At 42.4% G+C, this 121,896-nt stretch overlaps 2 protein-coding genes, 2 long non-coding RNA genes and 1 other non-coding gene across 12 annotated transcripts in view; 3 read left to right on the top strand and 2 right to left on the bottom strand.

Annotated features, from left to right (window-relative positions):
* Positions 1–544: 544 nt before the first annotated feature.
* DDX50 (DExD-box helicase 50) lies at positions 545–29,769 on the bottom strand. Of its 5 annotated transcripts, none has more exons than XM_077894783.1 (16): positions 29,559–29,715; positions 26,281–26,387; positions 25,614–25,913; positions 22,741–22,816; positions 22,196–22,374; positions 20,578–20,695; positions 20,275–20,460; positions 19,819–19,964; positions 17,471–17,620; positions 9,818–9,979; positions 9,212–9,331; positions 8,373–8,446; positions 7,989–8,148; positions 4,912–5,046; positions 3,745–3,789; positions 545–1,047 (listed from the first exon to the last, which is right to left on the bottom strand). In XM_077894783.1, exons 3-16 carry the CDS (start codon positions 25,803–25,805, stop codon positions 769–771), a joined length of 2,022 nt encoding a protein of 673 aa, XP_077750909.1. In that variant the 5' UTR covers positions 25,806–25,913; positions 26,281–26,387; positions 29,559–29,715; the 3' UTR covers positions 545–768. The 5 variants fall into 5 exon arrangements, 4 of the variants coding, with proteins under 4 accessions (XP_077750909.1, XP_077750910.1, XP_077750907.1 ...); XM_077894784.1 differs by having other exon boundaries at positions 26,281–26,329; positions 29,559–29,709; XR_013377774.1 differs by lacking the exon at positions 26,281–26,387 and adding an exon at positions 4,719–4,776 and having other exon boundaries at positions 968–1,047; positions 29,559–29,769.
* A 7,405-nt stretch (positions 29,770–37,174) lies between these two features.
* STOX1 (storkhead box 1) lies at positions 37,175–88,560 on the bottom strand. Of its 3 annotated transcripts, none has more exons than XM_077894776.1 (4): positions 88,251–88,560; positions 46,626–46,778; positions 41,859–44,190; positions 37,175–37,573 (listed from the first exon to the last, which is right to left on the bottom strand). In XM_077894776.1, the coding sequence occupies exons 1-4, from the start codon at positions 88,558–88,560 to the stop codon at positions 37,426–37,428; spliced, it is 2,943 nt and encodes a 980-aa protein (XP_077750902.1). In that variant the 3' UTR covers positions 37,175–37,425. The 3 variants fall into 3 exon arrangements, with proteins under 3 accessions (XP_077750902.1, XP_077750903.1, XP_077750904.1); XM_077894777.1 differs by having other exon boundaries at positions 43,994–44,190; XM_077894778.1 differs by lacking the exon at positions 41,859–44,190.
* On the top strand, positions 51,447–68,214 carry LOC144312281 (uncharacterized). The gene is made up of 2 exons (XR_013377773.1): positions 51,447–62,746; positions 63,810–68,214. It is a non-coding gene; the product is annotated as an uncharacterized LOC144312281 (long non-coding RNA).
* An 11,840-nt stretch (positions 88,561–100,400) lies between the features above and the next one.
* Positions 100,401–100,502, top strand: LOC144313172 (U6 spliceosomal RNA). Its single transcript, XR_013378897.1, has one exon. It is a non-coding gene; the product is annotated as a U6 spliceosomal RNA (small nuclear RNA).
* Positions 100,503–112,291: 11,789 nt separating this feature from the next.
* LOC144312280 (uncharacterized) overlaps positions 112,292–121,896 on the top strand; it is a 106,360-nt gene continuing 96,755 nt past the window's right edge. For both annotated transcript variants that reach the window (XR_013377772.1, XR_013377771.1), the window contains exon 1: positions 112,292–112,384. This is a non-coding gene — a long non-coding RNA (uncharacterized LOC144312280). The remainder of the gene's footprint in view (positions 112,385–121,896) is intronic.

Raw genomic sequence — 121,896 nt, 5'->3', positions numbered from 1 at the left:
AATTAACATAGTGATAGGCACATAGTAGACTTCAATCATTACCTGGTGAATAAATTGAGTGTACACTGCTTGCACACCCTTTTAATGAACTCTGTCTAGAATTTAAATGCTACACCTAACCAACCAAGTCACCAGTTCTACAGCCCTTGAATGTAGAAGGGATTTCTTATTTTCTACTATATATCCTATGAAAGGAATGATGTGGATAAAAATACATCACATGGGACGCCTGGGTGGCCCAGGGGTTGGGCGCCTGCCTTCGGCTCAGGTCGTGATCCCAGGATCCAGGATCGAGTCCCACATCAGGGTTCCTGCAGGGAGCCTGCTTCTCTCTCTGCCTGTGTCTCTGACTCTCTCTCAGTCCACCTCTCTCGTGAATAAATAAATAAATCTTTAAAATAAATAAATAAATAAATAAATAAATAAATAAATAAATAAATATCACATTTTGCAAAATCCAAGTAATCTCAAGTAAGACTAATTTAAGTGTCACATTTTAGAAAAACCTGTAGAAGACTACATTGACAAAATTCTTAACACATAGTGAAAAGAGACAATAAAAGGCGTTTTTTTTTTATTCAAAGGTATAACTGGATAAGTAGATTTGTTTACAACCATTCTTGTGAAATACTTTTTAAAAAAATATGACCAACTTCTTTGCAAAGAGCAGACACATACCTCAACTATGATGACCTAATTTTTGGTGGATAATGTACATGATTAGGCAGAAATAGGCAAGCTCACACTGGTAGATTAACTATCAAATACTCAGTCAAAACTCCGTTTGTGGCCCCCGCTTCTTGATCGATTTCTATTCCCACTTCGTCTTCTACCATCTTGTCGACTTCCTGACCGACTTCCCTGTCGACTCTGTCTACCGGACCGGCCACCAGATCGACCACCTGACCGGCCTGATCGGCCCGCCCGGCCACTTGACCAGCCACTCCTCTGCCTGGAGTTAGAAGATGTGTTTCCATCATAATATTCTTCAATTTCAGGTAATTTGGCTGGCAATGAAAGTATCCAGTCTGAATCATGCCACTCTGCCTATTGGGGGAATTTACAGGATTAATATAAATGCAAGATGGAAACCATAAGCAAGCATATGAGTACAGGAGATTCTTTTTTAATATCTATCATCTATTAGCTGAAGTCCATCTATCCATTAAATTTAAAGTACCTGAAACAAATCTTAAAACCAGAAAAAAGCATATTAAAAACTCATTCATTAAACTTCCTAAATTTTAGTCTTAGGAGAAACTCTCAGGCTCATTTTGAGGGTCATCATTTCATACTCAGTTTATACATTCTAAAAGTCAAACATCTGGGGTGTCTGGGTGGTTCAGTTGGTTGAGCATTTGGCTCTTGGTTTCGGCTCAGGTCCTCTTCTCAGGGTTGTGAGATGGAGCCCTGAATCAGGCTTGGTACTCAGTGGGGAGCCTGCTTGAAATTCTCCTTCTCCCTCCCTCTCTCTCTCTCTCTCCCCCTCATCCCCACTCTCACTCTCTCTCAAATAAATATATTTTTAAAGATTTTATTTGATAGAGAGAGAGAGCGCGCGCACAAGAGAAAGGGAGTGCACAAATGGGGTAGTGGCAGGCAGAGGGAGAGGGAGAAGCAGGTTTCCCAAGGAGCAAGGGGCCGGATGCAGGACTTGATCCCAGGACCCCAAAACCATGACCTAAGCCAAAGGCATATGCTTAACCAAATGAGCTACCCAGGTGCCCTCAAGTAATTTTTTTTTAAATTAAAATTAAAAAAAAAGAGCACTGATTTCTCAGTATGAAACAAGCAGGCCATCATTATTAATAAGTAGTGCATTGCTTTCAGTGGTTATATTGACAGAAGCAAGAATTGAGAGCTAATGATGGAGACTAAAAACCTGTCAACATAGCTGAAGATGAAAATATGTAGCCACTGGGAATAATTTGGTGTTGGGAGTAAACAATCCAAGATGTGCGAATTAGCAGCTCAAGAGCATCACTACATTAGATCTTATTAACTATTCTTCACTGTGAACATGAGTTGCCAAAGAAACTGAATATTAAAATACCCTGTTGAAGGGCATCTGGGTGGCTCAGTTGGTTGAACATCTACCTTCGGCTCAGGTTATGATCATAGGGTTCCTAGATTGGCCCTGCTTTGGGCTCCCTTTTCAGTGGGGAGTCTGCTTCTCCCTCTTCCTCTGCCCTTGGTTCGTGCTTTCTCACCTCTCTCTCTCTCACAAAACACACACACACACACACACACGTATGTGTATATAATACCTGTTGGTAAGAATGAGCAGAGACAAACACACATACCACTGGTGGCAATATATAACCAAAGCCTTGAAAATGCACAAACTTTCTGGCCAAGTAGTCATCTTAACAAATTTATCTTAGGGGTGCCTGGGTGGCTCAGTCAGTTAAACTACTAACTGTTGATTTTGGTTCAGTAATGGTCTCAGGGTCATAAGATCAAGCCCCAAGTTGGGCTTCATACGTGACAGAGTCTGCTTGAGGATTCTCTCTCTTCATCTGCCCCTCTCCTTGCTTATGCACACACGCTTTCTAACAGACAAATAAATCTGTTTAAAAAGTGTCCCTAATTAGGTATGTGGAACTATTTATGGTTGAAATGATAGAATACCTACAATTTGTTTCAAAAAAAATACATACAACTCTTAAACTCCTTCATCTATTTCACCCAACCTGCCACCCACCTCCCCTCTGGCAACTATGAGTTTGTCTCTGTATTTAAGAGTCTGTTTTTTTGTCTTTTTTCTTTGTTCATTTGTTTTATTTCTTAAATTCCATATATGAGTGAAGTCATATGGTATTTGTTTTTCTTTGCCTTAATCTTACTTTGTGTAAAATAAAAAATTATAAAAATTTATTTAAGCATACTGGGTGTCATATGGAAGTACTGAATCACTGTGTTGTATACCTGAAACTAATGTAACACTGTATGTTAACTATACTGGAATTTTAAAGTTTATTTAAGCTAAATAAAATATTGTCACTTTCACCCATAATATGAATGAGAAAGAGACAAAGCTGAGTTTGGAAAAAAAAAAAATACAGGAGAGTGGGAAAATGGATGGAAGTGAAATGAAACCATGAAACAAACTGGGCATGAGCTGATCACTGTTGCAGCTGGGTGATTGGTACATGAATATTCATTATGCAATTCTTTTTTTTTTTTCTTTTTTAAAGATTTTATCTATTCATTCATGAGAGACACACAGAGAGAGAGGGCAGAGACACAGGCAGAGGGAGAAGCAGGCTCCATGCAAGAAGAGCCCAACGTGGGACTCAATCCCAGGACTCCAGGATCATGCCCCGGGCTAAAGGCAGGCACTAAACTGCTGAGCCACCCAGGGATCCCTTGCAATTCTATTTTTTATATTTAAAATTATTTATAATAAAAAATGTTTTAAATTATGATATAGACTAGATATATTACATTAAGGAATGTTAATTGATTTAGGCATCATAATGATATTGTCATTTTTCATTTTTAAAGATTTTATTTATTTATTCATGAGAGACACAGAGAGAGAGAGGCAGAAACATACGCAGAGGGAGAAGCAGGCTCCATGTAGGGAGCCCGATGCAGGACTCAATCCCCAGGCTCCAGGATCACGCCCTGAGCCAAAGGCAGATGCCCAACTGCTGAGCCACTCAGGCATCCCTCGTTTTTTTTAATTCCTATTTTTTAGAGAGACACTCAATTATTTAACAGATGAAAATTTTCAAATACCTGTAACCTTTCTGACTCAGTTGTGGGAACATCAAAACAAACACCCTAAAAGCAAAATGAAAACATTTTTATTCAAATGCAAACCAGTTAATTTTTTACCAGTACACTAATAGTTGCTAATTATATAGTAGGTACAAAAAAAAAAAAAAGATAAGGTGTGCCCTATGAATGTTTATAAGATTAAAACAGCTAACATATAATAATGCATGACACAGAGTAGCTGCTTATTGTATTTTCTAAATCTGAAAAGTAAACTAATAGGAATCTACTACTACTATTACTAAGAATCTAGAGTATTCTCTAGAAAAGTTCTTGTAGACACTGTAATGCTTAATAATATATAAATCCCTTGAAAAATTTAGTGCCAAAAAGTTTCTATTTTAAAGAGGTGTAGTGTTTATCAGACAGTAAGAATGATGTAACCCAGGATGTTTCTTCTTTGGTCCTGGTTGCTAATAAATTAAAAGTTAATTTAATTCTCAAGTACGACAACTAGTTTGGCCTAAGGATCTTGTTATATTTTCTCTCCTTTCCATAATTTTTCTGAATGAGTGTATTTGTCTCATACTTGCCACAAAACTTGATGGTAATAGTAAACTTTGAGATGAAAATAAACAATCAAATTAATAAATTCTAGGCTAGAATAAACCCATATAGTAAAGTTAGATGAATAAATATAACATCTTCTCTAAAACCATTAAAGAAACAAAATCATTAAGATTAGAGATGTTTTTAACTTTGCTACTTCAAAAATGATACTTAATTTATTTCATTATCCTCATTAACAACCAACAGGCCCCTCTAAAGTCAATATTGCCTATTCTCTAATATTAATAGAGCTGTTTAGCTATTGAAATTGTAAGCTAGTTAGTCATGAAGTAAAACACCACATGCAACCACACACAATCTGTATACAGGAGCAGAAACTTAGGTAACTTAGATAACTATTACACAAACTAAGCAAAATGACTTACAGCTTTCTAGAGGAACGGGTTATTTACATAACTCCCCAAATTCACAACTGGAAACACACTATCACACAGAGAAAACTGTATTATTCATCCCATTAGACTTCAAAAAAAGAAAGAAGGAACAAAATCTGATCTTTAAAAACATTTACAGTAGTTGATTATAAAAGCTTTTTATTTTAATTCTAGAAAAACCTACCATATTTCCTTTTAGGAGGCACATTCTGGTAATTTGGGACACAGCATTACTACTCAGCTTTCTGTTAAGTTCTTTCCATGCACAGCTGACATCCTGTATTTCTTCTGGGCTTTCCAGAGTCATGGTGACAAATCCCTTAAGAAATAAAAGTCACATCATCTTTGAAAAAAAAAAAAAGCAGCAGCAGCAGGACAATGAAGTTCTAACTCTGCAGCCCTTAATGACTTCACTGTACATTTCTCATGAACCATTAGTATAACATGGCTGCTAAAAAAAAACTTCTTTAAAACCATATTAATAGAAGACTAACGTTTACAGATCATTGAAAAAAACATTCTTTGTATTTCTGTAAAGACTACGTATTTAATTCTAACTATCATGCTTTGAGAAATAAACTACAGCATCAGAGAAAAAGATAAAGTAATAAAGAACAAAGGAAATGCTGAAAGAGTCAAAGTTAGCTTGGGGTAAAAAAACAAGAGGACATTAATCTCTCTAAACTTTTGAAGAACTATCGTATAACCAAAAATTACTTGTTCTATAAAACTTCACTGGACTGCAAAAGGATCAACATGAAGACAATATAAGGAGGGATTCATCTAATAATTTTGTTTTTGGGGGCACCTGGGTAGCTCAGTGGTTGAGCGTCTGCCTTCGGCTCAGGTTGTGATCCTGGGGTCTTCTATGTCTCTGCCTCTCTGTGGGCCTCATAAATAAATAAATAAATAAATAAATAAATAAATAAATAAATAAATAAAATATTTTAAAAATATAATATATTTTTTAAGTTAGCTCTATGCCTAACACGGGGCTTGAACTCACAAACCTGGGATCAAGAGCTGTATGCTCTACTGACTGAGCCAGTCAGGTGCCCCTCATCTAACAAATATCTAATGAGTGTCCCCTACGTATGTGCCAGAGACTGTAGAGATTCAGCAGTAAGTAGTCCTTTCTCTCATGTGGGTTACATTCTAGTGTTGGGGGTGGGCATGGTGGGGACAAGGTGGGGTAGACTGTAAACAAATAAGCAAATACATAAAATGCCAAACAGTAATAAGCATCATGAAGAAAAATAAAGCAGGGCAAGGGAATAGAGTTTAAAGGGAAAGGTAAGCTATTTTAGACAGGGTGATTAGGAAAGACCTCTCTAATATGCTGATATTTGGATACCTAAATAAGGTGAAGGAGGAAGCCATGTGGTAAAAAGAACGAATATCTGAAACAGTGCAAGTGCAAAGGTCCTGTGCAGGAGGTTTATGTTTGAGTAACAAGTAGGTTAGGGTAGCTAAAACAACCAAGGATAGAGTGGTAAGAAATGGGTCAAAGAAGTACCAAGGGGAAGACCTTGTAGGACACTGATGATAAAGACTTTGGATTTTGGTTTAACTATAAAAGAAATTTCAAACCCATTAATAAACAGCTTCTGAAGTATTTAATGAGAAGTTAGATGACCCATCTGCCAAAGAGGGATTCTTTTATTAGGTAAGGGCTGGGAATAAATGATCTCTTAGGTACTCCTTAGCTCTAAAGGCTATCTTATTATTTTCCTAAAAGATATGGTTTAAGTATTTTCTTAAGAAGTATTTGGTGGTCGGGGGGGTGGTGGTGGGCACCTGAGTGGCTCAGTTGGTTAAGTATCTGCCTTCGGCTCAGGTCATGATTTCAGGGTCTTGGGATTAAACCCCACATTGGGCTCCCTGCTCAGTGGGGAGTCTGCTTCTCCCTCTCCCCCCACTCATGTTCTCCCTCTCAAATAAATAAATAAAACCTTAAAAAAAAAAACAAACAGAAAATAAAGATACACAGTGCGGTGGGCGGGGGGCGGCGCGGCTGGATGGCTCAGTCAGTTAAGATATCCAACTCTTGGGATCCCTGGGTGGCTCAGCGGTTTAGCGCCTGCCTTTGGCCCAGGGCGTGATCCTGGAGTCCGGGGATCAAGTACCACATCGGACTCCCAGCATGGAGCCTGCTTCTCCCTCCTCCTGTGTCTCTGTCTCTCTCTCTCTCTATCATAAATAAGTAAATAAATCTTAAAAAAAAAAAAAAAAAAAAAAAAGATATCCAACTCTTGGTTCTGGCTCAGGCCCTGGTCTTGGGATCATGAGACAGAGCCCTAGATCAGGCTCTGCACTGAGTGTGTAGGCTGCTCAGGATCCTCCCTCTCTCCCACTGCTCACACTCTCTCTTTTATTCTACCTCCTTATTCTACCATAACTTCATGTGTTGGGGGGGGGTGGACACATGAAGGAAGTTACTCCCAGCAAAATGACATTTCACTAAACTGTTAACACTTGCCAGATTGAAAACATCACACACCCCAGATGTACTCATTTATATTACACCAAATAGTCGCATGCAAGTTTACCAACCCTGATCTTTTTGTTCTCCTCTCCTACCAGCTCTCTTTCTCCCAATTTCTCTGTCCCCACCCAGACATCAGGGAAATTTCTTGCTGAGATGTCCTGTCATCCAGGGACTCTCTTCACTTATACCATGATGAGTAATAAATCTTTGAACTACTTGCAACCAATGGGTCTGGTGTGGTTTGTTTTGACATCTGATACTGACCCAGCAGGGGTCTGAGTCAGATGGTGTCAACACGACACACACACCCCATCCCCATGCACATACCCCCTCCACATATACAGGCAATCCTTACTTTGCATGGTAATGTGTTAAGTGCACAGAATCTAAGCTCTGATTTGCATGGTTCCATGGCAACTTGCAAAATAAAGAATAGGATCTGGTGTGTTAAAGTTGATACAGTACTGTGCAGGGATGCCTGGGTGGTTCAGCAGTTGAGTGTCTGCCTTTGGCCCAGGGCGTGATCCTGGAATCCCGGGATCAAGTCCCACATCGGGCTTCCTGCATGGAGCCTGCTTCTCCCTCTGCCTATGTCTCTGCCTCTCTCTCTTTCTCTGTGTCTCTCATGAATAAATAAATAAAATTTTAAAAAACAACAACACAGTACTGAACAAAGTGAAAGTTTTCTGCTTTTCTTTCTAGATAGATGGATTATTTATGGTTCAATGTTAATCTTTTCTCAACCATATTAGGATTTTCTCACAGATTTCTACCTTATCAGAGGTGATCAAAGATCGTGGTTCAAAACTTGATGCACCAGAGATGTGGGCTAATGCTGCAGCCAATGCATCCACTGCCCCTTTCTCTTCTATCAGTCTCTGAGCTGATGGTCGGAAAAAATCAACAGCAGCATAAGAAACGGAAGCCAGAGACCTATGGTTTAAAAATAGTAAATTTTCTTGGTCAAGATAAATGTAAAAAATTAAAGATAAGAGAATGAATGGGAAAAGAAAGAGCAACGTTTTCGTATTTTAATATAACTAAAAGTCTGCTGGTAAAACTGGTGATTAAGTTTTCTGATATTTGAACTAGGAGAGCTTAAAGATGAATAGCCTAATACAAAAGAAAAACTTATTCAGCAAGGTCAGAAAGCATACCTGATGGCATCCATGCTTTTAGATTTAACTAAATCCATTGTAGAAGGAACACCTACACGTTTAAAAGTAATTCCCTGAAAATGAAAGAATTACATTAAAGAAAAATGGAAGTCTTTACAATTAATTCCTAAATTCATATAGTTTGTTGAATTTCCATTTCTTGGACTTAAAGATTTCCAAGCCCCAGTAGATCAAAAGACCTGCTTTTTCTAACAAATCAATTACAAATTCTAGGAAGAGAAAAAAAAAATTTAATTGCTCTTAGTTACAATCATGAAATTTCACTTGCAAAATAAAGCTGATTCCAAAAAAGGAAATAAGATGCTGATTACCTCTATCAACTTTTTTTATTACCCTATCTCATTTCACAAACTAGGTGAAATAGTGTTTAAAACACGAATCATGAAAACAGGGAAAAATGTAAAATACCACACACAAAAAAATACAGGCCACAAAAATTGTATATAATTTCTTATAGAAACTGGCCATTGTATCATTATTCAATAAAACTTAACAAATACACCAAGACTATGGCACAGTCACCCTTTTACAAAGCTGGACTATGAGATACTGAAATCACAATACACTTCTGATTTTAGAATCAAGGGAGAAATTCAAGGGAAAAATGAGAAAGTCAGCTCTTCTGTCTTCACAATAAAAGCTGTATCAAAACAAAGTCTTGCAGCTCATATAAATTTAGCTCTCCACATGCTTCACATCCAAATGCAGCTTAAACTGAGAAAAGTTATAAGGATCTATTTGTGAGAACAAATATAAAAAGTGCTCTTTTCTATGGCACCGTTTAGATAATAAGTCTGAAATAATTTAACTGTACTTACTGCTTTTTGCTCCACATATCTTAGTTGACCTCTTTCTCTTGGTTGATAAAAACATATGCAAATCCCTGTCCGGCCAGCTCTACCTGTGCGTCCAGAACGATGAATATAGGACTCAACATCCTGAAAATAAAAGAGGCAATACTTTTTTAAAAATCTAGCAAAAAAAAAAAAAGAAATCTGACAAGTTACACAGTCATTGCAACATCCAAATAATAAAGCTAACAATAGCAAAACTACTAGTATCAATAATAAATTTTTATTTCAATCTATTGCTCTTTCAACAACCCAAAGAACTTTTACACTAAAATTTTTTAATAAAAGGAATAGCAGTTAAAATCTTTTTATCCACCTCATCCCAGGGCTCTTTATGTGACAATTTTTTATAATCCCCTTGTATGATTCCATGCTTCAATTCCAAATAAAGAAGTGAATCATTTGCTAAGGCATCAGATTCTGGCCACTTTAACACTGCATTAATAAATTTAAAAAAAAGGCTAACAGCAAGAACAGATAACATATTTTTCATATCCCAAGCAATATCTTATAAATAAAATGGCAATTTACACAGCTATTCTTGTATTCCCTAAATAAAATCTTATTTCTTACCTGGGGAGGAGAACTTTGAATCACTAGGTCAACCTCAGGAATGTCCAAACCACGAGCAGCCACATTGGTTGCCACCAAAACTTTAAAACTACCTTCTCTGAAGCCTTTCAGTGTAATTTCTCTTTGTGACTGTGCAATGTCTCCATGTAAACACTGGGCATTCTATTTGAAAAAAGGAAAAGGTACAACTCACACTTGGAATTGATAGCACCCTAACATAACACCATGCAGTCTGTGTTATTTTTAAATTTTTTTTTTTTTTTTAAGTAATCTCTATACCCAACATGGGACTCAAATGTTTGGAGTCCAAAATCTAGAATCGGATGTTCCACTGACTGAGCCAAACCAGGTGCCCCAATGTTCTTATTTTCTGATCATTATAGCAATGCATGTTTATTATTCAAAAAGATCAAACATTACAGAAAATATCTAACACAAAATGTAAAAGCTTTCCTTAAAATTAGCCTCCTAACAATTCACTAACAGTTTGGTGACTATTACTCCAGGTATTTTTTTTTTAAGATTTTTTTTTTTTTTTCATGAGAGAGACAGAGAGAAGCAGAGACACAGGCAGAGGGAGAAGCAGATTCCTCGCAGGGAGCCCAATGCGGGACTTGATTCCCAGACCCAGGATCATGCCCTGAGCCAATAGCAGACACTCAACTGCTGGCCACCCAGGTGTCCCCTACTCCAGATATTAAAAAACAAAAACCAGATAAAAAAAACCCACCCACACACAATCCACACGAAACAGCATACACTGTAATTTTATGTATTTACTTATAAAATGGGATCATACCATATAATAGCACTGTTTTGAAGCCTGCTCTACAAATTTTCTTAGCCATTTTTCCACATCTATAGATATAACTCTACTTCATTTTTTTAAACTATATGATTTCATCATATGGATGTAGTACCATTTATTTCAGCAATATCCTACTGATGACCATTTGAGTCATATCTAAGTTTTCACCTTTAGGAACAATACCAAAAGAAACAACATTGTACTTATGTCTCTGGACCCCTCAGTATATGTGTATTTCAGTAGGACACATATCTAGAACGTGAATTTCTGGGTCAAAAATTATGAATATTTAACATTTTAACAGTGACTGCAAAACTGTGTTGTAAGAAGAGGTTTTGGGGAAAGGGGCACAGTGGCTGGCTCAGCGGCAAGAGCATGCAACTCTCAATCTCAGGGTCATGAGTTCGAGCACCATGTTGAGTACAGAGATTATGTAAATAAATACATTAATAAAAAAGGTTGCGCCCATTTACTCTTCAACATTTATGAGTCTTTGTTTCATCTTACCCTACATACTCCATATATTATGAATCATTATAACCTTTGCGAAGCTAAAGAGGCAAAAATGATTTCCTAATGTTGTTTTAATTTACATTTCTGTAATATTTAGCAAAGCTGAACCTATTTTTATACAATTTATATATTATCTTCTATTCTGAAAATAATTTTCCTGTTATAAACAAATTTTCTGGTATTCTAGCCACTATTAAAATTCAAAAGTTTGGGGGGATCCCTGGGTGGCTCGGGGATTTGGCGCCTGCCTTTGGCCCAGGGTGTGATCCTGGGGTCCCGGGATCGAGTCCCACGTCAGGCTCCCTGCATGGAGCCTGCTTCTCCCTCCTCCTGTGTCTCTGCTTCTCTCTATATATATATATATCTATCATAAATAAATACATACATAAATCTTAAAAAAAAATTCAAATGTTCAGGCAGCCCAGGTGGCTCAGTGGTTTAGCGCTGCCTTCAGCCCAGGGCCTGATCCTGGAGACCCGGGACTGAGTCCCATGTCAGGCTCCCTGCATGGAGCCTGCTTCTTTCTCTGCTGCTCTCGCTTTCTTTCTCTGTTCAGGGGAGCCTGCGTGGCACAGCTGGCTGAGTGGCTGACTCTTGGTTTCCACTCAGGTCATGATCTCAGGGTCCTGTGGTTAAGCCCCACATCAGGCTCTGTGCTCAGCGCAGTCTGCTTGAGACTCTTTCTCCCTCTTATTCTGCCCTTCCTCCCTGCTTGCTCTCTCTAAAATAAATAAAATCTCTAAAAAATTTTTTTTAATTTTTTAAAAGTTCATAACAATGATTTAACCCTTACCGTACCCAAACCTTAGTAACTAAGCCTAATGCATTCATAAGTGAATTCACCAAGTACTTGTTATGTACCAGATTCTGGAACAATCATAAAGAAACAACCCTGGAAGAGTCAAGTTGACAGGCATTCTCACTACAGTATGGTATGTACTATAACCAGGTGCAGAGTGCTACTGGAATACTTAAGAGGGAAACTTTGTTTAAGGGGAAGGCAGCACTGAAGGTGAGACCTGACAGATAATAAGGAACTAGTAGGTAAAAAGGAGCCCAGGAGAGGCTCGATCCCACCACCCTGAGATCATGACCTGAGCTGAAATCAAGAGCTGGATGCTTAACCAACTGACCAACCAATTGCCCCATTAATATCACTTTTTAAAAGGGAAACATGGGCAAAGAAACATGAAGTGACTTGCTCAAGGTTACACAGCAAGTAATACAACTGGGATTTAAACCCTAATATGTTCTACTCCAAAGTCTGTGATATTAATCACTATGCTCACGAAGAATACACTGAGTGAGAAGAAACAAATACAGAGGTTAGATCTGTGAGGAATGCCAGGATTTAAAATTTGAACAAGAAAGTCAGCAAGGCAAGTTCTCCCTATGAGATAAAACAATAACTTCTGCAACACTGCTGCTGCTGAGTATTCTAAAGCAGTGACAGGAGGGGTGCCTGGGTTGCTCAGTTAAGCATCTGCCTTTGGCTCAGGTCATGATCCCAGAGTCCCAGGATGGAGCTCCAAGTCAGGCACCCTGCTTCTTCTCCCCCTGCCCCTCTCCCTGCTCATGCTCTTCTCTCAAATAAATAAGTAAAATCTTTTCTAAAATTAAAAAATAAAGAAGTAACAAGAAAGGTAGAAAGGTAAATCAACTACCCTCTATCACTGTCACTATTTAGCATCCATGTATACTGTATACAAAACTAAAACTATATAGTTAGTTAAAATGATGGGAAAGATGTTGACAGCACAGTCTTTGAACTTCCACTTCTCACATAAAAACAGAGCAATTAGGATAGTAAACTTAAAAATCCACAGACATCTACAACAAAAAAGACAAGTATTTTCACGATTTTCAAAACATGAGCAGGTAGGGACAAGACCTGTATATATGGCGGGGGGCGGGGGGTGTTTCCTGCTCCTAAGAACACATACTCCTCGAAAAGCACAATGGGCCAATTTGAGGATAGCAGTTGAAACTAGGAGCGTTTTTGTACATGGAAGGGTGACTGTGAGGATCGAGAGGTAAGGTCTGAAGGAAGCTGGAGAAGTCTGGACCCTTATGAACTTTCAAAACTAACAAGTCAGTGCTTCCTTGCCAGAACAAAAAGGCTCACAGTGAGGAGAAAGAGCTGGAGCTAGGATCCAAACTGAGGATGCCAGGGATCACAGAAGCAAAGGAACAGAAGATTCAGAGAAAAGTGAGGGAAAAGACAGCCAGAGCTCACAAAGCAGGAGATTTTTTTTAAAAACAGCTTTATTGAGATATAATTTACACACCAAACACTAACAGAAGAAGTAGCTCTAGACCTGTGAGGCTTGAAAACTATTCTGACCCAAGCCTCCCCATTTAAAGTTCATAAAGATTAACCTCACCCAAGGGGTGTCTGGCTGGCTTAGTCAGTAGAGCATGTGATTCCTGATCTTAGGGTTGTGAGTTTGAGCCCCAAGTTGAGTGTAGAGATTATTTAAAAATCAAATCTTAAAAGATTAATTTCACCTAAAAATGAGGAACACAAAAGATCAGTTTCCAACACACACACACAGAAATCCAATTAAAAAATGGGCAGAAGACATGAACATATATACAGATGTTCAACAGATACATGAAAAGATGCTTAATGTCACTCACCACCAGGGAGATGCAAGTCAACATTACAATGAGATATCACCTGTCAGAATGGCTAAAATCAAAAACAAAGAAACGGCAAGTATGGGGAGGATGTACAGAAAATGGAACCCTTGTGTTACACTATTAGTGGGAACACAAACTGGCACAGCCATTGTGGAAAACAGTATAGAGGTTCCCCAAAAAGTTAAAAATAGAACTACCCTATGATCCAGTAATTGCACTACTGGATATTCACCTCAAAAATACAAAACACTAATTCAAAGGGATACATGCATCCTTATGTTTACTGCAGCACTATTTACAACAGCCAAACCATGGAAGCAGCCCAAGTGTCCACTGACAGATGAATAAATAAAGAAGATATGGTATGCATATACAATAAAGTATTACTTAGCCATAAAGAAAAGAACGAAATCTTGTTGCCATTTGCAACATGGTGGAGTAGAGAGCATAATGCTAAATGAAATAAGTCAGAGAAGGACAAAAATGATTTTACTCATACATGGAATTTAAGAAACAAAACAAACGAACAAAGGAAAAAACAAAAAAGGGAGAAAGATAAACCAATAAACACACTCTTACCTATAGTTAAGAGAGAACAAACAGATGGTCACCAGAGGGGAAGACAGAGGGGTGAAACAGGTGATGTGGATTAAAAAGTACACTCATCATGATGAGCACACGAAGTAATGTATAGAATTGGTGAATCACTTTACTGTATACCTAGAACTAATATAACACTGCATGTTAACTATACTGGAATTGGGATGCCTGGGTGGCTCAACGGTTGAGTGCCTCCCTTCCGCTCAGGGCGTGATCCTGGCAGGGAGCCTGCTTCTCCCTCCACCTTTGTCTCTACCTGTCTCTCTCTGTGTCTCTCATGAATAAATAAATAAATTAAAAAAAAAAAAACTATACTGGAATTAAGCTGAAAAACTTAAAAAAAATCGCAGTTGAATCCCACAAAAAGTAATCAGAGACAGAAAAAAATAGGCAGAATAATAAACCCATAAATCATGAAAGAACTCTAGAAAGGCATGCCCACAAAGCAAATGAAAAGTATAGCATTATATTTCTGAATAAGCCAAGAGGAATTTTTTAAGATTTTATTTCTTTGGGAGACAGAGAGAGAGACTGCACAAGCAGGGAGATGCAGAGGAAGAGGGAGAAGCAGGCTCTTCGCTGAGCAGGGAGCCTGATGCAGGGCTTGATCCCAGAACCCTGGGATCATGACCCAAGCTGAAGGCAGACGCTTAACAGACTGAGTCACCCAGGCACCCTAAGCTAAGAGAAATTTTTAAATGATAAATGAAAAAAACAAGAAAAGTCAAAATGAGAAAAACAAAAAAAATGAGGTGAAATGACTCAACAAAGAAGTAGAAATAAAGACTTTTCACAAATGATGACTTTATCGGAGTGAATACAAGATTGAACAAACATTAAGAACTAATGCTTTAGGGGATCCCTGGGTGGCTCAGCGGTTTAGCGCCACCTTCGGCCCAGGGCGTGATCCTGGAGACCCGGGATCGAGTCCCACGTCACGCTCCCTGCATGGAGCCTGCTTCTCCCTCTGCCTGTGTCTCTGCCTCTCTCTCTCTCATGAATGAATAAATAAAATCTTAAAAAAAAAAAAAAAGAACTAATGCCTTAAAAATAGGAAATCTTGAGAAAGTGAAATAAAGAGATGAAAGGGATTTGAGATAAGGTAACAAAGAGAGGAAGAAAAAGAAATCAACATGCACAAAGAGTTCCTAAAGAAAAAAAGAAAAAAAGCAATCAAACCAAATACCAAGATATTATAATTCAAGATAATTTTGCTGAAATATTAAAGAATATATTTGAAGCTACAGTGCACCTGCAAAAAATGACCATGAACATGCCAAATAACATTCTAATAAAATAGTGCGGAGCCTAATGTGGGGCTCTTTCTCACAACCACATAAGATAGAACCTGAGCAGAAACCAAGAGTCAGATGCTTAACCAACTGAGCCACCCAGGCGCCCCTGATTTTTAAAGAAAAATTTAAATAATCTTTTGCCTAAAGGCAAAATCTCTTTTAAAAAAAATTTATTTATTTATTCATAAGAGATACAGAGAGAGAGAGAGAGAGAGAGAGAGAGGCAGAGACACAGGCAGAGGGAGAAGCAGACTCCATGAAGGGAGCCTGACACAGAACTCCATCCCGGGTCTCCAGGATCAGGCCCTGGGCCGCCTTCAGCTAAACCGCTGAGCCACCCGGGCTGCCCAAGGCAAAATCTTACAAGGAAACAAAATCAGACTGGAATTAAACTTTTTATAAAATGCTTTACTCAAAAAACAATGGCAAATATATTTAAGATATTGAAGGTAAGAAAATATGAACCAAGAATTTTAATATCCAGCCCAATGATTTTTGGGTATATATTTACAAACATGCCATTATCAACAGGCAGTATGATTTCCATAGCCCTTCTTCAGGAATCTACTGAGTAACAAGTCACCAACAACACAAATGATTGGACAGACATTGACATAGATTGATAGCATTACTATCAATGGATGTTAATTAGTATCAAAAAAAGAGCAAGAACTACACATTATATACATCTATGACCTAGTTTTGCCCTAAATAAACAAACGAACTTGAATTTTCAGGAAATACAGAAAACAGAGGAACATGTTAAATGATTCCACAAGGAAGTAATACTCTAGACTATGAAAACTTGGTTTCTTAAACAATTTTAAAAAGTTACGAGAAAAAAACAGATGAGGAAGGAATCCACATATTAAAGAGATTTAATGAAATCATACAATTTATGAATTTTATTTGGATCCAGATTCAAGACAAAAACCGTAAAAGAAAAAAGCAGTCATGAGGCAACTGACGATCTGAACACTGACATTTGAAGATATTACTTGCTGTTAATTTTTAAATGTGGTATTGAGTTTAAAAAAAACCTATTCTTTTCTTTTAGGGACATATACCCAAATATTTATGGATGTAATATGTTAACTAGGGTTTTTATCAGAATAATTCAGGAGCAGGAAGTGAGTGGGCATATGGACGAAGTAAGGTAATTGTTGCAACTGGAGTTTGAATACACAGGGGCTCATTACACTGTCAACTTTTGTATATATTTAAAATTTTCTATTATAAAAAGTTAAAAGAAAAAAGAGATATGGCCTTAGTATTCTGATCCATTCATTCAATAAATAATTGTAATTCATTTTATAACACAGCTTTAAAATATTACCTCCTCTTACCCATAGAAACTTATTTTGTTCCAACCTTTATATTTTCAAGATAACATTATGTAAAAAAGTCTTCTTTAAAAATGGGTAGACTTCTATCCTGACTTAAAAGATCATGATAGACTGGCTACAGCTTCCTTCTCAATTAGACTCAATTCTAAAAATGACTATCTTGAGGCACCTGGGTGGCTCAGTTGGTTAAGCAGAGTCTGACTCTTGATTTCAGCTCAGGTCATGATCTCAGGTCGTGAGATCAAGCCCCAAGTTGGGCTCCACACCAGGCATAGGGCCTGCTTGGGATTCTCTATCTCACTCCATGTTCTCTCCTCTCTCTCTTCTCTCTCAAAAACAAACAAAACAAAACAAAAAAACTATCAAACCTAGCTCGCAATGGACAGTATTTTTATTCATTGAGTCAACCCTATAATGTCAATTAGAGAAAGCGTGAGAGAAGACTTACCTGTTTTATGTGTGGATTCATGGCCATTTCAGTTACATTCTTTTTGGTCTCACAGAAAATAATAGCCCGCCCTTCAGACCCACTGTAGACTTGAAGAACGTCTCCAATAACTGCTGGCCTCTGAGACCAATGGCACTGGATGGCCAAATGCTTTGAGGAAAGAAAATACCAAGTATCTGTTTCATTAAAATTAGTGAAAAAGATTTCTCTTGTATATTTTTTTCTACCTGTTCAAGAATTGGTCTTTTTGGCACACAATAAGACAATTCTCCCCAACTCCATTTAAAAACAATATACAAATGGCCATCAATAGGTGAAAGGATAAACAAATTGTAGTATATTTATACAATGTAATACTATTCCATAATTAAAAGGACTACTTACACATGCAACCATATGGATTAATCTCAAAACATATGTTAGGTAAGTGAAGTCTTACAGAAAGAGAATACACACAGTAGGATTTCATTTATATCAAGTTCTAGAATAGGCAAAACTAACATATAGTAGGAAAAAAATCAGAACAATAGTGCCTGGGTGGCTCAATCAGTTAAGCGGCCAATTCTTGACCTTACCTCAGGTCTCAATCACAGGGTTATGAATTTAAGCCCCACATTTTTAAATAGGCTCTACGCCCACTTAAAAAAAATAAAAGGAAAGGGACGCCTGGGTGGCTCAGTGGTTGAGCGCCTCCCTTCCACCCAGGGCGTGATCTGATCCTGGAGTCCCGGGATTGAGTCCCACATCAGGCTCCCTCCATGGAGCCTGCTTCTCCCTCTGCCTATGTCTCTGCCTCTCTCTGTGTCTCTCATGAATAAACAGATAAAATCTTAAATAAATAAATGAAAAAAATCAGGATAGCGGCTATCCCTGGATGGGGGACTTGACTGAACGGGGCACGAGGCAAATTTTTGGGATGATGGTAATATTTGTTTTGTAGGGGCTTGGGTTATACACATGTATAAATTTGTCAAAACTAAACAAATGTACTTAAAATTCTGGGCTTTTTGTATGTAAATCTTACCTTTAAAAATTATATTTGATGACCCTCAAAACCCAACACAAAAAAGTCACATATTGTATGATTCCATTTCTTTGAAGTATCCAAGATACCAAGTTAAGTCCCTAGGGACAGAAACATTGGCAATGCAGGGGCTAGGAAATGAGAAAATGGGGAGGAACTAACTGCTTCATTGTTACAGAGTTTCCTTTAGGGGTGATGGAGTGATCCCGGGGTCCTGGAATCAAGCCCCCTTGTTGGGTTTTCTGCTCAGCAGGGAGTCTGCTTCTCTCTCTCTCTCTCTCCTTCTGCCCCTCCCCATTGTTTGTTCTCTCTCAGATCTTAAAAAAAAATTGTAAATATTGAACTCTAGTTAACAATACGTCTGCTAAAGTACTTATGAGGAACTGTGCTCATTACTGTAATATGAAAGGAATCAAAAAATAAAATGGATATAAAGATAGGTAGATATGTGATAAATATAGTAAAATATTAACAGTAGGATCTAACTGGTGGCTATATGAGTATTCCCTTTTGACTTTTCAGTGTTTGAAAATTTTCATGATAAAATGTTAGGGGAGGGGTGCTGGGCTGGTTCAATTGATGGAGCATGCAATTCTTGATTTTGAGGTTGTGAGTTTGAGCCCCATGTTGGGGATAGAGATTACTTAAAAAATAAAATCTCTAAGGGGCACCTGGATGGCTCAGTCAGTTAAGCATCTGCTTTCAGCTCAGGTCATGATCCCAGGGTCCTGAGATCAAGCCAGGTAGAGCCAGGCAGCCCTATCCCAGATAAGCTAGGAGTCTGTTTATCCCTCTCCTTTTGCCTCTCCCCCTGCTTGTGTGCCCTGTGTCAAGCTTGGTGCTCAATGCAGAGTCCGCTTGTGACTCTCTCTTCCGCTGCCTCTTTCCCTACCCTGTGCGCTCATGTGTTCTCTCAAATCTTAAAAAAAAAAAAAAAAAAAAAAATCCTTTTGAGAATTTTCTTGGTATAGGGAATAAGATGGAGATCTAACTTTTTCACCTAAGCTTTAACATATTACCCCCACACTGTTCTCTTCAAATTGATATAAACTGCCTCCTTTGTCCCTTTATACAATACTTTAAGTCTATCTCTACAGCTGCTTGTGTATCACCTGTTAGGACTTGTCTGTCAACATACTTTTCCTCTCCAACTTATTCTATTCTACTGCTCAGCCTCAGACCATAGAAGTACACAGGTATCTTACTGACTAAAGGCAGAAAGGAAAGATGTAGCCTGAACTAGTACCCAAAATTTAAATTTAGCTTCAACAAATTTCAAATACCAACTAAAAGCTACAATCTATCAAGCTGGAAAGCTACTTACTTCCACAGTAGTTGCAGCCTTTTGAGTCATTTTTCCAACAAGGTCAACCTGTTCGTATCTGGATTTCATGTATTTTTTTGCAACTTTGTATACCCACTGTGGGCAAGTTGCAGAAAAAAGTAAAGTCTGAGGATTGTCTTCAGAATCTCAAATAAACAAAAAGAAATCAAATGCTTTCTTAATATCCATGATGTAGTCAGATTTTAAAAATCCCCCCACAAACTTCAAAGAAATAATAAAAATTTCAAAATTTGGGGTAAATTTTGAACATACAAACTAATTATAATTATTAAAACCTTCAATTTTCAAAACTGGGGGAAAATATGAAGAAAACTGAACTCAGAAAAAAGGTGAGAATTTAAGGAGTGACAATGAGCAAAGAAATCAGTAAAATGAGTTAGTAAATCTAACCACTGACTATAATTGCTAACGTTTTTATTTTGAATTAGGATATACCAGTTTTGTAGGATTCATGGATAATATCTTCAACTTGTTCAGCAAAACCTAAATCTAACATTTGATCCACTTCATCAAGCACAACATGGCGCAGTTTAGAAAGATCTAATCGGCCGCTCTGCAGATGGTCTTTGATACGACCAGGAGTCCCCACCAAGATGTCAATACCATTTCGAATATGATTAACTGTGAGAGGAGAGAAATATCAGTAATACATAAAAATCAAATATACATTTTCACACCATTTCTTCAGATTTAAGTAACAAATACAGCTTTGCACTACTATGAGACATATTTACTCACTTTGGCTTTGATAGGATGTTCCACCATAAAAACATGCCACACTGAGTTTCCTAGTGATATCTTTGAAGTCTTTGGCTACTTGGTTTGCCAGTTCCCTTGTAGGAGCCAAAACAAGAACCTAAGCAAGAGGTTTAAAAAATAAAAAGATACTTTTCTAAAGACATTTAAATCCAAACTGAGAAGGCTTTTTTTTAAGTGCATTTAAAACTAGGAATCTCAACATTAAAGTCATAATATTTAAAGACAGAGTACACACACACAAATTAATTTAAAAAAAATAGAGACAGCACAAATGACAACTAGAACAATAGCTTATATTTATAATACCCTCCCCTCTTCCTTCAGGTGTCTTTTCAAAATTCACTTTCTCAATGAGGTTTTTAACCCTCCTTTCATATGCATCACACTATTCCTTTAATTACTTCTCTTTAGCATTTATGTCATATAAAATATTTCTATTTTACTTATCCATTTATTGTCTGTCTTACCCACTAAAATATTAGTTCCATGAAAGCAGGGATTTATATTAATTTAAGTTACTGTATTCCTTATACTTCAAACAGTGCCTGGCACAGAACTAGTGCTTTATGAGAATTATATAATTCAATCCTCACAAAAACTCTGTGAGGTGACATTATCCTAATTTTACAGATGAGGAACCTAATTATTAAAGAAGTTAAGAGTTTTGCCCAAGATCAAACAGCTAGAAGTAGTGGAGCTGGAATCTCCAATAATGTCCTTCTAGCATAAAAGCTTTTTAAGGCAGTATTAGAAATGTGTCCTATTTTCTATTACTTGCAGTCTTTCCTAATTTCACCTAAGAATCAAAACTCTCTAAAAAAAGGTTTTTCCTAAAAAAAATTAAAAATAAAAAAGGTTTATCCTGTTGGCCAACCTATTCCAAGACCATTATGTCTTAACTACACTCATATATGAATTTACTTGCATAGTGCAATACCATTTAGGAGTCTCAAAGAACAAATTACTTTTACTCACATATCTGTTCAAATACTGATACTGATATTTTTCTTCTTCACTTTATTGACCTTAAAGTGACTATAGGTTCTGAAAACACCAAATTTTAGGCTAGTATTTCACTAGGTCCTCTCTGTTCTCTACTACTTATAAATTAAGACAGATCTCCAGTACCTCAATAACATAGGGTCTAGCAAAATCATTTCTTTAATCTCTTCGTAAAAAGTCAACCAGTGAAACAAATGATATTATTAACTGAATGACTAAATAAATGAATACCTCTTTAGCAAATTCATTGTTTAAAAGCAAAGATCAAGACTGAAAAAAAAAAAGAAGAAAGGTCACTAAATATACTCACTATACATATACCTAAAATTAGGCATGCTGGCTTCATAACATACACTTATCGAAGACATCTATGGATCCATATACATTACATTCATATGCAATACCTACACTTCATTCAGCTTTACTTGAGATTTATGTTAAAAATCAACTAATTTTTGCTGTCGGACCTAAATTTTTACTTTGTGCCACAGAGCTACTTTTCTATCTTGGGGATACTTGAATTTTAGATCAGTATACTCTTCTTTCCCTTTTCATTAGAGTATTATTTAAACCTTTTATTCCCTATAATGGTTACCTTTGGTGAGCGGCTTTTTTTAATTGTCTCTTGATTTCTTTGGAGTCTTTCAATCAAGGGGATGGCAAAAGAAAATGTCTTCCCTGTTCCTGTCCGTGCTTGAGCAATTAAATCTTTTCCTTCATATACAGGACCAAAGGTCTTAACTTGAATAGGAAAGAGATATGATACCCCTCGACCTGTAAAATGAGATTTCATTGAAATATATTTAAGACTAAAATTAGGAAAAAATATTTTTATTTGAAAATGACAATCCAGATTCCTCAATGTCAGCCTAAAAATACACCACCTAGTGATATTTACAGTTATTCCTACCCCAAAGAGGAATTTAAAAAATTGGTCTGAAATCTTTGACAAATACATACAATTATTTAAAGTTAAAAACTGGTCAGAGTACCAAAAAGGATGATGTAGAAATAACTGCAATTAAAGAAGAGCTATTTCTCTTATACTTCCTATATTCTCCTTTTGGTCAGAAGAGGCAAAGATTTTTATAAAATCTAGTTGTAGATTTTCAGTTTTATTTCCATTAAAATTCATAGTACCTTTTAGAAGCTTTATTGTCTCTTCAGAAATAGGGAAATTGGAGAAGGCTCCTTCTTTCTGTTCACGTGTTAGGGTCTGTCAAAATGAAATCAAAGTTCTAACTAATATAGTTCATATTCAGCTAGATATTTAGAATCTTATTCATTTACCTTTTTTTGTTTGTTTTACTGAATGAGCTAGCAAATCAACTTTAGTTAGTAGGCAAAAAGCGTATAGATTAACTTACACAATAAATTAGTGGAAAATCCTTTTAATTTCAAAAGTATCCCTTTAAATAGCAAGTTTACTCAATACACTCTCCCACAGTACATTTATTTTTTTTTCTTTTTTCTTTTTTTTAGGAGTGGGGGGAGGAGGGGAACAGGGAGAGGGAAGGAGAAAGAATCTTAAGAAAGGCTCCATGCCCAGTGCAGAGCCAGACGCCAGGCTCAATCACACAACTCATGAGATCATGACATGAGCCAAAATCAAGAGTTGGACACTTAACCGACTGAGCCACCCAGGCGCCTCTCCCACAGTACATTTTAAAATGATTAACTCACACATAAAACTCCCTTTGGAAATATATCTACTACATAAAAATCAAAATATATTTTCCATTTGATTGAGACATTACAGAAGAGCTATTTGATCATCTAAGTCATATTCATAGATACAGACAATATTCATTACAAGGGCTAACAGAAGCCTATAAATCAGCCTCAAAAAATTACACAATGAGGAAAGTAAATCATTTCTAAAAATAAATGTTAAAAAGTCATTCTATGGCTCTAAAAAGCATGTTTTAGGTCACCAAAACAAAGAAAGGTTCCTATAAGCTGGAAAATTTCTTTAACACGTATATACAGGTTAGCATGACATAATTAACATCTATTGAAAACTTTATGTACTACTCACTGTGTATATAGAACAAAGACAATATAGCTACCTGTCAACTTTATTATTGGTATGTTTAAAGAAAGTAGTTCCAAAACCATACACAATAGCAGTTTTCAAACAGAGAACCAGATAAAAGACACAATATCAAACTGAAATTGTAAACCATTTAAGCAAGCTTCAAGACTATTATCTTTTTAAGATTAAAAGAAAAAATTTTATTACAAAAATAATACATTTTCATTGCAGAAAAGAAGCCACATATGAACAGAAATAAAACTATAATCCAGTCAGCTAAAGCCACATTCGAAACAAACACTCCTCTAAAGCTTACTCTATGTATGTATAAATTTATTTATTTAAAAGTAATCTCTACACCCAACATGGGGCTCAAACTCATGATCCTGAGATTAAATCACATGCTCTACCAACTGGGCCAGCCAGGCACTCCTAAATTTTTTTAAATAAAAATAAGGTAATACTGTATATACTGTTTTGTAATATACTTTTCCCATTTAATAAGATATACTGAATACCTTTTAATAAGTTTTTATTTTTTAATTTTTTTCAGTAGGCTCCATGCCCAACATAGGGCTTGAACTCATGACCCTGAGATCAAGAGCTACATGCCCTACTGACTGGGCCAGCCAGGTGCACCCTGAATACCTTTTTAACATTCTTCTACAACCTTTAGGATAGATGTCATCTATTGCATAGATACAGCATATTTTCTAAAACCAAATGCCTACGATCAGACATTTAGGATGCATAAATTTTTCACTATTATCAATAACACAGTGATAAGAGTCTCGTAAATCCCTGTACACTTCATGATTATCTCCTTAGGAGGACAAATACCTAAAAGTAGAATTCCTGAACCTGAATGTGATCTAAAACAAAATAATAATTAAGCCTATTATAATAGAGTATTGTACCAGGTAAAATCCCAACAGAGCATTATACCAGGTAAAATCCCAACAGAGCAAAAGCAACCCTGTACATTCTGCTACTAGCAATACAAATTTGTAGGGCCTTATTTAGATCAACTCTCTAACATATGTGCTTCCTGACAAATATCAAATTCACAAATTAAAAAAAAACACCATATTTTAAGGCAAAAATTCAACATGATTTCCCAAAGTTCTCCGAAGATTACACATTAAATTAGGCTCAGATGTATTTAAATTATCGGCAACCATCAGATTTTAAAATATAAAGAATTATTAACTACCAAGAATTATTAAGACTATCAAAGTTGTTTCTTTCAGAGGACCTGAGTCCTGACAATTTATGGTATCGAGGAAAATCTATGAATTCTGCTAGAGGAAAACTGCAAGAATAAATTGAATAAATTCTGCCCAAGAAAATATCTACTCTTACAGGTATAGGCAAAAGCAGTAACTCCAGTAATGCAAATTCTATACTAAGTATGTTTCCTACACCTCCCAAAAAGTTGATATCCAGGAGAACAGACTTCTTCAGATCATTTTTATGTTTCATTGTTTAAAAATATGTAAACAGCTTTAAGATTGAGTTACAACAAGATCTAAAGATAACTTAAAGTTGCTATTGTTACGGAAGCAGAAAAAGCAGAAGGCAAAATACACAAAGTCAAGAGGCTTTATGTACCTTGTTTCAGGAAGTCAGATGTCAATTCATGAGTACTGGTAGGGACTGAAATAACCATAAGAAATGCAGGAAGGTAACCATCAATAAGCAATTTGGAAAAACTATTTAGGGACCCAAATGTACAGGAAAGGTTTACATTTAACCACCCCTCCCCACCTCCACCCAAAGAAAAAGGCAATATAATGACAAAAGCAAGGGACAAAGAAAAAGGCTCCTCAGGTTTCAGCTGTACAGACTCCTCTGTCCAACTGAGGGTATTGGACACTAAGCAGAAAACATTATAGAATCAATTCTAAATAGTCTAAAAAAATCAAATTAGCCTGTATTTCAAGGATAATGGCAAATGCAAAACAAAAAGTATCCATACCTCCTCTAGTTTATTATCACTTGATTTATGAGTAGAACTATCTAAGGATGACACTCGCTTTGATTTTTTTTCATATTCATCAATATCTCCATTTGACAGATCTTTTCTTCTGGACTTATGAGATTTAGAAAATTCATCTGAAAGTCTATTATTACATCCTTCTTCAGTGTCTCCATTTAACTTCTCTTTCATTTTAGCTTTTTTGGGCTTAGGAGCATCCAAGTTATCTGCAACACCATTTTCTCTTGTTTCCGATTTCTCATCTGAGTCATAATGGTGCCTTGATTTCCTTCTATCACTCTGTGAAAAACAAAAAAACAGTGACAAGAGGGTCACAAGATCTCTTCTTAAGACTCTAGAGAACTTAGAGTGTAACTCCCCAACCAGCAAAGCTCAATCTATCATCACCTTGAAAAGTTACCGGGTAGAAATCCAGACTGGTTGCTAATGCAGAGCCTAAGTTTCACCTCTTGCTTTCTTTCTTATCCCCTTTCTTGCATTCTCAAGACTTAGCCTCTAACCCCTCTCTGATCCCATTACATGATTTAAGGGAAATCAAAATAGCTCCTTTCAGAAAAAGATGAGAACCCAAGATTTATAAATTAAAAAGCAAAGACCTCTAATATCTCCAAGAGAAAAAAAAAAGTTAATATTATTGAGTACCTACCCAGCATTGTGTAATGTGTTTTCGGCTTGTTTAAATCTTCATAACAACCCTATAAGGGAAGTACAGGTCCATAATCCCTTATCCGAAATTCCGATATCCATAAAGCTCTGAAAACCGAAAGTTTTTTGGTAACTTATTTGGAGACAAAACCTTACCTAACCTGAACTCACTTGGTGGAAAAATTTGACTCGAACTGATGTGAGGCTATTTATAACCTTTATTTATTCCACTTAGTATGCATATTCATATTTGATATTAATTTAAGGTGTTTGATTATTGGTTGGGGGCCCCAAACCCTACTGCGGTGTTAGCCTTCTAAAAATCCCCAAGGATTTTGGATAAGGGATAGCGAACCTGTATTACCTTTGCCATTTTACTGATGCGGAAACAGAAGTTCTTAGCAGTAAGTAACTTGCCAAAGACTCACATGCAGGATTTCCTTCAAGTGGAAGTGCTAGTAATCAAGCTCTGTCAGATTTGAAAGCCCATGCTCTTTTCATACCATGCTTCCTCTTTGAACTTTGATAATTAACAGGTTAAAGAATAAACAAACCAAACAAAACTGTATAATTCACAAAGTTCCAACTGTTATACTCCCGTGGAAAGGCAAGTATATTAGTAATGCTCAAAACATTAAAAAAAAATTTTTTTAGTTAATAGAACTTAAAAAAAAAGACTACTCTGCAACTTTATTTTTATTATTTTTTAAAAGATTTTTATTTATTTATTCATGAGAGACACAGAGAGAGAGGCAGAGACACAGGCAGAGAGAGAAGCAGGCTCTATGCAGGGAGCCTGATGTGGAACTCGATCCTGGGACTCTGGGATCACGCCCTGGGCTGAAGGCGGTGCTTAACCGCTGAGCCACCCAGGCGTCCCTACAACTTTAGTTTTAAAATGTCTAAATGGTGACCAGTGTTTTAATATTTGCAAGCAGCAAGAAATTATTTGGCAATTTAACAGTTCGGAATTACTTGGTCAAATGTTCAAAATAAATTAGAAAGTAGTTATTAGTGACAGCAGAAACCATGAAACTGGAACATAAATTTTACAGAGTATTTTCACATACAATTTTCTCATGCAGAAAATGGAGGAGATGCTGTGAAAACAACGTGAAAATGCTTTGTAAACAGTAGAGCTTTACATTAACATAAGTTATGCAGTTACATGTTGTAACATTTGATTTTTCATTAACTGAACTAGCGCATATCCAATAAGTTCTCCCCAAACCAATAAGTTCTATAGAAAAGCAAGGTTATTTACAGAGCCAGCTTTGGGGTTAGAATTGCTTTGGAGCTCTGCACTTCAGGAAGATGAAGCAAGGTAAAGTGAGACCTCAAATCCAAGCCCAGCAATATCCCAAGGTGATGAAATATATCATTCCACATCAGATCCATAGAGAGTGCTTGACACTCTCCACTTTCTCAGCTTCCATGACACTCTATATTCCTTCCTTATCCTCTTACATCTACCGCTCCAATGGTTCCTTCCTCTCCCCCTTCTTTCTGTGGATGCTCCTTAAGTCTCTATTTTCTTGTATACTTTCAAATCATTTTCATGGCTTCAACAAATACTTCCATGCTTCTTCCGTCACCTGCACTCCAGGTTTGAGAACCTAAGGCTCAGTTCCATAGCTCCACATATTCAAAGCCAGTTACCTTCAACTCAATGCCAAATCACTACCTGAATGTTGTTTCTATTAGCGGATACTCCAATCTGCTTCCCAATCTTTAGTTATCTTTCATAGTTAGAGGAAAATCAACAAGCATTTCTGGAGGATCTACAATGCGAAAGCCACCAATTTACAAGAATGTGTTAATATGGATAAACAAATATATGGCCATCTCCCTCGAGAATCTTTGGAAACGTGGGGAAAGACGCGCACTGGAAAAGTGAGCTGACTTTACAAAGAAGCACATAATAGATGCCAAACAAATGATAAAGACAGCACTGGAACAAGACTTCAAAGGAGAATGAGATTCCTGGACGTGAACACTGAAGTGTTTAGAATAGACACATAAACTAAACCTTGACAGATATAGGTAGGATTTGAATGCAAAAAGAGAGAGAAGTATTTGAGGAGCTAAAATTGCAATTGCTTGATGATTGCACTTACATAAGATTATCTAGAGAAGTCAAACACTACTTGCTATCTAGTGGCAGCAAGTAAAATGATTTCCAGGGATCAAGGAGAGAGAGCAATGGGAAGTTGGTGTTTAATGGGAACAGAGTTTCAGTCTAGAGGGTGAAAAAGTTCCAGAGATAAATGGTAGTGATAGCTACAGAACAATGTGAATGTACTTAATGCTACAAAACTTACACTTTAAGATAGTTAAAATAGTTAATTTTATGTCATGTAGATTTCACCATAATAAAAAAAAATAACTGGTTGACACCAATGGCAAAGTTTACGTTGGTGATAAAGTAGGAAAGGTAAGTTCTGCTTTCTAGAGCTATACAGAATTTTTTTTTTTTTTTCCAAATGTCAGCCTTTAAATACCGCCTTCTCACCCACCTAAGGTCTGTTTTCTTTTCTCTGGGCCTTTTTTTTTTTTTTTTTTTTTTTAATTTTTTAAAAATTTTTTGGAGGGTTGGGATGAGAATTCTCTGCAACTCCTTTACAGGGTCCTTGAGGACAGGGACTTATTTGAACTTCTTGGTGCCAGCAAAGAGTGTGGCACAAATTAAGCTCCTTAAATACTTGTGGACTGAATGAAAATACTAACAGTAAAGCCTACTGGTGAAACAACCCACACGATCTCCATCACAGCCAAATCCTAGGAATGCTGGCTGTGACACTTTTCCTTAAGCCTCTAAACAGGAGCTATCGAGATATGTAAACCTAAAACCGCTTTCCCCAAAAAATTCTTCCTCACATGCCAGGGTGACGGAGAAGTAACACATATTCAAGGCAACCATCTTTTCAAATAGTCTTCTAAGACGGCCAACAAGACACAAATAACAGGCCTCACTGCTTAAGGAAGAAGAGGAAAGAAAGAACAGATTCCGCAGCTATGGGAACTGGAGGCTGCCCATGTCCTACGGGAAAGGCTGAAGGAGCGCGGGAGGCCGGGCCAAAGCCTAGCGCAGCTCTTACCCAGGTTACGGGTGTGGAGGTGGGAATGGGCCCGCAGCAACCTCAAAGGGACGCGGGCTGCGCTGGGGGAGGCCCTGGGATGCTCCGGCCGGGCTGTGACAGGCCATCAGATCGGAAACAGCTCCCCTCCCCGCCCAAGCCGGCGCAGCCCAAAAGGAGGCGCGGCCCAACCTCAGCGCACCTTTTGCCTCTCCTTCCTTTGGTTTTCGGTGTCCTCCAAGGGTGCCTCCAGCTCCATAATGTCCCCCCAGAGGAGTTTCCCAGGCATCATTCGCCGCCGCCGCCTCTTTCTGGGCTGGGTGGCCACAACCACCTACGGGCGGCAGCAGCGTGAAAGGAAGCGGGGGCAGGGCGGCCGCCCGGCCAGGGCCTACGTCACTTCCGGGACACGCACCGCACGGCGGGGAAAAATAATCCCGGATACTCCCGGTTTAAACTCTTCCTTTGCGTTGCAACGACTCGGCCAATGAGAATGAGTGATCTCGACTGGCCCACCCTTGCTCTAAAGCGATTGGCTGTTAGGGCGAAACGCTGGCCAATCTCCATAAAGGACGCGCGAACTGATTACCACGAAATGAGTCGCGTTTTTTTTCCCGCCCCCCCCGCCTTCCCTCCCCCTCCCCTCCCCCTCCCCCTCCCCCTCCCCCACTGCGAACTTTTATCCTAGGTGGCGCGGAGACGCGCTGGGGCTTCCCAGCAGGCACTGCCGCAGCAGGGAAGGCCCCCAACCGCGGCGGAGAGGGGTCGCGCGCGGCGCGCCGGCGCGTGGACAGGCCCGAACGAGGCCGATGCTGAGCGCCCCGCGCCGCCCCGCCCCGCCCTGCCGTTCGCCGCCGGAAGCTGCAGGCCTCGGCCCGCCCAGTGCTGGGTGAGGCGTTAACGTCTAACGGCTCCGCGCGAGGTCGGCGGCCGGGCGCTGGTGGGAAGGGGCTTCGCGGACTCTGCCGCGGGGCTGAGGGGGCTTGGCGGGAAGGTCGGGACTGGACGGTCATCCCTCCAGCCTTCGCTTTTAGTCCCGAAGTCGGTCCTTGATTCATTTTGGGTCCTTTCCGCCCTTCCCGCCGGCGGGAGGGGAAAGTGAGGGATTTATTTACTCGCCTGGAGACAGGCATCTCGGTAGTGGCGCTGTTAGGCCTAAGAGCCCTTCGGAATCCGAGTGGAGGGCTCCCTCGGCCACACCAACGTGGAAGCTTTGTGTCGAAAAGCGTTTTGAGGAAGATGCTCCCACGACACAAAGGATAAGTGGGGGAAACCCTGGAGAAACGTAGAGCGAAAAAAAATAAGCCTCAATGTCTTGCAGTGAATTAAAGGATTTCATCTTACGGATGATGATCGACTGCCCCCTAAATTAAAACCTCCTACAAAAGTGCGGAGACCTTTATGACCTTCATGCAGAAGGCTGATTCCTTAGCACACACCTTGCTCACATCACTGGTGCTGGCTGGTTGGCGTTCTCTATCTCTTCGCGATGTGTTCAACCCAGCTACTCTCCCGGGAGTCATCTCATCCTGAGATGTCGGTGCCCTCGACAATGTCTAAGACACCAGCCTTGTAACCTGAGCAGCAGACTTGTGTCTTAGCAAAATCGCAAACCTGCTACATGTCGTGGGAGTTTGGGGCTTGGTCCTAATAGCTGGAACCACGAATGATTGCGACAAGCCTCCTGCGCCATTGTGGATTGGGCTGAAGTCAAAGGGCTAGAGATGTAAAAGTTACCTTTTGGATTCAGTATCCATACTGTGGACAAAAGGAGTGTCCACTAATGATAGCGGAGAACTGCATCTCTCCCTAGAGTAGGAGAACCGCTATGCATCTCTAGATCTGTGCTTTTCTAGACCCTTTCCTTCCATCTCCTCACACCCTCCCCAATTCTAGCATCGTAAACCAAGTCTTTGTAGACCTACAACAGAGTATGATGTGCACAGGGACAAGGAGTATACGTGGCAAAGAATGTCACATGTGTGAAAGTGGGATAGTAATAGGAACAGATGTTAGTGTGTTGTGTTCGAAGATCAAATACAGATGAAGTTTTTAGTTCTTTTTTTTTTTTTTTTTGGCATTCATTTGGAGGTCATAGAGCAGGCAGGTATGTGAATAGAAAGATTAGACTGTTCAGTTCTCCCTATGCAAGAGACTAACAAATATATATATATATATATATATATATATATATATATATATACATTTTAAGATTTTATTCATGAGAGACAGAGACACAGGCAGAGAGAGAAGCAGGCTCCATGCAGGGAGCCCGACGTGGGACTCGATCCTGAGTCTCCAGGATCAGGCCCTTGGCCGAAGGCAGGCGCTAAACCGCTGCGCCACCCGGGCTGCCCCAAAACTAACAAGTATATTAAGTTTCAGAATCACTTTTCACATTTTTCAGAATGACCTGTGATTCACGACACTCTACAATCCCTGCCTTTCTAAGCCCCAAACCTATTGAATCAAACTTCTGTCTGAAACCAAGTCATAAGTAACTTCAAGCTGTGGCTTAGCTGGAAAAAAAATCTGAGTACTACCAAATTTGGGTAACTCTATGTTCTCTCCATAGATATCAACTGGAAAACTTGGGAATGATAAGGAATGGAGAATTTTTTTCTCTTATTCTAACTCTCAAAGAGATTTGTATCTGATGATAAAATGTATTGGAGAGAACATGGAGGAGTATAATTTAAACGTACAAGTAATTCAAAATATAATCTTATTAGAATCTTTATTTTCCAAAATATCTTTTTCAAAGAGTTTGTTTATTCATGAAACATGAAGAGAGAGGCAGAGAAGCAGGCTCCTTGCAGGGAGCCCCATGTGGGACTTGATCCCGGGACTCCAGGATCACGCCCTGAGCCAAAAGGAGATGCTCAACCACTGAGCCACTTAGGCATACCATTTTCCAAAAAATCTTACAGAGTCACTGATATAATTTATATCTTAAAATATAAGAGTTGGGGTGCTTCATCTATTGCTGTTCCATGAATCTATAAAGATATCTCTTGCCTTTGGCTTCAGCTCCTTTAACTCCTTGACCTTAAGATATGAAAATAATAGGACTATACACTTACCCCTCTCTGGTCATTCTCAAATGTACAGGGCTAGATTTTTTTTTTTAACTCTATAGTTAAAAAGTAGAAGGTTTAAGAAGTCATTTTGCATCTGCAGGTCAATCTTACATGACAAAAGGAATCAAACTATCATTTAAAAATGTTTTAAGATGGAAATAGTTTAAGGAGCAATTATAGTTGATTAAAGAATACTGGAGGATTGAATGAGTGTTTTAGGGCAGCCCGGGTGCTTCAGCGGTTTAGTGCCGCCTTCAGCCCGGGGTGTGGTCCTGGGGACCCAGAATCAAGTCCCATGTCGGGCTCCCTGCGAGGAGTCTGCTTCTCCCTCTGCCTGGGTCTCTGCCCCTCTCTCTCTCTGTCTCTCAGGAATAAATAAAATCCTAAAAAAAAAAAAAAAAAAAAAAAAAAAAAAAAAAGAGTGTTTTAGAGTACTAAGAAGCAAGGAGAAAATGAAAGAAGGAACAGGAGGGATGTTTCTGCCATTGTTAGCTACATGACTCGGCCAACTCAACTCTAAAACCTGGTCTTTTTTGTTAGTAATATGGAGACAAACATGCCTTCCTCGCTGATAGTGCAGGGGAATTGGGAGGATCAGCTGAAATAGCAATACTGCAAAGATGATATACAGAGCTGCTTACGTTTCTACCTTTAGCTCGGGGTTTTGACAGGATTTGAAAGCCTTGAAGAAAACATATCTTTGAACACATTTAGCACATGTATATTTATGTATATGTGTAGCTCCTAATTCAAACTTGGAAAAGCTTTTTTTAAGATTTTTAAGTAATCTCTCCACCCAACGTGGGGCTTGTACTCACAACCTCAAGATTAAAGAGTCCCACACTCCACCAACTGAGCTCGCCTAGAGCCTCTGGAAAAAAGCTTTTTAACTTTAACCTTTGGAAAGAGATCGTACAGTTTCTCTAGCCAATTACTTTCTAAATGTTTTGAGTCAAGTGCTGGAAGAGTAGTGACATCAGCAACCCAGACGAGGGCACTATGACTCAAGAAATGGAAGCTGCTACAGAGGCCCATGTTTCTAAGGTTTCAAAAGAGGATTTGTAGAGGCCAGCAAAGTAGTCATGAGTTTGTTTTGGATACTCCCCATTCTTGTTTCATGATTCTTGTGATTCTTGAGTCTCTCTTCCTCACTCATTTTGGCAGTAGTCTCTTCCCCATTCCCCAAAAGCCTTCACAGTAGAAGGGGTTCTCAAAATGTAGTGGACCCCAATTTTCAAAACTACTGTTCTCTGCATTGTTTTTTTTTTTCGTCATAGATCTGACATTTTTTTTTAAGATTTTATTTATTCATGAGAGACACAGAGAGAGAGAGAGGCAGAAACACAGGCAGAGGGAGAAGCAGGCTCCATGCAAGGAGCCCGATGTGGGACTCGATCCCTGGTCTCCAGGATCACACCCTGGGCTGCAGGCTGCGGCTAAACCCGTTGCGCCACTGGGGCTGCCCTGACATTTTTTTAAAAGATTTTATTTATTCATAGAGAGAGAGAGAGAGGCAGAGACACAGGCAGAGGGAGAAGCAGGCTCCATACAGGAAGCCTGACGTGGGACTCCATCCCTGGTCTCCAGGATCACACCCCAGGCTGCAGGTGGCGCTAAAGCGCTGCGCCACCGGGGCTGCCCAGATCTGACTTTTTTTTTTTTTAAGATTTTATTTATTTGAAAGAGAGACAGAGCACAAGCAGGGGGAGCAGGAGAGGGAGAAGTATGCTCTCCACCAAGCAAGGAGCCCAATGTGGGGCTCGATCCCAGGACCCTGAGATCATGACCTGAGCCAAAGGCAGAGGCTTAAACAACTGAGCCACCCAGGTACCCCAGATCTGACATTTTGAAATCTTTGTCTGCTAAACTGCATTTAGTAATAGAATCATAATCATTCTCCTAATCTATACATAAGATAGAAATTTAGTTTAGCAATGTCACACCAGCCTGTGATTGTGTATATTATTGAGCTGGTATAATTTCAACCACTGCCAAAGAAACTTGTTGTAATTAGCAAGGAGTTAATAAGCAAAGGGAATAAACAGTTTCTATTAGGATTTTCGAAATCTAGAAAATACCTCGCAGAAGCCAGCTACTCTCTAAGGATTCCTATGGGTCTGAGATTCCAGATAAGAGAGGATGATCTCAGAATATATGAAATGTCTAAAATAAGCCCACACTTTACATATTTTATTCCTATTATAGCATCAGATGTTAACTGAAAACTTGTTAGCCAAGGCATAATACCTTCCCAGGCAAATCTGGGTTTGAATTGATGAAACTTCTTATAATCTTTTTTTTTTTAACTTCTTATAATCTTAACCTAAAGGACTGAATCTCTAAATAGAGGAATTCCAGACAACCTAGCAAAAACAGAGGACCTGCATAGTAGGTGATGTATTCACCTGACAAGTTTTGTGAATATATAAATAAAAATATACACACAAATTTATAATAATATCAGGTGCCTCCTACATTGGGCACTTTGAATAGATCAGCCTCAGATCTTACAACAATTATATATCATTACTATCTCCCTTTTACAGATGAGAAAACTGAATCAGAGAAGTTTGAAAACTTTATCACACAGCTCCCAAGGATTGTAATTGGGATTCAAACTTGTCTGACTCCTAAGCTCAGGTCATCATGCTGCCTCAAGAGAACAATTTTCTCCTTAGAGAATAGACCACAATGGGGAAGAGAAATCAAGAACTAATGTTATCATGCACAAATTAATATTGGGGGGGAAATGCAAGTCACCTTTTTAGAGAATAATCTCCCAAACAACTAACACATATACCCATCTTTAACATCTGTAGTCATATGTTGTATTTTGTAGAAGGAAAGTTTTATTGGTTTCATAATCTTCATTTTATTTTATTTTATTATTTTTTAAAAGATTTTATTTATTCATGAGAGTACAGAGAGAGAGAGAGGTGGAGACACAGGCAGAGGGAGAAGCAGGCTCCATGCAGGGAGCCTGATGTGGGACTCGATCCCGGGACTCCAGGATTGCGCCCTGGGCCGAAGGCAGGCGCCAAACTGCTGAGCCACCCAGGGATCCCCAATAATCTTCATTTTAATACATTCAGAAAGTGTCATAATGCATCTAGTGGCAAAATTAGATGGATTTCATTGGTCTCTACATATGACTAGAGCCACACAAGACTTTGGATCCCTCCAGTCTATTAAGAAATTTGTCCAACTTCAAAATCAAAGATAGGACAGAGTTGTTGTTGCTCTTTTTTCCCAAGGATTGACAGGGATAGCTGTAGAAAAATGGAGAACTAAAAGAACTCAGGAATCTCCCATGTGCTTAGTATTTTGCAGGATCCTTAGTCTTTTTCTTTTTTCCTTGAGACACATTTGACATATAACCCTCACCATATTTTATAAGCACAAAACCTTACAGTTGGAAGGAATCTTCAAAATCATCTAGTTCAGCAATCCTGATAAATACTGGAAATACCTCTGCAGCATACCAATCAAAGGATTACCAAGCCTCTGCTTGAATGCCCTAAAGAATGAGAAATTCATTCTTTTATAAAAAAGTGTTTGTTTCATCTATAGATGGTTTTGACTAATGGAAAGTTCTTTAAATAAGCTGAAATCTTTCTTCTAACTTTCATTCGCAGATAATGATTCCAAGCTATAAGACCCCCCAAAACAATGCCTCCCTCATAAGCCTTTTCTTGGTACTTTGCCCAAGTTTCAAATGTCCTTGGGACCACAGCTGATTTTCTTCGAAAGCCATGGTAGGTTGTTCAGAGCCACTAAAAGCCAACAGTTAGGAGCAAGTGGGCCAACCGCTGCAAAACACAGCAACGTATCTGATCTCCCCTCCACTGCACTACACCACCGCCACCACCACCTGTACCAGGAGGCAGTCTCCATGGTGCTGAGCTTCATCTTACCTTCACTGTTATCAGGACAGTGAGAATTAAAAGAGGCACTCTCCAATTATTTAATCATGCTTGAGATCTAAGACCTTAACGATCCTTAGAAACGTCTTAGAAGAAACATCCCCTCAACCATAAGTCAGCATTAGCAACTATCCAATATGCTGAAGCCAGTCTTGACTGCTCCATGTTCCCCAAACCCAAGAGAATAGACCATTTCCACTATTTGGTCTGAAAAGGCCAGCCAGAAAAAATTCCAACAAAGTTATTTAAGTCTTAGTGGAAACAAATGTAAATGAACTATCCATCTTCCATCTTTTCTCCGAGTCTTTAATTCAGAACCTCCTTTTACTCACAAACCATTCTACAACCATTCTACTTCCTTTCTATCTCCACCATCTGAGAACATCCTGACTTCTCACCGCCATGCTATAGAGAGTGCCTCAAATGTGAGAAGAACCAGAAAAATAGTAGACCCAGATGCTGCCACAGGTATTTTGGACATTGACAGTCAGTACAATTTGGGGCCATCTGTTTATATTCAAGGTAGTTGCAGAGAAGATCTTGGCAGCAATGACTGGATAGAAAAAACTCTTATTGCAAAGTACCCAGTACATCTATATAAATTCTTTCTGAGAATAATAAAAGACTTTAGTTGTAAACAAAGCATCTATACAACCCTAACACACTATTTCTGGATTTCTGTGCTGAACTCTAGCGAGATCCTTAAAAGAACTTAATGTGGGTAGAGAAATTCACTAACAGCACCCTATGTATTTGAGAAACTAATGAATGTCTGGCAATTTGATTTAATTACATTTAATTGGAAAAGGACCACGGACTTTATGGGTTTTTTTAATTGTGAAAAATCTATATATTCCCAATAAGCTTCATAGTACAATAATAAGCTTTAAAAAAAGCTTTAAAACATCAAAAAGGGAAAAAAGCCAGGAACTAGAACAAAATATGTAATGAGATTAACAGCACCTATGCTTGGCTTTAGAGAATTCTTCTATACTCAGCTGATTAAAATATTCTATATTAATGCTGTACATTCTTATCAAAAGGTTTCCAAAAGAAAAAATAAGAATTAGACATTTATGACTGGAGTTAGTTGTAGTAAGGAATTGGATGTGAGTGTTTGACCATTCTTCGTGCCTTCAAAGTTCTGCAGAAAACTCTGTCTTCTTTTTAGTCCATCCAAAATGACTGAATTATTAGATGCCAGACTCTGTGTCCTAAGATATTAAAAATAACAGAATTATTACCTTCCAAAAGGGCCTGCATTTCTAATCAAAGCATTATGCCTTCATTTATTACTTTGAAGCAGCATAACATTTACTAACACTAAGGTGCACTTATCCTATAAGTTAACCTTTAAAAATCTAAGGTGTGCTCCTTTCGTTTTAAAGCACCTCAGTTATTTGACAGCTACTTTCCAAGAAGTTCATATTTTCAGAACATCTTTTCTCAGATCCAATATCAGTTATATTCTAGTCAAAAACAATAAGCTCCCAGGGTGCCTAGCTGGCTCCATGGGAAGAGCCTGCAACTGTTGATCTCAGGACTGTGAGTTCAAGCCTCAGTTGGGTGTAGAGATTACTTAAACAAACTTTTAAAAAGAAGAAAAGAAAAATAATATTGTCCCTGAAAACCTCTTCTATACAACTCAAGTGTAATTTGTTTCTTTTTTGAGAAGTCATATGAAGGAGAAAAGCCAACTATAATATTTTTCACATTGACAATGTTCTTTTCCAAGGAGCTAGCTATAGGTTAGGTTAGTCCTTTATCTAAACACATCTGCTTTGCTTCAGCCAAATCAAATTACTTGTTTAGGCATTTTGCTTTTTTTTTTTTTTTTTTTTTATTTATGATAGTCACAGAGAGAGAGGCAGAGACACAGGCAGAGGGAGAAGCAGGCTCCATGCACCGGGAGCCCGATGTGGGATTCGATCCCGGGTCTCCAGGATCGCGCCCTGGGCCAAAGGCAGGTGCCAAACCGCTGCGCCACCCAGGGATCCCGGGGCATTTTGCTTTTGACATTCCCCATTTCCCACCTATTCTCTCTATTACATGCTCATTACATTGATATGCCTCAAAAATGTGTCCTCCAATTGAAGTGTTCCCTTAAACATCTCATCACTCTAATTCCACATCTCTTTGGCAGTTATGAAGAGTTTCTGCTTTGTCTTTTTTTTTCTTTAAGGAAACCCTACCCCCAATGTGGGGCTCCAACTCACAACCCCAAGATCAACAGTCATGTGCCCTATCAACTGAGCCAGCCAAATCCCCCTCTGCTTTGTACTTGAGTTCAATTTGTCTGTTTGTTGGTCTACTTAAGACCAACTTGTCTGTTTTATTGTTTGTTCTTGGTCTACTTAAGTAAAGTGTAAGCTTCCTGTAGGTAGCAGCAGCATCTTACTCATCTCTATTCCTGTAATTCTTGTAACAGTTAGGGCATATAGTTTACGTTCAAATGCTATCTTCCCTCCCTTTTCTTCTACATATCTTTAATGCTTATACTTACAAGTCTTTCAAGAGAACTATATTATAAACAATTTTTAAGAAATTAAAGTTCTCAAGATTTCACAAATTTAAATTCTCAGCTGCATGTCAAGGAGTAATTTCCCTTAACTGTTTTAGGTTTGATTTTTTGTTGTTGTTCTGCTTTTGCCAGAGAGAGAGAGGGAACTCATGGCTTGTTGGCTAACACTACCATTGCTTAATTTGTGGACATTATGTTTTGATACTTTATTTTTTTTCTAAACCCAGATTTTATTTGACGAGAAAGAGTGCACAAGCAGGGGGGAACGGCAGGCAGAGGGAGAGGAAGAAGCAGGCTCCCCATTGGGCAGGAAGCCCTATGTGGGGCTTGATCCCAGGACCCTGAGATCATGACCTGTGCTGAAGGCAGACGCTCAACGACTAAGCCATTTAGGCGCCCCATTTTTTGATACTTTAAAGACTTGATATGAATTAAACAATTGCTTCAAGCAGAAAAGATCTGTTGTCTAAAAAAGTGAAGATTATGTTTTAAAAATGCAGACCCCGGGCAGCCCTGGTGGCGCAGCCGTTTAGCGCCACCTGCAGCCCGGGGTGTGATCCTGGAGACCCAGGATGGAGTGCCCTGTTGGGCTCCCTGCATGGAGCCTGCTTCTCCCTCTGCCTGTGTCTCTGCCTCTCTGTCTCTCTCTGTGTGACTATCATGAATAAATAAATAAAATCTTTAGAAAAAATAAATAAATAATAAATAATTCTATTTATAAACACACAGATGTCTGAAAGAACATAAGCCAAACTATTAAAAACGTGTAGGTCACTTCAACAGAAAGGCAATGGCAAAAGTTGGGGAATGGAGACCTCAAATTTTACTATTTATTTATTTAACGATTTTATTTATTCATGAGAGACAGAGAGGCAGAGACAGAGGCAGAGGGAGAAGCAGGCTCCATGCAGGGAGCCCAAGCAGGACTCGATCCCTGGACTCCGGGATCATGACCTGAGCTGAAGGCAGATGCTCAACTGCTGAGCCACCCAGGCATCCCTATTTATTTATTTTTAAAGATTAATTAATTTATTTTTTTAGTTTTATTTTATTTTTAAAAGATTTTATTTATTCATGACAGACACACACACACACACACACACACACACACAGAGGCAGAGACACAGGCAGAGGGAGAAGCAGGTTCCATGCAGGGAGCCCGACGTGGGACTCGATCCTGCGACTCCAGGATCAGGCCCTTAGCTGAAGGCGGCACTAAACTGCTGAGCCACCCGGGCTGCCCTATTTATTTATTTTAGAGAGAGAAAGCACATGCGCTAGCTGAGGGAAGAGCAGAGGGAGAAGAAGAATCTCAAGCAGATTCCCCACTGAGCGTGGAGCCCAACACAGGGCTTGATCCCATGACCCTGAGATCATGACGTGAGCCAAAATCAAAGAGTTGGACACTCAACTGACTGAGCCATCCACGTGTCTCCATTTTTACTTTTTTATATTTCCTTTTTTAAAAAATATTTTATTTATTTGAGAGAGCACACAAGCGGGGTGTGGGGTGGCAAAGGGAGAGGGAGAAGCAGATTCCCTGCTGAGCTGGGAGCCTGACATGGGACTCAATTCAGGAACCCTGAGACCATGGCCTTGAGCTGAAGACAGATGTTTTACTGACTTCACGTAGGCACCCCTATCTTTTACATTTCTGTATTACTTTACTTCAAAATGAAGCACACAAGTTTATGTAATAAAAAGCTAGTAAAGATATATGCCAAATTTTAAGATGAGCTTTTTAAAAAAGATTTTATTTATTTATTCATGAAAGACACAGAGAGCCAGAGCCAGAGGCAGGGGGAGAAGCAGGCTCCCTAAAGAGAGCATGATACAGGACTCACTCCTAGGACCCCAAGGATCATGACCTGAGCAAAAGGCAGATGCTCAACCACCAACCCACCCAGGTGCCCCTAAGATGAACTTTTTGAAAACTAAGAATATGAGGAGAATGTTCACAATGTAATATCATTTGAAAAAAGCACCATGCAAAATAAGAACTACAGTATAGGTAAAACATTTAAACAAAATAAATAGATCAATATATTCAGACTCAAGTGTTATAAATATACCACATATAAAAGTGTTATAAAGATAAAAATATAAAAGGATTTTTAAAAAATATCTAAACAGTAGAGTAATTATAGGTGTTCAGTACTGGGGTGCTTGGGTGGCTCAGTTAGTTAAGCATCCAGCTCTTGACTCTGGCTCAGACATGATCTCAGACTCCTGGGATCAAGCGCCATGTCAGGCTCCAAACTCGGCCGGGAGTCTGCGTGAGGATTTCTCTTCCTCTCCCTCTGCCCCTGCCCCTGTCCACTGGCGTGCTCTCTCTCAAATCTTTTTTAAAAACCACTTTTCGGGACTTCTCAAACATTCTCTTATGATTATACTACTTTCATAATCTAAACAATGTTATTTAAACAAATTAGCATGGATAATATTGGTGGAAAGTAGCTGCATCTCTTTCTCGACCTGTGTAGAACTAAAAATATACATGAAAACTTCCAACCTTCAGTTCAGAAAGCGCTTCATTTACAGCAGCTCATTCCTGTTTTTTAGAAATAATTCAAGATTTAGGGCAGCCCGGGTGGCTCAGCGGTTTACCGCTGCCTTCAGCCCAGGGCGTGATCCTGGAGTCCCGGGATCGAGTCCCACATCGGGCTCCCTGCATGGAGCCTGCTTCTCCCTCTGCCTGTGTCTCTGCCTCTCTCTGTGTGTCTCATGAATAAATAAATAAAATCTTAAAAATAATAATTCAAGATTTAGAAGTAGTAAATTTTGGTTAACATAAATAATGAACTCTATCCTATTATATAAGATATTTCATTGTAATTGTATACAATTTATTCAGTAAAGGCTGGTATGTCACTATAAAAAGTTTATTCAGGAGTCTCCCACTAGATAATTCAATACATCCTTGATTTTAATAACTCCTGAGGAACACTGGTCCATCAAACACTTGTCCACATACTTACCGTGGAGAATCTATGCCACTGTCTCCTGCCATGCTATGATTTTCTGCTCCTTCCAAATGGCTGTGTTCACTTTGGATATCCTGAGCCAACACTGGCATATGGGAAGTGGTGAAAACTACCTTTTCTGTGAACTGCCTTCTCATTCCCTGACTCTGAGCGCTCGGACTCCAGCTAGTCGGTTTCTTTGCAGTGTCACCAATAGAGTCTTGTAGGGTTTCAGTCTCTGAATTGGCTTTCTTTGTGCTATAGTAATCAAATGTACTTCCCTCAGTTTGGCCAGAGGTCACGAAGCTAGGTTCTTCCTCATAGTTAAAACTGGACTGAGTCCCCGAACTGAGGCCACTGCTTCCAGCCAAGAGATTAGGTGTTTGGCTTTCACCTGGGTTAGTGAAAAACCCAGAGGGTCTGTAACACTCATTTCCTTTCAGCACCTGCAGCTCAGACCTGTGTATTTTGCTGTTGTACTCAGTCACAGATCTTTTGGTCACTTTTTGTTTTCCCAAATGATTCCACTTGCTTCTCCCCGTAAAGGAATACTGAATGTGGCCAGGCAGCATTTGACATAAGTCCTCATTCCCAGAAAAGTCTTCCTCATCTAGATACAATGAACTACAGGCACCATCATCATCTTCCAATTCATTCTGATACAAGGCCTGATTATCATCAGAAAGCCCTTCGTTTTCTAGACTTATAGTCTCTGCTTCCTGGACAAGTGCCTTTCTCACTGATATGTCTTCTAAGTCTCCGTCTTGTCTCTCAGGTTGTCTCAAATAGTTCGTACCAACTGGGTAATCCAAAAGACCAAGATTTTGGAACTGGTGTATTGTTTTTTCAACTAGTCTACAAGCAGAGGATGCATGGCCTACAGAGGGGGAGCCTTGTGGTAACAGGACATGCTGTGTTTCTTTTGCCTCCCCTAAGGCGTCAAAGTGAGAATAACTTTTCCTCAAGACCTCAGGGATTACCTCGTTTTTTCCACCACATACATCATATCTCAACATGCTTTTCCTAAAGGAACATTTACTGCCATCTTGCAAAACACTACACTGACAGTAATTTAAGAGGGGATCTCTTAAGTCATCACTGGTAGGTTTGACAGTAGAGTCACTCATATAAATGGATTCTGCCACCGGTTTATCTTTACATGGCTCAGCATGTGGTTGTTTGGCTTCACTCTCAAAGATTCTTAAGGAATCCGGAGACCCTGACCTTTGGAAAGGCTTTCCCTTTGGTCTAGTCTGACCGGCTTTTAGGTCACTGGTCTTCCGGATGTTGTGCCCTTTGGTTATTGGGGTCCCTCGGTGAGGCAAACCCTGGAAAGGATTACTAATTCGCTTCTTGTAAATCAAGTGGGAACCCAGCACTGATAGATTCTCAAGTGGTTTCTCAACTACTGCTTCATTTGGGCTCTTAATCCTGGGGGTGGGCTGTGTGGCAGGGAGCTTGGGATGCTTCTGCAGTCTGAGGCTTCCGGGCTGAGGCTCACTTCCCGGACTCCTGACTTTGTGTCTCTCCCTCTGAGAATGGCCTCGCCGCCTCCGAGACTTTGCAGACTGGCCCCGCCTTTTCCTAACTCCCTCTTTTGAAGTATATTTATGCTTAATCGTCAGCATATCAGTGGAAGTGCCCTGGCTATTACATTGTTTCTGTTCTTCGTATTTTTGCATTAAGACTGTATGTTTGATTAAGTTGTCAACGGTCAGAATGGGATTAATTCGTTTGATAATCTCATGTTCAATGTCTCGAGGGATATTGTCCAAGTTATCTTCATCTCGAACAGGCCATTCTTCTGGTGGGAACTGGGCAGAGAAAGTGCTGTGCTCTGTTCTGGACTTCTCCTTCCTGGATATACTACGCCACAAGAGGCTAAAGCCAAACTTCTTGCCTTTTTCTCTGTCTTTTGCGTATGGTAATGGTTTGGCGCTTTCACAGATGTGATGCTCAGACACTGAAACTGCTCGATTCTGAACCAAAGATTTGGATTCCTGAAGATCTTTCTGGCTTTTCCTAGCCACTTCTGCAGCAGCGGGTGTCTCTACATTCGGAGGGCACGGATCAGGGAAACACCGGCAAGACTGGCAATGGGAAATGTGGGCAGCGTTTTCAGCTAACTCCGTACAGCTCGCCATGCTCACCAGATATGTAATGCGAGTTGGCATTGGGTGACTTTCATCTGATTGGTCTCTCTTACTGTCTTGGGGGGTTGCATTTGTGATGAAGTAAGTCTGAGGAGTGACTATGAAGTATCCCTCTCCAGTGTGATAAATTTTCCTTTCTTTAATCAGAGTTCCCAGGGTGGTATACAGAACATCTTGAGATGGGATTGCAATGCCTAAAACAAACAAGCATTTTATTGTACCGATAGATTTTGTTTTTTTTAATTTTTTTTGTTTTTTTTTTTTTAGATTTTGAATTAAAAAAAAAAACACTTTGATGAGTGAAATCAGTAACTCAGAAATGACCACACATTTGCTTGATGAAACCAGAGCTAACTGTAACCCAATTAATATATGTAAGTAAAATGCCAAAGAAGCATCAATAATAGTCACAATTTAATTGAGTATTGGTCTACACAAATAGATAGTAGTAAATTGATAGTTAAGTAGAGAAAAAAATCTGAGTTCACTTGAATACAAACAAGTTCTACAACCCTATTATGAATTTAAATTTTGATTTCTTGGAAGCAAACATGGGAATTTTTGAAAACTGCAGCCTCATTGCTTAAATCTCAGTAAGAATCTAAAGAGAAAATGGAAACCAGTCTGTGCCAGGTTGAAGGCAAACTACCTAATATCTGTATTATGATAGTTTCTCAAAGTAGGAAGGTAACGATTTTAAAAGAAATTCCCTTTTCTAACTAGCAGGGTTCAAAATTGTATTTATACTGTGAAACATGTTTGTATAACACTGGAAGAAAATACATCAATATATTAACATTGATTTTCTTTGGGTGGTGGTACTGTAAGTGGTTACTTTTCTATATTTTCTTGATTTTTCTACAATAAGCATATTCATTTTATAATGGGAAAAATTAAAAATACTATTATACATCCATGCATTGGGATATCATGCAGGTGTGAAAAGAATGAAATAAATCGATATATAATAATATAGAAAGGGTCGCCTGGGTGGCTCAGTGGTTGAGCATCTGCCTTTGGCTTGGGTTGTGACCTCAGTCCTAGGATAGAGTTTTATATCGGGCTTCCCGCAGGGAAACCCTCTGCCTATGTCTCTGCCTCTCTGTATCTCTCATGAATAAATAAAATCTGGGCAGCCCGAGTGGCCAGGGGTTTAGCACCGGTTTCAGCCCAGGGTGTGGACCTGGAGACCCAGGATCGAGTCCCACGTGGGGCTCCCTGCATGGAGCCTGCTTCTCCCTCTGCCTATGTCTCTGCCTCTCTGTGTGTGTCTCTCATGAATAAATAAAATCTTTACTAACTAACTAACTAAATAAATAAAATCTTTAAAAAAAATACAGGAAGATCTCCAAAACTTTTTAAAAAAGATTTATTTGAGAGAGCGTGTAACCATGGGGGGTAGGGCAGGGCAGGAGAGAGAGAATCTCAAGCAGACTACTCACTGAATTTGGAGCGTGCTGTACGGCTCCACTCAGGGCTCAGTTTTACGACCCTGAGATCATGATCTGAGCCAAAATCAAGAGTAAGGAATTCAACTGACTGAGGCACCCAGGCACCCCTCCAAAATATTTTTTTAACTTAGGCAAGGCGCAGACCGACTGTAAAGAATGATCCGGGGCAGCCCCGGTGGCCCAGTGGTTTAGCGTCTGCCTTCGGCCCAGGGTGTGATCCTGGAGACCCGGGATCAGGTCCCAAGTCAGGCTCCCTGCATGGAGCCTGCTTCTCCCTCTGCCTGTGTGTCTGCCCCACCCCCCCCGTGTGTCTCTCATGAGTAAATAAAATCTTTTTAAAAAAGAATGATTCAATTTATATTATTAAAAGAATACATATACTCAAATGCAATTTATGAACATATACACAGTAAATGATAAACAATAGGAGCTGTCGGGGATCCCTGGGTGGCTCATCGGTTTAGCGCCACCTTCAGCCCAGGGTGTGATCCTGGAGACCCAGGATCGAGTCTCGCGTCGGGCTCCCCGCATGGAGCCTGCTTCTTCCTCTGCCTGTGTCTCTGCCTCTCTCTCTGTGTGTGTGTCTCTCATGAATAAATAAAATCTTAAAAAAAAAAAAAAAAAGGCGCTATCACTTCTGGGAAGTGGCAATGGAAGAAAGGGATGGAGGTGGGGGAGAAGATAAACTTTTCCTTTTTTTTTGCTTTGTACTCCTTTCTACAGTACAATTTGTTTATTGCCATAAGAACTGGTTTCTAAAAAGCTCATCTGGAAAGTAAAAGAAAAATGCCCTTCTTGGGCAGCCCGGGTGGCTCAGTGGTTTAGCAAAAACGCCTGCCTTCAGCCCAGGGCGTGATCCTGGAGTCCCAGGATCGAGTCCCATGTCAGGCTCCCTGCATGGAGCCTGCTTCTCCCTCTGCCTGGGTCTCTGCCTCTCTCTCTCTCTCTCTCTCTCTGTGTGTGTGTGTGTGTGTGTGTGTCATGAATGAATAAATAAAATCTTAAAAAAAAATGCCCTTCTCAAATTGTTGATGTAGGCCTTTTCCTAGCAGGGCTCTAATACAAGGTTCGACAACAGAAGAAAAAAGTGGTTATTGCCCAGTTTATTTACATATTTAAGATGATTTATAAAGTGAAAGCAAACACATGCAATGAACTAATAAAACTTGTCACGCTACCTGGGTAGTGTTTCATCAAGTGCTCCAATAACGATTCCTGTGTCACCACAATCTGAGCAGCATTCATATCAGATACAGCACAGCAAAGAACTTCAGCCAAAGGTATAAACTGAGACTGAGCTATTGGATTCATTTGCACTGGAAAGACATCACCTAATCGGAGGTTAAAAAAAAAGGAAAGATGATACATTTGTAGTAGAAACTCTTTGGAATTAGTGAATCAAGAATAAAAACTGAATAGCACATGGAATTGCTTTTTTTTTCATCAGTTTTTCCTCAGAATCTGATAACATGACATGAACAATGACAGAAAGCATAGAAGAAAAAGGTTTACATTCGGGTCCCTACTTTCTAAGATGTTTATAGAATTTGTCACTACTTTACATGCAAGAGATAGTAAGTTTCCAGATGAAAGGCACACAGCACTATTGGACTTCAGGTTGGACAATGCTTATATGGTAATTCACATTTTCTTTTTTTTTTTAATTTTTTATTTATTTATGATAGGCACACAGTGAGAGAGAGAGAGGCAGAGACACAGGCAGAGGGAGAAGCAGGCTCCATGCCCGGGAGCACGACGTGGGATTTGATCCCGGGTCTCCAGGATCGCGCCCTGGGCCAAAGGCAGGCGCTAAACCGCTGCGCCACCCAGGGATCCCCGGTAATTCACATTTTCAAGGCATTTTTTTTCATATGAGCTATCCAAAGCAGCCAGGGATGGAATTCTTCTTAAAATATAGAAAGCCAAAGAAAGCTCAAGTAATTTTCCCAAGGTCAGAAAGTAGGGAGACAGAAATAGGTCTTCTGACTCCTAACCCAGTATTTCCATCATTCCACATTTTCCTGATTGGAATGATTAGGAAGATTTGAAGAAAGGGCAGTAATGTTTTCCATAAGCATTAAGGCATGGAGCAAAACCATGGAAGGAGGAAATCACAAGGTATATAAAAGCATGATTAGAGTTACTGTTTGGATAGAGTTTATATGTTCTATCAGACCAAAATGGAAGACAGACTGGAAGTATAAGCTAACTGTATTGTCTTTGCTTCTTGCCATCATCTTAAATAAGTGTTCTTAACCTGCTACTACTCATGTTAGGAGTTTTAGATCCTGCTGAACAGCCAAGAGAACCATTCAATTACTTGGAAATGAAAGACTAGGGGGCAGCCCAGGTGGCTCAGTGGTTTGGCCCTGCCTTCACCCCAGGGCGTGATCCTGGAGACCCGGGATCAAGTCTCGCATTGGGCTCCCTGCATGGAGCCTGCTTCTCCCTCTGCCTGTATCTCTGCCCCTCTCTCTCTCTCTGGTCTCTCATGAATAAATAAATAAAATATTTAAAAAGAAAGAAAAAAAGACTAAGGCTCAGGAAAAGGATCTGGGAATCAACTAATACAGAGGAGATGCGAAGTTAAGGAGTGGCATAAATTCTTCAGTAGAAGAAATAGGAAGAGAGCCAAGAAACACTGGACTATGGGGCTATCTACAGTCAAGAGATAGTGGAAAATAAGGACCCACAAAAGAGAGAAGGTCCAATAATGGGGGGAGAGAAGTAAGAGTATGAGAAAAAAAGGCTCCAAAAATGTTTGAAAGGGATCAAAAAGGTTGAGGGAGGAGGGAAAAAGGCCATTGTATTTCTTGATGAGAAGGTGACCATTGGTGTCAAGAAAACTGTTTTCATAGAAAAGAACACAAACTAAATGTCAGGTTGAAAGAAGGGAGTTGGTGAGAAAAAAAAAGTAAAGTTAATGGATCCCCTTGTTCTAGAGCAGGGCTTCTTAACTTTGGCACTTTTGACATTTGGGACCAGATATAAGGTGACCAAGCATCTCAGTACGGCCAGGACTGAGTGGTTTCCTGAGGCATAGGATTTTCAGCGTGATGACCAAGAAAGCCAAAGGCAATCCAAGATGACCTGCCTAGTCAGATCATTCTTCATTGTGTGGGGCTGTCCTGTGCATTTTATCATGTTTATTAGTGTCCTCGGTCTCTACCCACTTCTAGACGCCAGTAGCATCTCCACCAGTCGCAACAACCAAACATGTTTCCAGACATCGCCAAATGTCCCCAGAAGGGTGGGGGGGTAGGGTCAAAACTGCCCAAATTATAAACCACTGTTCTATACAGTTTGTCAGAAAAATCTGATTCTGAAACAGGAGAAATAGAACACAAACCAGGAGTAGGATCAAGTGAATGTGAATGTGTGTGTGTGTTGTGATTTTCTTAAAAGATCTCTGCACATTTGGATGCAAAAAGGAAGGGCTTAGTGGAAACAATGCACATGATTCTGTGAAAGAGAAGACCAGTAAGGCACCAAGATCCCAGAAGAGGGGACTAGGAATGCCCAAAAGGTGCCAGTAGAAGTGCCTTAGAAATAAGGAAGATATTACTGCATCCGGACCTGAGAAAAGAATAGAGAGTGGTAGAAGGCCAAAAACATACTGAAGCATAGAAGGAAACAAATTCTAGCACAGCAAGGTCATCTGACCTCTGCAAAGTTAAGACAGGGAGAGAGGGGATAGGAATGGGAGGAGAAAAAAACAGGAATGAGGAGCTGAAGAGTGGAAAGGGGGTTTGAGGAGCTGTTCTTTGAGTATACTAGCAGATTATGAAGGAACCCTGAGCCTCAAGATGATTTAAGTATGGTTTCCGGCAGGTGAAGTGGCAATCTGGAATAGAAGAGAGTGAGAGCCAGGGAAGCCATTGATGCTTCTGACATTTTAATGTGCACATGAGAATCACCAGGGGCTTGTGCTAATGCACAGATTCTGATTCAGAAGGCCCGAAGCAGAGCCCATGATTCTGCATTTCTAACAACTTCCCAGGTGAGGTCTGCTTGGGAATGGTAGAGGGTTCGTGTGTTGATGATGGCAGTGCTAAAGTAGCTAACCATTCAACAAATAAACATGGTCCTGGGGCTGCCTGGAGAGTCAAGAGGAAGCCAAAGAATGGAGAAAACTTGGTTACACCCTGCAGTTGCCTCTCCCAATGATAGTGGAGAAGCCAATACTTTTACTGGTTGTTGAGGGAGAAGGCAGGTGGTGAGCATTGGCAAGGAGTGAAGGGCTGTAGCCAGAGCTGGTGAGTGGCCCATAGTATTTATTTTATCTGCATGAAGATAGAAGACTTCCATAAGGACACTGATAAGCAGTTTGCCATTATACATAACATTGGGCTGTTTCACTGTGTACTTAAGCTTCTCTATCAGGCAGGCTGGGGCATCTCTGAACACAGAAGGTCATAACACAGAGCAGAACTGCTGTCGCAACCTAGGTTAGGATCTCCTCTTGAGTGCTTGTGGCTATTCCCCTAGATGGATACCAGGATACCTATAGCATTCTGAAAAGCTAGGATGACTGGCTAGTCAATTAACATTTCATTTTTTTTTTTTTTTTTTTTTTTTTTTTTTTTTAATTTTTATTTATTTATTTATGATAGTCACACAGAGAGAGAGAGAGAGAGGCAGAGACATAGGCAGAGGAAGAAGCAGGCTCCATGCACCGGGAGCCTGATGTGGGATTCGATCCCGGGTCTCCAGGATCGCGCCCTGGGCCAAAGGCAGGCGCCAAACCGCTGCGCCACCCAGGGATCCCTCAATTAACATTTCAAAGGGCAGTGATAAGAGATGGTACTATGAAACTTACTGTCCAAGTGGGACATTAGATGACCCGAACCTCAAAATCCTTCTAGAAAGTCTTATCTCTAAGCTAAGGATAAGCCTCCGCCTCTCCTCATTCCCTCTTTGCCTTTTTTCCCTCGGCATCCGGGATTTACTTTCTTCTCTTTCATCTCTCTCCTCAACCAGAAAAGAATATAGGATTAAAGTACAATCCCAAATAGTTCCATGCTTCTTTCACGTAACTCCATGTGCTTAGTTTGAAATAAGTGACCTTAAACTTTCATAGATCTTTCTTCATCCTCCCCCAAAACGGGCTAAGTCGTTTTTTTTTTTTTTTCTTGTATATGATTTTAAATTGATTTCGCCATTATCACTACCTGCATGCAGATGAGAAGTCCTTAATTCAGAAAGGGGGGAGAAAGGCCTCTCCTAGAAAGATAAGGGCTAGAGGCCTGGCAAGGATAGGACAAAACAAAACCTAAGAAGTGTGGCTCAACCCCACAACCCACATTCAAGCCTCACCCCAGCCCAACCCTAAATCCAGTCATTTTGAATTTTGAAATGGGGGAAGGAGGAAGCATTAAAAGTAAAGAGACAGTGGCTGGTGTCCGCGTCCCATGCCCTTGCCGCGCCCCCTGCCGGTAGCCGTCCATTTTTCGGCGAATGAAACAAGGAAGCTGAACCAAACGTGGGGGTGCAGCACCCGGGTCTCCACTGTGCCTTTGGGCTAGACCTAAGCCGCCCATTTTTTAGCTCAACCCTTTAGCTTTCTTTTCTTTTCTTTGGAAAAAATAGTCAAAATGGGTTTTACATGGGGCTGGTGGGAAGAACTGCATGGGATGTTCCTATACATTTCTTTGCAATCTCCCATATATCGAAAATCAATTCAAAATAAAAGATTAAAAATAGATTTTTCAGAACCTACTTTCCTTCTCCTTTTCAACCAGAGACATGACCAACAGAACTTTTTTCTTACATTCTAAAAATCCTAAACGTCTCATAAAGAATCCTGACTGCCAAATCCAAAGACACACTCAGAAACTTTATTCACGGGATCCCTGGGTGGCGCAGCGGTTTAGCGCCTGCCTTTGGCCCAGGGCGTGATCCTGGAGACCCGGGATCGAGTCCCACATCAGGCTCCCGGTGCATGGAGCCTGCTTCTCCCTCTGCCTGTGTCTCTGCCTCTCTCTCTGTACACTCTCATGAATAAATAAATCTTTTTAAAAAATTTATTCGTAATTCCCACTGCGACATAGCAAAAGAGTGTTTTAAGAGTAAACAAAGGTATTATCAAGTAGGAAGTGAGGTGCCTAGGTGGCTCAGCGGTTGAGCGTCTGCCTCGATGCCTTTCCTGCATCGAACCTGCTTCTCCCTCTGCCTGTGTCTCTGCCTCTCTCTCTGTGTCTCTCATGAATAAATAAATAAAACCTTTAAAAGAAAAAGTAGGGGCAGCCCGGGTGGCTCCGCGGTTTAGTGCCACCTTCAGCCCAGGGTGTGATCCTGGAGACCTGGTATCGAGTCCCACATCAGGCTCCCTGCACAGAGCCTGCTTCTCCCTGCCTGTGTCTCTGCCTCTCTCTCTCTCTCATGAATAAATAAATAAAATCTAAAGTAATAATAATAAAAAATAAAAAAAGTAGGAAGCCAAATTGCCTTTTTTTTTTCCTCCTTCAAATTAATACAATGATATGTCCGTTGCATTTCAGAGAACGTGTTAAAATGTATTTAACCTCTGGTTTGGCGCTCCCTCCAAACAAAGCCTGGAGAAAGTTTTTCAGTACATTTCCTTAGCAGCAGCCGTTGCTTAGAGACGTTTTCAGGTGCATAAATCATCAAGGGTGTTTTTTTTGTGTGCAGGCGAGCGGAGCGAACCCTGCGCAGGGACATTTGTGATAGACTCAGGAATCACTTTCATGCTCTAGCCATCTTTTTTGTTTCAGTAACTTTCGCATTTGGATTTTTAGAATGCAATAACCCTTAATAGAGTTTTCCACCAAAAATCAACTTTCTATGTAGAATATCCCATTTATAGATGTAAGCAGATTTCACAGCAAGTGAAAGCCAGTCCTTTGGCTTTATCCTCCATTACTATGGAGTAATTGAAGAGCACCCTTCAGCACAGGCCTGCCATGGACCTTTGCCCCTTGACCTGTTTCAGGGACCAGAAGGCTAGGAGAGGCCGTGTGCCAGAGTAAACAGTCCTCTCTGTTTATACAGTCTTGTACTCTTGGGTGCTGCAGAAATGGGAAAAGCATTTGGCCTGAAAGACTGGTCTGACAAAAATGCTGACAAAGTACAACCATATATATTGGTGCCTACTACATTTAATGCCATCTTTTCTGCAAAGAATAATTTTGTTGCTACCTTGCTACACTCCCAAAGGATTTAGTTGGTATTTAAATTTTTTAAATTTTTTGATGAGTTTTAAAACAAGTATTATTTTAAAATGCACTTTTGAAGAAGAAAAAACAGCACAAGGCAAATTAAATGTGTGTAGTATGTAGCCGCCCAATCAGCAAGTGAAAGTATGGAGTTCTGAACTGTCAAAGATTGTTGATGGGATCCCTGGGTGGCTCAGCAGTTTAGCACCTGCCTTCAGCCCAGGGCATGATCCTGGAGTCCTGGGATCGAGTCCCACATCGGGCTCCCTGCATGGAGCCTGCTTCTCCCTCCGCCTGCGCCTCTGCCTCTCTCTCAGTCTGTGTCTCTCATGAATAAATAAATAAATAAAATCTTTTTTAAAAAAAAAAGTCCTCATCAAAGCTCTGAGGAAAAGGAGGTGACTGCTTTGTCAGGACCCAAAGGCCTCCTCCATATATATGCCTCTGGTGGAAGGCCTCTAGAAGAATACCCTATCTTGACAGTTTTCCATCTCTGAAGAAAAATGGCTAAAAGAGCCATTTCCTGACCAATTCATGAGGCACAAATATTCATACCCTAGTGTGAAACATCCAAATGTACGTTCATGACAAATATGGGCACAACCAGGCTGCCTTTCACCAGAAAGCTGCTGGACTAAACAAATTGTCCCCCAAAATTGTGGTACTGGAAAAATCTTCAACCAAGGACACTGGACTCCTAAATCTGCCAGTTACAGATCATCAATTAGAAGCTTCCACAAAATTAAACAAGCTGATCAATGCGAGACTGGTGTCAGCATAGTGGCCGGGCCAGCAAGATTATTTTCCCAGGAATAGTGGGTGTGGGGAGCACAAGCCAACAGAAATGTGTCATTCCCAGAGCCCTGAGTGAAGGTCTAGCGCAAGGGCATAGATACCTGGGCTCAAACAACAAACTCTTTCACATCTTGAAAGTGAAGGAGAGATTTAGCATCCTGACCATTTTGGAGGAAAGAGCCAGATGTGAAGAAGGCATGTGATCCCAGGCCTCCCAAGTGAGAAAGTCAGAACCAAAATCAAGTGACAGTCTTCCTGGCCCAATCCTGTGTTTGCTTTGTCCACCGAGAAAATTTCTGAGGAAAAACTTTTTTACTGAGGGACAAAATTAAAGTTTTATGTAAAAATTAGACCTTAAAAAAAAAAAAAACCCTGTACCTTTAGAGGGGAAAAAGTTAAATACTATCCAATATTAACATTTATCTTATGCTTTTAAGATGCCTAAACAAATTCTAAGAGGGCCTCCACGTGGGATCTAGATTCTGACATTTTTTTTTATTCAGGGTACTTGAATTCGATTTCAAGGTTCCCAAGAGCCTGTGCTACCAAATATGCAAAAAGAGGGAAGACTTCTTTGCAAATTTGGAAAGCACTCACATCAAGACTTTTTTTGTATCATACTAATATATAAATTTGCCATAAAATTATATGCTAGGCAAAAGTAATCCTAACACTACTTATTTCATATTTAAGACACAAAATTCTCTCTACAATAAAAATGTTGAGTCCCTATACAAGTTTATGGACTCAGTGCTAGGCAGTCTGCCAGAAATTCATGCATTATTGACTTTCAATGGTTTAACTGAGCCGCTCAAACTCAGCTAATTACCCCGGACACATGAAATCTGAGACCATCTTTTTAGGCGCCTGTACTGAATCACACTGTGGGAAAGGTATCTTCTATGTGCATTAGAGATGACAATAGAGCATGAATAAAACAGCCTGCCGATACACTCGAGTTTAATAAAAAAAAAAAAAGATGTTTTGTTCTAAGTAATCCAAGAAGTTTCCCTGATTTTTAAACTGCACTTTTATCCAAGACAGAATTTCCAGATTTCTTTAACATTAAAATTAATCCTGTACTTTTAAAAATGCAAGTATTATGTAACCATGTGTATCTCATCAGAGATCAGATGCTGTGCACAAATTTCCATGGCTTTAAATTAATTAGACCTATTGTGTTCAGAAAATCAAATGAAATTGGAACAAAAAGAAAGGTTTCAGGCCAGCAAAACCAAGCCCCTCTCCATGTCTCTCTTTTATTTTAGCAAAATAAAAGATTGCAAACACTTTCCTCCACATTTAGAAACAAAAAGAGGACGAAGACTCAGAAACTGGCTGTAGATCTAAGGGTGGTTGGGTTATCTCCCATGGAAGCTGGAATTCTTTCTCAAGGGCGGTGGTATTTATTTTAAACTCCTAGGCACATACCTCCCCTCCTGGGACATGCCCTCTGTTGAAGAGCTAAAGGGTTCCCTCAGAAGGCTGGGCCATTCCAACAGGGGTTCTTAGTGCTCCCTTCCCTAATACTTCGACCTGTCAGGATTAGTAAATTAACAGCCCCTTTCTTCTCAAGTGATCGATCCACAAATAGCCACTATCAATTAAATTGCAGAGGCTCTGGGCCATTTGACACCGGGACCCCACAATTCAGCTGTCAGACACAACATGGGATGTAGAAAAGACACAGAGGTAGCCCGACTTCGGGGAGCCCTTTGGCCTGTAGCACCCTTCCCCCCCTTGACCGCCACCCTCATTGTGGCTAAAGATACAGGGGCTCCTGGCTGGGAGGAAAGAATGTGCATGACTCAAACCAGCTGTTTTTCTTTTTTAAAGATGCTAAAACTCAGTACTTCAGCCTCTAAAGCCCTCCAGGCCCCATGGTGCCCTTTCCTAACCTCTCTTCCCTTCAGGCCTCCACTTTGGATATGTTAATGATTTTACCCCAGCGGTGTCAGTTTTCTAAGGCTGTCAAAATTAATTACCATAAATGCAGTGGCTTAAAACAACACAAATTTATTATCTCACAGTCTATACATTAGAAATCCGGGGGTGGGGGGGGGCTCCACTCAGTCCTCTGCTCCGGTCCCGTGGCTGGGGCTCTAATCAGAGGCTCTAGGGGAGCAGTCTGCTTCCAATCTCATTCAGATTTCTGGCAGAATTCAGTTTCTTGTGGGTCGTAGGACTCAGGGCCTGGTTCCCCTGGTGGCTATTAGAAGGGACCCCTTCCTCAGCCATTTAAAGCCACCTGTATTTGTCCTGTTGTCCCCTTCATCTTCAAAGACAGCGTGGAGTCTTTTTCACACTGCCATTCTCTCTGACTTGCCCTTCTGTTGCTTCACTTCCGTTCCAGTCAGATAAAGTTCTCTGCTTTTAAGGGCTCATGTGATTAGATTGGGCCCACCCAGATAATCCAGGATAATCTTCCTAAAGTCTGTAACATAATCACATCCGCAAAGTCCTTTTTGCCATGTAAGGTAACATATTCACAGGGTCCAGGATTTGGACGGGGACATCTTGGGGCACCATTCTGCCTACCACCCTAGATACAAGGGTCGGGGGCAAGGAACAGCTGAGGACAGAGGCACAGGTTGTAAACTGCAGCAGTCTTGTATCTCCCCAAAAATGGCTGTGCAGGAAAGTATCTTTTCTTTGCCCTCAAGGCCAACCTGGGACTGATTCAATTTAAGGTGAACTTTCTTCCCAAGATTCTGGGGGCCACACGTGTAATGACTGTGACTGGCAGCTCGGAGACATGGTGATGAAATAAAATACCATTGAATACCACTGTGCAAAAAAGGGGCGGGGGGGGGGTGTAGCCTCAAGGCTGTTGTTTGAATAACAAAATTTCCGTATGATGAAGAAGCTGTCCTTTATGTCCCTAGTCTTCACGTTACAAACGAGCATTATCCTGGGGGTCAAGGGACCTGATTGGGGTTTCAATCCAGGTTCTGCTATGTGGCTCCGAGAAACCACCTCTCTTCTCTGAGTTTCAGTTTTCCTTGTCTAAACATGTGGGGCTGAGCTAGATCAGTGTTTCCCAAGATGTGGTCTGTGGAGAACTCATTCCACGGAATGCTCTGCAAGAAGAGGGTCCCAAGGCCGAATGTTTGAGAAACACTGCCTGCATTGTTAATGGCTCTGAGAACTGTAATGGATAATTTAGTTTATCTAACCCGATGTTTCTCAGTCATACTTGGCCACAATCTTCTTTCTCCCAAACCTGGTATTACCTATCAGCTGTGACTCCTCTCCTTCCAAACTGGCCTCTCTCTCTGCATAGTCTGTTCTCTCATCTGGGAGACCTCATCCTTGTCTCCTCCATCTAAAGCACTCCTCCCCCTGCCGGTGTTTCCCATCATGAAGACTGGCTCAAATGCTGACTTGACTCTCCCCTGGACTATTCTCTGAGCCCATCAGCTGGAGTTCTCCTTCCCACAGGGACCACTTATGAAAACTTGAATGAGCAGCTACTGTGGCATAGCATTAGTACTCATAGTACAGCAATATTATAATAGCTTATTATAACAGTCCTTCTATTATTTCTTATCCCACAAATATTTATTGAGTACCTACTATATGCCAGTTCCTGGGGAAACAACTGTGAACAGAACACAGTCTTTGCCTTCAAGGGGCTCTGATTCTAATAGAAGAGCAGTGGTTGGAGGCAATCATAACCCAACGGAGCGCTGCAATGGGCAGGACTGGGACTCGGTCTTCCTGGTCCCCCTTCTGAATGCCACTCTCAGAAGTTTGTGGATAACCAGGCAGGATCACCATGAGTAAGAAGAGCCAGACGTGTTGCTCTGGGGCCTTGGGGTACCGAAGGCAGCATGGGATGAAAAAGGGAGCCCCTGCAACTGGTCAGCCTGACCTGGGGCTCACATCTTCCAAATCCACTTACTGACTGTGCCTTCTTCAAGCGTTCATTAGTGACATCGACTGTCCAACACAAATAACAATATCTGACTCAAAGGTTGTTGTTGGAAAACATGCCAAAGAACCTGGGATAATATCTGACACACACCTGCTCTCCTAGCGACATTAATAGTCTTTAACTTTTCTTCTCAAAGGAGGAATATGAAACTTGATCACCCCTGGTTCCATGTTGTTATTGGTACTTGGAGTTTTTCTTGTAGGGCACTGGTTCTGCACATGAATGGGTTTCTCAGCCATTCAGGACTTTTCTTTTCCCAACCCCCATAGCCTATGTGACCAGACACCAGTTATGCCCATGACGTTCTCCCCACTTGAGAGGAAACAATTCGTGTTGGTCAAGCCTATGGCTAGCCTTGCTTTGTTCTATTTGGGAATATTTTACTGTGACGCCTTGTGGCAGATATTGTAGGTTGACACATTCAACACACATTCCCGATCATCTTTTTCCTGGCCTTCCTCCAGTGCAGGGGTAGGAAAATTACTCGATTTCCCAACTGCTCTTGAAACCCATGGAACCGGGACATCACTGCGGTCCGAGATAAGGCAGGCAGCTGCCACTGCTAGAAGCGACTTCACCAGGAAAAGACCCTGCCTTCATCTTGTTTCCTTTCATTTTTAACTCTTTTTTCCAGCCTGGATCTTGAAGAGGATGCAGCCACCTTGTGACCATTAGGTGACAAACATGATGGCAAAAGACCACTCTTTAAGGAAGGCAGAGCAGAAGAGAGAAAAAGCCCAGATGTATGGTAGCCTTGCTGAGTCCCTATCCCAGGCCCAGCCTGCCAACCTCCAAACCTCTTGTCATGAGACAAATCTACCCCTCATTTGTTCATGCCATTGTTCGAGTGTTTTCTGTAATCCACAACAAAACACATCTCCAGCCAAACTACTTAGTCAAGGTCTCTGATATGTGTTTCCTCCTCATATTCTCTGCAGTGGGGAGTGTTTGCCCTGCCGAGGGCCGGAATAAAGCTTCTGGATTCTCCAGCAGCTGGACTTTATTTTAGCAGCTTAAATGCTGTGAAGCTAGAAGGCCACAGCGGTGGGTATTCAGAAAAGGTGTCGGGGCTTCTGCCCCTTTACTCTAATCGCGCCAAGTCTGGGATGTGCCATGAGAAGAATGAGAAGCAGAAACTTTAGCTGACATGGCTAATTTTTAACTGCCTGGGGACATCTGTTCTAAGAAGGCTACAATAGGCACTCTCCTCGGGATGGGAAGGATTTCCTTCTTGCACATAGAAATAACAGAGGGGAAGATAAGAACTATCACAGCGGTACAGCTGGTGCTCCGAATGGGTATCTACGGTTACAGCCCTGAGAACGGGATGCCTTTCAATCTCTCCTGAAAGGAAGTCTTGTGAAATGGAGCCAATAAGTCAGTATCACCGTTCCCATCGATGTAAGATTAACTACACATTTAAAGAGGCAAATAATGAATAACACCATTTCTGCTTCAGGAGGAGGTAAACCCTACCATTTGTTGAAGAAAGTTGCCTTTGGTCCTGAAAGAGCCTGGATCCACCCTCCCCACCCCCCCAACCCCCCCTAACCCCCCATCTCTACAGCTGGGTCTGTACCGAGGTGGATTAAGCCCAGCAGAGGCCTCCTGCTCCGATGAGGACTAGGACGTGTGGTGACAGGAGCTGCGAGAGGGCTCTACTTTACATCATGAGACACACAATTAGTGTTGCCTTTTATCCCAGACTATACACACATGCATGCGCTCACACACGTGTACTTTACCAAAAGAATCACAAAAATTGTAACCTTCCCTGCACCTTTCCTGTTGATGGAGGATGGGGGTCAGGTGACCCAGAGAAATGAACAGGACCTGCCCCAGAATCCAGGGAGGATTATCCATGGCCACAGGTGCTTGCCCAGTCCCCCGCAGCAGGGTGGCTCAGCCCGCTCAGCCACCCTCACTTCCACCTGGAAACTGCTCCTGCCCCAATCTGGAAAGCATCACTGAGTTTCTGCCTCAATGGTCTCTTTCACTTCTCCCAGACTGCTGTGCTCCAGCTGCTTTCAACTTGATTACAGATTTTTTTTGGCCTCCTGAAATATTAACTTATAAAAGATAAAAGCCACTCCAGGAATACAATTCATATAAATGTAGTTTTACTGAGAAGCACTTCTAGGCTGCTAGAGAACTTTAAAGATACAAACTTTTCGGTTTTAAGATTGTGGATTCCTTTGATTTGGCCCAGAAGTCTTCACATTACATCTGGGCAGATGTGACTGCACCTTTAGTATATTTTCACAAGGTCACTGCCTTAGAAATGAAATGAAGGTGCACCACCCTGAGAAATCTTGAAAGAAGCTGTAGGTCTTGCTTCATATCAGTGATTCTAATCTTCCTATGTGGGGTCATATAACCATTGCTTCAAGGAGCCAACCCCCTACTTCACACTAAGCCATCTATTACTGCAGCTCTGACCCAAGGCAGCCAGATGTTTTTTCAGGTTACATGCTGGGAGAAAGAGAGTGGGTTCATGCACATCATGTTGTGTGTCCAGGCAGAAACTGCTAGGGCCCATCTGCAACGGTTAGCTGACTCCCCCCCGCCCCTTGCCTTCCACACAGATATGGTTTCCCTACCCCACTCAAAGCAAATGCACTCTTCTCTTCACTCTCTTGGGTTTCAGCCTAGAAAAGGGGCTCCAACATATCTTTTATTATTTTAATAAAGCTCAACATGGGGCTTGAACTCACAGCCCTGATGTCAAGACCTAAGATAGAGTTGGATGCTTAACCAACTGAGCCACCCAAGTGCCCCCAACATATCTTTTATTTTATTTTTTTTTATTTATTTATGATAGTCACAGAGAGAGAGAGAGAGAGAGAGAGAGAGAGAGAGAGGCAGAGACACAGGCAGAGGGAGAAGCAGGCTCCATGCACCGGGAGCCCGACGTGCGATTCGATCCCGGGTCTCCAGGATCGTGCCCTGGGCCAAAGGCAGGCGCCAAACCGCTGCGCCACCCAGGGATCCCCCAACATAATCTTTTAAATACACTACTTCCTAGCCCCTTCTTTTTCCTGTCTCGAAGACTTAAGACTGACATTCTCTTTTTACTTATGAAAGATCCCCTTCTCCAAGGGCTGTGCGGACAGTATTCCTGCTACCAACACACTGCTCACTTCACCAACTCTCTTACTCAGGCCACCCCTCCCTTTCCAGGGTCATGTTTTTGCCTGGCAGCCCAATGTATGGTGCCGAAACTCAGGTGTAGGACACCAAGGACAATTCTTGTGGAAGTTCCTGGAACAGCACAGACCTCTGGGTCATGAGAATCCTGCATCCATCCTGCTTCTAACGTGGAACAATGGAGCTAACTGTTAGCAAGAGAAGCAGAATCTTGAAGAGCTGGAGCTTTCTAGATAAGTGTTGCTGAAATCTTGGGATCCTCAGCTAAGTTAATTTATAACTATATAGCGAGAGAACCCTAGAGAGATTTAACTAACTCTGAAGGTGTGTTTACATTTTAAGGGCAAATGAGGCCCATGACCTTGGAAACAGTTCTAGGTCATAAAAACTGGAGCCACCAAGGTTTGCTCTGGTTCCTGCAGAGATGTGTTTATACTCCAAAAAGTCAGAGGGAGAACCCAGAATCTTTTCCATCCTCTCTCCAAGCAACAAAGGTTTTTCTTCCCGCTGGGGGAGGATAAAGAAGCAGTTGCATCTTTCTCCTGTATACAAGCAAGGAAAATCCCCTTTTCTCCATCCCTCCACCTATGGAGTGTCTAAGCATCTATGCTGGAGATTTTTCCATCTGGCTTTCATCATATTGCCCTAAGCACTGGAGCATGGGGGTGGGGGTGATGATGGTACCATTACAATTATTTACGTAAAAATATTTTTTATTTTTGTGTAGTTTGTCTTTCATGTGCATTCAGAATAAAATTAATAAAGATGCTTATTAAAAGCCCAATGGGGGTGGCCCAGGCGACTCAGTGATTTAGTGCTGCCTTTGGCCCAGGGCATGACCCTGGAGTCCCACATTGGGCTCCCTGCATGGAGCCTGCTTCTCCCTCTGCGTGCCTCTGCCTCTCTCTCTCTCTCTCTCTCAAATAAATAAATAAAAATAAAATCTTTAAAAAATAAACTAAAATAAAAGCCCAATGGTTATGGCAGCAAAGATGACGGTATCCTAATATGTCACATGGCTTACTGGAAGAGACCAACAGAGCCCTCAAGCAGGTTAGTAGGATTTGAAGGATATCCACAGGAATTAGCAGCTCTGTTGAAAAAGACTGAGCAATTTATTAGTCCGGGATCAGGAGATAGCCTTGGAAAAACCCAGATTAGGATTTTGCTCTGTGCTCTGGGTGGGACCCAGAAGTCCTTAGAGGTGGGTTTCAAGTGGGACAGGAGGAGCTTGTGTCGCTCTCCTACAGGTGAGGAGAGAGAATAGGCTCCCAAGTCTAAGAGGACCTCAGACCTCTGGGTGTCGAGTCCACACTGCAGGGAAGGGGTCTGGATTACCACTTTGGAGACCCTTCCCAGCTCTCTTCTGCTCCTTAGTTTCCCTGCGACCCCAGCTGACTTTCCTGTCTCAAGAGGCACTGCACTAGTTCCTTTACACGGCGGGAGAACAGGAAGACTGGAATGTTGACAGCTCTGTTGGATGCTGGCGTCCATGCACCACATGGAGAGAGGACACGACACGGAGCAAGTGGTGTAAATGGAGATACTGAGGAATGCAGAGTGGAGTCTCCACGCATGGGCACAGCGAGTCCTGGAGCATCCTCGCACACGCCAGGCAGAGAAAGGAGAGGCAGGTTATCAAACCTCACCCTGCAGCCTGCATTTTGCCCCGCTTCTGCATTCCCCACCAGGGAGGAAACAGCTCCTCCCTTCCTGCAGCTGTGATTTTATCCCCATAAATGATGATTTAAACTGCTAGGAGTTTGTGTAAAAACTTTGAACGTACTTGGATGTTATATGCTCGTCCTAAGTGCTCGAGAGGGATTGTCTCACCTCTTCCCTCCATCAGGGAAGGCTGCAAAGAGAAGGCTGCCCTTGTTTTTTTATCACCTGTGAGTGGAGTGGATGTCTCTTAGCCCTGAGGTTCCCCGGCAATTGGGAGAAAACTGTTGGCTCCTTCCCATCAATGTGGAGGCCTGAAATCTCACTAGATTCTAGGTGTGGGAGACAGAGCAAGTCTCTGCACCAAATGAGCGCTCTGATGTTTGCTCAGGATGGGTGGTATGCCAAGAGAAGGGGAGAAGCTCCCAGATTCAGGTACACTTCAGACATTGTTGACATGGATGTTAAACAGTACCTTCCTGAAAAGCAGCTTATAAACTTGTTAATGAGCTCTTGTGGAAATCAGATGTTCGCATTTATGGAATGTGTCAACTGGGACCCTAGGGACTTCCACTACTGACAGGTAAAAAGCACTTTTACAAAAATCCTTGCAAGAAAGGCCCTGCTAGCCGGGCATCAGTTCTCCTTTGCATGAGAAAGGGGTAAGCATCTCCTCTTGCTGCCCCAAGCAAGGAAAAGTCATTGGCTTTGGTGGTGGTGGCAGTGGGGTGGGTTCAGCTCTGTTAAACTGCAAACAGGTGTGGTAGCCCTGCTCTGTGGGCTCAACTCTGAGAATGTTGAAAGACCTTTTGTGGGGCTATGAGCTGTGGAAACAAATCATGAATGCTGGATCACACACAGGTGCCCACGGAATGGGCTGTTGTCTGATGAGGCCGCTGCTGATGGAGCCTGCCTCTCTCCTGGCGGGGTTCCTAGGAAAGCCACAGGGCAGAGGAAGGTCAAATCACGAGACTCTGTCCTCTCCGCTGGCTCAGGCAAGCTGAATCCGATGGGACTTTGGGCCCTCTCTTGGTGAGATCTCATTGCTGTTGGCTTTTTGCATTCGGCCTTTCTGATGTTTGGATCGGGCAATTTGTGCCTTTTCTGGTTCTGGCTGAGGTCACTCAACAACCAGCGGCTGCTCTGACTCACCTTCTCCTAGTGCACAACACCTCAGTAAGGTGGCTTGATTATTCAAGGCAGCAGTCCCCAGGGAGGGCTGATCCTCTCTAGCTTTTCAGTGTCTCATGGTCAGAACAGTAAGTGTGGGGCATATAGATGTATTTCAGGAAATGTTTTAATTCAGAATTCTGCCCTGACCAGATATGATGTAGCTTTCTGTCTCCCCTAACAATAATCCCAGATCAGCTTGCCCAAAAACAGTCTCAGGAGATGCAGAAGTAATAATTAAGTCTGTTTGAATTGTGTGAAAATGTTCTGTGAAAAGGCTTTTTGTCTCTTTTGCACCTAACTCTTGTGGGCAAAATGTCTGGGTGAGGATGACAGAAAAAAACCCGTGAAGTTACAGTCATGAGACACACGGATTTAGTAACAGTGAAAGGAAAGCCAAGAGCAAGGCCCTAGAGAAGGGAAAACTTCAGACCCAGGAGATGAAGGGTGGGGAATTCATGACATTTGTTTTTCAGGATCTGCTCCTGGAGCTCCCAGAACATTCCATGCTGCTCTCCTGACCTGCTGCCCACCTTGCTGCTTCAGCACTCCAAATTCAAACTGACCACTGAGGATGCTTCTGCTGCCTGACAGCTGACCAGACAGGAGGGATGATCCCAGCTCCTGCATATTCTACGCAGAACAACTCCAGCTGTCCTCTGCACCTCAGAAATAGATGAGCCAGCGTCGTGAGCAAGCTGGATGGCTTGATATTGCCTGAAGTCATTCCGTCTGAAAATAGGAACTGAATGGAGTTTTTTGGGCCAAAGTGGGGAACCCCCAAATTTAGTAACTGGTGGAAGGCCTCCTAAGGGATCTTGTGCATTTATGTTGCCTAACTGATGTATCATTCCACTTGGGAGCCCTAACAGTTGTAAATGCTTTGTTTCCAGGGATGCCCTGTGTACCCCTGGGGCTCTATGAAAGGCAGGTATTAACTTCTCTCTGGTGAAAACACCAACCTAGGGGCACCTGGGTGGCTCAGTTGTTTAAGCGTCTCTCTGGCTGGTGTCATAATCCCAGGGTCCAGAGATCGAGTTGCACATCCATTGGGCTCCCGGCTCAGTGGAGAGTCTGCTTCTCCCTCTGGCCCTCCCCCCTGTTCGTGCTGTCTCTCATGCTCTCTCTCAAATAAATAATCTTTTTTTTTTTTTTTTTTTTTTTTTATGATAGTCACAAACAGAGAGAGAGAGAGAGAGGCAGAGACACAGGCAGAGAGAGAAGCAGGCTCCATGCACCGGGAGACCGACATGGGATTCGATTCCGGGTCTCCAGGATCGCGCCCTGGGCCAAAGGCAGGCGCCAAACCACTGCGCCACCCAGGGATCCCTCAAATAAATAATCTTAAAGAAAAAAGAAAAAACATTGACCTACACCTAGAGGGGGTTATCAGATATATTCTAAGGGTTTATAGAAACATCCCAGGTAGACCAAGTATAACCCTCAGACATGTGTTCTGAAGGCAGCTGACCTACAATAAGCTATTCCATTAGATAGGGGGTATGAAATTTATTCCTCACTTTTTTGCTGGAAGTGATGATTCATGGCCCTGCCTCAGCCTCAAAGACACTCAGGTCAGCTTTAACTCACAGGGGCCAGTTATATGGATGGCAGAATTTGTTCCAGATTTTCTTCTTGCAGGCCAAAGCAAAGTCCACACAAAACATTAATACATCCAGCTGAAACTGGCCCTATCCTATGCCTCAGGCCAGGTAGGCAAGGTTAATTCAGGAATCTGAGGACACTACCAGCCATTCTCAGGTAGACCTTGATGGTAAATGAGATTTGTTCAATTGACTACAACCAGAAGGAGCCCTGGAGGCTGAGGCTAAGACCACTGCAATGGGAATGCCCTTGTCCTGCCCTTGGAGTTCTGCGGGCAATAGCTAGGTAAGAGTCATTTGCAACAAGCCCCATGAATTTGGTCCTATCGCCTGCTGGTCAGAACAAAATTAAAATGACCAGCGGAGTGGCATATTATGGAAAAATTTATCAGTAGTCAACTATGGAGAAACACAATAGGTAGAATCACTTGGTAGAAAAGTTTTCTGTTCCTGCACAGTTGGGGTTTTCTGAATAAATTTGCTAAAAACATGGGATCCTGGGCTAAGAGCCACATCTTGGAAAATTAATTTTCAACTGCAGAAGTAAAGTGGTCCGGAGAGAGTCACCTAATTCTGGAGGTATGTGTTTATATTTCAAAGGAAATGAGACCCGTAACCTTAGAGGTCAAGAAGCTGGAGCTTTTCTGACCTCAGAGAGATGTATACATTGCAAAAGGTTAGAGAACCCAGAATGCTTTTCACTATGTCTCCCAAGTAGCAAAGTTTTTTTCTCCTTTTGAGAGGGAAAGGAGAGGCAACTGTCCTTCTGTGGAAAAACAGAAAACTGATTCTATGGAATTCTAGCCACTTGCGTGGGAGGTTTCCCCAACTGTTGCTCATGGTGTTGCCTGAGGACCTATGTAGTTATGTAAGTAATAACTAATCCACTTCAGGATGTCACTTTGGACCATACCTAGCAAAACAAAGCTGGTAGAAACCATAAAAAACGAAGTCTCTGGAAATTCTAAGAGCATATGCCAAATGAAGAAACATCTATTACTGATAAGAGTGGTGGGACACCAATAAAGCAGACATCTTAACCAAAGAATCCAGGAAAGAGACAAAGGGCCCCAAAGAGCTAAAACCACTGGCAGCCCTGGGTACCTTGTGCTTGACCAGGACTGCACTCTACGAGAAGTAACAGCAAAGGGTTCCTGCTGTAGGGGAAACCCATCACTAACCTAGCCTACCTAGTCAAGCCACAAAATCAAATACAAGTTCCAGAGAGGGGAAAGAGGAATCTGCACCCAGAGATACTATAATAGATCACCTGAAAGGTCCAGTTTTCAACATAAGACCTGCAAAGAACCAGGAACCTGTGGCCCACCTGCAGGGGGAAAATCAGGCAACAGAAATGCCTACAAAAGGGACCAGATGTCAGATGTAGATTTCAAAGTAGCCATAATCTGTCCTAGGAACTAAAGGAAACCATGCTTAACGAAGTAACATATGAAAACAATGTCTCACCAAAGAGAGAATATCGATGAAGAGAAACTATCAAAACTAAATGAAAATTCTGGAGTTGAGGGATCCCTGGGTGGCGCAGTGGTTTGGCGCCTGCCTTTGGCCCAGGGCGCGATCCTGGAGACCCGGGATCGAATCACACGTCGGGCTCCCGGTGCATGGAGCCTGCTTCTCCTCTGCCTGTGTCTCTGCCTTTCTCTCTCTCTCTCTCTCTCTCTGTGTGACTATCATAAATTAAAAAAAATTCTAGAGTTGAAAAGCACCATGACCCAACTTCAGAATTCATTTGAGGGAGACTTAACAGTAAACTTGAACTTGCAGGGAACTTGAAGATAGATCAACACAGATTATACAAGCAAGCCAAAGGACAGAAAACAGAATGAAGAAAAATGAAAAGAGCCTCAGAGAAATGCAAGACTCCTTTAGGCGTACCAATCTATGTGTAAGGAGGAATACAACAAGGGTAGGAGAAAGAGAAGGGAGCAGAAGAAATATATGAAGAGATAATAGAAATCTCAGATTTGCCGAAAACCAATCTATATATCCAAGAAGCTCAAAGAACTTCAAGTAGGATAGTGCTACACATGGACACATTGGAATGAAAACACTGAATGCCAAAGATAAGAAGAAAATCTTGAAAGCAGCAAGAGTAAAACAACTCCTCACATACAAAGGAGACCCAGGTAGATTAACAGCTGACTTCTCACCAAAAACAATAGAGGCCAGAAGGCAGTGTATAATATACTTATTTTTTCAGTGTACGACATATTTAAAGTGATGAAAGAATAAACTGTTTCTGATCCAGGACAACTCAGGTGTGCATTCCAAATAAAATTAATAAAGATGAGTATTAAAAACCCAACAATACTCTAGTCAAAAGATGTTAAATTTTAGGGATCCCTGGGTGGCGCAGCGGTTTAGCGCCTGCCTTTGGCCCAGGGCGCGATCCTGGAGACCCTGGATCGAATCCCACGTCAGGCTCCCTGTGTGGAGCCTGCTTCTCCCTCTGCCTATGTCTCTGCCTCTCTCTCTCTCTCTCTCTCTCTCTCTCTGTGACTATCATAATTAAAAAGAAAATATGTTAAATTTTAATGACTTTTTACTGCCACAATTAGATGACAATTGTATTAGAAAGTGAGTTAAGACCCACCATTCATTTTGTTCATGGAGTGAACTCTCTAGAATATTGGGGGTCCCTCTTCCTCCCATTCTTTTTGAAGGATGGAGTGGTGTTTTAACTTTGTGTGTTTCCCCTTATCTATCATGGAATGATATTTGGTCTCTATCCCCAGTTCTTGGCACAGTTCCTGCTTCCTAAGACCCTTGGAATTTCCTGAGTGATAAGAGTGACTACTAGGCCCTTTTAGATAGCCTCAGGATGGTTGCCAGAACAAGCCTTGAGTAGAAGAAGCTTGGAAGTTTCAGCTCCACTCCCCAACCTCTAGGGCTGGGTGAGGGACTGAAGATTACACTCATTACCAATAGCAAAAAATTTAATAAATCATGGGGCAGCTGGCTGGCTCAGCCAGTGGAATGTGTGACTCTTGATCTTGGGTTATAAGTTTGAGCCCCATGTTGGGTGTAGAGATTACTTAATAAAAAATTTTTAAATGATGATTTAATCATGTCCATATAATAAAACCTCCATGAAAACAAAGTTGGGAGAGCTTTCCAGTTAACGATTAGACCAAGGTCCTGGAGAGGGCAGGAAGCTCTGAACCCCTCTCCCCCACACCTTGCCTTATGTATCCCTTCCATTTGGCTGTTCCTGTGTTATATCCTTTGTAATAAACCAATAAAAATAAGTAAAGCACTTTCCTGAGTTTTGTGAGTTACTTGAGCAAATTAATGAGCCTGAAGTGGTTGTGGGAACTCCTGATTTTGTAGCTAAGTTAGAAGTATGGGTAACCTGGGGACCCAATAATTTCAACTGTCATCTAGAGTGGGGCCAGTCTTGTAGGACCATGTGGAGTCTGACACTAACTCCAGTATCAGAATTAAATGGTAGGACACCCAATTGGCATCTGCAGAGAATGAACTGGTGTCCAGAGAAACCCTACCTCTCACTTGTCCTGCTTCCTTGGTCAGGAAGGCCCCAGCCCTCCCACAGCCCCCATGCTCCAAAAGGCAGGCAAAACTACACAGTCTAAGTATAAACAAATGAGATGTTATGGAATCTCAGCTACTGACAAAGTATCAACTTGAAAATGAGCATGTAACACAATATTCCACCCCAGGGAAGCTTCTGCAACACCAAACCCACCAGGGGGCTCCTTACTGTTTAGGGAAGTCAGAAAGTTAGTGTCTCAGAAACTCTACACCTAAACATTGTTTCCTAAACATCAATCATTTGGTTGCCTCTGGGATTTGGGACTTATCCACATATATAATAACATTTATCTTAAAATCAACTGTATTAAAATCATTACTAAGGAAACTTTATGTCCCTACTTTAAGTGGAAAATCAGTACCATTTGCTGTAACAAAAGGTATACCTTACACCATTTAAAAAATGCTTGGGGTGCCTGGGAAGCTCAGTCCGTTGGCGCCTGACTCTTGGTCTCGGCTCAGGTCATGATCTCAGGGTTGTGAGATCAAGCCTTGAGTCAGGCTCTGAGCTGAGCTCGGAGTCTGCTTCTTTACTTCTCCCTTTTCCCTCTGTCCCTCCCCCTGCTCTCTTTCTCTCAAATAAATAAATCTTTTAAAAAATGCTTAGTGTCTAAATGCATATCTAAATCAACTCGTGTACCACCACCAATCCTATACATGCCACACCTTGCCCTAACCCGCTGTGTAGGATGAAAGAGTGAGAATGGAAACAGATGGCACTTTGTGACATGCCCTGAATTTGAGAACCAGGCTTCCTTCTGAGAAGACTGAATTCAACATTTTTCTAAAGGCACATCAAGTTAAACACTAACCTCTACAGTGCCTTGATTCCGTTAAATCAGAACACTAAATTTTTAAGTAATTTTTAAAACGTTTTTATTACCAGGACTTTCAATTAGCAAATATAACATACAACTATGGGCGACTGCAGGGCTAGACAATTAAGCTCAGTTTAAAAACAAAAGACAGGGATCCCTGGGTGGCACAGCGGTTTGGCACCTGCCTTTGGCCCAGGGTGCGATCCTGGAGACCCGGAATCGAATCCCATGTCGGGCTCCCGGTGCATGGAGCCTGCTTCTCCCTCTGCCTGTGTCTCTGCCTCTCTCTCTCTCTCTCTCTCTGTGACTATCATAAATAAATAAATAAAAATAAAAACAAAAAACACAGCCCTGGGCTTTCTTAAAAGTGCATATCACCAAATGCTATTGCTCTCCAGCACCGGACCAGTCTATGTGACCTACAGTTACCATTTAAAGACCCACCAGGGTGCTCGCTTTGGCAGCACATATACTAAAGACCCACCAGGGGTGCCTGGCCAGCTCAGTCAGTAGAGCATGTGACTCTTGATCTCAGGGTCGTGAGTTCGAGATCCACATTGGATGTAGAGATTATGTAAATAAATAAAATTAAAAAAAAAATAAAATAAAGACCACACAACACTTCTATTCCCTTTCTTAGGTTTATAGAGAGTAAGATGATGAAAAGTTTAAAAGAAATGGATTCTAAAAAAAGAAAAGAAATGGATTCTGGCAAAGGCTGTGTCAAAAAGCAAAGGCTTGTGTCAAAAGCAAAGGCTGTGTCAAAACAATTTTTTTTTAAAGATTTATTTATTCATGAGAGACACAGAGAGAGAGAGAGAGAGAGAGAGAGAGAAAGAATGGGGCAGAGACACAGGCAGAGGGAGAAGCAGGCTCCATGCAGGGAGCCCGACATGGGACTTGATCCTGGGTCTCCAGATCACGCCCTGGGCCGAAGGCAGCGCCAAACCGCTGAGCCACCCAGGCTGCCCAGCAATTTTTCTTTTTTAACCTCTATTGCAATAGGAATCAAAATCTAATACAGGGATAAGAACAATCGTGAAAAGAATGTGAGGAAAAGACACACATGCTCTGTCTTGTTAAGCTCCCACCCTTACTGGCTTTCCATTTCTGTGCACAGGGCCCTCAGCCAGTAGAGGCCTCAGCCAGAAGAGGCCCTCAGACAGAAGAGGCCTCCCATACAGAAGACAAAGCAGGGGCATGCCTCAATGCCCTGGTCCTCCGCAGTCTGATGCAGAGATGAACCTCCTCTGCTTAGGCCTCCTTCTGTAGCTCCCAGAAGCTGCAAGTGCCTCTGGTAGGTGGGATGTGGGCAGAAATCATATAATTTTAAATTTTTCAAAATACAATTTTTATTCACTCTAGATTAAAAGTAATATGGATTATTCTATATTTTTAGGAAATAGTGATTTATATATTAAGTGATAGGAAGAGGTCAGGAATTACTGGCTACAAGAAGTTATTCAATGATTCAGTGGGATGAAACCAGCACAACACTGCACGGAACATGACCGTTCCACAGACAAACTGAAGTCCAGAGACAGCAAGGGACTGGCCAGTGAGGGGACCAGTCAGGACCGGAATCCAGGTCTCATGGGCTCAGAGGCCAACAATGCCTGGTTGAATCTGAAAAAGCAAAGCCTGGGACACACTAGTGCAGCCCTGATAAAGAAGAAAGTTGTCTCTGTGTCTATTTTAGCACAGTAGTGATCTTTATGCATGGAACCCAGATAGCCAAAGTACACACTCCAGAGGACAGAATGAGGCCTCCCGGACAGTGTGATGGCAGGTAAGAATTGGCAGGGTACTGCGCCCTGCCGGCACCTGTGTGATCCACAACAATGAACCACTAGCACTCATTGAGAACTCAACTATTGCCAGGCATTTTCCACTTAATCCTCCAACAACATCGTTCCACTTAATCCTCCAACAACCCAACGTAGTCACAATATCTAAATTTTACCAAAAGGAAAGCAGAGCCATTAAGAGTCAAATAAATTGCACATCTTCTCAGTGCCTTGATATGATGTGAAACCAGGCAGTCTACCCCCAGAGCTGGTGTTCTCAACCAGGGAAAATTACTGAGCACTATGTTCTGAAATCCCTCTTCCACTTTCTTAAATACTGGCCCTGATCAGAGTGGCATCAGAGGCTCCTGCACAGCCCAGGCAAAAGCTGGGAGAAAGCAGGCCTGCAGACCACTTGGACTTTGATGGAAGACAGAAGTGAGGCTAGCTTGGGCCCGATGTGGTTGAGGTCTGGCCAGAATTAGCACCCTCCAGTTTGGGTTAATTAGCAGGAACTAGGGGCAGGCTCCTAGCCTCTGCCCTGAAGGAGACATGTTTCTCAGTGCAGGAAACACCACTTGGCCTATGCCCACGGGGCAAGGAGACCCAGCACTGCTCACTGTGCCCTGCCTCGCACTCAGCTCAGAGCTGGCCTAGCACGGTTCTTGACCAATTCCAGGCAGGGTGCAGACGGGAAAAAAGACTTGAAAACACTTTTACCCTCCAAAGAGTCCAAATCCACTCCTAACCTGACAAAATCAACTCCCCAATAACCTGAGAACCACCACAATAAATATATGTATCTGCTGATGCTCTTAAAACTTAAGCCAGTGTCATCTTTTGTTGCCTTTCAAAATCCTTTCCACCTTCAGTTGATACGGATTTTCTAATTCTTCCTAAGGGATTTGTTCCTTTTTGATCTCAGTGCCTCTTGAGAATTTAAATAGGTCTTCTGGGATTTCTGTTTCCTCTGCTTTCTCCTGCACCTGCATTGCTTACTCCTTGGTATCTGGAAGGCATTTGGTTTCACAGGTTTTCAAAGACTCCAGAGGTCGGAGGTCAAAATTTACATTTGTAACACACAGTCAGAAAAACAGAAGATTTAAGAGAGAGATATACCTATCAGAAGACTCAATATTGTTAAGATATTAATTCTCCTCAAGTTAATCTATAGATTTAACACAATTCTAATAAAAATTCTAGCAGGATTTTATTTTCTGTAGAAATTAACAAAGCAAGTCTAAAGTTTCTATAGAAAAGCAAAGTGGGGGGAGCCTGGATGGCTCAGCGGGTTGAGCATGTAGCCTTTTTTTTTTTTTTTTTTTTTTGAGATTTTATTTATTCATGAGAAACACAGAGAGAGAGGCAGAGACACCGGCAGAGGGAGAAGCAGGCTCCCTGCATTGAGCCAGATGCGGACCTGATCCCAGGACTCCAGGATCATGCTCTGGGCGGAAGGCAGCGCTAAATCGCTGAGCCACCTAGGCTGCCCAGCATGCGACGCTTGGTCTGGGGCGTAAGTTTGAGCCTGACACTAATGTAGAGATTGCTTGAGTAAATACACTTAAAAAAACTTTAAAAAATAAAAAAAAAGTGGGAGGGGAGAAATAAATAAATAAGTAAAGCAACCCATGTAATTGAGACATTGTCCTAAAATGCAGTTACTGGGATATGACCCTTAAATTAAAAAAAAAAAAAAAAAATGAGGGGCACCTGGGAGGCTCAATCGGTTAAGTGTCTGCCTTCAGCTCAAGGTATAATCCCAGGGTCCTGAGATCGAGCCCCACTGTCAGGCTCCCAGCTCAGTGGGGAGTCAGCTTGTCCCTCTGCACTTCCTGCTTGTGCTCTCTCTACCTCTCTCTCTCAAATAAATAAATAAAAGTCTTTAAAAAAAAAAAAGAGGAAGAAATGAAAAGCAAAGGACCTGTAACAGCCAAAAGAAAAAAGAAACAAAGTTGGATTTCAAGATTTACAATTAAAAAAAAAAAAGATTTACACTATAGCTACAGTCATCAGGATAATGTAGTATTGGGATCCCTGGGTGGCGCAGCGGTTTGGTGCCTGCCTTTGGCCCAGGGCGCGATCCTGGAGACCCGGGATCGAATCCCACATCGGGCTCCCGGTGCATGGAGCCTGCTTCTTCCTCTGCCTGTGTCTCTGCCTCTCTCTCTCTCTCTGTGACTATCATAAATAAATAAAAATTAAAAAAAAAAAAAAAGGATAATGTAGTATTGGTGAAAGGGTAGGCACATACATCAAAGGAAGAGAACATAGTCCAGAAATATGTGGTCAACTGCTATTTGACAAAGGGTCAATGGAGAAAGGACAGTCTTTTCAACAAATAGTTCTTGAAAAATTAAACATACACATGCAAAACCATGAAATTTGACTCATAACTCACACCATATACAAATATTTACATGAAATGCATCAGAGAACCAAATAGACCAGAAGTATAAGGTTTCTAAAAGAAAACATAGGACAAAAATCTTTATGATCTTGGTGAGGTAAATATGTCTTAGGACACAACAAACAAAAAAGAAAAAACTGATCAATTGGACTTCATTAAAATTAAAAACTTCTTTTCTTCACAAGATGCTGGTAAAAAATAATAACAAAAAGACCAAACAAAGACTGGGAGAAAACATTTGCAAAACACATATCTGATAAAGAACTTGTATCTAAAAAAAAAATTAAAAAAAAAAAAAAAAAGAACTTGTATCTATGGGCAGCCCCAGTGGTGCAGCAGTTTAGCACCGCCTGCAGCCCAGGGCGTGATCCTGGAGACTCTGGATCGAGTCCCACATCGGGCTCCCTGCATGGAGCCTGCTTCTCCCTCTGCCTGTGTCTCTGCCTCTCTCTCTCTGCATCTCTATGAATAAATAAATAAAATCTTAAAAAAAAAAAACTTGTATCTAAAATGCATGAAGAACTCATACAGTCCAATAAAGGAAAAAAGATTTTTTTTAAATGGGCCAAAGATTTTAACAGACAAATGGCAAATGACCTCATCAAAAGATGCTCAACTCACCAGGCATTAGAGAAATATAAATTAAAACCACAATGAAATACCACTATCCATCTATTAAAACAGTCAAAAATTATCAAAATAAATAAAAGACAAATGCTAGACTAGAATTCTCATACATTATGGGAATGTGAAATGGTACAGTCACTTTGGAAAACAGCCCTCTAATCCCAGTAGGCATTTACTCAAGAGAAATGAAAACACATACCCAAACCAAGACCTGCTAGTGAATGTTCACTGCAGCTTTAAGCATAATCACTAAAATTTATAAGCAACCCAACTGTCCCTCAAGGGTGAAAAGAGGAACATACTGTGGAACACCTACCTGGTGGGATACTATTCAGCAACAAAAGGAATGAATTACATACATTGATGAATCTCAAAAGCATTATCCAGGGTGAAAGAAGGCTGACTCAAAAGGCCATATGTTTCATTTATGACATTCCAGAAAAGGCCAAAGATTGGGACAGAAATTAAATCAGTGGTGGTCAGGATCAGAGTGGAAGGATGGGATTGATTATGAAGGGTCACTAGGGAATTGAGGGGGCGGTGATGGAAATATCCTATATCCTAATTATGGTGGTAGTGATATAACTGTGAACATTTGTCAAAACTCAGACATGTATACCTAAAAAGAATACATTCTTTTCTGTACATAAATTAAACTTCACTAAACCCCACAAAAAGAAGCCAAATAGGGCAGCCCGGGTGGCTCAGCGGTTTAGCGCCGCCTTCAGCCCAGGGCGTGATCCTGGAGACCTGGGATTGAGTCCCATGTCGGGCTCCCTGCATGGAGCCTGCGTCTCTGCCCCCCCCCCCCCTCTCTCTCTCTCTCTCTCTCTCTCTCGTAAATAAAATCTTTACCAAAAAAAAAAAAAAAAAAAGCCAAATATTGCATTTTAAAAATATAATTTATAAGCACTTGCAGTTATGTAAGATTAGTCAGCCTAACAGAAAAACTTGTGTTGCCGGGCCCTCCCATCAAATAAATACACTCACAACTGATGGTTTTAAACTTGGCAGAGAAAAGCTGTTCCAGTTTAAAGAGATTCTCACAAGGGACTTCCTGTTCTTAAATCAATAGCTACAGAGACACTGCAGAGCCACAGAGGGGAGCCAAATATCAGCAAGGGGATCATTTTGCACATTTTCCCCCAACAGATAAATTTTTTAAATTAATCGTGTAAAAAGCTTAATATTGCAAATGATCTTGAGTAAGCAGCTTGTTTCCTCGTCTGTAAAAACTCGGCTGACCTAAAGAGTTCTCTGTATGAAAAATTTAAAGTCTCAGCACCTAGTTGGCTCAGGGGTTGACCATCTGCCTTTGGCTGATGATCCTGGTATCAAGTCCTGCTTCTCCCTTTGCTAGGTCTCTGCCTCTCTCTGCGTCTCTCATGAGCAAATAAATAAAATCTCAAAAACAGAAAAAACTTAAAAGTCTGACTTTCCCTAACTAGCACAATTTAGCTGAACCTCCAGGGGGCCTTTGAAAGCCCTCTGATCTATAAAATCTGTGAAGTGAAACTCTACTCCTTGAAACCTCCACTGTGTGTGTGTGTGTGTGTGTGTGTGTGTGTGTGTGTGTGTGTGGTATGTGTGTCTGTGTCATATCTGATTAGGGCATTTCCACATCCAAAGCCACAACTCTGGGGACACCTGGGTAGCTCAGTGGTTGAGTGCCTTTGGCTCAGGGTGTGATCCCGCCGGCCAGGATCGAGTTGTGCATCAGACTCCCTGCATAGAGCCCGCTTCTCCCTCTGCCTATGTCCCTGCCTCTCTCTCTCTCTGTCTCTTATGAATAAATAAATAAATAAATAAATAAATAAATAAATAAATAAATAAATAAAATCTTAAAACAACAACAACAAAAAACAAAGCCACAACTCTGGGGCAGGGCAAGCATGGTGACAGTCACTAATAGGAGGACTGCAGGATGGTTGTGCTGGGGAAACTCAATCCCGGGTCCCACGTTTAACACTCTTCAAACAGCCCAGATTCTGTCCAGTGTTCCCCAGTGCCTAGCCCCACACTCTATCCTCCGATGCTCATGCTCCCCAGGGGAGGGGTGCTTGGGCAGTTTTTCTCTCTCCAACCATTGCAGCTTCTCAGAAACTGTGAACCTCTGTAGGGCAGGCCTCTGGGCCCACTAGATGAACCTTACACAGGAAGATGCTCCATAGGAACCCAGAGTTCCCAAGAATTCCTCAAACATCACCCGCAGAAGGGGTTTGGCAAAAGGGGTTTCCATGGTAGGATAAGCTTGGAGCACTTAAGAGTTTTCTCCTGTCTTCCAGATGGAGGCAGTCAACAGACTAAGTCTCCCAAAAACCTTTGCAGTAATAAAAACTGTTTAAATATGGTTCCCGGATCCCTGGGTGGCGCAGCGGTTTGGTGCCTGCCTTTGGCCCAGGGCGCGATCCTGGAGACCCGGGATTGAATCCCACGTCGGGCTCCTGATGCATGGAGCCTGCTACTCTCTCTGCCTGTGTCTCTGCCCCCCCCCTCTCTGTGATGACTATCATAAATAAATAAAAATTTTAAAAAAATATGGTTCCCAAACCCAACCAGGAAACTCTTTTTCATGTAATACCTATTTACATGCACAGAGCTGGTGTTTCCAGCGGGATCCCTGGGTGGCTCAGCAGTTGAGCATCTGCTTTTGGCTCAGGTTGTGATCTTGGAGTCCTGTGATTGAGTCCCGCATCGGGCTCCTCACAGCGAGCCTGCTTCTTCCTCTGCCTGTCTCTGCATCTCTCTGTGTATGTCTCATGAATAAATAAATAAAATCTGGGGATCCCTGGGTGGCGCAGCGGTTTGGCGCCTGCCTTTGGCCCAGGGCACAATCCTGGAGACCCGGGATCCAGTCCCACGTCGGGCTCCCGGTGCATGGAGCCTGCTTCTCCCTCTGCCTGCGTCTCTGCCTCTCTCTCTCTCCTCTCTGTGCATTCTCATAAATAAAATCTTTAAAAAATAAATAAAAATTTTTTTAAAGTTCCTTTATTTTTTTTTAAGATTTTATTTATTTATTCATAGACACAGACAGAGGCAGAGACGCAGGCAGAGGGAGAAGCAGGCTCCATGCAGGGAGCCCGATGTGGGACTCGATCCTGGGTCTCCAGGATCACACCCCAGGCTGCAGGCAGCGCCAAAGTGCTGCACCACCAGGGCTGCCCTAAATAAATAAAATCTTAAAAAAAAAAAAAAAAAAAAAAAGATGCCACACAACTAGGTCAATGCTGTTAACTACCTTGCATTTATACTTTTTTTTTGCATTTATACTTTTTTTAAGTGACCTTTCTAGAAACTTTTTGTTTCCTAGAAAAAAAGATACATGTAACATGCTAACATTTATGTAAAAATGGGGGTGAATACATTCCCATGAATTGCTTATAGATATATAAATTATCTCTGGAAGGATTAGGGAACTGGTCACTGTGGCTATTTCCAGAGAAAGGAAAGGAAAAGTGGCTGGGGGCAGGGACAAGAGACTTTTTATTATGTGCCTTTTGTACCAGGTACATATGTTACCTAAGCAACCTATTAAATTAAAATTAAATAACAGGCACTAAATAAAGTAATACCTTATAAATATGAAAGCATTCACAAGTGCGTGAGCACACACATGCACACAAAACATTCCAACCATAATCAATGTCAGAGAGAAATAGCCACTGTTCATATGTGGGGTTTGTACTTTGGTCCCACTTGCCTTTTTCCGCTTTTGTTGTCTGTGCTTTTGGTGTCATAGACAAGAAATCATTGCCAAGACCCATGTCATGAAACTTTTCCTCTATGTATTTTTTAGTTTTACAGTTTCAGGTCTTATATTTAAGTTTTTAATCCAGTTTGAGTTGATTTCTGTATATGGTGTAAGAGTCCAATTTTATTCTTTTGCATGTGGCTATCCAGTTCTCCCAACACCATTTGTTGATGAGACTATCCCTTCCCCAGTGTATTCTTGGCACCCTTACCAAAACTCAGCGCACTCTATGTGTCAGTTTATTTCTGGGCTTTCTATTCTGTTCCACTGGTATAGATGTCAATCTTTATGCCAGTACCATAAGTGTTCTAATTACAGTAGTTTTGTAACATATTAAAATCAGGAATTGTGATGCTTCCAGCTTTGTTTTTCTTACTCAAGATTGCTTTGACTGTCCAGGTTCCTCCTGTAATCCCATATGAATTTTGGAATTATTTTTTCTGTTTCTGTAAAAAATGTCATTGAGATTTTGATATGAATTGCAATGAATTTGTAGATTACATGGACATTAAAAAAACATCAGTCAAGGGGTGCCTGGGTGGTTCAGTCAGTTGGGCATCTGCCCTTGGCTCAGGTCCCAGAGGTGCAGAGAAGTATGATGCCTGACTTAAAGGCTCCCAGAAACTTAGTAGCAGGATTACTTCCAAACTCACAGCTCTTTCTACAGCACCCAGGCACCTTTTGGGATCTGAGCTAAGGCACAGGACAAGAATTGTGGACTTGACCAGCATCAAGGAGGCTGGGAGATAACAGGAACGACAAGAACAGGCACAGCAATCTTGAAAATAAAAACGTGCCAGATGAATAATCAGCACAGGCCCCAGTGGAGATAGGATGTCTAGAGACCGGGATCCCTGGGTGGCTCAGCAGTTGAGCATCTGTTTTTGGCTCAGGTTGTGATCTTGGAGTCCTGGGATTGAGTCCCGCATCGGGCTCCTCACAGTGAGCCTGCTTCTTCCTCTGCCTGTGTCTCTGCATCTCTCTGTGTATGTCTCATGAATAAATAAATAAAATCTTAAAAAAAAAAAAAAAGATGCCTAGAGACCAAGAGCCCAGAGACACATCTGCTACTCCCTCCACACTGGAGACTGCCATGTGTTTGCTGTTTTCTTGATTTTAAGCCTGGAGGAGGCACAGGCTGTGTGCTCTCAGGTACTTGATCTTCAAAACAACCTGCAAAGCACAGATTGTGTCCTTATTTGTACCCATGAAGACAATGGAGCTGAGAGGGGGTTAAGCAACTAGCTCAAGGCCAACCATAGCTAGCTAACAAGGCCAACCATAGCTAGCTAACAACCATATAAACCCAGTTTTCTCTACTAACATGTGGTTCTGGGTGATCTGGAAACTTTAAACTATGACTTTAATGATTCTTCAAATCCATTTTGTTGTCTGCAATTGAAAATAATTTTGAGGACGCCTGGATGGCTCAGCGGTTGAGCATCTGCCTTTGGCTCAGGTCCTGATCCCGGGATCCGGGATCGAGTCCCACATCGGGCTCCTTGCAGGGAGCCTGCTTCTCCTTCTGCCTATGTTTCTGCCTCTCTCTCTCTAGTGAATAAATAAATAAAATCTTAAAAAAATAAAAAAAGAATTTTGTGCTGGAGTTCTTCAATAGTAATGCACGTGAGATTCACAAGGATATTTAAAAGGCTCAATGGGGGCACTGGGTAGCTCAGATGGCTAAACATCTGACTTGGGCTCAGGTCATGATCTCCAGGTCCTAGGATCGGGCACACATCAGGCTCCCTGCTCAATGGGGAGTCTGCCTCCTACTCTCCCTCTGCACCCCCCCATATGCTCACTTGCTCTGTCTCACTCTCTCAAATGAATAATGAATAAATAAAATCTTTAAAGATAAATAAAAGACTCATGGTACAACAGGAGAAGGAAGATGACCATCTTTACAAACATCGTGGAGCTGATCAACATCTTCTTGGGACATTGGCCCCTCCAACCAGCAACAGAGGTAAGAACAGACGTGTCTAAAACTCAAGGATGAGGGGATCCCTGGGTAGCTCAGTGGCTTAGTGCCTGCCTTCAGCCCAGGGTGTTATCCTGGAGCCCTGGGATTGAGTCCCACATGAGGCTCCCTGCATGGAGCCTGCTTCTCCCTCTGCCTGTGCTCTGCCTCTCTCTCTGTGTCTCTCATGAATAAATAAATAAATTCTTTTTAAAAAATAAAATTGTAGAAAAAGAACATAACTGAAGCTTCTCAAAAGAAATCCTACCTATGCATAGTAGCTTTGGCTGTGCCCAAGCATTCCAGACTGCCCTTCATGATGGCTAGGAATACAGATTCTGGGGGCGCTTGGGTGACTCAGTTAAGCGTCTGCTTTAGTCTCAGGTCATGATCCTGGGGTCCTGGAATTAAGCCCCATGTCAGGCTCTCTGCTCACTGGGGAGCCTGCTTCTCCCTCTCTCTGTTTGCTGCTCTACCTGCTTGTGCACATGCTCTGTCAAGTAAATTTTTAAAATTTTTTAAAGATTTTATTTATTTATTCATGAGAGATACACACACACACACAGAGAGAGAGAGAGGCAGAGACCCAGGCAGAGGGAGAAGCAGGCTCCATGCAGGGAGCCTGACGTGGGACTCGATTCCAGGTCTCCAGGATCACACCCTGGGCTGTAGGCTGTGCTAAACCGCTGAGCCACCAGGCCTGCCCAAATTAAAATTTTTTTAAAAATATGGCTTCTGGACTTGCCTGCCTGGCCCCCACAACCATGCAAAGCCAATTCCTCATAATAACTCCCTGAATTTGTATCTCATACTGGTTCTTTTTTGTTGTTGTTGTTGTTTTTTAATTTTTTTTAAATTTATTTATGATAGTCATACAGAGAGAAAGAGAGGCAGAGACACAGGCAGAGGGAGAAGCAGGCTACATGCACCGGGAGCCCGATGTGGGATTCAATCCTGGGTCTCCAGGATCGCACCCTGGGCCAAAGGCAGGTGCCAAACCGCTGCGCCACCCAGGGATTCCTCTCATAATGGTTCTGAATCTCTGAATGAACTTTGACTGATAACAGGAAAGACAGGTACCTCTCAGAAGATGGGGAGAACAAGAAGGCTAAAGCTGGATCTGGATCAGGGAACACTGCAATGCATGTTAAAGGCTCTGGACTTTTTCTGAAAAGCTAAGGGGAGCAGCAGAGGGATCTGAGCAGATGAAGGGAAGAATTAGATCTGCATTTCAGATGTCGTTCGTCTGGCTACCTGTGGGATGGAGAATGGACTGGAGTGTACAGGGCCAGCCAGGAGGAGGCACCACAAAAAAGGGAAGAAGCTGAAGCCATCACTCAGGTAGGAAATGGTGAGATCTTGGGTGGACAAAGGCCTGGTAGGGAAAACAGAGAGAAAGAAATGCATTTGAGAGACAGAGGAGTTAAGCCTCATGGAATTTGGTGACCTACTGGCCTGGAGTATGAGGAACAGATTGGAGGAATCCAAGCTGACTTCCGGGTTAATGGTTCTTTTCATCCTACTGGACCTCAATACCACATGGCAGCAACTCGAGGTGTGTTCTCTTATCCACCAGTCATTAAATCAAAACATGCGGCTAGAAACACTCATTAACTACCCAGATGCTACATCCAGAACATCTAACTCGGGGACAACAATATGCCTACAAGATACCCTGTTGTGAGCCCTTTGGCTCTTTCAGACTGAACCCTTCAGCTGCCCCTGCACAGAATAAGAAGAAAGGTAACATCTGGCAGGACAAAACCAGAAAAACATGGCTGGAAAGATCCTGGGTAGGAAGGAGGGAGGTGAGGGTAGGGGCATGGTCTGAGCAGCTGTTTCTGCCATTTCCTGGGCCTGGAATGGACCAAAGGCACAGTGGGAATCTGAGAGCCTCATTGGGAGAGTGAGGGCTAGGGCACTGGCTGATGAAAAATACCAGAACCTTCACAGGACCCCTGGGAAGACTGATAGCAGACCAAAAGTAAGGCAAGAAACCCACACAACAGCAGCACATCACAGCCTAAAGTCCACTTCCTGTCTGCAAAACGGGCAAAATTATTCCATCTTCTCACCTAACAGAAGAAAAGGAATAATCAGGCTAGAAAAGACTGGGGATATATCAATATCTATCCGGGAGAAAGAAGAGATGGAACAGAGGTATTTGTTCTCGGTCACTGTCTAAACCACCTTGACATGACCATTAATTTCTCTGCAGGCTAGACATTTCTCATCACCAGAATGACATTTTAAGAGGAAAAGAAAGAATAAATATGCAAAGAATAAAGAGAAAGAAATCCAAATATATTGGGACAGCTGGGTGACTCAGTGGTTGAGTGACTGCCTTTGGCTCAAGGTGTGATCCCAGAGTCCCAGGATCAAGTCCCATATCGGGCTCCTTGCATAGAGCCTAATTCTGTCTCTGCCTCTCTCTGTCTCTCTTATGAATAAGTAAATAAAATCTAAAAAAAAAAAAAAGAAAAAAAAAGAAAAGAAAAAGAAATTGGGCAGCCTGGGTGGCTTAGCAGTTGAGCCTCTGCTTTTAGCTCAGGGCATGATCCCAGGGTCTCTGGATCGAGTCCCACATGGGACTCTTTTCATGGAGCCTGCTTCTCCCTCTGCCTGTGTCTCTGCCTCTGTGTGTGTGTGTGTGTGTGTGTGTGTGTGTCTCATGAATAAATAAATATGTTAAAAAAATTTTTTTTAAGTTTTATTTATTTATTCACGATAGACAGAGAGAGAGACAGAGAGAGAGAGGCAGAGACACAGGCAGAGGGAGAAGCAGGCTCCAAGCCAGGAGCCTGACACAGGACTCAATCCCGGGACTCCAGGATTGTGCCTTGGGCCAAAGGCAGGCGCCAAATTGCTGAGCCACCCAGGAATCCCCTAAAAATTTTTTTTAATTAAAAAAAAATAAAATAATTCCATTTATAATAGCATAAAAGACAAAGTTCTTAGGAACATAAATTTAACAAAATATATTCATATACTATACCGTACAAGTACAAGCCATTGCTAAGAAAAATTAAGAACACTCAAACAGAGATATACCATGTTCATGGATTGCTTAAATGTCAATTCTCCCCAAATTAGGGTGACCAATCATCCCAGTTTGCCTGGAACTGAAGGAGTTCCCAAGATGCAAGACTATCATTTCAAAAGCCAGGGCAATCTTGGGCAAATCAGGATGAGTTTCTTTTCTAATTTCATTTTTTTAAAATTTTATTTATTTATTCATGAGAATACACAGAGAGGAGAGAGAAGCGGAGACACAGGCAGAGGGAGACACAGGCTCCATGCAGGGAGCCTGATGTGGGACTCCATCCTGGGTCTCCAGGATCACACCCTAGGCTGAAGGCGGCACTAAACCGCTGAGCCACCGGGGCTGCCCTCTTTTCTAATTTCAAAATGATCTATGGTTTCAACACAATCCCAGCTGGATTTTTTTTTTTTAAAGAAATTAACAGACTGATTCTAAAATTTATGTGGAAAAACAAAGCATCTATAGTAGCCAAAACAATTTGGAGGAAGAACAAAATTAGAGTGTTCACAATATCTGATTTCAAGTTTTACTATAAAGTACAATAAGACAGTACATTATTGGGCAGCCCAGGTGGCTCAGGGGTTTAGCGCCGCCCTCAGCCCAAGGCCTGATCCTGGAGATCCAGGATTGAGTCCCACGTTGGGCTCCCTGCATGGAGCCTGCTTCTCCCTCTGCCTGTGTCTCTGCCTCTCTCTCTCTCTCTCTCTCTGTGTGTGTGTGTGTGTGTGTGTGTGTGTGTGTCTCATGAATAAATAAATAAAATCTTAAAAAAAATAGACACTATATTATTGATAAAAGGACACAATATCAATGGAAACAGACCCCCATATATATATTCAATAGACTTTCAACAAAGACAATTCGATGAAAAAGGCTAGTTTTCTCAATGAATTGTCCTTGAATAATTAGACATCCATATGTAGAAAACTGAACCTCACCCACCATATCATTCACAAAAATTAACTTGAAATGGATCATAGACCTAAATGTAAAACAATAAAACTATAAAACTTCTAGGAAAAAAAAACAAAACACAAGAGAAAATCATTAGGTTAGGCAAAATTTATAAACTATACAAAAAATATCCATAATGGAGAAAAAAGGATAAATTAGATTTTTTTTTTAAAGATTTTATTTATTCATGAGAGACACACAGAGAGAGAGAGGCAGAGATATAGGTAGAGGGAGGAGAAGCAGGCTCCATGTAGGGAGTCCGATGTGGGACTCAATCCCAGGACTCTTGGATCACGTCCTGGGCCAAAGGCAGACGCTCAACCACTGAGCCACCCAGGCATTCCAAGGATAAATTAGATTTAATCAAAATTTAAAATTTCTCTCTAAAAGATGCCACTGAAAAACTACATAGGTAAGCCACATTCTAGGCTGTATTCACAAAACATGTATCTAACAAAGGACTGGTATTCAGGGTATATAAAGAACTCCTGCGATACAATAATAATGAAATAATGAATAATAATAAGATAAAAATACTCTCCAGGGGGAATGCCAGGGTGGTTCAGTGGTTGAGTATCAGCCTTCAGCTCAGGTCGTGATCCCAGGGTCCCAGGATCAAGTCCCACATTGGGCTCCCTGCATGGAGCCTGCTTCTCCCTCTGCCTGTGTCTCTGCCTCTTTCTCTGTGTCTCTCATGAATAAATAAATAAATAATCTGTAAAATAAATAAATAAATAAGACACAGGGACACCTGGGTGGCTCAGTGGTTGACAGTCAGCCTCCAACTCAGGGCATGATCCCAGGGCCTGTGATCAAGTCCCACATCAGGCTCCTAGCAGGGAGCTTGCTTCTCTCTCTGTCTCTCTCTCTCTCTCTCTCTCTCTCTCACTCTCGCTCTTGCTTCTCTGTCTCTCATGAATAAATAAATAAGATCTTTAAAATAAAACAGACACGTAGCACAGTACCTGGTACATGAATGAATTAATGAAGGAAGTATGTAGAAAGAGCCACGGGCATTTTTATTCAATGATAACAGATGGAAGGCCATGCATACTAGGGATCAAAGAGCAGGGATACCTCAGCTATAAATTTCAGGAGAAAGGAGCAAACTGTTTAACCAAGTGGCCTTCCCCCCCTTACCTCCCAGGAGGCCATCATTAACCTTTCACCTCCCCAGGAGGTGTGGTCCCAGAGTAACAACCCATTCAACCAAACAAATACAGGTGTCCCCCCACCCCTAACCACCTGCAGAGGTTCAGCTTGCTGAGCAGATATTTCCCTCCAGCTTCCAGAGTCATCCTTTTAATCTGTTAATGTCACTTGTTTATTAAAAACAAAAAAGACGGGGATCCCTGGGTGGCTCAGCGGTTTGGCACCTGCCTTTGGCCCAGGGTGTGATCCTGGATTCCTGGGATCGAGTCCCATTATCAGGCCCCCTGCATGGAGCCTGCTTCTCCCTCTGCCTGTGTCTCTTCCTCTCTGTGTGCGTGTGTGTCTCTCATGAATGAATAAATAAAATCTTTAAAAAAAAAAAAAAAAAAGACTGAGTAGCGGAGCACACAAGAAGACTTAGCCCCTGGTCATCAGGCTAAAGATCCTACATCCCTCTTTAGGGGTATGTTTAGGGGTATGTTCTCAACTTAGGAACTATTTTTCTCACCAGAGGGAAGTTGAGGTGGAGAGTAAAGAGGAAAAGAATAGGCACAAAACATGGAGAAAACATAAACTCCTCCAGGCCTTAAATTCAGGTGTGCACCTGAAACTCAGGTCACTCTTGTCTGCTCAACCAGGGTACTCCCTCCTCATATCTTATGAGGTAACAGACCAAATTGATCCTCTGTGTTTTGCTAGGATTTTGCTCTTTGCCACAAAGTTAACAATATCTACAAGAGTGAAATGTTGCTCTTCCCTTACCTTCCAGGGAGCCCATTTTAGCTTTTGAAAGTCAGTGCTGCCAGATTCAGGAAAGCAAGTGAACCGAAACTTCCAATTTCTTTAGGGAAAGGCAGCGAGCTCCTCTGGCCTTCTCCACATTCCGGGACTCTAAGACGGCCTAAGAGCTGCCTTAATGCCTCCTCTCCTTTGATCTGACTTAAGGACCCCAAGTTAGACTAGTAATTCTCAATTCTATTCAAAATAAACTTCTTCCCCATATGTGTCCATTGGCCTGCCTCAAATAAGATCTATCTCCATTTTGCTTTTCAAATTGTCCTAATAGATGGTTTTGTACCAATTCCAGCTAAATGTCCAAATTCTCATCAGGCCTCTGTTTAAAAAACAAACAAAAAACAGCCCTCAAAATATTCCTTCTAAGAGGGACACTTGGGTGGCACAGTGGTTGAGCATCTGTGTTTGGCTCAGGGCTGAGATCTTGGGATCCAGGATCCAGGATCAAGTCCCACATCGGGCTCCCTGCATGAATCCTGCTTCTCCCTCTGCCTGTGTCTCTGCCTGTGTGTGTGTGTGTGTGTGTGTGTGTGTGTGTGTGTCTCATGAATAAATAATAAATCTTTTTTAAAAATTCCTTCAAAAAAAAAATTCCTTCTAAGAGACCCAAGTCAGAGGTGATGGCCCAGCATAAAGACCACTGTTATTGCACACCCCATAGAATACAGTGTCCATAGTACCCTGAGTTGTACAGTGAGGCAGCATTATCTAGTGGGCGGAGAACTGGAGCACCTGGTAACATGTCTTCTTTGTCCACTACACTGTTCAGATGGCAGCAAACAGGGCTGAGTCAGGAACCACCACTCACCACTGCTTGCTGGGCCCCAGACGGTGGCATCATGGCTGCCTCTGGCTTAGCATGAGTGTTCTCTGTGTCACCCTCAGGTCCAGACCCCCAACTCCATCCTCCCTCTCTGCAACACTCTATACTCACCCTTTGAAAGGGAGTGGGGGAACCAGAGAATGCAACCACTAGTTCAAACCAGAAAAACGGAGGGTACGGAACGGAAAAGAGTTTTTCATCCAGCCAGTCTGAAAGACCCCTTCCCGGTGAGAATTTTGGCTTGGCTATTTGGCTCTCTGCTTTCAGAGTCAGAAACCTATTTTCTGCACTAACTCCTGCAAGTAAAAGGAGAAGAAATGTGTATGTGGCTTTGCCAATGAGCTCTCTTTTGCTTTTAACATAAGAAAAAGTGGGGCAGAGGCACCAGACAGAATGGAAATGCATGGAGATGCAAAGCCAGGGGCAGCCCTGGTGGTGCAGTGGTTTAGCGGCACCTGCAGCCCAGGGCGTGATCCTGGAGACCCGGGATCGAGTCCCACATCAGGCTCTCTGCGTGGAGCCTGCTTCTCCCTCTGCCTGTATCTCTGCCTCTCTCTGTGTGTCTCTATGAATAAATAGATAAAATCTTTAAAAAAAAAAGAAAAGCCAGGGTGCAGCCTCACTGGTGGGGTTGTTGAAACATCTCTAAGCAGATGATACAGAAGTGCCTCTTGCTACCCTCCCCTCTATCCCATGTCCCTTCTCCCTGGGGACTAAAATAAACGTGTTTTATTTGCTCCATCTGAGGAGGAGGATTTATGGGCTGAGAGAGTGAGGGGTTCCTGGGTAGGAGTCAAAATTCAGGGCTGGAACAACTGGTGACTTGTCGACAACACATCATCAAATGGTCGTCACAACCCCACAAAAATGCAAACAAACCAGACTGTTTCAGGGAGTGGACATGCCCTCCTGGCTTTAGCGGTGGGTGTCAAAGACAATGGTGCAGTGGTTTCAAATGAAGCTATTTCACACAAGTAAAAAGTTGCTGTCTTCTTACTAGCGGGCTCTCTGAAAAGACTGAAAAGAAGGAATTTTCTCTATTTAGCTAATGGGATGGGATGTGTTCAGAGCATCATTTGTCATTTCTTTTTCCCAAGAAGTTAATGACCTCAAACCTTCACCTAGGCCCTGGGCCGAGACCAGCACACCACCCAGTACAGAAGGGCATGGAAACCACAGGCTGCTGTCCGCTCCAGGACTGTAACTTTTTAAAATAAATGAAAGTAAATAAATAAATAAGAAGGAAAAGAAAAGAAAGAAAAAGAAAGAAAGAAAGAAAGAAAGAAAGAAAGAAAGAAAGAAAGAAAGAAAGAAAGAAAGAAAAAGAAAGGAGCAACCAGTCCAGCGGTCCCCTTCCTAAGCGCCCCCAGGGCGCGGGGGGCAGAGGCCTCCACCTCCTGACCCCAGGCCCGTGCCCCGAGCTCCCCGAGCATCACTTTTCTAAGGAGAAAGTTCCTTCGCCAGGAACCTGCAGGCTCCCCGGCTGGGAGAGTGGAGACGTGGGGGCATCCTGGCGGCGGCCCAGGGCGGCGGCCAGGTGGCTCCGGGGCCCGGCCGGCCCACCCGCCCCCTCCTCCGCCGGCTCCGAGGCCTCTCCCGCCCGGGCCCCGCACTCACCCACCGCCCGGATGCGGAAGCCGCGCGGGGGGCGCAGCGCCCGGCGGCCCCAGGCGTCGCGCAGCACCTGCAGGCTGGCGGGAGGCGCGTGCACCAGCAGCACCCCGCGCGGCAGCCAGCCCTGGAAAGCCAGCCGCGAGGCGGCGCGCGCCAGCCGCGAGTTCCAGAAGCAGCGCGCGTTGGCGCGTCGGAAGGCGCGGAAGACCGCGCGCCCGCCCGGCTCCTCGGCGCCCGCCGCCGCCTCCGGCGCCTGCAGCCTGCACAGCACCAGCGCCAGCGAGCCCGGCGCCAGCTGCACCGGCCGGGCCATGCCGCCGCGGGAGGCCGGGGCCCCAGCCTGGCGCACGGTCCGGCGCGGCGGTCGCGCAGCCCCGGCGGCCCGGGCGCCGCACGCCGGGCGGGAGGGATCGGCCGACTGCGCGCGCGGCGCCGGCTGCCGGGGGAACGGGCTCCGGGGGGCGGGGCCGGCTGCGCCCGGGAGCTCGGGGGCGGAGGGGGGACGGGCCCGCGGCCGTCGGCTGCCTGGGGAACGGGCTCCGGGGGCGGGGCCGGCTGCACCCTGGAGCTCGGGGGGCGGGGCCGGCTGCACCCTGGAGCTCGGGGGGCGGGGGGGGGCGGGGAGGGGCGGGCCCCGCGGGGGCTCTTCCAAGCCCTCGGGGAGCCCCGCAGCTCCCGGGAGCCTCCTTCAACCGCGGCGCGAGCGGCAGGGCCAGCAGCCCCCCGAGCTGAGAGGACCGGGGTGGCCGCCGTCGTCCCGGCTTCGGGTCGCCCCTGGTGAGCGAGGCCGCGAGGAACAGTCTGCGGGTGTCAGGGGCCTCGCGGGGCCGGGAGGCAGTAGACCCAGGTTTGGGTCTGGGTCTTCTAACCTGTCTTGCTCTTTACTTCCTCTCTCTCTGAGCCTCAGTTTACTGTCCTGCAAAATGAGGAATTAGAGGGGCGCCTGGGTGGTCCGTCGGTGAAGCGTCTGGCTTTGACTGAGGTCATGATCCCGGGTCCTGGAATCGAGCCGATCCTGCCCCTGCCCCTGCTCAGCGGGGAGCCTGCTTCTCCCTCTCCTCTGCTGTTCCTCCTGCTTGTGCTGTCTGGCGCGTTCTCTCTCTCAAGCACAGAGATTAAATCTTAAAAAAAAAAAAAAAAAAAGGAGTTGGAACTGAATTCTAAGAACTTTCTTCCATCCGTGACTCCGAGGTTCTAGGCTCTGGGCCGGCCCGGGGTAACAGAGGTGCTCCCCCGACTGGCGATCGCAGTGATGAAGTCCGTGGGATTCAGCCTTGGGTTGGACCTGGGCGTTCGGAAAAGACTGAGAAACCGTCTTGCCCGGGAGCTCCCCGGATCAAAGGCAGAGGGGCTTGTGATCGGTCAGGCCCACTGTGCGAGGGCCTCGAAGCAACGACGTCGAGTTCCCATGCTGGGGGACCGAGGCTGGAACTCTGCCTGGGCACTGGATGAGGGCTCCTGGAGGAAAGAATAGGAGAGATGAGAGGTTATTACTATTACTGTTATTCGTTATTACTATTAGAAACTGACCCTAGTAGAGGAAGCACAGGTGTTTGGCAAGACCTGGGGGTCATTCCATACTTCCTGTTCCCTCAGCTCATCAGTGAGCAACCGTAATAATTCGAGATTATGTCCCCTGCCTCCTCCTGAGTCATCATCACAATAAATGATAGATGATTCTATTAAATAATGATAGCTAGCATTTACTGAACATGGTATGCTGGAGGCATTAATTTCACAACCCGGTGTTAACTACTGTTAGTATCGTTGTATTTTTTAGAAATGAGGAAACCACAGGCTGTGTTAGATTAAGAAGTGCATCTTGTGGGGGCACCCGGGGGCTCAGTTGGTTAAGCGTCTTCCTTTGGCTCCGGTCATGATCTCAGGGTCCTAGGATTGAGCCCCACCTTGGGCTCCCTGCTCAGTGGGCAGTCTGCTTCTCCCTCTCCCTCCCTCTGCCTCTCCATCTGCCCTACCTCTGTTCATGTGCTCCCTCTTTCTCTTTCTCTCAAATGAATAAAATCTTTTTTTTTTTTTTAATTTATGATAGTCACAGAGAGAGAGAGGCAGAGACACTGGCAGAGGGAGAAGCAGGCTCCATGCACCGAGAGCCCGACGTGGGATTTGATCCCGGGTCTCCAGGATCTCGCCCTGGGCCAAAGGCAGGCGCCAAACCGCTGCGCCACCCAGGGATCCCTCAAATGAATAAAATCTTAAAAGAAAAAAAAATAGTGCATTCTGATCACACAGATAGTAAGAGACAGAGTTAGACAATTACCAATCAGGGTTCCCTATGACAAATAAGTCTGACACAACTTTTTTTCTGACACAATTTTTAATTCAAATAAGCATGCAAACCTGAGACAGCCTTCCCACGTCTGAATTCTGAGATGGATGGATGGATAAATACAGCAGAGAGCCTAAATGAACTAAACTCCTATGTCTATAGAAGCTCCATGGGGAGGACAAAGTTTCTTCCACTGAGTTCTCTCTATCATAGCCCTAACCTTGCAAGATCAAGGATATGTTTGCTATGTTTCCCATCCTGGAGAACTGTGACTTATCTCTGTATCTAACATAGTATCTTTTCCATTTTTTTAAAAGATTTATTTATTTATTTATTCATGATAGATGCAGAGAGAGAAAGAGAGAGGCAGAGACAAAGGAGGACGGAGAAGCAGGCTCCACACCAGGAGCCCCACGCGGGACTCGATCTGGGGACTCCAGGATCGCGCCCTGGGCCACAGGCAGGTGCCAAACCACTGAGCCACCCAGGAATCCCCTCTTTTCCATTTTAAGAAGGATAATAATACTTCTCATTTACTCTCAGCACACTCCGTGCCTGGAGCTATACTAAGGGTCTTACATGTGTGATCTAATTTTATCCTCAAAATTGACCCTCTGAAAGGGGTAATGTTATTAAGCCCCATCTTCCACAAGAAAAACAAAAACTTAGAAAGGGGGTGGGGGTGTGCCTGGGTGGCTCAGTCAGTAAGAATCCAACTCTTGATCTTAGCTCAGGTCTTGATCTCAGAGTTGTAAGTTCAAGCCCCGTGTTGGTCTCCATGCTGGGTACAGAGCCTACTAAAAAAGAAAAGAATAAATAAATAAATAAATAAATAAAACAAACTTAAAGAAAATAAAAAGAACTAAAAGCTTAGAGAGCTTAGGTTACTTGCCTATAAGGACAAAGCTAATGGACAATCAGACAGAGATCCCAACATTGTCCACACACCTGGCTAGGCGGGGAAGCCAGAAGACCACACCCTCACCACACCTGTTGCCTGGTCTGAAAAATTGTCCTGAGCTTGATTCTCACTGTCAGGTAGACCAGGCTTTGAGATTTGAAGGTCTGAAATTATGAGGTAGAACTCTCTTACTGTAGAGACTTTCATTCATATTTGTGACATTTCCATTATCATTTTACTTATGCTAGTCCAGTTAACAAAAGAATAAGGAAGAGTGTATGTAAGGAGAAAATTTTTAAATTACAGCCAAATATGTATCCACTTGTTTTCCCAAAGAATCAGCTACCTCACAAATATCCCGAAACTCCTAACAAATGGAACGTTTGATCTTAAGAGTTCATGGAAAAATGAAGACCTCCAAGCTAAATGGCCAGTATTACATGGCAAAACTATAGTTTGTTTCTCTAAACAGAAACTTTTTTTTTTTTGAGTAAACAGAAACTTCTCAAGAGCTTTCGTCTTTGTGATCTCTGAAGACCAAACAGAGAAACATTTTTATTTTTTAAAAAGGATTTTTTGGGAACGTCTGGGTGGCTCCGCGGTTAAGCTCCTGCTTCAGCCCAGGGCGCGATCCTGGAGTCCCAGGATTGAGTCCCAAGATCGAGTCCCACATCAGGCTCCCTGCATGGAGCCTGTTTCTCTCTCTGCCTATGTCTCTGCCTCCCTCTGTGTGTTTCTCTCGTGAATAAATAAATAAAAATTAAAAAAAAAAAGATTTTTAAAATTCATTTGAGAGAGAGCACAAGCAGAGGAGAGAGTCAGAGGGAGAGGCAGACTTCCTGATGGGCAGGGAGCCCAATGCAATGTGGGCCAATCCCAGGACCCTGAGATCATGACCTGAGCCAAAGGCAGATGCTTAATCATCTGAGCCATCCAGGTGCCCCCAGAAACATTTTTAGAAGACAGATTTGGTATCATTCTCCACTTTAAAGAGGCACACAGTAGTCAAACTAAAAGCTATACTTAAAAGTCTCAAAGGGATTTTTAAATTTTTTTAAATTTTCAATGGAGTCTATGCCTGAGAAAGGACAAAGTATTTCTAACACTATACAAATCTAAACAGCATACTATGCAATTGTTTAAAAAGATTGAGACAAAAAAAAGATTGAGACAAAATTTTATGCAGTGACTGATACAATATCTCAAATATGTTTTTTTAAGTTAATTTTTTTAGTAATCTCCATACCCAATGTGGGGATCAAACTCATGACCCTGAGATCAAGAGTCACATCCTCTTCTGACTAAGTCAGACAGACACCCCCAAAATATATTTTTAAGTAAAAAAGAAAGGTAGACCCACTACTTGCATTTTAAAAATGGGCATTTAAAAATGTGGCTGGAGAATCTCTGGAAGGGTACCTAAGAAGCTGGTGATAATAGTGGTTACCTCTAGAGAGAGGAATGAGGAACAGGGTAAAAGGAAGGCTTATTTTTCACTGTGTATTATCATGTGCAAATACTTCCTGTTCAAAAAATACTTTCAAAAACATATCAAGAAAAAAAAACATATCAGGACATTAAGAGATTAGCTCTGGTCATTTTGAGAAATAGGATAACAACCGTCCTATTTATTCCCTCCAAAGTAAATAGTTACTAATGAGTTACCTCATTTTTCTCCTCTCCTATTTCTACGTGATCCCTCTCTTGCTCACCTTATCAGGCCTAAAATTCCTGGCCAGAAAAAAAAAAGAAAAAAAAAAATTCCTGGCCAGAAATTCCTGCCCAGATAATCTCACTTTAGAAAAGATCATGTCTCCAAAGGCACTGGTAAGGGCATATACGTTGCCTCTCCCATTATCACATCTTTGTGAAGATTTATTGAGTTCATCCAATTTACTGTTGACTTCAAAATTACAGTGGCCTAAAAAAAACTACACAAAAAAAGTACAGTGGCCTTTCATGGGACAGAACATAGGATCTCTAAAGAGCTTTTGAGCTTCAGAACCACTGAGGATGATGAGATGGCTTGTCCTTGGGGGTGTGTGGGTGGCTCAGTTGGTTACAAGTCTGATTCTTGAGGGATCCCGGGGTGGCTCAGTGGTTTGGCGCCTGCCTTTGGCCCAGGGTATGATCCTGGAGTCCCAGGATCGAGTCCCACATCGGGCTTCCTGCTTGGAGCCTGCTTTTCCTCTGTCTGTGTCTCTGCCTCTCTGTGTGTGTGGGTCTCTCATGCATAAATAAATAAAATCTTAAAAAAAAAAAAAGTCTGATTCTTGATTTCAGCTCAGATCTTGATCTCAGGGTTCTGAGATCTCACACCCAGTTCAGAGTCTGTTTAAGATGCCCTCTCTTCTTCTCCCTCTGCCCCTCCCCACCTCTAAAAAAAATTTTTTAATTAAAAAAAAAAAAAAAAAGATGGCTTGTCCTAGAGAGAAGGAACTGGAAAGCTAGTGCCTTTAATTGAATTGAGGGAGTAGCACTGCTGGGAGGTTCTTTCCCCAAGAGTGCTTCATATGGATGGATACTTGCTGATGCTGGTGCTAATGCCTTGAAAGCAACAGTGAGATGGTCCCTGAGGCAATTACAGTAAGGACCATGGCCAGGGCCTCTCTGAGCCAACTTAGAGCTTCAGAACTCAGTGCTGGAGATGGAGGAGCAGCCCATGACATCAGAACCTTATGGCAGCAGAGGCTAACATAACTATAATGAGACCCTAGGATAAAGACCAGGACTGCTTTCCCCATTTTCTGGATACCATGAAAACCTCCAAGTTTTCTGATAACTCCAAGGAATGGATTCCCCAAAAACATAACCAAGATTCCATTTTTGGCCACCTCTGGCACATGAAATTTAGATTTTATTTGGTTTAGAGAACTGAACCTGCAGGAAGAGCAAATGCATACCCACTACATTTGTAATTGCTGTAGAAGATAAACTTGACCATTGGATGCTCATATCCACCTTGGGACTATTCTAAGTAGAGCATTTGATGCTCTTCACACTCTGATCCCAGCCTGTCTTTCTAACGTCATCTCCATTTCTACCCTTGCCCTCCTCCTGCAGTCCACACCAAGGATCTTGTGCTCCAGCGACACAAAATTACACACCTTCCCACGTCTTTGCTCACATTATTCCATCTGCCTAGAAGGCCTTCCCCCTTCCACCAGGTGATATCCTGCAAAGCACAGCCCATAAAACCTATGACACATCCAAGGAGATATCATCTGTTCCTGGAGCACATTGCTAACCCTTTTATTGCACTTGTGTGTTAAGGGCTGTCATACTTAAATTATCTGTCTCATTGGGCAGCCTGGGATTCCTTGAGGGCCAGGCTCCTGACTGACTCATCTCTGTGATCCAGCACACAGCCCAATACCAAGGCCTTAACTTCATTCTATGTGAATCAAGTTCAGTTTAACTAGTATTCAATCCAGGATAACTCCACTTCTGCTGCTCCTCATGAGTCTGGGGTCACCACACACATAAGCATTTCTGGTTTGTAGGTGAAAAACAGGAAGACCCGGTTATCCAATAGTCAATGCCAGGGCAAAGCCTCAAGGAATGGGCACACCCGGGCCTTACACATCCAGGCATTTGGAGTTCAGTGGTTTCTCTGGAGTCTGTTTATAGCACACATGTACACTGAGGATGATGTTTGGACTAATTGTCTCAAAATTTTTCCCACACCAAAATTCATCAGGCTGAAGTTTCTTCCCCTTAATTCTGAAAATGAAGCCTTGACACTTATGGCTGATTTAGAAATTATTTTCTAGGGTACCTGGGTGGTTCAGTCAGTTAAGCACCTGCCTTCGGCTCAGGTTATGATCCTAGTCCCGGAATTGAGCCCCACATTGGGCTCCCTGCTCAGTGGGAAGCCTGCTTCTTCCTTTGTCACCCCCCCCACCCCACCCCTCAGTTGTGCGCGCTCTCTCTTTCTCTCTCAAATAAATAGAATCTTAAAAAAAAGAAATCATTTCCTATCTGAGTTCTCTTTATTATGACCATTTCCACTTCTACAGCATCTTTTTTCCCTGTACCAGGAAAAAAGAAAAAGAAAAAGAAAAAAAAAAAATCCTGGAGACTTTTGTTTGTATTTCTCTAAGAAAAACGTGAGGCTTTGTTAAGCAACTGTGTTGATGCAAAGGGTAGACAAAAGGCGGTAGGGGCGGTGGGGGTGGGAAGTATTTAATACCGGTCCTTTTTTTTTTTAAATAGATTTTATTTATTTATTTGAGAGAGAGAGAGAAGAAGCAGGGGGAGGGGCAGAGGGAGAGGGAGAAGCAGACTCCCCGCTGAGCACAGAGCCCAACTCAGGGCTCGATTCTAGGACCCTAAGATCACAATGCAAGGCAAAGTCACATGCTTAACTGACTGAACCACCCAGGCACCCCTAATGTCATTTCTTAAAATACACATTCACGGATGTGTACATACACACGAAACAAATTACCTCCATTATTTTAGCTACTGAAATGAGACAGACTCTGGACCACAGTAGCCTTATCTGTAAAAAGAGAGCAAAAACGTTTAACCAACCTGAAGAACTTCTTAGGGTCCCTTCCAGCTTCCTGGTTCTATAACTCCACTTTCACACCCAAAGATAGAAACCTTATTGTGTTTTAAATAGTTACTGAAAAAAAAAAAAAAAAGTTACTGAATCCAATGAGATACTAAGGGATGCAAATTTAGAGCCTGAGAGCTGTATATCCCAAAGCTGATTCTGATTTGCCTTTAGACCGTTCTTTTCTTTATCTCTCTAATGGCAAACGGCCAATAAAGAAATAAATACTGGAGGAAAAAAAGATCCTTAGTTTGGAACACTTAAAGGCTAAAAATACAAGAAATCCCCTGGTTCTGATGTGAGAAGTACTAAAGAGAAAATGATTCTGACACTTGCTAAAATGGTAAGGAAAGCTTTATTCAAGACCATTGCGGGATCCCTGGGTGGCGCAGCGGTTTGGCGCCTGCCTTTGGCCCAGGGCGTGATCCTGGAGACCCGGGATCGAGTCCCACGTCGGGCTCCCGACATGGAGCCTGCTTCTCCCTCTGCCTGTGTCTCTGCCTCTCTCTCTCTCTCTCTGTGTGTGACTATCATAAATAAATTTAAAAAAAAAAAAGACCATTGCAAAGTCTAGACAGCAGACAGTTGTAAAGCAAAGACAGCAAAGAAGCTGGGGATTTTGACCAAGAAGCAGAGTGAGGGAGTCAGTGAACAGAAATTACTAATAAGGGACGTCAAGGGGTGGGGGTGGGGGATTCTTGCCAAAATGGCATAACAGCACTCCTGCTAAAGGGAGGTCAAGGATTTATACATCAAAGGTGGGGTGTTCCTACAAAATCGACCTTTGCAGGATTCTTGCTATGGCTGGCCTAGGCAGGCAAAAGACAGAATGGGGTCCAAGTTGGAGTCCTACTCAGAAAGAAGGCCTAGGGCACCTGAGGGGCTCAGTCGGTTAAGCATCCAACTCTTTTTTTTTTTTTTTTTTTTTTTTTTTTAGCATCCAACTCTTGATCTCAGTTCAGGTCTTAATCTCAGAGTCATGAGTTTGAGCCCCATGCTTGGCTCTACACTGGGCATGGAGCCTACTAAGGAAGGAAGGAAGGAAGGACTTAGAGGAGGGGCACCTAGCTGGCTCAGTCAATAGAGCATGGGACTCTTGATCTCAGGGTACTGAGTTCAAATCCTGTGTTGGGTGTGGAGACTACTTAAAGAAACAGGAAGAAGGAGAAGGAAAGGAAGAATGGAAGAAAGAAAAGAAGAAAGAAAGGTTTAGAGGAGCCTCACCAAAGTTTGGTCAAGGACAGTGTTTGTCAGGGAGCACCTGGGTGGCTCAGTGGTTAAGAATCTGCCTTCAAAAAAAAAAAAAAAAAAGAAAAGGAATCTGGTCATGATCTCAGGTTCCTGGGACTGAGCCCCACAGTGGGCTCCCTGCTCAGTGAGGAGTCTGCTTTTCCCTCTCTCTCTCTCCCTGTTTGTTTTCTCTCTCTGTGTGTCAAATAAATAAGTAAAATCTGAAGAAGGAGGAGGAAGAGAAGGAGGAGGAGAAGTCTTTGTCAGAAGCCAATACAAGCTTCCTGTACTCTGCCCCTTCCCACTGGTTAAAGGAACTAACACTCATAAAGCACTTACAACACCCCAATAATCCCATTTTTGTTTGGAGAGAGGGAATTGGAATATTATCATTAACAGAAATCATTTCTGGATGGATTTCTGGATGGTGGCATTACAAGCAATTTTTCTTTCTTTCTTTGAGCTTTTCTATACTTGCCAAAAATTTTACCAGAAAAGAGGAGGAGGTTTAAAAGAAGTTAAGGCAGCTGGCTCTCCTGTACTGGGGCCCTCAGAGCCAATAAGCTTTCTACCCAAAATGAAGAGACTCCATCATTCCACTTCCCCATTGACCCTGGGGTCAGGGGGCAGGTCTGAAAGCTAGATAATATTACTTTCAAAAAAAAAAAAAAAAAGCCACAACACCAGTCTGTTAAATACATGCTATGAAGTGCCCTGGAAAGAGAGCAAGTCAGCAAAATTCTTATTATTTTAAACCTGGAAAATCAGATTAACTCTTTCCCTACACCTAAAAAAAAAAAAAAAAAGGAGTAAAATATGCAGGCCTAAGGCAAGATGCCAAACCCAGTTTCAGGATTTTAAAGGAGAAACCATTTCTCTTCAGTTTTATTACACACAGGGTATAAAGCTGGGCCTCATATCCCACTATTTACATGCAAATCCCACCAAAAATGAGTTGGCCCCACTCCAGATGCCCAGTTCTCAAAGGAACTCTGTTTCCAGTGAGGCCCCTGCCTGGTAGCTATGAGTCTCTTTTCTCTGCTTTCTTGGGGAAGAGAGAAGAAAAGATGCTAAGGGATTTCCCTCACACTCTGAAATTATCTTGAATTGAGAAACAAATGTTGCTTTGTTCCTTCTCACAATCTGTTACCAGTTATTTAAGCCTTTTTTTTTTTTTCAAGATTTATTTATGGGGTGCCTGGGTGGCTCAGTTGGTAAATCGTCTGCCTTTGGCTCAAGTCATGATCCCGGGGTCCTGGGATTGAGTCCCTTGTCAGGCTCCCTGCTCAGCGGGGAGTCTGCTTCTCCCTCTCCCTCTACCAGCTTGTTTCTCTCTCTCTCTCTCTCTCTCTCTCTCGCTGTCAAATAAATTTTTAAAATTTTTTGTTTATTTGAGAGAGAAGAAAGAGAGAGTGGAGGGGCAGAAGGGGAAGGAGAGAATCTCAAGCAGGCTCCAGAATCTGATGCAGGGCTTAATCCCATGACCCTGAGATCATGACCTGAGATGAAACCAAGAGTCAGATGCTCAATTGCCTCAGCCACCCAGACGCCTCAAGTTGCTTAAGTCTCTTAACAGGAATCCAGGATGACCTCGTATTCATCTGTCGACCCTCTAGAATGCCCCCCACAGCTTGGCTCAAGAGCCAGAAAACAGTTCTCTGAACAAGATGGTAAAGAACACAGTAGGGCAGCCTGGGTGGCTCAGTGGTTTAGCACCGCCTTCAGCCCAGGGCGTGATCCTGGAGACCGGGGATCGAGTCCCGTGTCAGGCTCCCTGCATGGAGCCTGCTTCTCCCTTTGCCTGTGTCTCTGCCTCTCTCTCTCTCTCTCTCTCTCTCTCTCTCTGTGTATGTGTGTGTGTGTGTGTCTCATTAATAAATAAATAAAATCTTGAAAAAAAAAACATAGTATGATAAGGGGAGAACTGGATGTTCAAGTTGGTGCCAAACAGCCCTGGTGTAGGACTTAGTCATCACCTCTTACAATAAGGTACATCTGGTTAGCAGAGTGCTTATAAAACACACTTGTCAATTTAGACATAAAAACATTAATATTTTAAAATAACATCTTTGAAGGAAAACAATTTCTGTTTTCTACAAAACTCTGGGATCATACTTTCCCCATCCACAAAAAGAAAAAAGAAAGAAAGAAAGAAAAGGAAAAAGGAAAAAAGGGAGAAAAAAAAACCCAACAATCCAGGAAAGAAAAAGAATAGCGGGATTGCCTGGGTGGCTCAGCGGTTAAACATCTGCTGTAGGCTCAGGGCCTGATCCTGGAATCCCTGGATCCCCTCGACCGGGGCTGGAGTCCCACATCGGGCTCCCTGCATGGAGCCTGTTTCTCCCTCTGCCTGTGTCTCTGCCTCTCTCTGTGTGTCTCTCATGAATAAATAAATTAAATATTTTAAAAAAATAGCATTGGAAAAACAGAAGGGGTGAGAGCCTTCAAATAGAGATAACAGTCTCTAAATCTTGGTCTTGCTTTCAGAATTGACACTGCTCCTCTTACTGGGACAAAGAATCACACTGAGAATATTAAGATGTATGTGTTAGGTTTTACAGATTTTTATTTATTTATTTTAGAGAAGGGGGACAGAGGGAGAGAGAGAATCTCAAGCAACCCCTCTGCCAAGTGCCCATTGAAGGGCTTCATCCCAAGACACTGAGATAAGGACCTGGGCTGAAGCCAAGAATCACCAAGAGTGAGATGCTTAACTGACTGAGTCACCCCAGCACCCCTATGTATGTCCTTTAAATTAACTAATTTCTATTCCACATACGTAACATTGCTTGGGGTGACTTACGCTCCTATAATAGAATCAGGAAATCTACTATTATAGCTAAAAGGAACTTCATTTCATTTGTTCATATTCTTCCCTATTCTGTCAAAACACACTAGATAGGGCAGCCCGGGTGGCTCAGCGGTTTAGCGCTGCCTTCAGCCCAGGGCCTGATCCCTCTGCCAGTGTCTCTGCCTCTCTTTCTCTCTGTGTCTCTCATGAATAAATAAATAAAATCTTAAAAAGAAACACACACACACACACACACTCATGATAAAGAAACTTAGGCCCACAGAAGCTAACCAAGTGCCCAGTGTCTCATAGCTAGTTAGTGACTGAGCCAGGAGTGGAAGTGAGGGAGATCTCCAACTCTAGGTCTGAGACAGAGGTCACTAGTGCTTGCCTTGGCAGTATATATACTGAAATGGAAGTGATAGAGATTATCACGGCCCCTGAGCAAGGATGACACACAAATCTGTGACTTGTTCCACATTTTTTGGGTGAAATAGATAAAGGGGATTGAGAGTACACATCTCTTTCTTTTTAAAGGTTTTATTTATTTATTTAAGAGAGAACGAGCATGAGCTAAGGGTCGGGGGTGGGAGGGCAGGCAAAGAGAGAAGCAAACTCCTGCTGAGCAGGGAGCCTGACTTGGGGCTGGATCCCAGGAGCCTGAGATCATGATATGAGCCAAAGGCAGATGCTTCACCAACTGAGCCACTGGGCTCCCCCAGAATACACATATCTTGATGAGCACTGAGAAGTGTATAGAATTGTTGAATCATGGGGCACCTGGGTGGCTCAGCGGTTGAGCATCTGCCTTCCACCCAGGCCGTGATCCTAAAGTCCCGGGATTGAGTCCCACATAGCCTCCTTTTCCCTCTGCCTGTGTCTCTGCCTCTCTCTCTCTCTGTGTCTCTCATGAGTAAATAAATAAAATCTTTAAAAAAAAAAAAAGAATTGTTGAACCATTATATTGATTCTAATATAATTAAACTAATATAACACTGGATGTTGACTATACTTGAATTTAAAAAAGAATTACGGCAGAAAAGTAAATAATTAAAAAATAGAATAAAATAAAATAAATAAAGCAGAAGTCACAAACTACAGATGGTGAGCCAAAATGTTTTTGTACGGCCTCTAAGCTAAGGATAATTTTTACATTTTTATTTATTTTTATTTTTAAAAATATTTTATTTATTTATTCATGAGAGACAGAGAGAGAGAGAGAGAGGCAGAGACACAGGCAGAGGGAGAAGCAGGCTTCTGCAGGGAGACTAATGTGGGACTCGATCCCAGGACTCCAGGATCATGCCCTGAGCTGAAAGCAGATACTCAACTGCTGAGCCAACCAGATGTCCCGATTTTTACATTTTTAAATGCTTGGAGAAAAAAGTTTTTTTTTTTCTTTTTCTTTCTTTTTAAGATTTGAAAGAGAAGAGAGAGAGAGCAACTGAGTGAGCACAAACAGGGGTGAGGGGCAGAGGGAGAGGGAGAAGCAGACTCCCCACTGAGGAGGGAGCCCCATGCGAGGCTCCATCCCTGGACCCTGAGATCATGACCTGAGCTGAAGGCAGACGCTTAACCAACTGAGCCACCGAGGCACCCCCCAGAAGAATATTTCTCGACATGTGAAAATTACATAAAACTCAATTTTCCATGTCTACCTAGCTATGTTGGCAGATCGGCACACTCAGTCATGTAGGTATTAGGTGTGGCTGCTTTTGTTGGTAGAGTTGAGCGGCTGCAACAAAGTCTGGGTGGTCTGGGAAGCCAAAACTATTTCCTCTCTGGCCCCTTACAGAAAAAGTTTGCAAAATCCTGGTCTAGAGCCCTCTGAGCACACAGGCTGCTTTGCAGAACAGGGCCAGACATATGGAAAGCGTTCTTAGGGCACACCTTGGGCCTCCTGGGGCCAGCTCCCGTGCTGTCCGTGTCCCATGCTGCTGGAGGAGGGCAGACCTGGAGGCTGGCCTCGGTGTCCGCCTGCCTACACGCTGCGCCGTGGTGGGGTCATTTCGTTTCTGTTCTCACTGCCTACTCGATCATGGCCTCTCGGCTAAGCCTGTCAACAGGGAGACCAATTAGTGCCAATTTCTATGTGAAAGGCGTTTCCTTAAGGCAAGACTGAGATCACCACCTCATTTCACACCAACAATTCAGGGTCACAAGGTTAACCCGGGTTAGATTTAAACCAGGGCCTAAAAAGGGAAAGGCAGCCCCTCTTACCAATCCTTAGAGCTCTCCAGACTCCTTAGGAAAAAGGTGTCAACGAATTCACCTCATTTACCAGATGGGGACCTAACACTTCAGGGGTAAACAGCCAACAGACCCCGCAAATTTAATATCCCTCTACCCTCAGATTTTCCGCAGACGTTTATGTTAAAATTTTATTAGAGCCATATGTAGCAATCCATTTCCTTGGAATTCAAGAGCACCAGATAGCCGGGCTTTCACTTTAGAGTTCTGAATTCTTTAAGAAATCAGAAACCCACCTCTGAGGGCCAGTGTGTTCTCAAAGCACATTTCTTACAAGTGCATGAGGGGAAAGATGCATTTAAAGGCAAACTTGTTTTATGCTAGATTGTCTACAATTTTACTGTACATAAATTTGTATGTATATGTTAGAATATTTTATTTTATTTTTTTAAAGATTTTATTCATCCAATCATGAGACACAAAAAAAGAGGCAGAGACACGGTCAGAGGGGGAAGCAGACCCCCTGCAGGGAGCGTGATGTGGGACTGGATCTCGGGACTCCAGGATCACGCCCTGGGTGGAAGGTAGGCACTAAACTGCGGAGCCACCCAGGCGTCCCAGAATGTTTTAATAAGATGGGCAGAGCAAAACCTTTGGTGGATCGTTTCATAAAGAATATCTCTTTTTTTCTTTTTTGAGAACTCATAGTTTATTATTCAAAAGAATCTCACGCTTTTTTCAAATTGAAATGCCATTCATATAATTGTTCATTCCAAAGTGAACGACTCCATGGCATTCACAATGGAATGATTTTTTTATGCCTATGTAGCCTTTTCTCATTTGCCTAAAATTTCACTTATATTTTGAATAGTAACAGTACATACACGCCTAGTGTCTCTGTTCCTCAAATGAATTTTTTTTTTTTAAGATTTTATTTGGGATCCCTGGGTGGCGCAGCGGTTTGGCGCCTGCCTTTGGCCCAGGGCGCGATCCTGGAGACCCGGAATCGAATCCCACATCAGGCTCCCGGTGCATGGAGCCTGCTTCTCCCTCTGCCTGTGTCTCTGCCCCTCTCTCTCTCTGTGACTATCATAAATAAATAAAAATTAAAAAAAAAATAAAGATTTTATTTACTCATGAGAGACACACACAGGGAGAGAGAGACAGAGACACAGGCAGGGGGAGAAGCAGGCTCCAGGCAGAGAGCCCAATGTGGGACTAGATCCCAGGTCTCCAGGATCAGGCCCTGGGCTGAAGGCGGCGCTAAACCGCTGAGCCACCCGGGCTGCCCCCTCAAATGAATTTGAAGACAAGATTTGTTTTTTAAGTCAATAAATAGTCCCTCTTGGATATTCAAATTGCCAAATGATGATGAGAGGTAAACCACACTAGGAGACAACAGGAAAATAATTCTTCTTAACTGATTACAATCACTCAGAAAGAAAATTAGCTGGGTTTTCTAGGATGTAAACATTTCATTGCAGATATTAATATCTCCCAACCAACCTTCCCCAAACCACATATTGGTTTGTTTTTTTTAATACCTCTATTCTTTTTGAAAAACAGCATAACTCAATATTAAAAATAAAAGCTAAAAAAAATTCACTTGAAATTTTACCACCCAGAAATGATCATCTTTGGCCAGGTGAACATTTTTCTAGGTAGATATATAGGCAGAAAGAAATAATTTTAGGAAAATAGAATCATATTATATATCAAATGAAAAATATTAGACTTAGTTTCAGGAAGATGTAAAAGACACACTTTCCCCTATTCTTCCCATTTAGTATAACTAAAAACCTTGGGATAGATAGATATACTTACATATCTGAAAGGTGGAGAGAGGGCAGCCCTGGTGGCGCAGCGGTTTAGCGCCGCCGGCAGCCCAGGGCGTGATCCTGGAGACCCCGGATCAAGTTCCCCGTCAGGCTCTCTGCGTGGTGCCTGCTTCTCCCTCTGCCTGTGTCTCTGCCTCTCTCTCGGTCTCTATGAATAAATAAATAAAATTAAAAAAAAAAAAAAAAGAAAGGTGGAGAGAGGCAGACTGGTAGATCCACTGGCTAGGAATCTAGGGACTCAAGATTGAGTCCCCGCTGGTTGGTTCCCTGGGTTTTCTCTTTGCTTCTTATATCCCAAACTGAATACTAAAGAAGCCAGCAATCTAGGAATGCCAATGGGCAGAGACAGAACTAACACTTAAGAAAAGCTGGCTTTCTCTACCTAAAGGAATAGAAAGGGTCAGCCTAGCAAGACAGATATTTTAACACAATAGTCATTCAACTCAGGCCAAACGTCATGGGAAAACTGTGATGGCAATGCCATCTCCCCAGCAAAGGCCAATTAGAGAGCCTAGACTTCCATGCTTGCCAGGCTGTAGTGATGTGTCCCAGCTCACTCCTCACCCCAACCCCTTGCAGGGTCAGTGAAGATTGCAAGAGGAGCTCGGACTTCCACCCGCACCCACCATGGTGTCAGAGGAGGCCAGGTGGACATGAGGACTTCCACCATAGCTCAGCAGTAACAAGGCCACCCCCTTCTTGGCATCCGTGGAAGCCACATGGAAAGCACTAACAAGATGCTCCACCACTTTCAGGCCTAATGGACAGCCTGAACCCTGCCCCGCATCCCCACCTAGAAGTAACGACTCCTCCTCCCTTGTCCCTCCACTGTCAAAGGAGCAAGAGTAAAAATCCAGGACTTCCACTCCATCTGGCAATAACAAGGTGGCACTCCTCGTCACCCACTGGAGTGGTGTCAGAGGTCAGAGGTCTGCGTGTTGTCTGCTAAAGCGCAAAAAAAATTTTTTAAAGATTTTATTTATTTATTCATGAGAGACACAGAAAAGCAGAGACACAGGCAGAGGGAGAAGCAGGCTCTATACAGGGAGCCCGATGTGGGACTTGACCTCGAGTCTCCAGGATCACACCCTGGGCCAAAGGCAGCGCTAAACCGCTGAACCACCCGGGCTGCCCTCTCATTACAATTTAAAAAGCATTCATTTTGGGCAGGGGGTGGGTGGTGGTTAGGGTATCTATATGAATTGAAGGATTTTTTTTTTTTAAGTAAGCCTTAAGTAGGCTCCACAGAGACGGCTGGGTGGCCCAGCAGTTGAGTGTCTGCCTTCGGCTCAGGGTGTGATCCTGAGGTCCCAGGATCGAATCCCACCCACATCATGCTCCCTGTGTGGAGCCTGCTTCTCCCTTTGCCTGTGTCTCTGCCTCTCTCTCTCTGTCTCTTATAAATAAATAAATAAAATCTTAAAAAAAAAAATAAGTAGGCTCCACACTTGTAGAGCCCAACATGAGGCTTGAACTCACAACCCTGAAATCAGGACCTGAGCTAAGATCAAGAGTTGGACACTTAACCAACTGGGCCACCCAGGCACCCTGACAGGAAGGATGTCAAGTAAATTTATTGTGGTGATTTTTCACAATGTATGTAAGTCAAGTTATTGTGCTCTACACTTTAAGATTATATAGTGCTGTATGTCAATTACATTTCAATAAAACTAAAAAAAAAAGGGACGCCAGGGTGGCTCAGTGGTTGAATGTCTGCCTTTGGCTAGGGCGTGATCTTGGGGTCCCAAGACTGAGTCCCACATCAGGCTTCCTGCATGGAGCCTGCTTCTCTCTCTGCCTATGTCTCTGCCTCTCTCTCTCTCTCTCTCTCTCTCTGTATCTCTCATGAACAAATAAATAAAATCTTTAAAAAATAAATAAAACTAAAAAGTTTACAGATTAAAAAATATATTAACATAAATAAAAAGCTCAGTGGATGACCCAGCAATTCCACTCCCAGGTATATAACCCAAATAAATCAAAACATCAGTTCACACAAAAACTTGTTACATGAATTTGCAGGCAGCATTATTCATAACAACCAAAAAGTAGACACAATCCAAATGTCCCTCAACTGAATGAATGGATTATCGAAATAATGTGTATCTATATACTGAAGTATTATTCATCAAAAGAAATGAAGTCCTAATACATGCTACAACATGGAGGAAACTTGATAACATTACACTAAGTGTTAAAGAAGCCATACATAAAAGGCCATAAATTATTATTTCATTTATATGAAATGTTCACAAGAGGCAAATCCATAGAGAAAATAGATTAGTGGTCGCAGGGGCTTGGGAAGGAGAGGGATGGGGAGTGACTGCTAATGGGTTTCTCTTTAGGATGATAAAACTGTTCTGGAATTTGATAGTGATGTTGGTTGTGCAACTCTGAGTATACTAAAAACTACTGAATTCTACATTTAATTTAAAAATGTTGGGCAAAAAAATAAAAAAATAAAAAAATAAAATAAAAATGTTGGGCAGCCCCGGTGGTGCAGCAGTTGAGCGCCACCTGCAGCCCAAGGTGTGATCCTGGAGACCGGGGATCGAGTCCCATGTCATGCTCCCTGCATGGGGCCTGCTTCTCCCTCTGCCTGTGTCTCTGCCTCTCTCTGTGTGTCTCTCATGAATAAATAAAATATCTAAAAATAAATAAATTTAAATTTTTTTTATTTATTTTTATTTTTTAAAGATTTTACTTATTTATTAATGGGACACAGAGAGAGAGAGAGAGGCAGAGACACAGAAGGAGATGCAGGCTCCATGCAGGGAGCCCCATGTGGGACTCCCAGAACTCCAGGATCCCGGGATTCCAGGATGACGCCCTGGGCTGAAGGGAGGTGCTCAACCACTGAGCAACCCAGGCATACTGAAGAGGGGACTTTTTTTCTACTTAGCTGCTTTGATACCTGGGGAGCCTCCCTTTGTTATCTCAAATGCCCTTTCACCAAATCTGCTATTTGCTTTCTCTATGAATACATCTTCTTTCAGCTCTCAGAAATCAAGAGGATTGGTGCAAACAATTTGTGTCAGGCCCTCTACCTATGACCCCCACAGTACCTCTTCCACCCATTTCACCCCTAGGCCTCCTCCTTAAGTAAGCAGCTAAACCAAAGATCATACGAATGGTAAGGATGGCTTGCCTTATTCCCAGCTCTGCTTCCTGGACAGAAACTGGGTCTCCACAAGAATATTCTCTACGTCTCCAGTGACCCATCCTTAATATTTTATTTGATTGCTCTAACCAAGAATATTCCTTTAAAGACTCTGGCACTGAAACACCTGGGTGGTTCAGTGGTTGAGTTCCTGCCTTTGGCCCAGGGGGTGATCCTGGGGTCCTGGGATTGAGTCCCTCATCGGGCTCCCTGCATGGAGCTTGCTTCTCTTCTCTCTGACTGTGTCTCTGCCTCTTTCTCTCTGTGTCTCTCATGAATAAATGAAATCTTAAAAAAAAAAAAAAAAAAAAAAAGACTGGCACTTGTGGAAAAGATACAAATTGTTCAAGGTCAAAGAAGTGAAGTGTCAACTTTCAACCCGCACTCTCACAATAGTTGTGACTGTTCTTTCACTGGAGAAGGGAGGTTTCCCTCTATTTAATTATTTTTGTATTTTTAGTGGGTTTTAATAGAGAATAATGAGCAAATATGACTTTATTTCACCATTTCAAATTCAATATGCCATTCGCCAACCCAAATGTTTGGGACAGCCCCTTGTTAGGCATCTAGAATGAAGATGTCTGGGATCCCTGGGTGGCGCAGGGGGTTTGGCACCTGCCTTTGGCCCAAGGCGCGATCCTGGAGACCCGGGATCGAATCCCACGTCAGGCTCCCGGTGCATGGAGCCTGCATCTCCCTCTGCCTGCGTCTCTGCCTCTCTCTCTTTCTCTCTCTGTGACTATCATAAATAAATAAACATTAAAAAAAAAATAGAATGAAGATGTCTGCCCTCTTAGCTTTCATTCAACCACTTTTCACTTTCAAACATTTTATTTTTTTTAAGATTTTATTTCCTTATTCATTAGGGACACACACAGAGAGAGAGGCAGAGACACAGGCAGAGGGAGGAGCAGACTCCATGCAGGGAGCCTGATGTGGGACTCGATCCCAGGTCTCCAGGATCACACCCTGGGCTGAAGGCGGCACTAAACCGCTGAGCCACCCGGGCTGCCCTCAAACATTTTATATACATTTGATTTTTCCATTATGGCTGATAATGTCTCCATTCTTCAACCCCTAAGCTCAACATTTGCAAAGGAAAAGGGGAAACCACAAAGGATTTCTGTGTATCAAAGTACCCAACTCATTGGTTGTGGAAACAGCAGTATAGACTTGTATGATAGGAGGGTACCTGCCTGACTCAATTGGTAAATGCAATTCTTGATCCTGGGATCGTGAATTTAAGCCCCGCACTGGGCATAGAGCTTACTTAAAAAAAAAAAAAAAAATTATGATAGGAACTATGTTAGGTACCAAGGAAAACTGAGCAGGAAAAGAGGACAAATGTGTGAAACTATTGCTGAGGCAGCAACATATAAGGTTTCTGATCAGTTTATTAGTTACATCATTCTTTTTTTTTTTTTTAAGATTTATTTATTTATTCATTCAGAGAGAGCGAGAGAGAGGCAGAGACACAGGCAGAGGGAGAAGCAGGCTTCACACAGGAAGCCCGATGTGGGACTCGATCTCGGATCTCCAGGATCACACCCCGGGCTGCAGGCGGCGCTAAACCGCTGCGCCACCGGGGCTGCCCAATAAATAAAATCTTAAAGCAAAAAACAAAAAACCTACATCTATCATAAAGTGTTTTTCTAAAAATAGTCTAGGCTCTCAAAGAAGAATTTTTAGTAAATTTCCCTGAATTCCAGTTCATAATGAAAAGAATCCAAGACATCTTGTTTTTATTTGGTTTGTATCCTGAGAACTAAGAAAAGCAATCCAAATGTTTTCACTTCTTTAAGAGACTGGGGAGAGGGGGGATCCCTGGGTGGCTCAGCGGTTTAGCGCGGAGTCCCGGGATCAAGTCCCACATCGGGGTCCCTGCATGGAGCCTGCTTCTCCCTCTGGGTGTTCTCATCTGCAAAGTGGGAGAATGGGGGGAAAGCTCTATCTCATAATCTTAAAAGGTGATTGAGTAAAGGATGATTTAGCATAAGAATTGGGATGTAAACAAGGGGCAGATAAGAAGAGGTGTAAACAAGGGGCATCTGATTACACAAGAGGAGGTATAAAACAACTCGGAAATAAGGGGGCCCTTGGGTGACTCAGTTAAATATCTACCTTTGGCTCAGGTCATGATCCCAGGGTACAGGATTGAGTCCCATGTCATCAGGCTCCTACTTCTCCCTCTGCTCATGCCCACACACTCTCAAATAAGCAAACAAATCTTCAAAAAAATATTACACTTTGAAATAGATTTTACAAAATATTTCTCACATCTATCTTGCAACTATAAATATCTCTAATTTACCCCAAATTTCAGAATTATGTCATATTTTTTCTTATCCTACCCTTATTTGTTATGATTTATATTTCCTATATCGTCCTCTCAAAATTTGAATATAAACATTTTCAGGGGATTCCTGGGTGGCTCAGTGGTTTGGTGCCTGCCTTTAGCCCAGGGTATGATCCTGGAGTCTTGGGATCGAGTCCCACATGAAGCTCCCTGCATGGAGCCTGCTTCTCCCTCTGCCTGTGTCTCTGCCTCTCTCTCTCTCTTTCATGAATAAATAAAATCTTAAAAAAATTTTTTTTTTCATTTGAGAGTTGTTTTGGAAGTATTTAGTAAAGTTCCAGTGACCTGTAATAATGTGGTTATCCATAGGGTTACATCATTTAGGGATAATATATATTTGCTCAAAGTTATTTTTTTTTAAAGATTTTATTTATTGGGGCTCTTGGTTGGCTCCGTTGATTAAGCATCTGCCTTTGGCTCAGGTCATGATCCCGGGGTCCTGGGGTCGGCCACTGCCTGCCTCCCTCTGCCTGTCACTCCCAATAGAGAGCACAAGCAGGGGGAATGAGAGAGAGCAAGAGCAGGGGGAGGAGGCAGAGGGAGAGGGAGAAGCACACTCCCCGCTGAGCAAGGAGCCCAATGCAGGGCTCGTCCCTCTGAGATCATGAGCTGAGCCCAAGGCAGATGCCCAACTGACTAAGCCACCCAGGCCCCACCTGGGAAGCATTTTAAACTGGGCAACTGGGCAAGATGGCACTTCAGTAACTACTGGAAGACATAGTACAAGACAGGAGTGGCTCTGAGCCTGCAGCTTAGACTTTCAACTCTGCTTTTGCTTAATAAAGGGTTTTTTTTTTTTTTTTTAAATAAAGAGTTTTACTGTCAATGTAAGTACCATTAAATATCATCGCTGGCTTGAATCAGGTTTTTTTTTTTTTTAAGTGTGGAATGGAGTTGAAGTTTGGATTCCTGAATTTTTTTTTTTTCTTGTAATAAAAATCCATTTTGCCATGCCTGGTCAAATCAATCCTTAGTATCTACATTGACTAAACCCCATACATCATACCTTTATTAGTTAGGTTCATTTTCCTTATGCTTATGCTGTGACACTTCAACTTTTTTCTGTCATTTTGTTTTTTTTTTTTTTTTTTTTTTTTTTTTTTAAGGTTTTATTTATTTATTCATAGAGACAGAGAGAGGCAGAGACACAGACAGAGGGAGAAGCAGGCATCATACAGAGAGCCTGACGTGGGGACCCGATCCAGGGTCTCCAGGATCACGCCCTGGGCTGCAGGCGGCGCTAAACCGCTGCGCCACTGGGGCTGCCCTTTTTTCTGTCATTTTGGTTATAGGTATATTAACAGAGTAACTGCCAATCCTCCCAATAATTATAACAGAAGTGTAATGTGTGACTTCATAATCTTGGGCAATGGAGCCAAAAGAAGTAATGATTGGGGCACCTGCAGGCCCAGTGGGTTAAATGTCTGATTTATTTATTTATTTATTTATTTATTTATTTATTTATTTATTTATTCATTCATTCATTCATTCATTCATTCATGAGACACAGAATGAGAGAGAGAGGCAGAGACAGAGGCAGAGAGAGAAGCAGGCCCCATGCAGAGAGCCCAATGTGGGACTCTGGGGACCATGCCCTGGGTGGAAGGCAGACGCTCAACTGCTGAGCCATCCAGGCATCCTAAGTGTCTGATTTCGACTCAGGTCATGATCTCTGGTTCCTAGGATCAAGCCCCATATAGGGCTCCCAGTCCGAGGGGAGCCTGCTTCTCCCTCTCCCTTTGGCCCTCCCCCTGCTGGTGCCCCCTCTCAAATAAATCAAATCTTAAAAAAAAAAAATGACTTTCTCAAAACCTTTGTCTATCCAAGCAAAGACTAGCTTCTGAAGAAACAGGAACTGATCTGTTATTTATTAAAGAAGAATCTTTATTTATAACAAATCCTTTTTTTTTTTTTTTAAGATTTATTTATTCATGACAGACACACAGAAAGGCAGAGACACAGGCAGAGGGAGAAGCAGGCTCCATGCAGGGAGCTCCATGTGGGACTCTATCCCGGGTCTCCAGAATCACACCCCCTGGCTGAAGGCGGCGCTAAAGCGCTGAGCCACCCAGGCTGCCCTATTTATAACAAATCCTTAATAATTTAAAGCAAAAGTCCTGCTGGAGCAATGCTGAATACAGAGGAAAGCAAGAAGCTTGTGGATCATTGCATCTATGCTGCAATGTCCTCAGGTGAATGTGCAGACTGCTGGAGGTCCCAGGCAACCAAGAGTTAACCATGATCCAGCCTTAAAACAGAACCAAATTAACTGTGGAGCTAAAGGATCAACTTTAGAATGGTAGCATTCTGGGATCCCTGGATGGCTCAGTGTTTTAGCGCCTGCCTTTGGCCCAGGGCATTGACCCTGAAGTCCTAGGATCCAGTCCCACATGGAGCTCCCTGCATGGAGCCTGCTTGCTTCTCCCTCTGCCTCTGTCTCTCATGAATAAATAAATAGAATCTTAAAAAAAAAAAAAAAAAAAAAAAAAGAATGGTAGAATTTTCATTTTATTCCAAATTCCAATTCTTTTTTTTTTTTTTATTTTATAAATTTTTATTTATTTATGATAGTCACACACAGAGAGAGAGGCAGAGACACAGGCAGAGGGAGAAGCAGGCTCCATGCACCGGGAGCCCGACGTGGGATTCGATCCCGGGTCTCCAGGATCACGCCCTGGGCCAAAGGCAGGCGCCAAACCGCTGCACCACCCAGGGATCCCCAAATTCCAATTCTTATACGGATGGTTGGTTGCCTGATACTCTTTTGGAAACAGTAGCTCAAAGGTTAAACATTCATCTCTTGGAAGCGTTTCCAACAGCCAAGTAAGTGACTGCCTTCTGAGTTTGCAAAGCTGATAAAAACCCTGGAATAAATAATAGATAGATTTTGGAAATGGCCTAAGTGTACCCCAAGGCTAGCGTATTTTATACCTTAAGAAGAATGGCTCAAAGTACGTTTTAATTAAATATTTATGTTATAGCCAGAAACAGCAAGCGGTCTTTGTGTGGCCAGGGCCAGGATTTCAACAGGTCTATCTCAGCAAGGAGATGGACATAAAATATTTATTCTATACATTTTAAATGTACTCTGCTCTTTCCCTGCCTGAAGGAAGATAAAAAGGCTAGAGATAACCAGTGAGCTGCATTTGGAAGTACAACCTTATTTTAAAAATAAAAGGAAGGTACTTTTCACTCTGTGTCTCTGCCTCTCTCTCTCTCTCTCTCTCTCTCTCTGTCTCTCATGAATAAATAAATAAAAATCTTAAAAAGGGGGTGGGGGGCAGCCCAGGTGGCTCAGCGGTTTAGTGCTGCCTTCGGTCCAGGGCCTGATCCTGGAGACCCGGGATCGAGTCCCACGTCGGGCTCCCTGCATGGAGCCTGCTTCTCTCTCTGCCTCTCTCTCTCTCTCTGTGTCTCTCATGAATAAATAAATAAATAAAAATCTTAAAAAAATAAAATAAAAGGAAGGGACGCCTGGGTGGCTTAGCAGTTAGGCGCCTGCCTTCAGCTCCATGTGTGATCCTGGGATCTGAGATCGAGTCCCACAGGAGCCTGCTCCTCCCTCTGCCTGGGTCTCTCCCTCTCTCTATGTGTGTGTCTCTCATGAATAAATGAATAAAATCTTTAAAATAAACAAAAGGAAATGTAATCTTTTATAAAATTTTTATTTATTCATTCATGAGAGACACACACACAGAGAGAGAGGCAGAGACACAGGCAGAGGAAGAAGCAGGCTCCATGCAAAGAGCCCCATGTGGGTCTTGATCCTGGGACTCTGGGATCATGCCCTGGGTCAAAGACAGATGCTCAACCACTGAGCCACCCAGGCATCCCAAAAGGAAATATAATCTTTTTTTAAATTTTTATTTATTTATGATAGTCACACAGAGAGAGAGAGAGGGGGGCAGAGACATAGGCAGAGGGAGAAGCAGGCTCCATGCACCGGGAGCCCGACGTGGGATTCGATCCCGGGTCTCCAGGATCATTCCCTGGGCCAAAGGCAGGTGCTAAACCGCTGTGCCACCCAGGGATCCCAGGAAATACAATCTTATAAAAAGCCTGGGAGGCCAGGTTCAAGTAGGAAGGAGATGTGAGATTTTACTAAGGTGACATGATGTAAAATATTAAACCTTTTATCATTTTCTTGAGGACCATAAAGGAATAACTTTTAATTTTTTGGTTGTGTTTTCTCACCTTTAGGATGGGGAAAACAACATGATTTTGTTTTCCTGCAGCAATCAATAATTGTTAAAAAAAAAAAAAAAGACAACAGGGGGCACCTGAGTAGCTCAGTTGATTGAGTGCCTGACTAGATTTCTTTTCTTTTTAAGATTTATTTATTTATGATAGAGAGAGAGAGAGAGGCAGAGACACAGGAGGAGGGAGAAGCAGGCTCCATGCCAGGAGCCTGACGCGGGACCTGATCCCGGGACTCCAGGATCACACCCTGGGCCAAAGGCAGGCGCTAAACCACTGAGCCACCCAGGGATCCCCCTCGACTAGAATTCAGCTTGGGTCAGGATCTCAGACACGGGAGATCAAGCCCTGTGTTGAGCACCCTCCTTGAGCCCCACACTGGGCACCATGCTCAGCAGGCAGTGTGCTTGAAGATTCTTTCCATCTGCCCCTCCCCACTCATATAATTTTTTTTTTTTTAAGATTTTCTTTGGCAGAGAGAGAAAGAGCGCATAAGCAGAGGGAGCAGCAGAGGGAGAGGGAGAAGCAGGTTTCCTGCTGAGCAGGGAGCCTGACAGGGGGCTTGATCCCAGGACCCTGGGATCATGACCCTTCGACCACCAACTGAACCACCAGGTGCCCTAAATAAATAAATCTTTAAAAAAAGAGACAATAGGCCCAAAATGGAGTCATTTGTGCTAAGCCCACATTAACCAAACCAAGACATAATGCCTAACTTCAATTAGAGTTTTAACCTCTCCCAGGAGTAGAATCTTAAACTATTCAAGCTGGGATTACCTGGACAACTCTACGGAGGTAATCAGCTTGCTAGAACCTTGCCATCCCCTAAAGGAAGGTCACCTTGCCACAAACAATCCACTCTGCTAAAAGGAGCTTCTTTGTCCTGCCCGCAGCTCTTTAGAGTCCTTTTTATTCGCTAGATGGAATGCTGGCCAATTTATAAAACCCTGAATAAAGCTAGTAGAATATTTTAAATTTACTTGATTTTTTAAAAAGTTTTATTTGGGAGAGACTGAGAGAGAGAGAGCATGAGTGGGGGGGAGGGGAGAAGAAGGAGCAGACTCCCCACTGAGCAGGGAGCCCCGACGTGGGGCTCAGCCCCAGGACCCTGGAATCATGACATTACCGGAAGGCAGACACTTAACCTACTGAGCCACCCAGGCACCCTGAAATTTGTTTTTTAACACTGCTAACTGCTATATCAATTCTCCAAACTCTTATATGACTGTTGCAAAGGAGAATTTGTCATAGCAAACTAATCTCAAGACTAATTTGGTTTTTGTTTATCTTAAGTCAGAAAATTTAGAATATTTTGTCTCTTTAGATGTGAGTTTTGAAAAAGTTTTAAACTCCAAGATCAATATTACAATAACCTCTATTAAATGGCTTTCTATGTATTACACTTCAAGTTATTCCCTGCCCATAGAGTTGCCTGGCGGCTCAGTCAGAGAAGCATGTGACTCTTAATCTTGGGGTTGTAAGTTTGAGCCCCACATTGAGTGGGGAAATTACTTAAAAACAAAAATATCTTTTAAAAAAAGCTATTCCCGGCACTTTATAAAGTTTCATTTGCCTGAACTATAATGGTACAATATCAATTTTTGTTGGACCACATGTATATGCAACCAAATGTTCCACCTGTACATGGACATTTCCACCTGATTTAGTAGCTTAGAGTTTGTAGGGCAAAGGTCATGAAAATACAAATACAATTATAAAAAATGGGGATCCCTGGGTGGCGCAGCGGTTTGGCGCCTGCCTTTGGCCCAGGGCGTGATCCTGGAGACCCGGGATCGAATCCCACGTCGGGCTCCCGGTGCATGGAGCTTGCTTCTCTCTCTGCCTGTGTCTCTGCCTCTCTCTCTCTCTCTCTCTCTGAGTGTGACTATCGTAAATAAAAAAAAAAAAAAAAAAAAAAAAAACAATTATAAAAAATGTTTGGAAAAGTTCAATTAATTCCCCAAATTTGATGACTTAGAACAAACTGTATACAACAAGGGACCCCCTTAGCCACATTAACAAAAATGAAACTCAGTAGTGCAATAAAGGATAGAAATTAATTATATGACATTCTTTGATGTTAGGTCCAAGGCACATGTGTTCTAAAACTGATGAATTAGAAAGCCATCTGCTCTCAAGACACTGTAAAGCAATGCCAAGAGCCAAATATTTATTTATTTATTTTTATTTTTAAAGATTTTATTTATTCATGAGGGACAGAGAGAGAGAGAGAGAGGCAGAGAGGCAGAGACACAGGCTCCCTGTGGGGAGCCTGACATGGGACTTGATCCTGGGACTCCAGGATCATGCCCTGGACCAAAGGCAGGTGCTAAACCGCTGAGCCACCCAGGGATCCCCCCAAGAGCCAAATATTTAAAAGGTGATAGATATATCTAAACTAGACTTAAAATATTCTTTTAAACACCTTAGTAAAGAATAGATGTTTTAAAATGTCCACTTATGGGCAGCCCTGGTGGCCCAGCGGTTTAGTACCGCCTTCAGCCCGGGACGTGATCCTGGAGACCCGGGCTGGAGTCCCACGTCAGGCTCCCTGCATGGAGACTGCTTCTCCCTCTTCCTGTGTCTCTGCCTCTCTCTCTCTCTCTCTCTCTGTGTCTGTCATGAATAAATAAATAAAATCTTTTAAAAAATAAAATGTCCGGGATCCCTGGGTGGCGCAGCGGTTTGGCGCCTGCCTTTGGCCTAGGGCGCGATCCTGGAGACCCAGGATCGATTCCCACGTCGGGCTCCCGGTGCATGGAGCCTGCTTCTCCCTCTGCCTGTGTCTCTGCCTCTCTTTCTCTCTCTGTGACTATCATAAATAAATAAAAATTAAAAAAAATAAAATAAAATGTCCACTTAGAAAATATGAGTAAAGAAATAATCCAGAGAGAGTAATCCGGAATCTACAGTTACTCCAGCAATGTCCACCGTAAAATTTTTGTTACCATTAGAAGTTCTCCCAATATATCCATGCACTATATATAAATAAAATCTCTTTAACACACAGATTCACAATAGTTTAGGATTTCCTATAGCAAACACAAGTTTTTACCCATTGGTCTAGAATTTGCTTATGAACTAGAGTACTACAAGGTTTTTTTTTTTTAAGATTTTTATTTGAGTGCGAGCATGCATGGGGCAAGGGCAGGGAGTGGGGTGGGGAGCAGGAGAAGCAGATTCCCAGCTGAGCATGGAGTCTGCCTCAGGGCTTGATCCCAGGACTCTGAGATCATGACCTGAGCCAAAGGCAGAAACTTAACTGAATGAGCCACTCAAGCACCCTACTGCAAAGTCTAAAAAAAAATTAGGGACGCCTGGGTGGCTCAGCGGTTCAGCATCTGCCTTGGGCTCGGGTAGTGATTCCGGGATCCTGGGATAGAGTCCTGTATCGAACTCCCTGCGGGGAGCCTGCTTGTCCCTCTGCTGTGTCTCTGCCTCTCTCTCTCTGTGTCTCTCATGAATAAAATAGAATCTTAATAAAAAAAAAATTAACTGGAACTGAAGTCTTATCTTTAGAATGGCAGGGTTCCTATTTTATTCCAAATCTAGATTTACTCTAGATTTCATTTCACCCAATTTGAAATGTGGTTGACTCACACTAACAAAACATATTAAATATATTAAAATGCTTAGATATTTTTGATTAATAAATGTTTGTAAAACCACTCAAGGTTAAGCCTTCATTTCAGCCCTACCTAGCTCTAAGTATCAGATACCTTTAAACTGTAGATTTAGGTTCACCAGGTCTCTGAGCTGACATGTAAGGAGGAGTTCATCATCCCAGTGGATAGAAATTAAAACTTTCATTGCCTTGGGACGCCTAGAGGCTCAGGTGTTGAGTGTCTGTCTGCCTTTGGCTCAGGGCATGATCTGGATTTCCGGGATGGAGTCCTGCATCAGCCTCCTTGCAGGGAGAGCCTGCTTTTCCTCCCTCTGCCTGTATCTCTGCCTCTCTCTCTGTCTCCCATGAATAAGTAAAAAATCTTAAAAAAATTTTTTTCAGGGCAGCCCGGGTGGCTCAGTGGTTTAACGCCGCCTTCAGCCCAGGGTGTGGTCCTTGGAGACCCAGGATCGAGTCCCATGTTGGGCTCCCTGTGTGGAGCCTGCTTCTCCCTGTCTCTGCCTCTCTCTGTCTCATGAATAAATATTTAAAAAATTTTTTTCATTGCCTTAAATGTGGTGTGCACCCAAATGGCACCAGCCACATCAAGCTCTTGTCTTCAACATCTGTATAGATGAGCCTCTACTTTGGTTCCTGGCCTCTGCATAAATTGTTTGAAATGAAGTTGGGACTCCAGCTCTCAATCCTGCTTCTGTGGTTGGGGTCCCGACAAGTCTGCAAAATCCTCTCTTCTTTACGGACTGTGTCTTCATGGTTCTGCCACTGGCTGTGGTCTAATTCAAACTGATCAATTTCCCTGGACCTAAGATTATAATCTATCTGACTTTCAGTACACAGCCTAGAGGGCTATTACTTCCTCAACACCCCATACTCTCTCCACTCACCAGATTATACCTTTGGGCAGTTAAATCAGCCTGTACACGGGAATCTGAACTCTCAGCCACCCTTGGGTAGGACATGGGGGAGCAGCACAGTTAGGATGCCCACCACACATCACTGGTATCATTGATTACCGAAATACTCTACATCCTTAAAAGCTTGACGGAGCAACGTTTTAGGATTTATCTAATTTAGCCAAATAAAGTTTCCCTCACCATTTTTGCTTTGCCAATTCAACTGGGGCCCTAACTAGTCATGGAAGCTCCCTTTCTGCCTCGAGAGAATACAGCCTTTCCAGTTAAGGCTTCAGAAGATGAAGTCAGTGTGTTGAAGAATAGTCCCTTTAAATTCAGGCAGACAACTAACCCCTGGCTAGAGCCACACAGCTGAAACCTGTCTGCACACAACCCACATCACAAGATCCTCCCTCATTGCTTGTTATCTATCTGCCTAAGTCTTGCCTTGCCATTTTCTTGACCTCTCCATTGTCAAAAATATGTTTACTGTTTACCCCTCCCTCTGCTGACCATATCAATTCTTTTTTTCCCCTCTCAGCCCAGCAACCTAGTGTTCTTGCCCAAGCCAGCAGCTGATAGGCCCCCTCACCACCTACCTGCTCTCCCAATCAAGGTCTTAACTACCCTTCATAAACTATTATGTTTGGGCATTCTGCTTGTCTGACCCCAAGCGGATGGTGGGGACCACATCAACCACAAAGACACTCTACCTTAATAGATTATGTTCATTATACGATATCTCACAAGAAAATTATATAGTCATGTCAGCTTGAGGGTGAGAAGTGAAACAAGAAACTATGAAGAAAATGGATTTTTCCCAGCATATTTGTTGCTTAAGTAGTTGTGACCTTTCCTGTAAAGAAACGATCTCAAAGTAGTTTTTTATTTATTTTTTTATTTATTTACGATAGTCACAGAGAGAGAGAGAGAGAGAGGCAGAGACACAGGCAGAGGGAGAAACAGGCTCCATGCACCGGGAGCCCGACGTGGGATTCGATCCCGGATCCCCAGGATCGCGTCCTGGGCCAAAGGCAGGTGCCAAACCGCTGCGCCACCCAGGGATCCCAGCTTTTTTTTTTTTTTTTTAAGAATTTATTTATTCATGAGAGAGAGACACACACACACAGAGGCAGAGACACAGGCAGAGGGAGAAGCAGGTTCCATGCAGGAAGCCCAATGTGGATCTCGATCCTGGGACTCCAGGATCACGTCCTGAGACAAAGGCAGAGATGCTCAACCGCTGAGCCACCCAGGCATCCCCTAAAATAGCTTTTCAAAGTATATACCCTGCAGGTTCCTAGACTTGCTTATCCAATGAAGAAATATCTACCCCTGGGCGGCTCCGGTGGCGCAACGGTTTAGCGCCGCCTGCAGCCCAGGGCATGATCCTGGAGACCCTGGATCGAGTCCCACATCAGGCTCTCTGTATGATGCCTGCTTCTCCCTGTGCCTCTGTCTCTATGAATAAATAAATAAAATCTTAAAAAATCTACCCCTACAGAAAAAAGCCCAAATTGCTCAGATAATATCTAAGACAACTGCTACTTTTCTTGGAATTGTTTTGTTTTTAAAAGATTTTTTTTGGGTTGCCTGTGTGGCTCAGTCGGGTCTTGGTTTTGGTTCAAGTCGTGATCTCAGGGTAGTGACATCTAACCCCATGACAGTCTCCATGCTGGGCCTGGAGCCTACTTAAGATGCTCTCTCTCCCTCTCCCATTATTCTCTACTTCTACTAGCACACAGTCTTTCTCTCTCTCTCTAAGCAAATAATATATTTTAAGTAATCTCTACCTCCAACATGGGGATCAAACTCAGGACCCTAACGAGTTGCATGCTCCACTGACTGAGCCAGCCAGGCACCCCTCCTGGAGTTTTTAAAATCACATATTAAGGAGGGAAATCTGTTATACATACCTTAGTCAAGAGGATGTTTAAGCTTGTTAACCTAGGAGAGCAGCAGGTACCTGATAACTTGTTAGAAATGCAAACTCGGGCCCCCCTCCCCCAGACCTTCTCAATCAGAAATTCTGGAAAGTAGGCCAGGCAATCTGTGTTTTAACAAGCTTATCAAGTGATTCTGCTGCATAACAGTTTGCACTTGATCTTAGCCAAAAGGCCGAGAAGTGATATTGCTGCATACCAGTTTGAAGAACCACTGCCTTAGTTTAGGCATAATGATCACATTCAAACTCCATCATTAACGGGGCTCAAAGAAGGAGCTGACTCAGTACTTAAGTAGTACCCTATTTTCACTATCTGATACCTGTCCTCCATATACACAAGAAAAACTTTTAAGGTCAAAAGTAGTTGGGGCGAAATCTTCATTCATGTATAAACCCGAGGCTTGTTTTTAAATTGGTAAACACCAAGAGCAGGTCAATATTACCCTCAAAATGAATACTAAGTAGGCAATAATCAGCTTGACTTAGTCTTGGTTTATACCCAATATCTTGGCTTAATTATCCTTGGCCCCCTCTTTTCAAAGAAGTTCCTAGTTTAGACAATAAAACTTATGGTCTAAATATCACCCACCTCTATTAATAAATCCTAAAATAAGGCAGTGAAAAGTGTCTGATTCTTGAAACATTCTCATCATTCCATTAAAAGCTCTAACAAAAACAGTTTGTGACGATATTCTTAGATGTTAATTTTAATTTTCAAAATAATCAGAATACAAAATTAGAGTAGGAAGGAAACATTTTTTTCATGGAACCCACAAACATGGCAACTAGTTTTGCAGTTAAAGCAAGAAATGTGCTGCACATTACATGTCCAATAGAAGCTTTTATGGTGCCTCTAATTACTGTGATCACTTCGATTAAAACCAACATGTTTGGGATCCCTGGGTGGCGCAGTGGTTTAGCGCCTGCCTTTGGCCCGGGGCGCGATCCTGGAGACCTGGGATCGAATCCCACATCGGGCTCCCGGTGCATGGAGCCTGCTTCTTCCTCTGCCTGTGTCTCTGCCTCTCTCTCTATCATAAAAAAATTAAAAAATAAAACACAACATGTTCTTGAGAGGGAGAACACGTGCAAGCATGTGGAAAGGAGAGGGGTGGAAGGAGAATGAGAATTTCTTTTTTCTTTTTAGATTTTTTTATTTATTCATGAGAGACACAGAAATAGGCAGAGACAAAAGCAGAGGGAGATGCAGACTCCTTGCGGGGAGCCCAATTGGGGACTTGGATTGCAGGACCCCAGGATCACACCCTGAGCCAAAGACACTCAGCCACTGAGCCACCCAGGCGTCCCAGAGAGTGAGAATCTTAAGCAGGCTCTGCCAAGAGTGTAGCTCAACTTGGGACGTGATCTCATGGCCCTGCTGACATTATGACCTGGACCAAAACCAAGAGTCAGATGCTTAAGTGACTGTGCCACCCAGGCACCCCACCAATACATTTTTCTGTACTTATTTTGACTTTACACTCACTAGGAGCAAACCTACAGGACTTCTGACAATGGAAACCTCAGGTTATCTCAGACCCAAATAAATATTCAGTGCCATCTCAGAGTTAACTTGCAGACTTGCAAAGGTCTCATGAGAGGAGTCTGCTGGGTTACAAAGGTCACGTGGAAGGAAGTAGGGAAGGAGTGCCCTTGTGCACTGTCAGAGTGCTCT

The sequence above is a fragment of the Canis aureus genome, chromosome 4 (assembly GCF_053574225.1).
Source record: "Canis aureus isolate CA01 chromosome 4, VMU_Caureus_v.1.0, whole genome shotgun sequence".
Classification (NCBI taxonomy): Eukaryota; Metazoa; Chordata; class Mammalia; order Carnivora; family Canidae; genus Canis; species Canis aureus.
Note: the sequence above shows the minus strand (reverse complement) of the source record. Positions and strands in the feature narration are given on the sequence as shown.

Excerpts from the sequence above, each read along its gene's own strand:
- STOX1 (XM_077894776.1), bottom strand. The coding sequence starts at position 88,560 with ATGGCCCGGCCGGTGCAGCTGGCGCCGGGCTCGCTGGCGCTGGTGCTG. Across the intron at positions 46,779-88,250 it reads CTTCCGCATCCGGGCGGTGG|GTGATGTCTTTCCAGTGCAA; the intron begins GTGAGTGCGGGG and ends ACCTCCGATTAG. Across the intron at positions 44,191-46,625 it reads CTTGATGAAACACTACCCAG|GCATTGCAATCCCATCTCAA; the intron begins GTAGCGTGACAA and ends TGTTTGTTTTAG.
- DDX50 (XM_077894781.1), bottom strand. The coding sequence starts at position 29,648 with ATGATGCCTGGGAAACTCCTCTGGGGGGACATTATGGAGCTGGAGGCA. Across the intron at positions 8,447-9,211 it reads GATATGTGGAGCAAAAAGCA|GGAATTACTTTTAAACGTGT; the intron begins GTAAGTACAGTT and ends TTTCATTTTCAG. Across the intron at positions 3,790-4,911 it reads GCCTCCTAAAAGGAAATATG|GGTGTTTGTTTTGATGTTCC; the intron begins GTAGGTTTTTCT and ends TTTTGCTTTTAG.